Below are 136,513 nucleotides of genomic sequence, written 5' to 3'. Positions count from 1 at the left end.
CACTGTGCTCATGTGATGGCATTTTGTCTCCATGAGATACAGGCAATTAGTGCTAGCCGCTCAGCTCAGCGTCTGTCTGGAGCAGCGGGACTGCAACACTAGGGTTAGTGGAGGATCGGGTGACCTCACTGCTGCTAGCTCATGATGCAGAATATGGTATGCAGGAGTTATGGTTTCCACGTTTTTCCCCCTGAACTCATTTACATTTCTTAGGCAGCCTCAGTTAATGTCAGGCGTTTCCCCCTGCGGTGACCATTATCATACCGGCCAGTGGTGCAATCCTATGTTTTAACGCCAACATCTTCTTTTCAACATGCATCAGTCATTTCTTAAACTTACTCACGTGCGTTGCGTAATTTCCTATTCTGTGGCTCCCAAATTATACCAGGGAGCCTCGGGAAGCCTTCAGGGGTTCCAACACGTTACAGGAAACTGGATTAGTAGTAGTTTCTTCACTTTTCACAGATTTTTCAATGAGTTAATGTGTTGTCTTATCACTTTTCACGCTTTTTTTTTCACAGCTAAATCCTCTCACACAAATATGGTTTAACCCTGCTGATGTTATGCTTCCATCCAATGTTTTCAGTCGAATTCGGTGGTAAGTGATGTAAGTGATCCAGTCTGTGCAGCTCTGGACCTAGCCATGACACTGGGCATTTATAAAGCACTTCACAAAAGTTTCCCCTGCTTGTTCAGTGTAGGTCCATCATATTTGGAGGAGCAAAAAATAAAATGGATAATAAATAATTAAAAATCTAAATCTTCACTCATCCTTTTTATCAACTAACAGTGTTGGTCATATTAAACTACTCCCAAACCATTGTGTTGTTGCATGTGCATAGTTGCCTTATAGTACCTATAGGTGGCACTAGCAGCATGACAAATACAAATAATACTTACAAATAAGTGGTTATAAGTTTGACTCACTTCAAAAAATTCGGAACACTTCTGTTATTAAAACGACATAATGCGGAGTATGCATGAGTGTGTATGAGTGTGTGTGTCTGAATCCTGTCAAGTCATTAGTACGTGTTTGGAAAATCCTACCTGAGATCTGCGCCGCACAGTGAAGTGACTGGTGCCCCGTTTGTGCAAATGTGTTACCTAACAATAACAACATAACATCGCCCCTCTCCATTCATGTCAGCCCACACTCACCAGCTGCCCAGACTGAGTCACCCCTACCAGTCATAATGCATTGGCCAGGACACAAGTCACTGCAGCCCAGAGGAGGCAGGCACGGCACACCGTCTGTGGCACATTAATACCAGACGTTTAATGAGCAGGCCAGGGAGAGAGAGGGCAATTAAATATTCATGGGGGATGATGACAAGATGGGGAGCGGTGGGGATGACGGGTAATGGTATCTACTTGCTGCATTTTGTGGTAGATGAAGGACTGCGTGTGTGGAGCCCAGGCTGAGTCTAGGTGCCTGTCTGTATCAGTGAGAGGGGGGGGTGTGCTGTGTCACCCACAAGCATGCACGCAATGTTTGCTTATGGTAGATATGATGAGGTTGCATTTAGCTGAGATGGACCACACTAATGTAATCAGAGAGAGAGAGAGAGAGAGAGAGAGAGAGAGAGAGAGAGAGAGAGAGAGAGAGTGGCAGAGAGCATGAGGCATGATGTAAGAGTAGCATATTACATCCCAAAGAACACAGAACCCTGTCGGATTCAAACATAGAACCTTTTTGCCATGCTCATTTCATTTGTTACCTGTTTGAGATAGAAGAAATCTGATCACAAGTCTAAGTCACATTCTAAGAGTTTACATACAAAGCTGTGAAAAACAGAAAAATGGAGTTTACAGGATGGTGACATGAACTCCAGACTCAGCAAATGTGGACAGCTGAAGATTGTCAAATTGATGCCTGACGCTGTGGTCATAACTGGGTTCACACAACATGAATCAACGTATCCCTCCTACCTTGGAAGAGTGGTTTGGGTGGGCGGTTGTGTAATGGCTTCATACCAACTGAGCGTCATTTAAATGCCATCTGCATCTCTTTACGGACACCATCTACCCATCGTCTAATGGCAGCATCGAGCAGGATAATGCAGCACGTCACATTGCACAAGCTGCTTCCACCAACATCACTTCAGTGTATCTCATTTGCCTCTACAGTCACTTCTCAGGTCAGGAGCCCTTTTGGATATTTCAAACATCTCCATGTTTTCCGTGTCATCCATGCTACAGTAATCTGGTGCGTGTCCCAGAAAAGCATCCACCGTGCTGTACAAACCGCTTCATCCGGTGCTTCAAAGTACAGGTGTTTCCAGTATTTTACAATAACACACATGTGCAATAATCGTATTTGCAGGTTCCCTCCAGTAGGTCCTGAACCATCGGGAATGCCTGCCATGGAGCTGGAGCTGTAATGGCTGAAGATCTATAATTCCATAACCAAAATGGGTGATGGGTTTGTAGGTGTGAAGCAAAGGAAAGTTCTTGTGTTCCCTACGAAAAGGTTCCTCGGGCTTGGAGGGCACCAGCAGCAGAATGTTTCCAACGCCTTGCTGAATCCATGCTGAGAGGAATTCCGTCTCTTTTGGGGGAAACAGAAGGAGCTGCTGAACACTAAAAAGGTATATGTGCCCTTTAAAAGTATCAAGTACAGATAGTTATTATCTTTTTACCCTTTTAGATGTATTTTTGCTCTTATTTGGTGGCGTTTCCTGCCATTGAGAGATAAATTTGTCTTTTAAATCTGAACATTAAATGTGAAATCTACTCAGGTGTGTAAATTTGCACATCTTCTCAGGATTTAGAAGAGCAGGATTCAGGGATTTATAGTACAGGATTTAGGATTAATATTTAGATTTACCATGGACAAATTCATTTTGAACAAAATGTGCTAAATCTGGAAAAAGTAGAGAAGAAATTGCAGATATTTACAAACAGCAAAAAGAACAAAATATGAGTTTCTGTTTTTCTACTTTAATAATTAAATGTCTTTGTATTTAATCATTTCTTTTTACCCTTTCACAGATTCTGACATGATGATCACCACTGGCTGTCCTTACCATGCTGCCCAGTCCTCTTCCCTTTATCCTGCACCAGGTCAACCAGGTAAACACCTCCTCATCTTCCTCCTCTTCGTCTTCCTCCCCTGCAGTCCATTCCAGGGCTTGTAAAGTCTCACTATACATGCTGGCAATACTCAAGTGTCTAAAAGCCATTCTGTTGGATCAAATGAATGGTCAGACCCGCTTGTTATTCAGCAGCGTCCCTGTAGCTGCGGCCCTGTTAGCTTTAAGAGATTTCTGTTGGTGTGAGCAGTGATAAAAGCACAGACATTCATGCTAATAAAAAGGCTGACAGGCTTTGAAAGAGACTGCATCCCCGACACTCTATTCCTCTCTTCCGCCCACTCTATCCATCTCTTTTCTCTTATACTTCTTTATTATACGTCTCATCCTCGCCTTGTACGTTTGGTTGGCGGTCTGTGCTGTCGTCTATACGGTCAACGGAGCCGGAAGAAAGGGAGGGAGTGAGACAGAGGGAGACGTTTGCTGTGAGTATATGGGGAGAAGATGATCAGTCTGGAGTTGTAGAAGTCCTTGAGCAAAGTCAGCATATGGAGGACAGGAGTAGAGCTTGGCTGAGGGAGCCCTGGAGGAAACCTGGACCAAAACACGTCCCTACCTTATGACCAGTCCTCGGGGGAGTACATCAGCTAAATGAGCTTGGCATGTTAAATATTTAACACCAGCTTGCAGTGTTACCGCCATGTTCGTTGATTAATGCACAACCAGTCATTACAGCTGCTCCTCCAGGCCAGGTGTGGGCCAGATCAGTGTGTGTCAAACAGAGGATATTCCTTGGAATCTATTCCTGATACTCACCTGCATGTCTTTGCTTTATTTCCAAAAAATGAATCTCAAAATTCCTTCTCTGTCTCGCTTATCTATGTTCTACACAACCGCTGAAATGGAGTACACTTTTCTAATGAGGCTTTTATTGGTAATCTCCCAGTCGCAGCTGTAGCAGGACATTATACAAACAAGGCATCATTTCTGAATTTTGAAATGAGGTTATTCATGCATCTGTAAGTACTGACTGTGTTCAAAACCAGCTATGGAATCTATAGCTGCGGAATCAAGCGTTTGAAAAATGCGAGACGATTAAGGATGATAAAACAAGGAGGAAGAGTGTCATCTGCTGCTCATCTCACCCTTCACACTTTGCTGAGCAGCGGTGGGAGGCTGCTGATGGAACTGATAGCACACACATGCTTTGATTAGGTGGATGTACTTTTCCTGATTAATTGAATTAATTAAGTGGGTGAATATTCAGCCATGTGATAACACAAGAGGCTTTGTGTGCAAATGTAATTTGATAGGTGCAGTGCGTACAATACAGAGAGCTGCGTCCGTGTGGGTGTGTGTTGTGTGGCGTCGAGTCTGATAGAGACGCTGAGTGAAGAAAAAAACAGGTGTGTGTGTGTGTGTGTGTGTGTGTGTGTGTGTGTGTGTGTGTGTGTGTGTGTGTGTGTGTGTGTGTGTGTGTGACCTCCACTGCTGGTTAGCCTGAGGGTGAAGACATGACACAGTGGGAGCGGGTAAGCTAGTGTGGGCGTATGAGGGCACACAGGCGGAACATTGTCTGAATTGAAATGGTCCAAGTGAGGCTTTTAACTTCAAATCTTTTACAAACTAATTTGAACCAATTATACACGGCAAAATAAAGGGAAATGACAAAAAAGCTTAATATAGCCTTTAATGCTTTCCTCCAGTATTGATTGAGTAATTCTATGGAATAAATAATACAGCAGTAAGATCATATTTTATAAAAGCAAAAGCAATAAGTGAAAGTAGACCGCTATGTTTGTGGGACAACATTTTGACTTTATATTTATATTTGCTTTTCATTTTTAAATTGACAGACATTTTTTAAAGATACGGAATGATTTATGTCGTCATCATTTCCTGTTTACATATGTGTTCACATTCATCGCACGCTACAGCGCCACAAACAGCATACGATGATGATTAATGCATATAGTGACTTTTATTTGATATTCGTATGTAATATGCAATGGGAACTCGTCTCTGTTGTATTGACTGGTTGAAGTGAAAAGCAGCCATAAAGATGAAGGGAGAATTACTATGGAAAATCACTTTGAACGTGTTAACTGTCATCATTAAAGAGAAATCAATTGCACGAGCGATACTTAATTACAACTATGTAGCCTAATTAATTAGATAATGATGTATTGATGTCTAAAAGGTACATTTAATGGATTCTTTAAAAGGAGTTGGTGTGAAATTATAGATGCAAACTGAGGATGTGTGCGTGGTTTGCTTTCATGTCCCTGTGTGTGTGTGTGTGTGTGTGTGTGTCTGTCCCTGTGTGTGTTTCATGAATAGTAATGTTCCACAAGCCTAGCACAGTCAAAGAAGCATTTAAAGTGCAGCTCAGTGGTCTCACCAACACAAAATGGTGTTTACGCAGGGTTTTGTTGAAGCCAAACACAACAGCAGGTGATTTCACTGATTAGCCCCTCCCTTCTGATTGCATGTGTGCTAATCAGTGAAACCAAACGTAGAAGCGTCGGCTGTGTACTCGTGACTCTCAGTTTGCTCTCCAACCAAAGTACTTGTATGTTCCTGAAATATTTATCTGTCTGTCCATCTGTTTGTCTCCCTGCCACGCATTCTTGTTCCCCAAGTAACATCTCCCTAAAATCTTATTAAGTAAAGTATCTCTCTCTCGCGTCTGGCCAGCTGAGTTACCCCAAAAACACACAGACACACACACACAACATACACACATACCCACAGACACACACACAGACACACGTAGATGTTGGCAAGTGTATGTATGCGCTGTGTCTGTGTAGTAGGGTGAAACCAGAACACTGAGAATGACACATAATCTGCATTCTTAGCTAGTATCGGATGTAGAGAACCTTTTTGATTGTATTATTACTCATTTTACTCAAGTAAATGATGAACTGAGTAAATGAGAACTCCTTTCTGTAGGGACACAACAATGCATGAAAACAAAACAAAACAGAAAGAAATCCTTCATGGAACACCATCTTCTAGTTCCATCTGTTACTTGATGATTACAAATTCACTCCCAGCTTTGCTTCCCCAGAAGCCTTTTGGAAATCACGACATCATAACAGGGACAAATGAGACCAAGTCTCCCTCTAATTGATGACCTCATTACCTATGTCCACCAAGCTATTAGCAGGCTCCCACTCCATAGCGCCCAGGTCACAGGGTCGCCACTGGGATTAGCATATGAGCTCAACCACCATTAAATTGGTACAAGCTGGCCCTGCTTCCATGTGTTACACTGGCCCTGTGCTGTCTAGTGGTTCAGCTGGGCAGGCGGGCAGGCAGACGGCCTCAGACAGGTCCTACTTGCCACCAGCTGGTCTCCAATGATATAAGCAGAGAAAAGGACACCGATGAATGTTGGATGGTGTCAGGTGTCTACGATTTGTATGGCTGAAGCTGACACTCCCTCTGTGGGACTCCTGGAAGTGTTTAAGGAAAAAGGCTCAATAATTCATACAGGTTTATGTCTCATGTGTCTCAAGCTAGTCTGTTGATGTTGGATGATGCCATCTAACCTGAGTTTTTTGTGCACTCAGCATTCTGAGCGTACACTTAGCGAGTCTTAATGGGGCAGTCAGACACTACAAACCATATCAGATTTGGTGAGTTTTCAGGCTGCTGTCAAACACAGCACAATGATTAAATATCAGTGCAGTGTACTCACTGTTATTCTAAGGGGTTTTAGGTAACAAGCCAGAGAAATGCTTTGATGTTTACATCTTATAGTGGATCTGCAATTTGTGGTTAAGTAATGGACAAATTATTAGTCAGGTTGTTATAGCGCCCCCATCAGGTGGATTGGGGAATAGGCTCATGCATTGGTCGTCAGTGCACATATCCACAAACTTTGATTACAATAGACTCTCATTGATGAGATTAAACACTTTTTGCACACTTTTTTGAGCCACACCCAGTCAACCCAGCAGCTAACTTCAATGCAGCTTAGACCCCTAAATGGAATAATAATAATCTGAGCATTTCAATGAGGGCTCCCAGCAGGAATGTAGTGTAATTTCACATTGCAGACTAACTAACTCTAGGGCAAGTGTAAAGTGAATCAGACACATTTGGCTTAGCATAATGCAATAATGTCAATTTCAATCTGTTTCGTGATTAAAATAGATTTCCTGTAATCGGTGTTCTTCACAGACATTTCATATATTCATATATGTTCTATGCAGCATTCCATAATTTAGTATGGCCGCTGAACCACTTGCTTTTAATTTCCTAACAACATTGCAGAATGTCCCTCTGTCACTTTCCTTGTCACACGCTCGACGACAGCTGTCCAATCAGGCTTGATCACTGGTAACGCTGACAGTCTATTGGTTTGCCTCATAGACCATAGATATCCAAAAACCCGGTGGGAATTAATCAACGTCAAAACTGTCATTACTGCAGCACTGTTGTGTGTTTTCCCTTTCCACAAAGCTCTTCATCCTCTCAGGATTTAAATATAATTCTCAAACTTTTGATGATCAGCACTGAAATGTAACAAACCTTGTTTTCTTTTATAGAAAGATAACCCATCCTTTACTGCTGTTGACTGAAATCTATAGGTAGGTTTTATATGTTTGTTTAAATACGTGGGAATGGGAATAACAATGGGAATGACAAAATGCATCGTTTTTTTGTGTTGCTGCTTTCTGCAGGTGCAAAACCTCAGTGCATCCTCTCAGTTAATATGCAGAATCACTGTTTCATTCATTTGCACCTAGGAAGTCGCCACAAATTCTTAGTAAACATGGTCCAAAATCAACAGGAAGAACACTTAATATAATTTGAAGATTCCTCGGCACCCTCTCTTCAAAAAAAGGAAAGAGGAAGAAGTGATGGGTGCCCATTATGTATGGGTGTAAAACTATGAGAGGAGGGAGCGGAGATTCATTCAAATACACAACGGACCTGATTGATTGATCCATCATTGCCTGAGGAGAGGAAACAGCAATATAGTTTTCAATTTAATAATTTATTTTTCACGTTGTTTCTTACTCTCTCCTCTCCCACCATCTCCAAATAATTCACAGATTACTGTGATCCGGCGTTATCTGGAAGCATTCTAACATAAATTTGTTTCACATTGATTTTTTACTAGATTCACATCGCTAATCTTGTCAGAGTCCTAGTTTAATTTCTCAGAATGACACACTGATCTGTTGTAATTCCAGGGTATCTTAAGTTTCCTTAACTTTCTTCAGTCACACCGACAGCTTGTGCTCTATTGGCTCTATTGTCTTCCATAGCTTATCCTTATCTAAACTGTGGCTGATCATCAGTATTGGTAGTAGGAAATACAACTGTTGAATTGTGGACACACAGAATTGAATCCTGACAGTAGCGGTGATGTAATGTAAACAGGCATGTTAGTTCTAATCGTACAGTCTGTGTCATGGTCCCAGCTGTGCCTCCAGTCATTTCCCTTGGGTTTCCCCTTCCCCTGCACTCGCCGCTTCCCTCCTGATTGTGGCCCTTTCACCTCTCCTGCCCAGCCTGCATCCCTGCCTTCCATCAACCCATCAACTTAACAGTATATCTACTCTGCTTCTCATCCACTCATCAGCAGATGTCTAGTGTTTCTTGTACTCCAGCATTTCTTGTCTATCTAGCCTAGTATAGACTATTTTTGCCTCGCCCTTTTGTACTTTAGTCCAATTCTCTGATTTCCTGTTTTTTAAAAATATTTACTTTACTCGTGCCTGTATGATCCTGTTGTGTTTTGACCTGCCTACGATTTAGACTCAAGCCTGATACTTCTACTCAACTGCTTCTTGTTTTGAGATTGCGTTTGGGTAAAACAGTCCATCTGTTACTCAGAACAAGCTTACTTCAGTTTAGGCCATTTTCAATCAAAATAAAGTGTATACATACCCCCCGTCCCCTTTGCCATGCATGCTACATCCATCCATCTGCAGCGAGACAGCGAGAGAGGGGGAAGAATTAACAACCAGAGCCAATCATCGGCATCCTTTCAAATTGCAATCAGAATTGGATGTGAATGGTAATAGTGGATATGTACCAATAAACCAATCGCTGTGATGCTTGGTGAGTGTTTCCTGATGGGCGCCTACAGGATGGTTGGACGTGAGTGGCGGCTTGGCAGCCAGTGGTGGAGAGATCCATCATGTCATGATAGAACGGAGAGGACACTGAAGTCTTGGCCTGCCCTGAGAGGCCAGAGCCTGTCAGCGTAATGAGGATTCCGGTGACAGGTGATGTGGTAGTTAGATTGTGTGTGTGTGTGTGTGTGTGCGTGTGGGTGTGGGTGGCTTTTCGTAGAGGCTGAACAAGCGGCTCATTAGCATGACTTCCACAGTTGAAATGTCTGTGTGTGCGCGCCTGTGTGTGTGCACAAGTGGCATTCAAACTGCCTTGTGTTCCCTTTTGATTTGTTCCTCAGAAAATCAGAGATGATTGTGTTTCCATTTCTTACTTGGGAGATAAGTGCAGGTTTGTTTTTCCTCTGCAGTTCAAGGCCGTTCAGAAGTGATATTTGTGCAGCCACTGTATCCCTCCAGCATCTAAATCTGTCTCAACTTCTCCAAAGTCACTCCAACCCCACTAAGTTATTCCAACCCGTGTGAGCGCACCACTAAACTCTGCGTATAAATAACTCTTTGACCTCTTCCTCTCTCGCTGCCTAACTTCCTTTGCCACTGCATCGCCCTCACCCTGAAACTCCCTCACCTCTTCCCCTCAAACCACCCACTCATCTTCCTTCGCCCGTGCGAGGGTATTAGGTTCACACAGTAGAATATAGATGAATCCAACATGGACACCTCTATTGATTTCTCCCACACCGCAGACACCGGGGATAATGAAAGGGTTTTTCCTTGCTTCCCCCCCAGGTAGCCTTGCGTCATATTTCGTTGGGAAGCTGGAGACCAATTGAAGGAAGCGTAGCCCCATCTCACTGCTGTAGACATGGCTTGTATGATATGTTTGCTCTAATCTGGAAGGATTGTAGGATAAACAACAGATTAATCAATGGTGAGCTCATACAATAAAACATTCAAACTTGCATATCCACACATACAAACGTACACATACAGGACTGTGCAACTATTTTAATACCTGTAAAATATCCATTCATTTATCAAATATAAATACCAAACAGTATTTATTACAGCTTCTGTCTCCCTAAGCATTTATTGCTTTTCAGTGTAAATTGAAACCATTGTTTTGTTATGGGGACATCAATAAATTTTCATGTTTTTATTTTCATTTTGCGTGTATTTGGAAACCTTTGCAATGCTTCAGTTTGCAAAGAACATAAGAAAAATAACATATCGATTCATTTCAATTAAGGCTGTGTAGAGCTGCATTGGCTGTGAGTGAACACAGGCTGAAGAAGGTAGATGCCACATCCCTCATTTTCTTGACCTCTGACCTTTGTTGATGGTGACTGTGAAAGTCAACCTGAGGGGGGGCGTCTTTCAAAAATGAGCCATGTCAACCATATGGGGGCACTTAAATAAAGGTAAATGTGTTTTGATGCGTAACTTTCTTAGGTGATGTTGCACAATCAAAAACTTTGTATCTTTATGGTCCTTAAATAAATGACATGTCCATATCAGCATTGGCAGTTTTTGAATCCAGAGTAACTTTGCTGCAGATCTTTGGTCAATATTTGAAGTGATCTCATGACTTTTCAATAGTAATTAAATTTCACATTAGTCTATTTTATTCTTATTTTGCTAGTTAAGTTTTTCATTTTTTTCATTTTTACCTTTTATTTGAACAATAACAACAGTTATCAAATAACACATTATCCACATCTTTACATCTTAGATCAGATTTGGCCACAGACTCAGTCTCGTACTGTTTTGCGTTTTTATTTTTTTTAACAAGCAATTTATCATCCAACAAATTATACCCAAAAGACATACCCTTCCCTAAGGCCATTTATTTGTCATTTTTATGAGCCACCTCCTGTAAATACTGTTATATAGCTATAGTTAAGCAGCCAACTGGGAAGTTTATGTCACTTTCATACTGATTGGGGGGTGATTCAAGTCATCCACTGTAGACTGATGGACAGCCCGGGGCGATAGTGGCCATTTGGGAGCAGTGAGGGGCTGATTTCTCTTCTTCTAATCTGGTCACACTCTGTCTGGGTGTGTCCTCATTTGGTTGCTCAGAGCTGTAATGACTGCAACACTCAGGAGGACTTAATTACAATCTAAGTAGCGCTATAGTCTCGGTATTTGTTAAAGCCGCTCGCCTTTTAAATTGCAGCAATTTCTTCTGCTCTGAGAGCGCAGTCATGGGCTTTGTCTCCATGTGAAAAGAGAGTGGAGACGACCAGTGAAGAAAAGACCCTGGAAAATAAAGTGTGACTCGATGGACACATTTTAATTGACACTCTTTCCCAGGTGTTATATGAGTATTAGACAGTAGATATAGCCAACATATTCCCCACAGACTGGAGAAGGTGTGCAGTGTCAAATTGCACGTGTGCTTAAATATGTTGTGTCTCTATTGATTTGAAGCTCAAACGTGATCTTGAGCTCTCTCTCTCTCTCTCTCTCTCTCTCTCTCTCGCTCTCTCTCTCTCTCTCTCTCTCTCTCCCTATTTATTGCTCTCACTCAGAGGGGTGTCTGGTTGCTGCAGCAGTGAAGGAGTCTGTTGTCATGGGAACATGATGAGCAGGTGCCCATTGCTTGGGAGTGAATGGTGTTCTTGCCTGCAGGTTTGAACTCTTGGCCTTATGTGTCGCAACCATTCATCAACGTGCAGACAAGAGCCGATCAGCTCAAACCACCTGTTTAACACCAATCACCACGGATTAAATAGAAATGTTAGTATGGGTGTTTTCGCACTAGATCAGTTGGAATGCTTCTTAACAAGCCTGAGGTGTTTCCTCTTATATGTTTGGCCATATGTGATCACAGCAATCTTGTCCAGGAGGTGGTTTCAGTGTGTTCCATCTGCACTGTATTCTCTTGTAAATGTGAAGCATTATGCTGTTTTGGTGACTTCTGAAAAGGCAATTTAATGTAGGGGTGTGCTCATTATATGACCCGAACATGCTGATATAGTTTGTGTTCCTTACTTCCCAGCATAGTGAGCATGTTTGTCTTTTCTTGCTCCATTTCTAAACCTGAGCCACTCTCACATCGCTTATGTTCATATATTTAGGTGCCCTTGGACTTTTTTCTGAGCAAACACAAACTGAACCAAGGGGTGGAAAGAAATTTCTTTGTAATCCAGGTCTAAGCAGGTGAAAATCAATCACTCCCTGTCCTTCTTTTTCTGATTTTCTCTCTCCTCAAACTGATTTAGCATAATTTGTCCATGTAACATCATTTTAATCAGTCCTCTAAGAAAAAAGATGTATCAGTGCTGACATGTCATTTTGTTTGCACTTGCGCTGCATATGCTTATGCACGGCTTTGGGATATGAGATGAATGTATTATGAACACTGTCATACATCCAGATTTTTTCTACTGGAAAATCCTGTCAGTTTTGATCAAAATAGTGCATTTATCATTCAAAAGCCTTGTGTAAAAACTTGTTTCTAATGAATAATGAAATACTTTTTGATGATAACATAATTTCCAACTGTAGATTAATACTGCATGGAACATTGTGAAACGAGCACATTCTAATTAAACTAAATTGCGATTCCCCCTTTAGTAACAACTACATCATAGTTTTTGACATGTACTATGGTTATTTAATTCCTTGCAATTTCTTAGGGAAATTGACGACTGGCAAATGTTTGAAGCTGCATGAGAAGCAACAACCGATGTTAGGGAACTGTGTGAAATATTGTCAGCGGAAGCTTTTAAGGCCGCTACCTAACAATTTAAACCATAGTGGGACAAGAAGATTAATGTGACAAGTTTAATTCAATTCTGAGGGATTTACCTTGGTTTTCACTGTGGCATTTAAGAATATACTGTATACTGTACAATTTATAAAGCTCTTTGAAATGAGTGTAGATAACTGAAATGTTGATGCTCAGAGATTGTTTCTTTTGTTGAAAAAGCACTACATTTTAGTCATGTGGACAGACTCCACTCAGGCTTTATCTCCTTGCTCCTCTCCTGTTTATCCCTGTGTCTAATTCCTTTCATCAGGTCCTTACTTCACTCTGTTGGATGCCTTTTTAGTCGATATAAAATAAGTTTGGGAGAGTGATTGGCCAGCAGCCCTCCGTCCACTGCCACACGTTCCACCAAGCCTCTCGATAATGTCAGGAGTGCTGCAGGAATGTGCTGTTTTGCTGGAAGGTTCCTCTGGCATTTTCTCAAAAGGTCACTTGAGCTGTTCACCATTCCATTACACAGCTCTAGCAGCCATTCTTTTCTTTTTTTTAACCAATATGTTCAATACTGTTGGCACTGAGCCCTTAAGTATTATAATTATTGATTGTACACAAATGGGTTAAAGAAATCTGTGTGTGGCATTTTAAAGCTGCTGAAGCCACAGTGCAATAACTGTTGTGCAATTATGTTATTGGTTAATTCGTTTACCCTTAAATGCCCTTACATTGATATCTCGTTAGTGTATTAGTTTTTGGTGCATCCACACTCCCTAAGACCGCTTTGACAGTTGACCTCAGTAAGTACATTAAGAACATTTCCAGAAATGCAGATAGCGCAGGTTGAACATTTTCTGACCCCGTGCTGACATTTTCCAGTATCTAAGAATGTTTAAGAAGTTTGTATTGAGGAAACTTATATCCAGCAGTAGTTTGTTTGAGAAGAGGTAGAAGTAGGATTTTCTATATTTATAAATGATAAAAAAAGATGGCATGTGAAAATAAACTTTCACCCACTGACACCAAAATCACACACCCACACTAAAAGTTATAGAGCATCTGTATCATGCCTGAACCTGGACAGTTATTCTCACAATTATGAAACTAAAGCAACAGATCAACCCAGGGATGTAAAGTGCAATACCAGATGGATGTTTTCCAAGAAATACTGTTTGTTTAAACATGCAATATATTGTAACAGTGTGCACATTTCAAAAGGAAAATGTCTTATTGTACCATCACAACAAAGGGTTTACATTCAGAAAACATGCAAAGAATCCCGATTTGTCTTTCACTGTAGCAGAGAGATGGCAGATCCTGAGCTCCATGTGCTCATTTCCTTAAGATTCACATTGTTGGTTAAGTTAAAGCTGCACATCAACATTCCTTCACTGAGGACCAAAGTCATTTCTGTGTGATCTAGAGTGTGAACATGTGTGTTTGGACACATATTTGGTATAGTCGACAGAAGCAGCAGAGGACAGGAGGAGGGGCGGGGGAGGAGAGGGGACACTTTGCTCCAGCTCATTAACCAACGCCTGTTAGCTCGGAAATAAATTGGTCGAGATTCCACCAGTGCAGAGGCTGATTAGTTCATTTTTCTCCTCCCACTGACTGATCCTTCGTAGGTGTAGCAAGGCTGCGTCTCTCTCTCTCTCTCACTCTGTCTCACTTACACACACACACACACAGTCAAATCATGTCAGCCCGAGCGCGCATACGCACAAATCAGTGGCCCGTGTGTCTCTGAGACAGGTGTCAGATGACATGCAGCTCAAAGGTCACCCACACTTGCAGTATCTATCTCTTCCTGGGCTCATAGCCAGTCATCAGAGCTCCATCTACTGGGACTGATGGCACCCAAACTGTCCTCTGTGACACAGACGTAAATTGCTTTCCCACCAAAAAGGCTTTGGTCCACACATCCGCTCAGTGCCACTACCACGCAATTCCCGGACGTTATTGCGCTTTCCCCGTCATTATGGTGGAAGCGGAAAAAGCTGTTGCAGGTGTCATTACAGAACAGAGCATGAAAGCTCAATTTGGATCGTATCTTGACATTTCAAAAACCTCAGCATGTGGTTAATGTCATTACCATGCTGTTCAAAACACCTCCCGCACACACACACACACGCCAGGCTGAAAGGGCCACAGGCTTCCTGAATGGAGCTTCTTCAATTTGGAGGCGAATGCATTAGAGGCTAGATGTGATCTTATGAGGGAATGAGTAGGATTTACTTTGAGCTGAATTACCTGAAATGATCCCACACCAGCAGAGAACCACTGAAGCGCTTCACTTCCTGTTTTGTGTTGATGACTGCTTATACACATATACTTTTATATATACGCTGCTTGTTCACACATCGAAAATGAATGAATGCAAATGCATCATCATCGTCTTCACACACACACACACACACACACACACACACACACACACCCACACACACACACACACACACACACAGTAATGGTCATTGTTTTTGGGCCCGTCATTTTCCTCTGTGCTGCTCCTCCTTCCTTAATAACATCATTAATCAGGGGACGTCAGCGCTGAGATGTGCGTCGATAAACAATTTGGTGCAACATGCCTAATGGAGACCGGAGTCATTTAATAAAGTCACCTTGTTATAAATCCCACAGATTAGGCCGTGCTTTCTGCAAGAGGAGGAATTATGTAGTATTTCTCGAGCAGTTTGTGCAGAAAATTATCGTCGTACAATTTTCTGCAGCTGTTGCACACTGACAGCCTTGGAGTTTTACTTAATTCTACTCCAATTACAAGTGCTAATTTAACTTTCAAGTGAGATGTTTATATCTACTGGCTATTTGAAGAAAAGTGATGTACTTCTGATAAACAAATCACTGGCGCTTCAGCTCTGAAAACTGAATAAAAGTAAAAGTTTCTGAATGTTTGTTAACCATTTTAACAGCATCTGTGGTTAATGATTCATTTCAAAAACAGCAGTTGTCCATGAAAATATATTCACGCTTCTTATTTGCCCACATCACACCCTCAAAGTGTATGTACAAAGTCATCCATAAAAAACACCATGTAGGCCAAACTGGAGCTATTTCCATTGTAGATAGCCAGGATGAGTGTGCATGTGTGTGTGTGTGTGGGGGGGGGGTGTGTGTGTGTGTGTGCAAGCAAGCACAGCATCCAGATTTGTGGGTTACTGGACGATGCTCTCACGCCAGGCTGCTGGGGGAGAGTGTTAACTGGATTAGTCATGCATGCACAGTTTCATCTTTCTGTGTGTGTTCGGTTGTGTGAATACGACTCTATGTCCACACACACACACGCGCGCGCACACACACATAGACACACACACACACACACACACACACACGCGCGCGCCTGAAGCGTTGTTTGTTGTCATTGCTGCTGGGCTGCCACATACCTTCATATCTGATAAAAGCTGTAAAATCAGCCCGATGATGTTGAGGCGTTATCATTATCTCATTATCTCCACCTGAGCACTGATTTTATCCCACCTTTTCTATTTGCACCTGCTTTGGCCACCATTATGAAGTAGATACAGATAGATAAATACATGCACGCGCGTGTGAATGACTGCCCCCTTGACTGAGCTGGTTTTGGCGTCTCCCTCTCTCTCTGTGTCAGCCCCGACCCCCCCTGAGTGACATGCAGCCTGAGCGGACATGGCACCTTCATCTGACTGGGACCAAATGAGCCATGAGTAATGACAGAGGACACCCAGCCCATTGGCTAATTGTCCTGAATAATGAGCCTGCTTCTCGTCTCTGATTGGTGTCTTGGGTGGGGAGTATGGCAGTTGGCAGAATCATCCAAAGTACACAGCATATTGTCTCTGAAACGTTTCTGTCAGCTCCATGCTGGGGCGGCACAATATCCCACTGACCCACCGCAATGTTAACAAAGAAACGTGTAGGAGTTGAAAGATAATGATCCATGTACTTTTCACATGTTTTGATGACGAAAGAAAGAAAGAAAGAAAGAAAGAAAGAAAGAAAGAAAGAAAGAAAGAAAGTTGCAGAATACAAATGAAGAGAATGGACTGACAGCCAGGCAGGTAATTAAGCCAATTATAATGTGTTTTTGGATTGATCTTAATATGGTGAATTTTCCCAGTTTCACCAACTGAAACCGTTTCATCACTGTTAGCAACAGTAGCAGTGTTTGCAAGGAGGATACGAATCCACTAATGATCAGCAGCTTAATAAGAATGAAACGTCTCATGTAGACGCTTCCGTCAGAACACAGAGGGTTCATTCTGACAGAAATGTCATTCTATCCCTCAGGGGATGGATTCAACTTTTCACAATCCATTCCACAAATTAATTTTAGTCATATAAATGATTTTCTGGTTAGTTTCTATTTCTGAGAATATCCACACTCTTCTGCGTTCTAGCCCACTTGAGTTGAAGCCAGCAATTTTCTCCCGGGAAGACTCTCATCTCTTCGTGTCATTTACGAGCTCTTATACCAGCTCTCCCAGTGCTAAATCTTTCTCAGGGGAACCGTCTTGTTATTAGTTTCAGGATAATAAACAGAAGGCTCGACTTTAATAACACCGGCAGAATTACATATTCTTATAACACCTCTGAACAGAAGCTTCAGTATGCAACTCTCATACGGGAGGTCTGTGCTTTTCAAAAGTGTGTATGGAGTTATGCATAGTACATTCAAAATGCAGCTACTGACAGAAGCTATAAACAAAGAATATAAAAAAGAGGGTACATTTCCTTCTACACTTTATTACTAATGTTGATCTTTAATGTTGATCTGTGTCATGTGCAAACTGAGCCCCTGACAGCACAGTGTGTCTGCCAATATCACACGTCAGAGTTAAAGTAGATAAGCAGAGATGGCTGATACCTGTGCCACGGTAGAAGGTGCTGGTGTGTAACTTGCTGGGCGAATCAAAGCCTTTGTATCAGAATTGTGTTATAAATAAACACATTTTAATGATCAAAATGTGAAGTCTTGGCAGTGTGAGAAATGATTGTTGCATCGCATTCTTGCGTGCCTTTTACGTCATTGGGCTGGTGTTTGTCTGGCTGTCACCCCCTCCACACGCACACACACGCACCGTCCATCTTCGCTCACTCTCTGCAAGGCTGGCTGAGACTTTGCTCAAGCCCACTCACAGTCTGCTCATCAAGTCAGGTACACACACAAACACAAATATTCATGCAGCTCGCCGTTTTGCCGCACCTTGTAGCACAGCAGGTTGCCTTTGCCTGCCTGTCAGGAAAAGGCAACCTGCCCCCCCACCCCACGAAAAACAACCATACCCAGAGTAGCAGTAGTATGACTCCATCAGCACCCGGGCTGAGACTGTCGAGCTCTGCTCTCACCCCCCCACTGAGACAACCCACTGGAGTGTGACCACACCAGGTGGGAGACAGACACATCCTGCCAATTTTGAAAGGAAGTGGCATGACTCAACCGTACATATATATTTATGGTTTGATGCCTCTCTATATATATCCACATCTAATGTCTGTGTTGAGATCACCAGCGCCCTCACAAAACTGAAGTTGGAGTTGATTAATTAAAGTTTTGCCACAAGTAAGTTTGGCAAGCATGTATAAAGGGCACTCATTAGAACTCATAAGGCCTAATGTCTGCTGTTCTAATAATATAATAGCCTAAAAGTAAAAACATTGCTATAGCAAAAATGAAACGTTCCCCATCTTTGTCTGTAACTATTGAAGGCATCATCTCAGCTACACATTTGTGCTTTCTGCTTGTTCTGACCCTAATCTAAGCATGTTGACCTACCAGATCAGGATCCTTACTTAGATCTGGATCACACAGAACCAAACACATCATGGGATGAAAATGCCTGATTCTGTCTAGAAATTGTTGCGTTACCTTTGAAGAAACTAACAAAACTAACGAAACATGTATGAAACAATCAATCAATCAATAAATCAGTCAGATTAGTTCATAATGGCAAAGCAAACAAGGATACCACCAGGATCCCAGCTTTAAGCCCAAAGTGTGTTGAGCAAGACCATTGATCCATACTAATGCCAAGGACATTAGCCTGAAACTGACCCTACGCTACTTCTTATTGACAAAGATTCAAACTCATCAATCAAGTACTGTTGTATTTCACAATCTGTCATGGCGTTGGTCTACAGACGCTAGATCTGCCTGCATCTGGCCCTCTCCTGGGTTCCGCTCCGTCCGGTTGGGTCACCTCCATGCCCAGTACTACTTGTCTGGATAATTAGCTGCCCAGCCCTGGCTGCCAGGCTGTGTGCCCCATGGATTTATGATGGTGATGCCTGGTGTAGTCTCAGGGGGTATGTTGTGTGTGTGTATGTGTGTATATGTGTGTATGTGTGTGAGTGTGTGTGTACAGACAATGAGGCCAAGGGAGACATGGCTGTCCTACTAATGAGGGGACACAAGGTTATTTACGGCAGGCTGGACCAGTGTCATGGATATGGAGATAAGGCAATACCCAGGTAATAAATCATTAAGAATATGTGTGTTTGGAGGTGTGTAAAATCATCCAAATGGATGGGTGTACCTTTTAATACCACACTCCTTCTCATTGTTCTGCAGCAAGGACAAGAGGGCTTCCATGATTCAACATTTCTCTGTCTGTACTTACTCACTCATGTTTGGACTCTACTAGATCTCTCATCAACTCCAAATTCTAATTAGAATTACTTTATTTTCATATGCATTGACACTGGAATTCAGAGTTTAAAGTGGACACGCCCAACACCTCTAATCAAAAGAAGTGGAGGTCTGAGTGTACTTGTAAATTGTAAATTGTGATGTAAATTCCACTCCTATTTCAATGTCTACCTGCTTCATTGAAATGTACTACTGGTAGGTACAAGAGTGTGTGCCTGACCAATTAACCTTAACCCAGAAAGTGTATTGTAGTGTAGTGCAGTGACTGCAGTCTAACCCTGGATGTTAGTTGGGCAGGTCCCAGTGCAGATCCATTTGGGTGCGTCTGCAGGCTTGCTACAGGTAGTTCTGGCGGACAGAACCATGAGCAGACTCTGTTTGAGAGGAATGATAAATAAAGTGGACAGACCCAGCCTGGCCATCAAGGAGAGAGGAAGGAAATATACTGCATTTGTGTGGCTATAGTGAAGCTAATCCACTTGTTTCCTCCTGTTACTTGGCCACAAAACAGAAATGGATGTTTCATTTTCATTTTCTGTGTGCATTAGGAGGACGAAAACCAGCCCTGACCTTCAAAGAATACAGAGGGGAGCGAATCTACTGCTGAAATGTGGAGCAGAGTGTAGGTAATTTGTTTCATCTTAAATCATATGTGGTTCTTCTTTTAAATACTTCCAGTATGTGGTGTTTGGCTGAAATGTGAAGTGGAGTGTGTGTAATTCTGTTCATCAAATCAATCTAAGGCCATCATTATTGTTGTGTCACTGTGGCCAGCAGACAGTTTGAAGAGACAGATTCAATGGCAGTGGTTCTGGATCTGGATAAACTGCTGTTAGTGAGAAGCAGAATCCTGGCTCACTCAAAACAGCAGCTGAAATGAAACAAATATGTGCTGAATAGATGCTTCACAGCTTTCATGTGTGTTAATTAGAGATTCCCTCAATCACTGCTTTCTTTGTAGTGAAGGTACTGCTGTGGTGTCTTGTTTTCATCTTTGTTATGGTACTAATATAACCGTGATACTGTACGTTATGACAATTCACAAGAGTGATGCCACAATACACCTCACACCACTGTCACGTTATTTGAAATGAAAATGAATACTCCTTTAATGAAAAGTAAAATTGACATTTTTTTATAATTAACCATCAAAAACTATTCACAGAGCACTTAGAAATAAAAATCAAGTGTCTCCACGGAGAGAATCTTTTCTCCTCTGACCTCTCTACTCACTTTTAGAAAGAGAATATTTAAATTGCCTCTCTGTACAATAAGTGCCGGTTTCTGTGTGAATATTTTTTTCTTAAATCTAATTCAAATTGAAGCTCTGACAGTTTTCAAAAGCTGCTGGTTTGACCTTTTGTGTAGGAGTGGATGTTTAGATGTGGATCGGCAGTTTCAGCTCTGCTACCCAATGACCTTGTTAATCAAAGGGCTGACCTTTGTCTTCACCTCACACTGTTCCCACTTCAGGCCACATTAGGAGAATAAAATGGACCCATGAGCAACAGAAAAGTGGTAATATGGTCTCAAATAGAAATGCAAACCTTTGACCCTGTGTGCTTTTATAATCGCTGTTCTCCAGTTTGACTATTATGGCATTGTGTGTTTTTGTACTTTGTCATGGCACAATCTCACATTTCCTTATATCACATAGCTTTACATGACCACGTATGTTATATTTATACGATGTTGAATCTTGTGTATTTCATAGACTACACACACTTAATCTCGATAACAGAACATGTTCACTTTAAAATACTTAGAAATTACCCATATTGACATAATCTTAACATTTATGTAAAATGGTGATTAACAGTGTTTTGGGACATGCAGTATGTGTGTTCAAATGAAATGTATCTGCAAAATAGAGCAAGAATTAAAAGGTGTAGATATTTAAACCATCACATTTAGAGAGAAAGAAAGGCACCAGTGGAAGCGGATGAAGAAATCAAATCTTGACAGAACTGAAAAACTCTGAAGAAGTGTTTTGTTCAGGTCGGTCATTGGCTGGAGACAAACACAGGGTCTCTAAGGCAACAATAGACAATGTACTTCAAACCAAATTAAAATGCTGTTGACCTTTCACTCTGGGGACTGTTGTGTACATTTTCCTTTACCTGGATTTGACAACTTTATTACCCTGAAAGTCCAACAGACCTTTTGATTGGTTGAGTTTAAGACGGCTACAGTATTGCAGCGAACTTACCTTAGTGCAGGACAAGTCAGGGACGTCAGCTTACTGCAAGAACCAATGAGCTTTTTTCTATAAACAAGGGGGATATCATAAAGTTTCTATCTAAGTTTCCAATAACTGCACCAGGAAATATAATTGCAATCTGCTCCAGGCACACAGCCATGTTAAAAACAACTTTCAATGGGAAACCAGGACAAGGGGCCCTGGGGGTCTGCATCAGGTAAGTCCTTCAACATCGTCCATCAGATTTCAAAGCTTTTCAAGTCAAAGAGGGTGAGAGCAAAAAAATATATTTGATGTTGTCAAGGGAACCACTCGAGGTTTTCAACTTGAAACACTTGCGGTTTCATTTTTCTATCATTTTTCAAACAACAAAGACCTGTTTTTTTGTAAGAGAAAGGAAACTCAGGAGTTGAGGATGACGCAAACAGGTAAACATCAGTAAACATAAATGTGACTGTCTATTCACTTCCCTTTTGTCCACTGACAATTTCTGATTCAGTGGGAGAATGCAATGTCAATGAATTACATCACGTTATGTTAGCCACTGAGATTTGTCATGCAGTTGATAGGGCTATCTACTGTATGCCTGGGCAACTTTGGCTGTTTGCCAGCACGTCCTGTTGTTGTAGCCAACTTTATCCTCACTTTGCCACTGAGCCGTGACTAATATGAAAACACATCTGACATCTGGCCTCCTCAATCTGCTGCTTTTAAATGGATGTTGACTCGGTAATGGATTCATTCGCTGTTTTCTTTAAGGGGGCGACATCTGTCTGAACAGTGTCAGAGGAGATACAAGGAAGGCTCCTCTGCTGGTGATAGTAACCACTGAGTGTAGGCACGTGCAGATGCTGGAACACGGTGACATATCTGTATGTAGAAACTCAACATTTACAGTTAAGGGATCACCCAGCAAAGCAAGCAGTGGGCACAATTGCAAACACAGAGATCTGCCTACCATGGTGGTAGCGTAGTTAGAGTGAGATTGCTTATCAGGTGAAAATATTAGAATGTATTCTGTCAACACATTCTCATTCCCAACTCATCGAATATTGCAGCTTTAGGCAAGAACTGGGGTTTCCCCAGTTAATCCAACATGTTGAATTGTGAAGAGAAGAGCCCTTGCCTAAGCTGCAATATTCAACAACTTGGGAATGAGAGCGTGTTGATTCAGTGTACCTCTTTGGCAACTTTGGAATTCACTCCTTCTGCATCTCCACCAGCTGTGGACCTACAGTACATCGACAGTCTGGTGTGAGCAGTACAAAACCCAAGCCTGTAAGTACTGGCAGACGACTTATATTATGACGAATGCCTTGTGTGACCTCTTGCAACACCAGATCTACACTCTTGGCTGGATGGCAGTTACAAAGTGACACCCTTTACTATTTGCACCCTTAACAGCTGTGTATATTATCGGCAGTTCAATCTGTTGCCTTCAATCTATGAAGAAGAATCATGGAGGTTAGTGAGTCTGTGAAGCATTGCTGAATAAAACAGGATGCCTTGGAGGCGAGGCGATGCTTTGATGCATGTTCACTGTGTTGTAAAAGATTCCTTGCTCTTATACTGTCTAATTACTCCTCCCATTCTCCATCCACTCACTGCCTCCTTTCCTTCTGTCTTTTTTGTCGGTCCTCAGGGAAAACGCAGAAAAAACAACAACTCCACTGCTCAGCCTCCCTTGGTTGCCTTGCCCTTTTCCTTATCCTACTGAGCCAATTCATCAAATACTTCACATTTCTCCGGTCCTGAGGCTCCCAGACATGAGCAAAATCTTCTCCTTTTGTTCTGCAAGATATTCACACCCAATCTAGACTGTGTACAAAAGTGCTATTAGTCAAGCAGTGCTGTTTAGTTATTATGTGTGATTTCTGCAAAGGGAAAAACTGTAATCCAGTGTTTTCTCCATTTTCATAACCCTGCCCACAAAACACACAAGAACCGCAGGCTCAAGCTGTGGACTATCTGACTTTGGTGTCATATATCTGTAACCATCATAGATGAATAATTAATTGGCCATTACCTGAAACAGTTAGTAATTAACAAACAGTAAAACTCTGTGTCCTCAGCTTATTCCTCATTCTGCAGAACCAGATCATGACAAAGTGATGACCTTTGAGATTCCAAATTCAGTTTGAAAGACTAAACTCGTTTCACGTGTTATCTTATACCTGAATCAAATATCTGATCTGATATTTTGCTTTGTGCATCGGCAAAAGTACATATTCCATAATATAGAAAACGGATGTTTGGTAAAGTGTCTCCTTAATGTTAATGAAAAGTCATCTGCAGCCATTATTGCCTATCAAGTCCAATTAATATCCCCATTTTTCAAATCAAGGGTGATGTGTATTCATGAAAACATTGCTCTATTATGTTTCCTTGATGCATTTTCAAGAAAAACAAGCTCATTTATCGTTAATTGGAGATGAAAGCAATGAAAACTTTGAATTAAGATTAGATTCTTAAAGACTTTTAAATCATGGAACAGATTTGTATGATGCATTATACTTGATGAAAGGTGTGAAAATAAAATGATTGTTTGACATCTGACAGGTGAACTATGTAATGGTATTGCTCAAATGTATCTTTGTCACTTAGCTCATTAAGCTCACTAAGTTACCATTAGTGTGTATGCAGCAAATTAGCCTTATATCCTGTGGGCCTAATATGTAGTTAGGGTGTTAACTCATTTACTCTCTCAGTACAGTTTATGTTCTCAGCTTCACTTTGAGGTGGTGTTTGCACATTTGTTTCAGATGAACACTGTCCCTGTATGAATGCTGAAGAAGATGTGTGACATAGACATTCTATAATCAAACTTGAGGTTAGTACATGGCAGAAATTGACTGGCACTTGCAATATGTGCAGTGTTATTTCTTTCAGAGAAGATGGATGTGATTGGTTTATTGCTTTCACATATCACCAAAATGCTATGTTTCTTTCTCATTTTTCAGCCAAAATAACCATGTGGTTTGTTGCACAGTTGTACGACCCTGCTTTTGCGTTTAAAAATGTAGACCTTTGGTTTTCGAATGGGTCACAATTGTGCGTCTGTCCCAGAGAGCAGTAGCAACTCAGGTTCACATGACATGCACAGCTACTGTAGCTTGTGCCCAGCGATCCTATGGAGCCACAAACATCTACAGAGGTAGTTTAAAGAGTTTGTACCCTTAAATAAAAACAAAACAAGCACAACTTTCTCTGAAATCAGTAGTAACTGGCAGAAGCAATTGGAATCCACCACTCTTTATTACATAATTAATTGGACTGATACATTGCTTTGATTATCAGTGTAACATATCAATCTAATGATCAGCCACTCTTGAGTCTCAGTTCTCCCAGTTCTGCCCAGCGCCTACTTAAACTCCAGGAGACCCACATAAACAAACATGGATGAATTATTAAGATAAGAAATTAGACTACATGCCATTTAATTGGTAATATGGATTTTGATTGAATGAACCGAGCTGCTGATTTTTTTTAATGCTTTCTGTTTGGACTAAAAGGATTCATAAATGGCTCATAAATGAAAGCCCTGAGGAGGGGGAGGTGTGTGCTGTGTTTGATTGCTGCTGATGTAATAGTGCTTGTTGCTGGTTGCATTTGTTTTGTTTTTGCTTTGAATTTGCTTTTATTTTCTTGTTTTTTTGTCCATCAAATGCTGATTAGTAACACAAAATGATTCCTTTCCATCCACAGTGCACAGCTCTATTCAGTGAATTGTGCGTATATATGTATAACCTATATATGTATAAACTCCTCAGATGCTCTATCTGTCGCTTTCAGAAAGATCCTCCTCGGCCCTCTGTGTGTGTAGGTGTGTGTGCACCTTGTTCTTCTTCTTCTTCTTCTTCTTCTTCTTCACACGCACGCACGCACGCACGCACACGCACACGCACACGCACACGCACACGCACACACACACAGTTATGAAATGTGGTTGTGGCATCCCACTCCGCAACCACATTTATTTCAAGTTCTGGAAATAAGTGTTTGAATAAATTAGGATTCAATAAATAAGTAAGCATTTTAAAGAAGTACACAACTTTTGGAAATAGGTCAGAGACTATAAATTCCTAGATGCCCAAAGTGCCTTTAAATAGATCATTGTGAAGAACCCATGACTCAAAGTCTGCACTCTTGTCTACACCATCCTGCAGTTCTATATACTTCAACATCATCGGTTCTTTTAGATTGCTCATAAAACAATATTACAATCACCATGCTTTGATTTAAATGTGCAAGAAAATCTGAAAGTCAGATTTGAAAACTAAAAACCTGAGAACGTTCCTGTTCTTCCACACACCAATTTTTGAAAAGTTAAATATGTAGAGAATTTTGATTGTCAGTGATAAATAGGTCACTTATCCCAAAATATTCTGCTCTTTTCGGCAGCATAAACAATTCACCCAATCATTTGTGTACCTTTGGGATGGCTGGTATTCTGTGCCATTGTATGAATCGGCATTAATTAGCATACAGATTGAATGACATTGAAATAAATCTAAGAATATAAGCACAGGGTAGCACTGCAGCTAATTGAGCGTTGTAAAAGATTGATCAAATTAGGGAGTATTACAACCAAGTAAAACCAAGTCAGACTATGCAAGCAATGTATGATTTGATTTGATTTGATTTGGGCAACACTAGGCATAACACTAGGGTTAAAAATAGATCCCATTCAACTGCTGCCATCAGAGTATTAAAAGGAAAGGGGGAGACAGTGGGGAAAGGCAGAGGGATGAGGGATGGATGAGGATATGAGGAAGATGCAAGTTTAGTGATCTTTCATCATAATCCTGTTACTGTTGAATAATTTAAGTATCTCCTTGCAGACATTAATTTCCTATCATCTACTTTGCTTCTAATTCACTGGGAGAATTAATGAGGATTGACATGGCCCCTCTTTCTTGTGGAGCTGTTGATAAGCGAGCTGTGCTGGTGAAACAATGGACAGCTGGTTATACCCTAATCATTCACTTCATATTCCACCCAAGTTCTCATTAGACGTCGGGAAAATAGGACATGAAAATATATCAAATGTTAATTATCTGGCGGTAAAAGAGATTATCATAGTGTGATCAGCCTGACGTGATCTACCGCCATCCCATTTTGAAAGAAATGCTTTTATGCGGAAATGTGTTTTGCTTCAAATTGCATTAAGCATATACCATCATCTTTACTGTCCATTATCTCCGAGAGGTCACCTCATTGCAGTGTAGCAGACATGTCAAGGACAAAACCGCACAACTGATAGGCCATCTGTTTTCGAGATTGATAGCGCGCCGCTGCTATCAATGTTACGCCCATGTGCCTCTTAGCATTCTGTAGATCTTTATTGTTTTCTTCAAGGACGTCAGGGGTGCAACAACAACACATGCAACAGCATTTTAGAAAACCTGAAAGAGAGACAGAGGGAGTAACAGAGTTGGACAGCGAGAGAAGAAAAAGAAAGAGAGAAGGGGCTAGCCTGAAAAATTGTGAAATGAGTTTGAAATACGGAGTCGTAAGAGTGACTGCAAAGCCGAGAGCGAGTCGTTTTAAGCTATAGCCTGTGAAAAGAGGAACATCCCCGGGAAGAGTGAGGCTGTAGCTTCAAAGATGTGTCATGTTGTAAGCCGACTTTAATGGCTGAGTGAGAGAAGTGTGCAAATAACTAAAGATGTCACAGTCATGACACAGAGCGGTTTTATTTGGTGAATGGATAATTGCCCTGAGGTCTTTCCTGAGTGATGGTAAAATATTTTATAATAGTGCAGAGTGCTTTTCATGTCAGGTACGCAGCAAATCGAGACAATTTGTGCCATTTCTCTTTTACACTTTTTCCCCGTGTTATTCAAATATTTCAGAGTGAGAAAAATATCAACCAAAATATGAAGTCAACAATGCTCTTGGGACTTTGTGATAGCAATTTAATTGAAATGTCAGTCCAGAGACAGGGACTCCAAAGCCAGTGCAGCTTTTGTCTCTTCTCTTCTCTTCTCTTCTCTTCTCTTCTCTTCTCTTCTCTTCTCTTCTCTTCTCGTCTCGTCTCTTCTCTTCTCTTCTCTTCTCTTCTCTTCTCTTCTCTTCTCTTCTCTTCTCTTCTCTTCTCTTCTCTTCTCTTCTCTTCTCTTCTCTTCTCTTCTCTTCTCTTCTCTCCTGCACTGTTACTGAGTTACAGCTTCATCTTTGGGCCATAGATGAGGACAGAGGTGAGCCATGCATCAGGTGACACGCTCAATGTAGCACTCATTTGACCCTTCACCCCAACAATGAAGATTGACCCTGAGTTCGTCCTCCAATTAATCAGCTGACCTTCCCTCCCCACCAGAACACCCGGCCTCCCTTCCCCGCCCGCCTTCCCTTTCTCCATGCTCACCATCTACCAAAACCTCTGCTGCCTGTTCTGCAAGGGTCGAAGACAGTCACCCATTCTGCATGACTGCCGGTATAAATCTGATGGAAGTAATTACCCATCAACCTCTGGGGGCCATGAGCTGACGCCCCACCCCCTCTTCAGCATCAGCTTACTTCAACCTTATAACGAGAGCTGTAGTGCATGTGCTGAGAGAGTCGTATTTGGAGTTAATTGCCTCTGGCAGGTGAGGACATCAGTTCCACCGTGCGCCCCGGGCAGATGGCTCATCGGAGGCACGTTCAATCAACTAATTGTTAAGTTCTAATACGGCTTCGGGGAGGTGTTGACCTCGTGCTGAGGCGGAGGGACGTGACTCTGTGGAGCCTCCAGTGTAAGTCACCTGAATAACTATAGATTGAAGAGGTTGGTTATAATCAATGTAATAATTGATGCTTGAACAGCATAAAAACTCATGAATCAAATGTGCAATTAAAAACTATTGGCGGATTTTAAAATGATCATTGATGGCACATTCACACATAGCAGCGTCACTATGGTACTTGTTGTGAGGATGTCGTGTATCCATAAGCATCTCTGGGCAACAGGACCATTTACCTCAAGACTGTGTGTCTCCAAGGCACAAACCAACTCCAGCTAGCACACCGCACACACATGCTGAGTTTAACAAAGAACGGTGGGCAGCTTTTCTTCACGTTTCAAGTCTCTCTCCCCTCAAAAAGCACTCCCAGCAGTACTCAAAGTCAATATGTGTAAAGGGAACATACCAGATTGTTATAGACTAAATAAGAGTGGCTACATATCAGGAGTACTGAGGGTAAAGAGGTGAGATTGTTTGGCATTGTTTGGAAATGTTAGGCTTGGGAACAAAGAACAAGTTGCATTATCAAGCTGAATATCTGCAGCCTGAGAAAAGTCACTGTTAGACATTTTTGCGTACATGTCTAAACCACAGTAAGCATGCCGACATTTTGGAATTCACAACACTCACATACCGCACATGAATATGCATAAACAAACAAGTGTACCTGTCTGTGTGTGTGCGTGTGTGTGTAGGTAAAAGCCAAGTGTGTGTACATGTCCTTGCAGCTGCCTTGAGCTGTGGCCTTGCTGAGGGAATTGGACAAAAGTTAAAAAACATGTAAATGTAAATACACTTGTAGGCTGTGGCTGAAATAAAATAAGTTATTAAAAAAAAGAGAAAACTAGACAGCACATACCTCCACCAAGGCCCATCAGTGCTCTCATAGCACTCCAGACCTTTATTACCATTAACCTGAAATCAAATATGTCTATCTTTATCTGTATCTGCTACAGAAGAAGGTCCAAACTGTTCACCGCCCTAGTGTGTTGGTCTTATTGTGCAGCAGTGGCGTACACATGAGAGATCAATGATTAACTTAAGTTAACTAGTGCACTTCTACACTGACAACACACTGAATGTACACAATCTGTAATCTGCAATATCTCAATTTAGACTCAAATCCACTGGTTGGTTGTCCTTCTTATGACCTGTGAATGCTTAAGTTGTCTTGGTGTTTGAGAAACAGTCAAGAATGTTTCAAGTTATAAAAAGTGAAAAGTGTATCTAAAATATAATCAACCCTTCCTTGACCCAAGTCCCACATATAAACAAAAGTTTGACAAAATCCATTCATTACTGTCAGACTGATTACTCACACACACACACACACACACACACACACACACACACACACACACACACACACACACACACACACACACACACACACACACACACACACACACACATTCTGACATATTATGTGTGTTTTCATTCCTTAACATTAATAATAGTAACCCGTGGCATTTTTTATTTCTGTCCATCTCACCCACTGTGAAGGTAATGTTTAATTCATAAACACAATGTACACATATAAAACAGGCCAGTGGCAGATATTTGGACAAGATATGAAAGAAGATGGAGTGGGAGGGAGTGAGAATGTGTGATAGACAGAGAGGAGGGTGAGGCGAGATGGATGGAGAGCAGGGGGTGAATGATGACAGGTCAGGTGTGCCCATGGGGCTTGTGTCAGTGAATAATCTTCACATTAGCACTCGCTCATTTAAACACTATGGATCACTCAGCACATTCAGTGTGGCAGTAAGAATATCAAACACTCCACTGCCTTTAAACAAAATTATCTTTGCTAATAAAACCACAATGAATGTGGCGTTCTGATTGTGATGTGAGACAACAGTTAACTCAGTAAATATCTGATCAGATGCTGGTGAAATATTGTTGCTTTAATCTGCAGAGTCATACCTCAGGACCTTTTTGTCTTTGAGTGCAGGACGCAGTGATCGATGGCGTGAGATGCATGGCTGTGCAAACTGATCACCTTGAACTGTGTGGATATAAGAAAGTAAACAAGCACTCTCAGGCTACTGTAATGCCACGTACACACACACAAGCCACACACAAGCCACACACAAGCCATGCACAAGCCATGCATTTCACATATTTTGCTCACGCGTGACAATCGGATATGCGTCGTGAATACGTAACAGTGAAATCTGATATCCTCAGGGCCATATTCATATGAGGAAATAAATCTGCAATTCCAACGCACACATGATCAAATGTGAACGCTCCTACATGTCTGTATATGAATGATGAAGCAGCAATCGCAGCTACTGAGACGCAGAAGATGCAACAAGAGCTCTCACCCCTCCGTTACACCTTAAAGCTGTTAATTGTGAAAAGTACAAACACAGGTATCACATTAGGGCCACTTCACAAATAGACAATGGAAAGCTATCAAGAAATTCAATAAAGGCATATTCAGCCATAAACATAGGCACACATAAGCTACATATTTGCCTGCATACAGTACCTCACTATGGACTATGATTGTGTAGCCACTCACTATATATATATACACACTATTCACTTTATATTAGTATTATTAACTCGATTTTGAAGCATAGACTGTGATTTTAATTAGTTTGCTTGGTTTCCACAACAAATAATAACTAGTCAGACACTTTTCACATACTCACCTGTAAAACACAACCTGTCTTCGTCTCGAATTAGTACGATGTTGACATGCTTACAGTACGTCCATATATGCAGCTCATTAAACGTTTGTTTTCCTTCATATTTCAATCCTCCCAGCACAGACTACACAGGTTAGAGGCACTGTGACACAGTTACAAATCACTGCGGCACCACATAAACTCTCAGCTGAGCCGACAAGAAGCCCACTAGTGTTGGTGTTTACAGCTCAGGTCACAGATGAGTTCATGTTCAAGTAATCTATGACAGAGTTCTGGGTGTTTAATTTGAATTTGCTTGGTGACGCTAACTGTGGATAAATGTAAAAACGAAGCACAAAGTTTGCTGATGCTAGTATCAGCTTTTTGCTGAATGTACTTTCTAGTTGTGATTTAGCACTGAGTTTTACACTGACAAGCCCTCATAAAAATATAATCAAAGCAATCATTAATATGAAAGTGTAGTGGAGGTAAAGGGAGCCGGTTTGAAATGGGAAAAGTCCTTGTGTTTACCGCAGTGTCGATCAGGCATCAGTTTAGACGGAACAAGTAATTCTTAGCGGTTGGCAGCTTTGCCGTCTCCCTGACAGGATATCAATCATAAAACATGTTAGTCCCTCATTCCTCACCAAGACGTTCACAGTCAGCTTTCCCCTCTCGCAGATTACACATTCGATCCACTTTTGATATCTCTATTCGTCATGTGTGAATGGTTATGGTGTAGACTGCAGCACGTCGGTGATGGAGTTGATCGACACAGTGGTGGTGATTGCTGAACTTCTCCTTGATGAAAAACATAAGAGCTGCAAACAGCCAGACATGACTAAAGCCTCACCTTGACTTTGATGGGTCACTACAGGAGCGTAACAGCAATGAGCTCCCGCGGCTCAGTGAGAGAAACAGAAAGTGAGAGTTTGAGGGATGAGCCGGGGTGGAATTATACTCATCAGGCACAATGACAGCTCTGCAGGATTGGATTTGTCTCTTGCTTTTCTCCAGCCATAACTCATTCCACCGCTTCAGCTGCTGAGCCGCAGTAGAGGAGGAAACAGTGATGTTTCCATGGATTATTGAATTGTTTTTGTTCTCTTATTGTATTGCAAATGAATTCAGTTCATATTTGAGTGCAATGCTTTTAGCTCAAGCTGCACGATGAATGTGTCAAATGAAGTGTGTTACACAAGCTCTTTTGCCTTGAGAGAACCGTGCGGCTTTTACTGAATAACAGTGTGAGGTCGTGTGTGTGTGTCTGTGTGTCTGTGTGTCTGTGTGTCTGTGTCTGTGTGTGTGTGTGTGAGGGTTTGTGTGTGTGTACCAGTTTGGATGGTCTGTGTGTTTCCACATACGTATGCGTGCAGACGCTGTTGTGCATTAGCGAGCGAGCAACAGGGATCCCAACTGCTTTCATAGAGGTGAGAGTACTGAAAGTTGGGTTGCCGTAGCAACCGTGAAGGCAACTATAAATCACGTTAATGGTGCTTCTCATTGTGCCTCCATCTTGATCAAATTCCGGCGCTGAAAAAATGACGGGGCCCCGCCCAGAGTGCAGCCTAAGCTGTCAGTGAAAAGGAATTATGACAGGAAGTTCCAGTGACAAGTAAGCAGTTCCAATACTGTAATATCTCTGCGTTTAGATGCTGTCCATCACAGCGGAGGTGTTAAGAGGCAGACAGTGAGTGACGGCGAGCACGGATGCACAAATACTCACATATTGCTGAAATGGTGCATCACAGTCATAAGTTGTCTAGAGTCTGACTGAAGGGGAGACCTACAGAGCAACACACACCATATGAGAACAACCAAGTATAATTGAAAATGTCTATACACTCTGCTGAAATTGATCTAACCTTTATTGAACTATGATGACAGAAATACCATGTTAGTATGTATTCTGATACATACTGTACTTACATCACACTATGAAGAAGAAGAACTCTAAGCCCACAGCAGAACCACTCACTGTCAATTACTTACCTCTCTGCTCCCATGGGGGGGATGAAGTCAGGGCAGGTGACCTCTGAGTGGGGAAGGAGTGGGCTACAAATAAAACGTACTCTGAAAAGTCAGAGAAAAGGCCAAAGGACCATTTATTTATTTCACGTCTGACTCATACAGCTGTTATAGCTGAGCAGCTGTTTACTAGGACAGCAGCAACAATTTTGCACATTTGCAGGGTCCACATGCTATGAGCTGCTGCAGTGAATTGGAAAATATTGCTCACATTTATCTGTGAATTGTTAACTTTGTTAGTTAGACATCTCTGAAAGTCCATGGGAGACATATTACAATAAGTTACTGCACTTTAAATCTTTAATATCACCATTGAATATGTTATAAATATTGTGTTTTTATCCATTACCTATTCTTGCAATAACTAAGATTCCCTCAGGGATCAATAGAGTTCATCTCAGCCACATCTCCCCCCCTTTAATAACTGGGCAGCAGTAAACATGTCTTCCCCTCTAATAATGCAGTCCTGCCCTGGGTCACTCAGTAAAAACTCCTACCTTTAACCTGTAATTTCAGCGCCTCCCTTTAGAACTAATCAGTGCATATTTGAACAGTGTGAGGCGTCATTTCCCTTGTTTTTGTTGAAGATGTAATCAGTTTTGTATTAATCACTCATATGAACACGCTATAATTTTCCAGCCCACTTGTGCCAATCAGTATAATTTTTGAAAACACTGCAACACATTATTTCCCCAAAAACAAGCAGTAATTCTGATCAGTGTTTTTGGCCATATCTCTGTTTGCACATTCTCTATTATCTGTTAAAAACCCAGCCTACTTTCTCCCCGTTGTGTTCTAATCACAGCACTATATTGAAGAGTTATCATTCCCACTACTCACTAATCTGCAGGTGACTTTGTTTGACCGAAACCTTTTAAAGAGGAAAGCGTCGGCAAATAAACTAAGCAGGATGAGTGACTGTAAAATGTTCTTTATTCCAAAGGCCTTCACTTTTACTTTTACTCCCCGGCGAAAGCATAAACCAGCCACCAACCACAAAACGTGTTCACATGTGCACATCAACACACACACACACACGCATGCACACACGCACGCACGCTGCCGTTTTCGTGTTCTGCATGATCGCTCCTCGACATGACAGGGGCAACCGCACTGAGGCATGACCGGGGGTTGGAGGGCATGAATCAAGATCACCATAAACAGAATTAAAAAGAATAAATACTTAGCTATCATAGAGGCCGAGTGATTTATTCTACACTTTCACAGCTCTGGCTGAACAGCGGCCCCCAAGAAATCAATATGTAATTATAGACATCCTACCCTGGGCCGTTCCTCTCTCAGCATCCACCTCCCACCACCTGCCCCTCCGCCAACTCCGCCACCCTCAAAACAAATGTCAGAACAGCACTCGGCCCATGCAGAGGAAAATGAAATGGAAGACTTCTCCCCGGAGCACAGGAGCTTTAGTTTTAGTGAGCTCTGCTGTGTGTTCATGCACAGTTTTATTCACTTTTGTTTCTTCCTGGTTTGATTACGCCTTTAGGGAAGTGTATTGAGAATTCTTGTTTATTCTGTGCAGATATCTGATTTGATCCAATCTAGTTTAAGAGCCCTATAAAGTCCTATGTGAAGCTTATTCAGTTCTTTTTGTTGACATTGGATCGGAGATTTACTATGGAAGACATCAGATCATTTTAAACGTAACACTGATAATGTTGAGTTTGATCTGTATTCACTTCTGTGGTCATTCTAGGGGCCAGTGTGGATTTGACTGCAGCAGCTCCACCACAAAGCTCATTTTCATCATCATCTGATTGTTATTATTGTTTTTTTTGCTGGGACACTGAAATATTTCCCTGCAAATCTTGACTCAAGTTGGAGGAAGGGTGGAGCACGGCCTGAGGGAGGAACCGATGACATTGTAGTGTTGATCTGCGAAAGTTAAAAAGAAATACACCAATCTCAATTCATTTAGCAGAGATTAACTCTGAATAGGTAAAAACCTGGCCTGCACATAAATGAACACATTGGAGAGAAATATAGGTTTGGACACGGGGCACATGAATGGAATTGCTGTCAAAACAGGCAAAACATTCTTCAATATAGTCATTTGTTTTCTCTTTGGGCCAGTTTATTATTGGAGCAAGACATATTTTGTTTGGGCTTGTACAGACTCTTGTTTGGCCTTCTGACATTCTGAAGGGCGTTCTGTATATATGTTCCCCTTGTATATGAGAGCTGGGCTGAGCAAACTCTTAGTAATCATTGGAATGCATTTGGTTGTATTCAATTGCTTATGGAAATCAAAGGGTGAATTCTTATATTTGCATTTCTGGCGGAGAAAAAAACCTAAATCTGCAGTTCCTGTTTCATTCCACGGTGTATCTGGAGTGAGCAGCTCTTCCTTCATTCGCCCAGAAACAGGCCCGGGTGGGTGCTGTGGGCCCTGACACATTGATGAACAGCTGTACAGGCCTGAACTCTGCTCATCGCTCTGTGCACAGTCCCAGCTAAATCAATGGGGAATGCAGTCAATGCTTGCTCACACTCAAACTATTGCCAAGCCCTTATCTGGCCCCAGCAGTTTAACACTGACCCCCGCACAGGTAGCTGGAGACACACTAATCCATCTCTCCTTGCCCAGACAGACTCATCTCATCTCACCCCAACTATCTCCTCTCTTTTTTTCTCTCTGACTCTCCCACCCTCACCCATTCAGTTACTCACAACACCTTTTCCCTCCCTCCCTCCCTCCCTCCCTCCCTCCCTCCCTCCCTCCCTCCCTCCCTCCCTCCCTCCGCTCTCTCTCCCCCCAGCTCTCTCCCCCTGATGTCTCGCACTGTTTCATTTCCCCTCTATCTATACACTCATCCATTTCCTTGCTGATGCATTTGTCTCCATATCCCGATCTATCTCCATCCTCTCTAACCCCCCTGTCCTCTCTTCAAAGTCTGCCTCCTTTTTCGCTTGTGGGTGCCTCTTGGTCTGGCTGTGGGAGATGAAACACTGGTAAAATTGACATACACATCATTGCCTATCAATATCTACTCCCAATGAGGGCTGAAATGATTGGGAATCAGAGCTGTTTTGATTTGCCTCCCACTCCTTCCGCCTCAGGCTCCAGCATTTGATTACAAAGAGCTTCAGTCTCGCTGGGCAAGAATGTCTGAAAATATCTCAGCATCCATAACAGCCATATGGGAGGGACGATGTTTGATGCAGTAGAGGAGATTCCACCCAGAATATTGCAGAATTATGAGACCAGGTTGTAGTGAAACTGCCGACATGCATATTCATCTGTGTTTTAATGAAGCAGGTATTCTTTCTATCTCAACTAAACGCTCCTCCTGAGTGGAAGAGCACCGTCGACAGCTTCCTCTATTCACGTTTGTTCATCATTAGATGTCACGGAACATAATTACATTTCAGAACATAAACACCTCTCCAGTTTTAGACACAACAGCCCTCCTCTGTAATCGTTGGAATCACACCTGTCTAATGCCTGTGGCAGGGAATGAGACGTGGGTGTTGTCACAGGGTGAACACATTTGGGCAGTAACAGTGTACGCTATAGAGACTGAGTGGAAACCAGCTCAACAGTATTCATTACAGTGTTGTGATTTATGTTCATGGGCATATTTTTGACATTTTACAGAATTACAAAAACTTAACCTAATCATTGATCATTCAACCAAACCTGACACGATTAATCAGGAGTGTGGGCTTTCGGCTCATTAATACAGCTGATGTGATCTATGACATGAAACATGTAGAAGCTTCCTTTAGGTTGTCCACAGGTCAGGATTCAACACTTTCAAAATTATGTGATCATTCATTCCTTGGTTGATCAGTTCATCTTTACCCTCTGGCACATATCCTTGCAAGCATTGAGTAAGATGTTTGCATCACACACACACACACACACACACACACACACACACACACACACACACACACACACACACACACACACACACACACACACACAAACACATTCAAAACCCAGCGCACTTTACCTTATCAATCCTTGAATCCCCTATTTGTGTCCTTTCAGAAATGTATTATTTTCTAGAGGAAAAGACTCTGTGAAAAGTGATGCTTTGGTATTCTCAATGTTTGTATTTGTAATTAAGAACTATAATTATTATTTTCATCTTCGGTTTATTGTTTGGGGTTTTTGTGCTGTTTGAAAATATTGCTTTATCCTTCTTTAGGTATCATTTGTTTGTTGGATTGAGCGCAATTTCTTCACATTTAGAGATGCATTTGTGTATGTACAGTCTAAATAATGATTGATATTTTTAATCTTAACTGTTACCTAAAGGATAACTTTCTTTAAATAGTTTTTAAAATTCTACTGGGTCTTCACCCTGATGCTTATGGCCCCGGGTTTTGTCTTCATCGTGTTTGATTGTGTTTGCACTTTCACCGCTTACTTCACGATGAAGCTTTACATTATGTATCTCCAACACACACCGCCAACAAACCCAGTCAACTCACGTCCTATCTTCATTTAAATGAACTGTTTAATTCATATCTATAGGCATTCCATTAAAATGCACGCATCATACCCTGGAAAACAAACATTGTGTGTGGATTTATGAACATCACAAATACACACATTTTTCTCGCTGTGTGGAGAGAAAAAAAGTAATTATCCAATATCTTATGGATATATGGAATATGGAATGTGGAAGAAGATATTTATGAAGAGCAATGTAGACACAAGCTACTGTTTTTGATAGAGGCTTAAGTAAACAAGTCCCTTATTGGATGGCAACATCTGAGCAAAGAGTTAAAAACGAGAGCGTGAAGTGATTGTGAAATTGGGGAGAAAAGCGAGAAATTTGAAAATTAAGTTGCAAGTAGCCAGATTTCTTCAATTTGCTGTCATTCTGGGTGCAGCTGATGATTGGGCTGTACGACGGTGAACTGAGCGAGAATTAAAACAGGAGATAGAATTTGATAGTATAGAGAAGCAGGACAAAAGAGGTGAACTATAGGGAAAACAAAGAAATGGAGAGAGAGAGAGAGGCAGCCAGGAAGAGTGGAGGAGAAAAGTCTGTACCGCCACCAGGCATTGGCATTTAAGATTCATTACAGGCAGCCGCGCCTGTTTCAACAAGGAGAAACTCAGCCGTCACCCTGATATATGATAGCTGCGTTCCCCCCCTAAATTCTGCCAGCCCACGGTAATTTGGTATTTAGTAAGTGATGTTTATCTGCCCTCCCTCCTCTCCTTCTGCCTCTCAGCCTCTGCAGTAGTGCCAGCAGGCTTTAAGAGCTCACTGGAAATTAAGGTCAACTAAGTTTGTGTATATATGGATCTATGAGCGCTTCAGAGAACAAGAGGTAAGAGAGAGAGAGAAACATAGCGTTAACCACAGTTTCTCCAATATGAACTGACATCGGTACACCAGTGAGTGCGGCCGCCTTCCCCCGGATACGAGAGACACACACCTGCAACAAATTCAACATTCGTCAGGCTTTCAGCACTACAAAAGGCAGGAGGAGTCAGCGAACATCTCACAGATTGATAACTGACATTGGTGAGCTTTAAAGCTGCTTTAACACACTGTTACGCTGCCAGATGCACCTTTATCTCGTATTGATTGTGTGGCCAAGGTGTTTGCAAACTGTTAGCTGCTTAAACATTACACTGGAGTCCTGCGTCTCGCCACTCGCAGACTGTGAATCAATGTACTGCCATCTTATGTTAGCACCAACACTGGGGTAATATGCTTGTTGAGAACTTCTCCTCTGTGTTGTTGGAGACCGAACACCAGCACACAAGGTTCATGATGCAGAGCTCATTCTCTGGAAGAAGCTACCCACAGTTTTATATCATCATTGCTATTATTGTTATGTGTGGGCATCAAGCAAAAGTTTGTGCTAAAAGAGGCTGAAAGCTGCACCGACCTAGAGAGTTGGGTGTGAATTCCTCTACGCTTTCTGTACTAAGGGCAAGACTTTCAAATTACACAGAGCAATTTGCTTCAATGTTAACATCAGAAGTATTGATTAATGCTGTGATAGTGTACATTTCAGGCGACTCAATAACAAGCAGCCATCTCCAGCTCTCTGTCTGTCTGTGTGCCTCAGACCGGGAATCATTCAATCTTCACTGCCATCGAATAACTGGAAGAAACTGCTTAATTGATCATTAGACGCAGGTTGGAAGGTTATATAGGAGTAGTGCTCACCAAACATAACTCAGCTGTAGAATCACGCTGCCTTGTCCTTTTTCTAGTTCAGGAAAGTGTGGACTGACTCATTTATTTGGTTGAAGAAGTACCTGCTTGATGCGACAGTGAACATTTCCTTTACCAAAAAATGCAGTTGAAGTGCAGTTTGCTTGACAATTATGCAACTAGACGCGTTGACTTTAACCTGAATAAATACAGTTGAAAGGCTGCCGTGTTTGCAGGGGCCGTCTGATCGCCCGGCTGGCACTGCAACCTGACTCTCCCCTTGGCATGCCACTGCTTCTTTGTATTTATGGGACATGAATAAATGTTACAAGTGAACAATCTCATTTGCGTCTGTGTGCGGTATGTTGTGAGGTACGTACACACTGCATGCGTGGGCGGGTGGGGGGGGGGGGGATAAAGAGTCCGTGTGCGTACAGCTGCAGACACACTCTGCACTGTCCGCTTCAGGCATTCAAAAGGGCCTCAAATCAGACCGGCAACATCCTGCGCTTTGGGCGACGCAGCTTAGATATGAAGGCAGCTCGGGTCTTCATCCATGCAGATGTGTTTTTATTCACCCTTGAGCAGAGCTGCACACACGGCCCAGCATGGCAAATCTCTGCTGGTTGCCTCGCGTTTTTCTCATCATCATTCCTCACCTGGGGAGCTGGATACAGCCGGGGACGCATATGTGGCGAGAGAGAAAGAGAGAGAGAGAGAGAGAGAGAGAGAGATAGAGAGATATGAAACTTTCATGAGACGCGAGGCTGGTAGTGGCAGACACAATGAAAATGCAAAGATTGAACTTTTCTTCAGGATCGAGCATAGGGTGATGGGAGTATAGACGGCCCAGAGGTGCATGGGTGAGGGAGAGACGGGCGAAGGCTTGGGGGAGTCTCAGGATAAAGATAGCACTGGATGTGAAGGGAGACGGCAGGCTTATCGCTGGGATTCTAATCCACGTGTTCCCCCCTCCTCACTCTGTGTATTGTTTACCCTCTCCTTTAATCTCCTGTTTTCATTCCCCGCCGGCTTCATTTTTAATTTATTTCATCTGCCATCTCATTTGACCCTCCTGCCCTGTTATTCTCCCCAACCGCCACCCACTTATCTATCCTCGCGGGTGTCGTGCGTGCAGGGACCACAACTCCGACCACAGGCTGGCGGCGGCGGCGGCGACAGGAGACCGGGCCCGGGAGGTGGCAGATGTCTGGGTGGCACCACCAGAGGAGCCCAGTCTCCAAAATGTCTCCCAGCCCCCCCTAGTCCTTTTGTTTAGTATCAACACACACACACACACACACATATATGCTCCAGCACATCGGCTCCTGTTCTCCCTCTCCTCGCCGTGTGATGATCGATGGGTTGCGTTTGGAGATGGAGCAGCCCCCACTGTTTGTTTGTCTCTGTTCCGCGTGGCTGCAGAGTGACAGCTGGGACCAGTGCATGGTTTGGAGTCTGTCTGGCAGAAAAAAAGGGAGGAAAAGTTGGGCTCTTGTTTCTATTCCTCATCTTTTGTTCCAAAGAAATAGACAGAAGAGTTTCTCAGCATCGTGTGGCTGACATAGGAATGCTCTTTGGTCAACCTCAACCATTTTAGTCACTTGAAGAATTCCAAACATTTCACGCTGCTTTGAAATTTTTTGCCATCCCAGCTTAATCATGCAGCATCGGAAGTCAATGTGGCTGCAGCTTCACATTATATGTGTGTGTACGTCCTTTTTAAAGAAATAAAATATGAGGAAATAGTAGGAAAGACAGGTGATATGTGTGAACGCTTGAAGGTATTGATCTGAACGTTTTAACATCATCTCCTCTTAGCCTATACATGCTAACTCAAGCGTATGTGTGTGTGTGTGTGTGTGTGTGTGTGTGTGTGTGTGTGTGTGTGTGTACGTGCGTGTGTACGTGATGTGTACGTGCGTGTGTGTACGTGCGTGCGTGTGTGTGTGTGTGTGTGTGTGTGTGTGTGTGTGTGTGTGTGTGTGTGTGTGTGTGTGTGTGCTGGCAAGGCACAAAAAGTGAGCAATCAGCAAAACACACGCGTGCACAAAAGGAGATTTGTTTTCGATCTGGAACTCTAACTCAGGAAATAAGGAGGACGCCTCTTTATCTACTGAGTTCATCTGGTAATGAATTCTCCTTTCATTTCCCCCAAATGAAACCCAAGCACTACGATTGTTTTAGAATGGTGTTTTGGAAATTAACAAAAATTAAACCTCAAGACGCAGGCAACCGATGTGTACTGCAAATACTGCTACAATCTTTTTCCTGTGTAATTTGTTGAATATTGCAAAACTGAGCTTTATGACTCAGAGTTCAGATGTTTTATAGTAATATACATAATATACAGCACCACCATCAGGCCAATCAATAGCAACATTGAACACATTCTCCCACGCTTCGTGCCTCTCCCAGTTTCCCAATTTAAATCAGTCTGTAACTTTGTGAGATATTACGCAAACAAAAACAACAGAAAACACAGACATAAAGAACTATAGAAAGCCAATACTGAACTGATGGTGGTTCCGTCTCGACTGAGACATCAGAGGCGTCCTCATCACAGCAGGGGATGTTTGGAGGACGCCTAATAATTTGGGCCTCTGACCACAGCTGTTTTATCACCGTAACATCATCCTCATACGTACAAACGCTGACCAGAAGGGCTTCATGTCGCCTCATGGACTCCAGATCAATCAAGCATGAATGCTGCTGTGCTCCAACATTTAGTGCTGATGTCCAAGTTATTATCCCTGTATGTTGTGCACCTGCTCGAGAGGCGCTATTGTGATTTGGGGTCAAGGATGCGAAGGTTAGACAGCTACAGACAGGGAGAAAGAGAGAGAGGGAGAGAGAGAGAGAGAGAGAGAGAGAGAGAGAGAGAGAGAGAGAGCTTGACACAGAACTGACAGTCGATTAGTTTGTATCTTCTGCTCACTTAATTTTCAGTCAAGTACTTTGTGACACATCAAAGTAAACAAATGAACACAAACCATACAAAAGATGAACTAATCAAAAACTGTGCTTGTGTATAATTGTGTACTTTCAACTGCATCTCTGCATGAACCCCAGAGATAGGTTGATCTCTAATCTGCATGTACACTTGTGTAATCTGCATGTAAACAATACACTTCATGAATTGTAAGCATCATATTTACATGAACGCATAACCCCACACATGTATGCTTCAGCACACACATCAAACCACACACAGGCACAGGCACACACACAAAGGGGAGAGCAGGTGTAAATAATAATAATCAGTTTTTACACTGATGCGCACACACACACAGACACACACACACACAGCAAATAAATACCTCATCCCTTGAGAGGCTTGCACACAAATACTTGCGCAGGTAGCAGATTTGCCTGGGGTTTTCAGTACACCTTTCCTCTTAACCTTGATGTTCTCTCCAATTCCCATACATCTGCTTAACACGTGTAGCCCTGAGCATTCACTTCCGCCTGACGAAAAGAGAAGGGAGACGATGAGAAAAGGGAGCGCGAGGAAGGATGGGAAGATCAGGTGTCTCCAGAGGCTCTGATTGGCATTCAGAGCCACAGCTTCAAGTGGTCGTGCCCAGCATCCCGCTGAGTTTCTCTGGGCATTCACATGGCGCTGAGAAATGACCAAGGACATTATTAGTTGTACCATTACAGAGACCCTCAGTCCCACTTCAACAAGAGAATACCTGTTGAATTAATAGAGTGAAGCTGAGCCTGGGAGAGTTGGCTGAAGTTGGCCCAAGTTAGGATTGAGTTGCTATGGGATAAAAAAAGCCAGTTCAACACAAGTGTAATTGAATGGATTCTTATGTGCTTGCTTACATTATTTACAGTATTTACAATATTCCAGCACCCACATTTCCTCAGCCAGGAGATTAATTACCTGTTTTTATTGTCAATAGTGAAGATGAATGAAAGTTCTCAATGGGAAAACACCTTTGAAAGTTTAAAAAACACAATCAGTAGATTAGAGTTCTTATTGTGTGACTTGCTGCTGTGTTTTCCTCAGTATGTTTCCCATTATGTTTAAATATATAAAGGTAATTTATTTTCATTCGAAATCCATGTTGTTGACTTTGTACGTGTTGAAGTATTTACTTGGTAAAGTTGAACACTTGGGTTTTTATTGAATCCCTTTGCAGATCTCGAACAATGCCAGAACAATTCAGCCACAAAGAGCCAGACCGTCAGAACCCAAATGAAAACCTCTCTGGTTACAAAAGGAAGAACAAGCCCTGAGTTTTTCTCCTACTCTGTGTGTGTGTGTGTGTGTGTGTGTGTGTGTGTGTGTGTGTGTGTGTGTGTGTGTGTGTGTGTGTGTGTGTGTGTGTGTGTGTGTGTGTGTGTGTGTGTGTGTGTGTGTGTGTGTGGAGGGGGGCTATTGCTGAGGGCAGAAAATTAAAGAGAAGGGAAAACAATACAGGCTATTTTCTCCGTTTTCTCCCTGTGGTGCTTCTCAGACACACTCCCCTCTGCAGAGAGATGCTCCTCCTTGTGTTCATATTTTCTTCTTTTGCTCCCTCTGTCTTCTCTGTCATTTCTTCTCCTTGTTTTGTTTTTTTTTTGTTTTTATGTACCATATTTTTACCTCGCCACATCCTCTCTCTCTCTGTCTGTCTGTCTTTGTGTCTCATCTCCTGCCCGCAGTCTCTCCCCTCTGAGGAATACAACTGAGACTGTCTCCGCTTACTCAGGGGTTTGCAGTGGGTAAGAGAATGCTGGCTCGGCCCGTAACTTAAAACTGTGCCTCAAGTGAAATAAATTAATAGAGACATGTACCCCCCCACCAAAAAAACAACACACACACACACACATACACACACACACACACACACACACACACACACACACACACATACACACACACACACACACACACACACTCATCCTCTACCCACATACAGTATCTGAGGGGATCCACAGTCGAGTTATGCCCCAGCGTACCAACACATCCCGGCCTGGATGTTCCTCATCTCAAACCACTTCACCCCAACTCCCAGGTCGGATGAGCAGCTCTTGTCATCTTGTGAAATATCCTCCATTTGTCTGGCTTTTCCCGTCTCAGGCCTCACTCCATCATTTTCCCGCTCCATCAGCGCGGTGTGACTTTTAAAACGAGGTCCGCCCGGACACGCCGGTTCTTCGCCGACCGTGTGTGGCTTCCATCAGCCGAACCCACACCGTCCTGCTGGCTTCACACTACATTTCCCTTCATTCACTTTAACACTCCATTGGGTTTCAAAAAGAATAGGGAGGTGGGGGGGGGGTTGCATTTTGAGTAATGTGTTTGTCATTACCTTGCTACTGTGACTTCAAAGTCAGCGGCAGCGATTTAGCAACACAAGCTCAAGGCCCCGGTGTACTTGAAATGACGTAAGACGAAACAACAAAAGAACAAGCTGCTGAACACGTCCCAGAACAATTTGTGCAGTTTAGCCCCGAAGAAGAGGAGTAATTTTTATGCCACTCCATGCTGGAAAGAGGCACAAAATGGCCATTGCATGTTACTGGAGAATCAGCAAAGAGAGGAGCAAACAGCGGCTACAGTTAAGCAATAAAAAGAAGCAAAGATGATCAAAGCTGTCGGTGAGGAGGTGGAGAGCGATGTCAGTGCACGGCAGACTGGTGCTGCATCGCATTCATGTATAATATTATAATACAAGGAGAAGAAGATGACATTGTCTGGGGTACGCGAACATAATAAAGAAAGTGTCAGAAAGTGCAAGGACAAGGGAGAAAACAGAGCGCACAAGTCTGTGATGGCATCAAGGATGGCAACAACAATAACAATACGCTGCTCTTTCACCCGCTGGAGACAGGAAATTGAAAAACCTGGCAAATTACCTTTTGAACGGGTACGATTTTTGAGCAGTGATTTAGATATTATTATGATTTATGAAATAACTTGATATTTATTTGTTTGTATTCAGACTCAGTTGGTTCTAAACTCAAACCCTTAGATGTAACTCAAAAAAAAAAGAGTATAACTCAAAGCATAGTAGGTTCTTCAACCTCACTGTAACTTTACAACTATTAGTTTTGACCACAGACGGTCCAAACAGAAGAATAAAGAATAAACAGTCACTCCTAACAGGTTGCTCCAAATGGTTAATTGGAATTAAGTTTGCTACTTATAAAGCACATCATACTAATCACACATGGTCTCTACTGAATTAAATTAATTCTCATATTAAATGTCGTGCTGGTTCTTTTACAACAAATGGGAAAACTCTTGGATGTATTTTTATTTAAAGCCTGAGGCGCCTGACTTTTCCAGGATGTCATGTCAGCAGTCTAGTCAGCAACATTTACAATTTATTTTCCTTATGCAATCTTTAGAGAACCTCAGTGTTCGCAGGGCTGTGAAGAACTTCTTACTCACTTTTAACAGCTGTCCTTGCTACTCCTTCATTATTACGATAGATGATGTGTTGATTATATCTGAATGTCCTGAATGACAGCAGAATGCTTTTAATTGATTTTGCCTGTATGCTGCAGTTTGTTTTTGTGCCTTGCATTTCTTATTACCCATTTGTTCCTTGTTACTTTAATAGCACACACATTTGAGCACATTGTAACAATATTCTTGTTGTAGATATTAAACATTTAATTGCCCCAAAAGCAAAACTTTTAATGGATACATCTCATTTATAAAGCAATCTGAATCCAACCCTTCCTTGTCTGTGTTTACAAAGGCTTCTAAGTGGTAGTCATGAGGTCAAAAAATTATGTGTTTATTTCCTACTCAAAAATGCTCTCCTGCACCGACCAGAAAAAGCCTGCTAGGAATCGTTGTTTTCTTTGCTTGACGGACTCGTCGAATAAGAATATTCCAAACTAATACAGTCATGGTTAACACTGTTAAAAAGTCAACAATAAGCTGATCACCTTTATTTCCTCCATCTCCAAGCTATTGTCCTGCAGCGGCAGTGCAACCTGGCACTAGTTTTTCCAGCCCACGTGTATGTGTACACACGCATATGGAAGTATGTGTGTGCGGTACAAGTGTGTGGTTTGTTGTACTTCCAAAGCTAATGTGGCCAGACAACAGGACCAGCCGTGTCCAGAGGCTATGGTCTAAGGACAGAAGGACCTTGACAGCCTTGAATCTGTGTGAGTAAAAGGATGCTTCCACCCACATAGGCCAGCCTCTCTCTCTGCATGACTGTCAAGACAATTATTATTGTGCCCTTAGCATTAAGTTGAATAAGTAAGCCTACGGGAGACAACAGCCTGAAATAAAGACAACCATCAACTGCCAACCCAGATTCTTACCCAAACCATCTACATTCTAAATCAATCAATCAATCAAGGTCTTATGCGTCACTTAAATCCAACCTTCTGGTTTTATGTCTCAATCTTCTGCCTACGTTTTGGTGGGATCCAGACAAAAGGGAACGACATGAAGATGGAGAAAGAGAGAAAGCAATAATCAGAGAGCCATCAGTGTCTCTGTCGGGAGTCTGCTGGTAGATGAACACCGGTGTACATCAAGCAGCTGGTCAGTCCGTGTTATATTGCTATATGTGCCTTAAAGTGCTCCTTCTCCTATACACACACACACACACACAAACACACCTACCTCAATATATACTATTCTTAGATCACATACAACTGGCTATAAGGCAACAGCAATTATTATATAATACACTTGTAGCCAAACCACCTTTTCAAGAGGAGAAGCTGCGAACCGTCTCTTTGGGTGTGTGTGTGACAGAAGGAAAGAGGGAGTGAGAGAGATGCAAAGAATGAGAAGTAACAGACAAAAACACACATTTGGTGGGTCAGCCGGATATTAGCAGTGCACATGGTGCAGAAATCAGAAGCATCAAATATAATGGCTCTCATTCATCACAGTGCTCGCTGAGGAGGACCAACCTCATGCATACAATGCTCCCTCCCAAAGACGTATTGCTTGTCGTCAGTGTGAGAGGCGCTTCATAGATTAGATTCATCACTGACCTCATCATATACACAAAGAAAACAAATTGGCTGAAAATGTACATTGTTTGTCATATGTTGACATCCGGCCTATTTTCCCCCACCGTGTCCACCCCCTGTCACTCCCTAATTTGAAATGCTGGTACTGCAGGCGGCTGCACAATGCAAGGAAATTTAACAGTGTTGCTCCATCTAGAGTGTGCACTGACTTGTATCTAGACAAACAAATCGATAAACACTCCACTCTATTCCATTATCGGCAGGAAAAGTTAACCAGCAGCACCAACGGCAAGAGCACACACAGCAGTGAATAGTTGTGTGGGTGAGGAGGAGGAGGGGGAGGAGGAGGAAGAAAACAATATGAATTCCCAATTCATTTGAGAGTAAACACTTACTCTGGCATCTTATTGATTGAGGACAAGTTGGGTGGAAACTATTACTGTTTTAATGCTGAACTCAGCAGCCCTGAGATGAGCAAGCTCTCTGCAGTGTCGACACCATCAACCATATCAGATGTGGTATTAAAGTTAAGATGGCAAGTTTGCTACAAATTCAGATTCAAAACATTAATATCCATTGTCATATCCTCACACTTTGCTCACACTTTGTTAAAGATTTCGTAATGATAGAATGAATCAAAATGGACCTGAACCTGGACAAAATTATTGGGATCCTTAACCTCAGATATTCGACACACCCTTCGGGGAACGCAGCAAACAACCCCATAACAAAACTGAGCCTTATCCTTTTTACAGTAGAGATGGTGTTCTTTTCTTTTAAAGCTAAATGTCTTTCCTCTGTTAACATAGAGCTGATGTGACTCACCAAAGGTTCTCAATTTGTTCCATCTGTCCAAAGGACATTCTCTCCAGAACAGAACCATTGTGGTTTGTCATCATTCATTTTAACGAACGTCCAGGGTCTTCTTCAGTGGAGCCCACTTTAATTTAGAAAGCAAAGAAAGGTTTTTCCACCATTGAAAATTATCTTTCTGTTCGATCTGGGGCTCAAATTTTCTCTTTCAGTGCAGGTTGGAGCTTAAACTTCATTATATTAGCAACCGTGGTCACAGGAACATCAAGGTGCTGGGAGATGCTCTTGCAGCCTTTACCTTGACTAGGGTTACCAATTATTTTCTTCTATCTTCTCAGAGAAATCATTTCCTTTCTTTCTCTTTTCCATGTTCAGTGTTGTGCACGCTGATATGAAACAGCACCGGGGGAACCATTGAAGACACTTGCAACACTGAAATCAATTCAATTATTTATGATCACTTCTGTTAAATCCATTTTGTCAAGGCCGTTTTCATTGCTTTTATTATTTAAAATATAATGTTACATCAAAAATCAAAAGCAAAGTGCCAGTTCTATTTAATATGGAATAGAGTATGGATGCATGCCAATTACTTTTGCCAGTTTCAGTTTCAATTTAGAAAAGTGGTAACACAAATATAGCTAAGTGTATGGGAGTCCAAAAGACCACAGAATTTAACTTTTTTTGGCATCCTGTATTTCAAAAAAGTACATACCATGCTGGTCCTGCAGTTCAGCACAGTCCACTGCCATGTCATGCACTCAGATGTGCTCACCAATTCTGTGGCCTTCTCCGTGTCCTGGCCCCCTCCAGTCGACCTTCCTCTATGCTTGGCAGCTTCTAGTTTGAAGTCAAACCACATGTTGGTTTTTAACCTCAGCACATGTTCATTTCTCACTTGGTTTCAAATGGATGCTTGGCAACTCAACTGTGCTGCCCTTTTACAGAGCTTTGGGGCATTTACTTGAGATAATTACCAATTGACTAGGAAGCAAGTTCAATTTCACATCAGTTTTCTTATTTTGTTCCTTTGCCTTAACAATATAAGAAACAAATATTCAAATATTGATGAACGAGGGCCATTGTTTGAGTTTAAATGATTTTGATTGATTGTTGATTGATAGCCAGGTTCATCTGCTTTTCTTGCTGAGGACAATATTTAAAATAATGTCAAACTAAATGCAAAAACATTGGAAAAAAACTACTACTTTGAATTTTTGCATCTCCAAGAGGTAAAGGCTACCATTTCTGATGTCAACCTCAGTATCGGAGGTCATTGCTAATCAGCCAAACCAGCAGGGGCATATAATCTACACAGCTGAACGTTGGGTCGCCTTGAGGCCTCCTTTGGCTGACACATATTTCCCTGGCTCTCTCTTTCCCTCATTACCTGCCTCTGCTCTCTTTATATAAATACAGCCTTTTCCTTCTCTCAAATCATTGCTGGTGTTACTATTTTTATCATTCTAACAAGGTTGCTCGGTCGCAGAGAACTGTGAAGAGCAAGGAAGGGAAGAACTTTCGCTGAGATCGATGATGCAGACACAGTATTGTTGGGCCTGCTCTCAGAGCAATGTCCCCTTGGGCTGAATGTGGCACCCCTTGAGATGGAGAGGTGAGAAACAAAAAAAAAAGAAAATACGGGCGCAAAAGCTGAACCCGAGTCGATGGTTAACCTTGAACGTGGTAGAAAAGCCTGGAGCTCAGTGAATATGAAGTTGTTTGGTGCTGTGTGAGGAAGGGAAGTTGAAGTTTGTAAAGTCAAAACGGAAAAAGACTGATAAATCGTTAAAACAGTAAACCATTCAATCCTCTTGTTTATACTTTCTTAACCGAGCCTTCTGGGAATTGTTCTGGACCGGTTAAATTCTACCTCTCAGGTGAGTGGGACAATTTCACTCAAATGAGCTGTTTGCATTTTCCAAATTTTTTCAGATACGTGACCTTCATGATAGAAACCAAAATCAAATGCAAATTACAAAATAAAATAAACTTGTAGGAAAAGACTCAGAATGAGCATTAAAGGTCATTTGATTGCTAGGTAAAGGAAATTTACAAATACCCCTTCTCGTCTCTCTAGTAGTTGCTTGCATGAACTTCGAGTTCAATCAGAACAACACCCACATAGGTGAAGTCCCCCATTCAGGTCTATGCTTCTTGTCAGCACTACAGAATGCTCTAAATTTTACTTACCCAACTCTATTTGACCTGCCCAAACTCTCTTGGCCTTAGTAAGGCCTGAAAACCCGTCTCGTCTGTGGAAAAACTTCTCTACTTCTACTTCTCTACTTATTCTCAGTCTTTCTCCATTGTTGTACATCACCTGTTATTCCTTTTCAACCAAAGAGGATGGATAAATAATAAAATATGTAAATACATCTGTGGTGCTGAATAATGTTGGGTCTTGTTTTTTGAACGCGTGATCATTGCAGCATACTTGAAACTGCAAACTCTCTTGCCACTGTTTTCAGAAGATTTAATGAATAATTCAACTTGCTTCAAATGTTTGAGAGAGACATGTTGGATGTTTCTGCTGCTTTGTATGTATTTCCTATTAAAGAGCATTCACATTAGTATGCATATAGACTGTACAACATTGACATAAGTTTGCAGCCAATGTTGTCCTGCAATAAATAATACGTTATAATAAGTTGAACACTTGAATGCCTTTCATTAGTTCCACACAGGGACATTTCCAAATTCATCTAGTCAGATTTGGTTTGCATGTGTATTATGCAACTTTGTAACACAGTTTGAATGATGCTTCATTTTGAGTACAGAATAAAAAGACAAATGAAAAAATACAAAAATGTGAATTCAAGCTATCCTCAACCACTTGGTCATGATTTTCCTTCCTCCATAAATAACCTGGACAGCCGGACACAGAAATCCAATATCTTCCTATTTACTTAGAGGTCACACAGAGTCCATTTGATATAATCCACTGGCTCCCATATCATATGAATAACTCATGCTCAGAGGACAGGAGCAGACTTCATAGAAAAAAGTAATTTTCTCTGACAGACATGAAGATCTATTAAAATCTATTTAACTGCCCTTTACTTCATGTCTAGTCAGCAAAAACACAGGAGGGGCTAGATCTGGGAATGATAAATTATTCAGTACATTAATGAAGGTGCATAGGGGTAAATTTGCTCTGCAAAATGGTGAGTCCCTAAGAGAGGAAGTTCACTAAGCGAGTCAGGACAAACAAAATAGCTATAAGGTCATAGGATATCAATATTAATTGATGTAAAACAACAGAGAGCTGTAATATTCACCCAAAGGTTAATGCTCCTGACAGGTTACATGACACAGCATCCATACAGTCGGGCTCAGGCAGAGGAAGGTTGGTTGCCCTCCAATATAATATTTACACACCAGTACTTCACATGTAGGCCATATCTACACCTTACATTAAAATGTGACCTGTATCCGGATGCATTATCCAGATAAGGACAGAGATGTTGGAAATGTCAGAGCACATAAGTCCATAATGTCCAATGTTGAATCCAATTTAAAAACTTGGCAGACATGAGATTTAAATACAACACAAGCACGAAGCTAGAAGATAACAAGGGTGAGCTCCATGAAGCTTTCACACCAGAGTTAGCGCTAGAGTTTGACCTTTTCTTACGTTGTTTTTTCATTCGGACTTGTTAGTTTCACATTGCATTAAAGGAAGAACACAAATCAAGTGCTCTCATTCATTTTTCATTCATTTTTTTTTAATTCTTTTTTTTTAAATACATTTCTAAATGATTCCGCAAGCTCACTACATTGCAATGTTATTGCTTCTCTTATGCCATTACAACCAGCTGATAATGATGTAGCAACTGTAGCAATGTCTGTACAGATGTCTGAACATATGCTCGCTAATACAGCAACAATGTAGAGCAAGAAGACAACAGCGAGTTCCACGGTTATGACGCCGCTAATGACAAAAATGTAAACTAGCAGAAGTGAAAGAAAGAAAAAAAAGCATAGGTAAAAATGTGGTGATGTCGTCCACATTTGGCTTCTCTCTGGCTTCATTTAACACTGGGACACATTTTGCAAGCTTCCGGTGTCCCGATTTGCTCCAACAGTCCAAACACATGCAGGTTGGATGAACAGGAAACTCTACTCTACTCTGCCTGAATGAATGAGTTTGTGTGTCTGACTGAGATCACTCTTTGGTGCGCAAAATAGATAAATAAATGAAATAGATAAATGGTACTCAGAGAATGCATACCTGTGCCAAGACCCAATAGTCTTTGGAGACTCTTTGAATTTCTAATTTAATGCCAGACTTCTAGACAAAGCTTTGAACATACCCACTCTAGTGAGGGGAGCAGATTAATTACAATTTAAGTACTAAAGCATAGGTTTCTTTATTATGATAATTGTTATTTTTATTTTTAAGTTGCTGTAGTAGTACGTCGTAAAAGTTCTGGCACATAACCAAAATTTCACAATAATAATTAACAATAATTGAACAGAACATAGTAAATATTCAGTCATTCATCAACAGTACAATTAGCCAAATAATTGTGGTATCTTTCTTTCTTAGTATTTAATATGCGTAATCTTGCAATGTTAAGGAAAACAAACAGTGACTTCATCTGGCTCTGGTTTTGTTTTAGAGATATCTCACTGACAAAACAGACAAATGACCAAATAAAACATAATAAAATCTAACCATAACCGGAGGCAATATTACTACAAACGGCATACTTAATACTGCTCTCAAAATATATTATTTACTAAGAGCACGCACAGGTGACAAGGCAAACGCTCATGTTCCCAGAAATACCCTGACCCACACGGTCTCTAAACGTAATAGCCATTAATGATTTATGTTGGTCAATATAGCAGCACATGTCTCTGAGCTGTTTTTATTGGATTTCTAAAACAACAGGGAGTAAGGTGAAGCTGTAGCACATAGTAGCTTCAGAATATAGCAAACACATTGGGGGATTTAATATTTTGATTGGCAACAGCAGCAACAGGAAATCGGTGAGATGGGAGTGTTATTCTTTCACTAAATATAGCGTTCTAAATATAAAGCCTGTTCTAAGTAAAGCAACAAGAAATGGTTCATTGCATCTACAACATGCAATGTTTTCTGTGTTATGTCATTACATGGTTCAACTGGCCATTAATGACCCTTATCTCACTTGTCAGTGGTCATCAAAAAGGACATCAAATCATTGCTGTGTTGTTTGGCTGCAGACCCCTCATTCTAAAATCATAAACAGAAAAGAGCCCTATATCACACATCATCAACACATGTGCAGTGCAAATGTATTTTTGACATCCTTAGTAGTCTTCCACTTCACAAACTCTGCACTCTGATAGCACTTTTAGCAGGAAATTTCTCTAGGCTGACTTCATTTTCCTTATCACTTTGCTCCTTTTGAAGCTGTGGCTTCACATTGTCTTGGTTGGTCTGTTTTCCCTGGTGGTGATTTCAGCTCTGTACCTGATAAGATGTGCTGTGTTCAACCAGGGTAAGCTGTCTGATGTGAGAAAAGCTTAGTAACCTTGGATACGTCCATTTCTTCAGGAAACACGCACATGTCCGTGCACATGTGCCAGTGAAAACATACATGTGGTCTCTTGCCGTGTGGGACATAGTTACCCCAACCACAGAAAATGAGACAGTTATAACTGCAACCGGATGTGTCACACTGGACACATTGTGTTCAACACCCTGAACCTGTTGTACCTTGCAATGTCTTACCATCTTTGTGACATCTGCTGTGTTCTGGGGACACAGATGATTAACCTCATGTCCTCATGTCCACATATCAGGCAATTAGTCAAAACATCTTTACACCACAGCCAACATGCTTTCTCCTCTTCGGGGCAATTATGTTTGTAATCTTTGACACAGGCAGTGCAGATCATCACCTCTGCCCTGGGTCATTGTAAGCTGCCTGCAAACTGTGTGATAACATTGATCTCCTAACATCATCCAATGTCACATTGTGCAAAATGGGCATCATGTAATTTTCAGTGTCAGTTCTGTGTGTTGTTTGCTGCCGTTCAGATTGTGCAAAGAATGCCTATTGCCTACATGTGTCCTCATCTGTGCTAGTTAATAAACTCAGGTCAGAGCAGCAGTCAAAGTGTGAAATATTTCTGTCAGAGCTGTCAGAATTTTATCCCAGGTTGTTTTTGCTTGTAAGAGCATTATGTTGGCAGTCAGTTGAAGTCATCTCATGCTGAGATCTTGGATTCGTTTTAGATCCACCTCCAAAGATTTCACTGCGATTCTCTCTTTTATATGAGACAGCTCAAAGCTTTACAGTCCGTAGGAGACGTTTTACAACAGCTTTAACATTACACAAACTTTATTTTTCAACTACTGGCAGTGGCATTGACACTTTGACAGTATCATTAGGAAGGCTTTATCATTCCACACAGGCTCCCCGCTCTTAATTCCCTATCCTGGTACAGAGCTTCAGCTATGGACAAGCCATTTCTGCCACTTTAGTTTCTTGTTGTATCACAGTGGGAGAAAAAGGCTCCCTCTGGTCCCCCAGGGTATCGCTGTCAAGGACACCTGTCTGCTGCTGTGTTTCCCTGTTCTGCTGCTCTCCAGTCAGCACGCTGCCTGGTTACATAAAGGACTGAATGCATGAGAGTGTCCTACAGCAGGATGCCCAAAGCTTGAACAGTCATGTTGTGCAGCACCCAACCAAGTTCCTCCCTCCACTGCCTCTGACTTGCACCGCAAGCTGGCTGCTCATCTTTCTCTCTTTCTGCATGTCTTCCTCTGTCCTCGTCTTTCTCTGTCTCTCTTGGGAACAGGAGCACTTTAGTTGTGTGGAATGGTTGCAAGATAGCAACGCCTGCACGAGTCCAAGCACAGGGATCTAAAGTTACACCGGTCAGTGTATGTGTATATGTGTGTGTGTGTATGTGTGTGTGTGTGTGTGTGTGTGTGTGTGTGTCTGAGTGACAAAGAGGTTGGTTCTAATTAAAATCGGCATTTGTTGCCACGGGGAATGGTAACCAACATTGTGGCGACAGTCAGCCCGCTTTGTCCCCTGGGCAATGGAGTTACAGCTAATGAGAGGGGAAGAGAAGGTTCCGCTGCTCTCTCTCTCTCTCTCCCTCTCTCTCCTGTCTGTCACTGCCCTTATCGCTGTGCTCATAAATGGTTTGGTTTTTGTGCTTTCGGCCTCCCTCTCATTCTGCACTCGTCAATCTCTTTTGAACTTTCTAAATGATTCGTCATCCTTTAATATATTTCTCTTTTCTACACCCCTCTTTCACCATCATCCCTGCTTCCTAAATGCATCCATTTCTGTCTTCCAACTGTTCTTCATCCCTCTTCCCTTACGTGGCTCCCATGTATGCCTCGTCTACTCTCTCACCGCTCTCCTCTTATCTCTCACTTCACCTGCAATTAACAACTTTGATCCGCCACCTCTCTCCCCCTTCTCTAAGCCTTACTCAACTCCATAAAGGACGTACAAACATTTACAAGGTACTAATACATTTTTGCAGTATGTAAGAGTACATTTTATAATTCAGCTCAACGTTCATCTGTCTGTAGTTTGTAACCTTATCACAGCCACGTCAGCTCTGTTTGCCTGCAGAAGCACAACCGACTTGATTCCTTTCTCTGCAATTCAAATGCAAAAATATGTTAAAAACACTCAGATGTGAATGCAGATAAAGCACTTGAGCGTGGTTAACAGAATACTTGAGCTTCTATCAGCTCTACTGTGTGACAAGTGCTGCTGCACTCAAGCTACCACAGCATTATACTGCTTGCTTGATGATGGCCTGTAAAATGGGTGACATGAATAAATCCGTCCTCTAAAACAGAGAGTGAACATTAGGTTGCAGCTGAGTGTTCATTTTGGCGTGGCTCTATTGCTGCTTTCTCCGACTACGCTGTGCTAAAAGTGCACTGGGATAAGCTTCCCAAACACTTAAACTGAAAAACGAAAGGCTATTATAAAAGGAACAAATGTAATTCTGAAAAATGGCAGGAATGTCCTAATTACCTCGTCAATTGAAGAGATTGAAGAGCTGTGAGGTCAGCTGCTGACGCTCTGAGTGAAGTTATCTGCCTGTGTCTTCTGTTCTTCCAGACTGCGAGTCAGTCAGGGCAGCCTGACGCTGAGAACGAGGCGTGGGGCTTTAAATGATAACTCACTTCAACACGTGCTTTTCTTCGTTTTCAGCATTCATTATTTGATTCACGCACCAATCTTGATATGTAAAACTGCTGTCAAACGTCACATCTGGCAATTTTCTTGTTTTCCTCCCATAATTATATTATTTTCCCTTTTATTCAGCACCTAACCTGCTATCAATTTGTCAGAAAGTTACAGCCACTGCCTGTGTCAAATCTGCAATCTTATTTATTCATGTCAGTTGTTTGTTAGTCTGTAACAAAGAAACAAAGGCCTCGATGGCTTCGGTCATGAATAGCCTCCTTGAGAGTGTCAGCATGTCTTCAGTATTATTAAAGGAAGCGCTGGTTGCATTATCTAGAACTATTAAGTAATTTCAAAGCTTTCTCAGTCTCGTTTGCCAGTGTTTGCTAAGTTCTCTTAGGTCTAACTTTAATTGTGAGACAATAAAACAACACAAGTGCACATAAAGTTTATGTTCTGTTGTCAAGTCAAACCTCTTTGTATTTAGCTTTACAAATACGTTTGTGGTTGTCTAATGCTCATCTCTCCCATCTGCAGTCCTCTGTTGCCTACAGCTCAGTCATTTATTCAGCACCACAGAGTAAACATAATAAATGCTTTGAGTAGGCAGTCTGCTTTAATTTACCAATACGCAGAGCCTGGTGTAACTGTCCCTGGTGTCAGATCTGTACTGGTAAATGAAAAACACTTCCTGCTCAGCACAGCAGCCCTCATAAATGTCTCATCCGTCTCATGCAGATGAAAATGTAATCATGAAATCAAACAGTGTTGGAATGATGAAAATGATGTTATAGGTTATCACCTTCGTGCATTCTGCCCACAAATGACAAAGTGTAATATGCAACAAAAGATGAATTTGCAACAAAATGAAATCTGTTGTTGTTATTTCACTGTTGATATGATTTTTTTGTGTGCAAGTGGAAGAGTTTGGATTGTGGGGCTATGATTCATTATATTACACAGTTCATGCTATCACCACTAAATGCTGAAAATTACAACACAGGAAGTGTGTGTGGAGTGAGTCTCCTTGTGTGCTGTGCTGCATGTCAAAGTCACACAGACATTTGATAAAAATGGGACGTGAAATGGGTTTGTAGAATTAGGAGGAAGTTAGAGGGCGAGACGGAGACGAAATAATTCTTCACCTTCCAACATCTCCAACAACCATGCATGTATGGATCACAACCTTATCTAAGGCAGTTTCTCAGGGGTTTCATACCCAGATGTGTTTTGTATGATTTGTTTTATCGAGCAAAGAATCAAATGAGTTTTCCATCTCTGTTCCTTATCATGTTTGCATTTATCAAGCATCTAAGAATCACTTCTGAGACTCAACCAGATAGTTTGGCAGGGCTGAAAAATACTCTTCTCTCAGAAAATGACTTAAACGTATGAATCCTCAATCATATAATAATTATTATCAATATTTTTTGGTAGGAATTAAAATGCGGATTCAATTTTTGAAATAGCCAGGCTGATCAAGAAACGGCAATTTGATGCAAGAATGAATGAAGCATAAAAAGGAGAAAGCATAATTAGACAACTTCCCCTAATAACAACTAAACCATGTTGGTTTTTGGTGTGTGTGAAGTTTATTCGTGCAAATCAATGCAGTCGGTCCCCGCCCTCCATCAAATGCTAGTTCTGCATATTAGTAGAAGTGAGAAATTGGTAAAGACCAAATTTACAAGTTGAGAATTGCAATCCAGTGGCTGCCAAAGTCAAAGTTGTAAACTCAGGATTGTTGATTCTATAAGAGTTTTGTAGAGTTGTGCCGTACAATGCAACCTTTTAAGTTTTGGTGCTGGGAATGTTTTTTCCATGCTGATAAGCAGTAAGTAAACTTGGGAAAAAACAACCTGAGGCTGATCTTGATTTTGCAGCACAGAACAGAGTACAATGCTCAAAACAATTCTGTGCATGTCTTTATATTTCAGAACAAAAGCAGTATTATGATTATCTGCAGCACCATATTTATACTTTGGTGTTCTGAGAGGCACTGGAATGCACTGAATTCTTACCATTTTGCCCTTCTGTTTGTACCACCTTCTGATGAGCACCTGAATGCAGCATAAGTGAAACGCACATTTGTACTGCGGGTTGTTCGAAATGATGTCCACAGCTGAAGAAGACCCACAAACCTCCACAGGTCTTTATACTTGAACAGGGGACAGGGACCCTAAAGGACTCCTAGCTCCGCACCTGTTGGGATCAATAACGCATTTCTTTAGGCTCCTTAATCCTGCGTTTCTCTGTCCGTGGTGCTGAAATTGGGGACTGTCGTGTTTATAAACCCCCCCCAGTGTGAAAATGAAGAGTGAAGCTGGTGCTCACACACACATCAGTAAATGGGCTCCGCACCCTGCTGGCACCCCGGAGCGTGTGTCCTCCCCTCGCCGTGTTTCACCACACGGTGGCCCTGTGGCTCTCCACGTCGACGCTCCTCCTCGCCTCCTCCGCCGTAAAGCTCGGCCTCCCTCCCCCTCTTCTTCCCCCTCCTCCTCCTCCTCCTCCACACTCTCCCTCTACTTCCACTCCTTCCTCCCGTCGCGCTGCGCAGAGCCACAGTGCCCACGGTCCTCCGCTCCTCCACAGCGCGGTGCGAAGATGGTCGGCGGCGTGTGTGCTCGCAGGTTGGCCCGTCGGTCGCGGTCCGCCTTGATCGCGGCTCTCACGGTGCTGCTGGTGCAGACGCTGATCGTGTGGAACTTCAGCAGCCTCGACTCTGGTGAGGAGAGAGAAAACGGAGGCTCCAGCGTGCGGGAGAAGAGAGACCGGGTCGCGGGCAACAAAGCCGCTGGCAGCGACTATTTCCAGCACGGAGTTGAGCGGCGGCGGCAGCAGCATCCTCCGCCCGGGAGGGGGACGGGTCCCCACATACAGCAGCCGGTAAGACACAAGCGCTAGTATGTGATCAGATCAGATCCCTAAATGCATGGCCGGAATGGAGGGACTGTCTCCCGGGATGGAGCCCTGAGGGTGGCAGGCAGGTCAGAACATCTCCAGGTTGAGCTTTGGGTGAAACAACACACAAACACGGCCTCGGATGAATGAGGGACTCGTGTTTGAGTGTTGTCACTTAAACGTGAGGATGTCTGCGCTCTGGAGCCAGACAGATGCAGGCGAGTCCGTCTCTCTCCAGCACTGGGAGACAGGCGTCCTTAGCAGAGGGGATCGGCGCCACGACGAGCCGTTTGAATGAAAGCTCTCCAGTCCAGAGCCCGTATTAGAATGTGCCAAAGCTGCTCAACTCAGCCTAGTCGAGTTTGGCGACATTATAGAAGGCACATCTTTGGGTGAGATTGTTGTTTAGGGTGTGTATAAGGAGTGTGTCATAATGTTTGTGATTTCAAGTCAAATACATTGTCGAAGCCAATTTTGAATTCAAAAACTGCATCCCCTCAAAACCCTAGATGTCCCCTGGGCATGGACATTACAGGTAGGGGGTCAGAGTTTAAATGTGAAGACAGGCGTTATTGTGAAGACATATCCACACACAGAATGTGCCAGCAGCAGGTTGAATGTTGTTATGCGCAGGTTAAAATTTCCTCTGATCTCCCAAATTTGACAGCAGTTTGAGTAATCTTTGAGGATGGAGTTATTTATGAAGTTAAACTGCCAGTTTCCCCTGTAATGTACGATTTTCTGATTGCATCTGTTTACATAGCAGCAAATGTAATCCCTCTGATTTAAGAGGCAATAAGGAAATATTTCAACGGTCTCAATTTGTGTTTGACATGAACAAACATTGCTTGGCACCTAATAGACAAAAAATGATGCCTGTTTAATTGGAAGAGCAATCAATCTATAAATTAATCAGTCACGAGAATATTCATACGTTGTAACTTCAGTCCCTTCAGAAGTAAACTCTCATGAGTGCTAATTGAACCCCTGCTTATTATCTAAACACTGGTTCCCAAAATCTAAATGTGTAGATACAGGACTCCACAGCTCCCTGTGCCCACATTTGAAGCTACACACTGAGTTTGTATTTGAATGGGGGTTTTGGCACAGCATGTGATTAATTTTCTCAACCTTATGTCTGGAATTAAATCCTCAGAAAAGGAGCTTGCGTGGTTGATCAAGCGGTTAGACTGGCCTAAAGAAATTGGGCTCTGGTGTTTCTGGCAGCATGTGGCATTTTCCCATCATAAACCTGCCATATATTTGGCTGTAGCCATACTCTTAAGCAACAGTTCAACCAGTATATAACTACCCACTTTTGATCCACTAGAATAGCCTCATTTGTCTCCTTGGATGATTTTTTTGTATGAACCACTGACATTGTCCCACCTGCCTGCATCTTCACTGTACAAAGTCATGGCAAGGACAGCGTTTATTTGAGTCGTTTGACCAGAGAGAGAATTCTTTTGATGAAATATCACTATAATATCCCTGTAATGTTCCAGTAGGGACTCAAAGTGTGTGTGTGGCACTCATTACTGAGTCTACCTTATGACACTTAAGGGTATTGTTATCTGTTGGGCTGTAATATTCTCATAATGATTGTACACAAATTAGTAATGCTGTATTATTTGCAGATTGTCCGCATAAAATGTGGCACAGAAGCTGCTGCTTCTTATCACACAGTCGGCGTTGTGGTTAAATTGTGCCAGAACCTGTTCACAAGACATCAAATATAATTTATCCAAAGGCGATTTCATGTTTAAACTCACAGTAGATCTGCACTTGTGACCTTTAAAGGAAGGTTTTGGACTTGTGCCCTCATCCCCGTCGCCTTAAGGTATAACCTATATGCCAGTCCACTAGTCAGTCAGATTTCCGGCTGCCTGCCTGTCAGATTGCCGAATAAATCTCTGCAGTTCTGTGGCCCGCAGACTTTTCACATTCAACTGGACGCCCTTAGCCACAAGTATATTCCTGAAACTGGTTAATCACTGCTTTTTCATTCTCCTCTTGTGGGTGTTGTGAGTGTGTGCAGCTTGACAAGTAGTTGTCCAGCCTAGGGGTGACACATAAGCGCCAACTGATTCTATATGAGGCACAAAGCCTGAGAGATTGGAGAGCAGCACTTTGATCCAGAATAGAATTAGCCAGAAGCTGTATTATGACAATAACAGAATTTCTATGTGATAACTTGTGTTTGATGGAGGCATTATGCACACCAGTGGATGTGTCATCTCAGCAGGCAGGAGCTACAGTTGTTGTAAGTGGTTGTCTCCAGTTGTGTATCTGCAGGAAAATGCTGCAAAAGATTGTTGACGCTGATTGAGATGTTTTCTTCTCAGTCCAGCAGACTTGTCTTGTTTACATCACAATAGTCTCGCATATCTGGAGATTATTTCATCTTAGTGATCTTAATTGTGAATCTGTGGTTATCTGTGATAGATTCAGCGGTCAGGCTTGCCACACTTCCTTCACCACTATTCTGACCGTAGCTTGGAATAATGTTGAGCTTCAAGCTTGACTTTCTCCTTTCTACACATCTGGTCAATCAGCATTTCCTTTGCACTGCTATGCGAGTCATACCGTCATGATCCCGCGCTCCCACAGGGTGTCCAGCTCATACACACACTGTAAAGTGTTTCCCTGTTTAGTCATGGGAGTATACATATCATTACCTCTGATATACATGTTTTTCCATCTCCCCTCCTGTGCTTCTCTAATGGTTTTCTGTGGCAAACTGAACAGGGGTGGTTTCACAAACCATCTGCAACAGACTCTCAAATAAACGTTCTCCTGTGTTTTTCCACATGGCGGCACAGTATGATGATAATGCCTAAATGACAACCGTAACACCAAATGATCACCAATGACTTTGTTATAAAGAGGTTATTTTCCCTTTGTGCCATTTTTTGGCTCAGCTGCAGTTTCCATATTTAAAAAAAACAACAACTTTAACATTCTTTCCCTATGTTACAGTGATGAGTCGTGATATTGTAGACTTTGTTTCCCATTGTGAAGCTGCTTTGGTTTCCCAGCTGAGAGCAGGAGACTGCACTTGAATAAGTTGTGTTTCTCAGAAGGCATTTTATTTTGAAGAGAAAAAAACCCACAGAAATGAAAGAAGCGAAGAGCAGAAGTGAGACACCAACTCATGCCCTATTTACAGTGTTCCCACACACCAGCGTTATCATGAAGTACCAACTGAAACCAGCCTGGTATTAATGCACCCACACTACACTGGAAAACGCTTCTCATTCACAGTGCTTAGTTACTTCTTCTAAGTGAATTAAAAGTCTCCGGAGCGGTTTTTAATGTCATTTAGAATGAATGAGCCCCATATGTTTGCCAAAACAGATTTAAACACTGCCACAATTAAGGTTAAAGGAATGGAAAATGCAAGAAATGAGTAAACACTCCAATCACGCTGGGATCATCCTTTAAATTGCAGTGGTGTAGAGTGCTGGTGATAATGACTGTACATATGTTTTTCATTTAAGAGCCTGAGCTGAAATCTATTGTCTATTCTCCAACTGCCAACCACAAACACGCTGTGATTCATGCCACCGCATCCCCGATCGCCTCGCCGACTCACACAGGAAATCATACTCGTTGCACGAACACTCAAAGCTATGAATTGTGCATTAATACAGGGGAAATGAACAAACACACCCACATACATGTTCTCATATGCATAGTTAGACAGTTACACAGGCTGAGTCCATGTCCTGTTTTTCTTTTTACTTTTTCCTCCAGCTGAAAAACACCTAGAGCTCAGAGGCCAAAGCAAAATTGTGTGTGTGTGTGTGTGTGTGTGTGTGTGTGTGTGTGTGTGTGTGTGTGTGTGTGTGTGTGTGTGTGTGTGTGAGCGCGCAATACAAAACAACCACCGCTGTGTTTTGCAGTAATGTAAATATACAATGTCACTTTGTGGACATTTTTCCGTGGCATTTTTAAGAGCTGGCATATTCATTTTTATTTCCCTGAAAGCCTTCATCCTCACTTTCCCACACTTTTTTCAGATGCAGTGTTTTTCACATTGCATTCTAGCCAGCGGGGTTGTGCTACTGTTATTCCATGTGCCAGTTGATGTCTACTGCTGGTTTTTGTTTCATAGCAAATCCACTTTCTTACTGCTACTTGGCAGTTAAATTGGCACTCCCTGAGTTATTCACAGTTATTTGTGCAAACGTTTCTTCTTTAAACAGACCTTTGAAGATGCAGACCCGCAGTCCAGAGACGCTCGGATATGCACTGTATGATTTTAAGTCTCACATATCCTGATCGCTGCATCTATAAAAGCCATACTCTGTCTTTAAGACCTGTAATGAGGAAAAAAAAGTCCTGTTCATGGAGCTGTACCTTCCATCTGTCGTGGTGATTTCACCCACTGGCATGCAACATGTTCCGATCTGAGGGGAAAAGCTCCGTATGCATCCCAGACTTGAAAGAGACGGATCACCCGGGACACTTTGATGTTGAGCTGTAATTTGTATACATGACCCCATCTCTCTTCAAATCCTGCAACAGAGAATCGCTCCAATAGTTTCTCTTCCTCAGTACAGTACGCTGCCTAAAAGAGACACGTGAAGGTATTTCAGAGAACTGATCATACCCTTATGCAAAATATGAAAATCTATCTGTAAAGAATCTCAAAACTTTAGACTATGTCGAGTTTGTTGACCAAAGGTTTGGTATCCATAGCAGCCCAGACACACACACACATACAGACAGACACATCGACACACCACATCTTGTTCTGTTGCTAGTCTTACCAGGCACTTCCCCGCTAAACACCACATCTAGCACAGGTGCTAAATGTACTGCTGGCCCCTCTAGTGTGGTATCCTTGTTTACCACGGAGGCGGTACACTCCCTTTCCTCCTCTCTGTGCTCACTGGGAAGCAGAAAGTGCCGTTCGGCTATTCAACTGTGACCGTTAGAAATACTACACGTAGTCTCAGAAGCGGGAGACACTCTGGCAATAGTTTTCACAGTCCTCTCAGTTACATTTAGTGATGAGAGAACAGCACATGTAAATTGATAACAATATTATCAAGTTCATGAGCCTTGCACGCCCATGGTGCTACCACAAACCTATTATCGTTTGTTTTGGCTTGGCGGCTCAGGACTATGTGGGTGTCTGCAGTCAGTGCTTGATTCATTGACTTCATTAAGTGCGGTGTGGCTCCACCCAAATTCAGCCAAAAGTTTATCCAACCCAGCCGAGTGAATCCTGGAGGAAATGTCTGACCTGCATTCACTCTATTACTCTACATGTTAGGGTTATTGAGCCTGACTGTACAACTATACTGCAACATTCATACAAAACCGTTAAAGAGGTAAGCGATCCTTTGAGACACTCACCTAGTCAGCCAGAATAACTAACGACACCTGTGAGGACACACAGGCCCTTCAAAACATAATGCTACATGTGGAAATCATAGTCATTGCTATCATTCATCTGCCTGCTGTCAACTCTGTTCAAACAAACCCCACATTACTACCAATTAGAGTTGTATCCCAGAGCCCCCAACACACACACACACACACACACACACACACACACACACAAACACACAAACACACACACACACATACACACACACACACACACACACACACACACACACACACACACACATACACACACACACAAGGTGTCTCCTGCTTCTGCGAGACTGTCAGCTTCCCCATCATTTCCTCATTCTCCCATCATCATCTACTGCTGTTACAGATGGTTTCATTCCGCAACACATTAATAAGGCATCATCCAGATGAATGAAGCCATATAATACCCAGCGATGCCAATAATCCCATAGGTAAGAGGCTTAGCAGAGAGAGAGAGAGAGTTATTTTCATGAGGTCAGACTTCCATGTTGATATTTAGTGCCGGTCTAGGCGGATGAAGATTGTTTGTGAGCTTATGAATGATGAATACACCCACACACGCACGCACACACACACACACACATACACACACACACACACACACACACACACACACACACCTCCATATCTCATTTGAGAGATGTGAAGCCTTGGACTAGACCACCACCATATGGAGGGGTTAGTAGGCCAATCACACAGCTCCCATGCTGTTTACCAAATCCAGTGTCATCCCTTTAAATAGATCCACTTTATTTTTATAGTGAGATTAGTGCAAGAACGACTGACTCCAATACCATACATTTGAATTGGTCGTGCTCTGGTTTCTCCCGTAATTAGGATTAGAATACAAATTTGAATACATATGACTGGGCTATTTGACTGGAACTTCGAATAATATGACTAGAAATTATATCTATTGAAGTTTTTAATTAAATACTCCACACACTATGTTGTTTTTGTTTACCGGCGATTCTTTATTTGCATTAAAACAACCTCTGCTTGTTTCCTATGCTGTGTTCACCGGCAACGAGCGGACACATGACATGACCTGATTTTAAAACAAGTATTTAATCCAAAAATATATATCATAACATTAACTCAGCATAGTTGCAGAGTCACAATATATTAGATTATACAATACATATTAAATCTGCGACCAAATATGATTGTAATATTGAATCAGGAAATCTCTGGCAATCCCCATCCTTAATGTTTCCTTGTTATGGTGTAGGTTGCAGGAGATGAGTACGTTCCTATCAAATCAGATTTCCTGTCGTTGCAGTCACATTTACTTTTGGTGAATTGTTCAGCTTTGTACGTGGATCTCGCAGTGTGAGACAGTATCTATAGCATCTCCATCCCAGCCCCTGCAGCATTTACCACGAATAGACTCCTGTAGAGGATCATTAGACAGCATGGAGTGTGTTTGTCTCTCAAGCATAATGGTCACATCTCAGTAAGACGCTCTCGATAGCATTGTTGTTGCAAGTACATACGGCAGATTGCCCCCTCCTCAGAAATCACTGCGGCGCTGGCACATTGACTTGGAACACACTGATCCACATGTAACACATAAATGCACACGAACATATAATCACACCCACACAGACTAATGACATTGAGCATGAGCCATTGCCTTGCTATCTCCTCCTCAACACGCCATACACTAATCCCGTTGTACTGTGTTATTCTAATAAGTTGGGGCATTTGTGGCAGTGGGCGTAAAGAGTGTGTGGCAGTGTGGTGAAGACACGGGGTGATGACACGTTGGCTTAGTAGAGATAGTGGCACTCCATCCTGTCAGGGGTAGCTTTTGTACTTCCAGGGGAAAGAACAGACAGCAGCACTTTTTTTTTCTTCTTCTTCTTCTTCTTCTCCTTCTTCCTCCTTCTCTACATCCTCTCCCTCATTTCCTCCTCCTTTCCACCTCCTCCTTACCACTTGGAGCTGACTACCAGTCCAATCCTGGTGAAGAGTTGTCTTTATCTGTGATTAGAAGAGAGAAAATGAGAGGAGGAAGAAAGAAAGACAGACAGTGCCAGAAAGAGAGGACAATGTGTAAGGATGGGTATGCGAAACAGAAGGAAGCTGGAGCTGAAAAGAAGAAGATGTGTGTGTGTGTGTGTGTGTGTGTGTGTGTGTGTGGGGTGGGGGGTGGGGGGGGTGTATAAACTTCTCATCCCTTCTACAAATCCGACGTCTACTCAAATCCCAGCATAATCCTCAGGGGAGCCCAGTTTGGTTTGAAGGCTTGTTAGTGGGCCTGCCTGGCAAAGACTGCATGGTTGGAGACTGTTTCTGGAAACCAGCCTGAGTCCAAATGGCCTCCATGCATACAGGGATCAGGTCTGTAATTTTCTCCTCTGTTAGAGAAGTTTAGGATTTAGAGGTAAGCCTATCCCAAGACACTTATCAAGCTGGTTTTTATCAAGCATCTCTAAATAGGAGCTCTGATCGAGGATTATGCTGGAGAGCATGGTTGAGGGAATGTGCTTGGTTCTGCAGTGCCACTTAAATGGGTTGTGAAGCCATTTATTTGATTCTCCACCATGATTGTGAAGGTTAGGCTTAGGGATACCAGGACCAAATATTTATCTAAGCATGCACTCACTGGTATTATTGAGGTAAACATTGAGTATATTGGTTATGTGTGATATGAAATGGTCAGTAGTTGGTGGTGGTAAAGTCCTGGAGAATTATGACCAAACCTAGCAGATCTATAGACAGCCATTGCTAATAAGCCCAGTGTGCGTTCCCTGTCCAGGATTTAACAAATCAAAAAGTGAAATCAAACAAAGATTTGAGCTTTCACTAAGCTTAAGACCAATAAAGATATTTCTTCAGGTGCTGGTGGAAAGCACAATGGAACAAAAAGACTTTACTTAAATTCAGCAGTACAGAAAGCTGAATCTTCAGTGGGTTGTTAGTGTTGCTCTGAGTCTCCTGGATGTCTCCGACAGACTTTGCAGTTGCCCCTGCTGAATGATGAGGATTGTGAGAAAAACGTTAAGGCAGAAAAGAAAAAAAATTAAGAACAAAAGAAAAGCAATTATCATGTTGTTCAAAAACACATTTTCCGAGATCACAGTATGATCGTACATATGTTCATGTCATGTGGTTGAAATTGTGTGATAAAAATAGAAGCTTTAGAAGCACATTCTGTATATAATGTGGAATGAAATGCCATGAGGAGAGCAGCTTGATATCCCAACACGGTCAGAATGCCATTATTTTCTTATTTTGGAGATTTTCCTCCCTCCTACTGGTCAAAATTACACAATAAAACTTTGAAACTACTCAATTTTTTTTTTTCAAATGTCATGTGAACAACACAATCAGGTCAAAACAGGTCTGGATAATGAGATTAAGATTTGATTTACGGAAACCAGTAAATGATCCATTGGCTTGGGATCTATGCATCCAGGTCCTTAACTGGTGCGTTCACTCTCATAAGCTCATTAGGCTACATGTCATGTATATTCAGTGAATATGGGAATTCCATTAATTCTGTCTACTTATGCTGTGTTTTTGCATTTATCTCAGTACAGTGCATGCTGACCTAAAGCTTCTTTCCAAAGATACCAATTATGCATGCTGAAGAATGCAGAGAAATTTGTTTAAGTGGTGCAAAAAAAAACACCTACGATTTTCCGTTTGATGTAACGGTGCAGGCAGCCGTAAAGATTTCACTCAATCAGATAGACTGGAAGAAGCGGAGGCATTAATATAAAATGTGATGTCAAGCTGTGTGGATCTAGTGTAGGGAATATGTTAAATATGGAAGGAGTGTGGAGACTGACCCTGAAGGTCAGAGCTACATAGCTACCTTATGTTTCACCCATTACAGAGTCATAACACAGTCACCAGTACGCTGTCCCTAAGAGAATCAGGGTCCGGGTTATGGTCAAGGTTATATTTAATCATCTCTTGCTGTGGGGTCAGTGAAGCAGTTCAGCTAAGGCTGCCTTTGCCTCAGGGTAGCAACGTTGGAGACAACTGGGACACTCTATTTAGATGTGCGCTCACACACACGCACACACACACATACACATACACATCCACACAAATATGTTCCACACACTCTCTGTCGTCCCCTTGGATTCTCACACCTACGGAATGCATAAAACATTGCAATACAGAATTCTCTTTTACGCGATGTATACACCCACTCACATATTCCCTCTCTCTCACACACACACACACACACACACACACACACACACACACACACACACACACACACACACACATAATCTCTCTACTCCTTCCTTTGTGGCTTGCAGACATCAAACCTGTGCATAGTAAATACAATTATAAATCACTCCATGTGAAGATGCCTTATTCAGGATTCAGGTTAAGGCAAAGTGCTGGGAGTCATTACTGAACAGGTGTGTTCACGTGTGAGTCCTGTCTCTCATCGCTCCACTAAATGCTTCCCATTCCTCCACTATTTCCTCGGTCTCTTCAGCCCACTTGTGCTCCCACACCTCCTCTCCCTGGTTGTCTTCTCCTGCCTCTCCTCCCTCCGTCTTGAGTAGGGTCGTCACACCGCACCACTGAGTCAATCGCTGGTTCTTCAGAGGCTGCGGGCGTCTCCAAATCAGCTTCAACGAGGAGCCCTGCAGAGTCTTCCAATGCTGGGGAGAAATTGCGCTGTAATTGAGCTGCATGATAATAATATGTCTTCCTCTCTGATTTCCCACCATCGCTTAATCATCATTGTGCCATCACATCAGCAACACTCCACAGTGCCGCCGGAGTTGACCTGATCTTTCACTTGATTCCCTTTCGCTCGATTCGATTTCACTCGTCAATTGCTCCCATTCCACTTATTTGACTCCCTTTTCTTCTCCCTTATGCTTTGTCTTTCACTCCATCCTCAACGCTCATCTGTCTCCTGCCCCCTCCCTCCCTCCCATTCCGTTACATGTCGTTTGACGGCTTGTCTCTCAGAGGTATACAGAAAATACAGTGTATGGAAAAAACATGCCAAAGATTGCAAAGCGGGAGGAAGAAGGTAATTTGGAGGGATGATTGTGTGAGCAGAATGTGCCCTTTTGCTGTTTAAAGTAGGGAACAGATAAGATTGGTTGTCTCAATTGAGCATCTATTTACATATCTTACCTCTCTGTCTGTCTGTCTGTCTGTCTCTCTCTCTCTCTCTCTCTCTCTCTCTCTCTCTCTCTCTCTCTCTCTTAGATCCACTAGACCTTTCTATCTTTTAGTGTGAATGTATGGGATGAAAGTTGCCAAAACTGAGAGTGAGCACAAATGCACAAAAATACATGTGACATTTGCAGTATATTGAAGTTCTTGTTTGAAGTTGAAGAACTCTTTCAATTTGACATTTTCTGGCTCCCACATTTATTGTTTTGCTAAATTTGAGAATGATAAAAAAAATCTATCCAAAATGGCTCAAATGGGCTTTTCAAAATTTCAACCAACAGCTTTTGTCCAAAGAATGAAAGAGCCAAGAAACTGCTGACATTCAAATACACACTTCCTGGTATGACTCCAAACCATTGATCTGGCTCATGATTCTCGTTAGTTGTTGTCTCAAACCTTAACGTGCAGATTGATTACTGCCCATATATGTTTTGTGCCCTCTCCTTTTGACTTCTGCTCAGACAGGAATAGAGACTGAGGCTCAGGCACTGTGGCTGGGAAACTTTGCAATACTATCGGTTAAAGTAAGGAAAGAGACGTGTTGCAGGCTTCTTGTGTGTGTGTGTGTGTGTGTGTGTGTGTGTGTGTGTGTGTGTGTGTGTGTGTGTGTGTGTGTGTCAGAGTAGAGTTTACACATCACTCTCAGTGCTTTAAACATTCTCATGGGAATTGCCTTTCCATAGAAGAGAACCATTAGTAAAATCATTGACTGCTTAGAGTATTGGTGTCAGCACTCTATTTTTTGTGTGCGTGTGTGTGTGTGTGTGCGTGGGGGGGGTCTGTGTGTGTGTGTGTGTGTGTGTGTGTGCGTCTGTGAGAAAGAACTCAAACAAAGAACAATACTGCCTTTTTTTCCTTTTCCCCTCTAAATGGCCAATCGAGCTTGCAGGGGGGGTTCAAGCTTTTTTTTGACTGTTGCCTTCTTCTGCTAGTTTTCCCTCTTAACCGCTGAGGGCAAAATCAGTTTCACTTCGACACACAGCTCCATAACCTCCTTGTAATGCAACTCTCAGTTTACCCCACGGATAGATGAATATGTCTTTTTCATGTCCAGAATACCAAGCCAAGCCAAGTGGGTCTCACGGCACTCCTCCTCCTCCTCCTCCTCCTCCTCCTCCTCCTCCTGTGACCCGTTCATGTGTTTGCACATACTCCATGGTTTTGTGGATGAGGTTTGGCTGCGTCCCCCTCGGTTCACTATCGGGGAGTTATCTGGGGCTGAAAAGTGAGCGTGCCGTATGCAAAGCAGCAAGGGAGATCTGTGTGTGGTGCGGTTGAATATGCACACGTAATTGTCTTAACTGTTGAGGAAGATGCGGTGAGAGGAAGGCAATCATCATTCAGCCAGGCCACGTCTGCTTGCTGAGCAGTCTATTTGCCTAAAAGGCCTCAAATGACTGCAATTTAGCAGCAATAGAAGGCGACGGTAATGACTCTGTAACTGTTTGCCTGATGGGAGCATGTTGCTCTAAGGTGCAGGGAATTATCAGAGGAATAGAACTGTGTTTTGACTGACATTGTGTCCAGTGGCAGCAATAGAGACGAATGAGCAGAAGGTTGATTAGCTTCTTAAATGTATCCCGGCGCTACTTCACATTCATTTTTCAGTGTTTCTCTTTGTTTAACACACTCAGAGTATAGATTATATACGACATGTGCCGATGGTGAGTTTGGTGGTTTTAATGACAGCTTAACAATAACAGTAAACGCTGCGCTTAAGATCTTTATAGTCTTGCATAAAGTGCATTACACTTTACCAAGAGGGTCCTTGGTGTCAGTGTGACATAAATTTCGTCATGCACGCCTGGACTCAGGATTCAGTGTCTGCTGGGATGTGAAAGCAGACACATAAAGCACACACACATGTCTGCAGGCAGAAGTGGAAAACAGTGCAAAAATGCAGGTTTAGGTGAAGTAGATTATCAATTGCTTGCTTGTGAGTGTAAATTAGTTTTTCCCTCTGAGATAAACTGGTCATCAAATAAATGATTGAGTTCCAGCTTCCTGTGACCCTGCCACCATGTAACAGTTCCAATAATGCTACAGTAAGATTCAAATTTAAAGTAATTTTCCTGCATTCTTGTTCTAGCTGAGCAAAAGTGAAACGACGTCAAGCATTCATATTAAATTACTGAATTTTTGATTTAGGTAATAAGGAAAATCAACAAAATTCATGTGACCAATTCGGAAGTAAAACAATGAAACCTCTTGAATCAAATAATGAAAATTTGTGGGGTCAGTGGGAGGATTTTCATGGCTTCGGGTCAAAGGTCACAGCCTCCTCCACATCAGAACAGAGTGATCCAAAACCACCCTGGAATCAGGCCTGAAATTCATGAAGCCAAAACACACATTTCACTGACTTCATACCCAAGAGAAGGTCGTAATTTCCAAAGTCGGTCGTTAATTGTTAGTGCAGCTCTCAGGTAAATGTAGAGGAGTGAAAAGTAGCAGATTTTTAATCTGAGCTTTAATAAAATAAAAAGTACCATCTCTGCCAGCCAGACTGCAATTTAGCAATTATTTGGCTGTTTTTATTTGCTTTAATTCTCCTTTATTACCACTCTGACCCATTCAGCCATTAATGCCAGTGTAATAGTGAAGTGTAAGTGTGGTGCAGCTCTCCCCCCCCCCCCCAGACTCAAATCTGACCTTTCCAATAGAGCTGCAGCTTATTTGATTAATCCAATTATTTTCATCTTTTCCATCCTAGACAGTTAATCTATGATGTTGTAGGTGTGCGGCTGTACTGGCTGCCCTTCTGAACCTGCCGCCTGTAACGTGTCATGCTGTGTGGACGCACTGCGAGACATCGATCCTGTCGAGCCTCTGCATGTGCATTAGTATGCGCCGCTGACACCAAAGCCAACCTCGTTACAGTTACTGCACGTCGAAGAAGAAATGTGTAAGAACATAATCCCACACGGAGCTTCAGTATCAGCTGAATTATAAATGTGTGTGTTGTGTGTCAAAGATGCCTCGCTTTCCTGCAGGGCCCAGCGCTGTCAGTCGCGGTCGCGCCGTACACCGTACTTGCGTCATGTTCTCAAACCGTGTGTGTGTGTGATGCTACTTATGTTTAATAGATGAAGGTGAGCTGTTAGTTTATGATGGCCTGTAGCACTCTACAGAGCAGTGTGTGTGTGTGTGTGTGTGTGTGTGTGTGTGTGTGTGTGTGTGTGTGTGTGTGTGTGTGTGTGTGTGTGTGTGTGTGTGTGTGTGTGTGTGTGTGTGTGTGTGTGTGCGTGCGTGCGTGCGTGCGTGCGTGCGTGCGTGCGTGCGTGCGTGCGTGCGTGCGTGTGTGCGGAAATGGTGTGAGTGTACCTGCAGTATGTCCAGGCTATACAGAACCTCAAAGGTCAGGGAAGGTGAGTCTCTCTCTCTCTTTTCATCCCCCCCTCCCCCCCCCCCCCCCCCTCTCTCTCTCTCTCTCTCTCTCTCTCTCTCTCTCTCTCTCTCTCTCTCTCTCTCTCTCTCACTGTGTGTTTAGCTCCACATGCAATCCCCGCCTGCAGCGCCCAATGATTCAGAGGACACAGGCTGTGTGACGTGCACTGTCTTTGACCCTGCACTATGGCAGCTGTTAATGAAACGCTACAGCTGTGTGTTTGTTTGTGTTGTTTCTCCTGCTGACAAGGGGAGTGGGATGCAAGTAGGAGTTAATGCGTATGTTGTACATCAGTAGTTGTATATGTGTGTATCTGTGTGTGTGGGCTGAGCATGCCTGTGTATTTAGCAGTGACTGTTGGGTCACCAAAGGCCCTTTGCGCTCTTGCCAGTGCTCGGCTTCGGCTCCCAGGAGCCCCCACAGTAGTTTTTGTGAGGATATGCTGACAAATTGATGCTGCTCGACGAACTAACTGCTCCTTCTGGCAACCGCTGTTATACCCTCTGAATACTAAGTCATAGCCATGAGGACTCTCTCTGTCGCTCTCTCTCTCTTTTTCACACCAGCAAACATGACATCACTGAAGAACACCAGAATTTCAAATGGGACAAGCTTGAGAATAGTTTTTTCCAAAAATCCGGCCCGGATCAAAAACCTAATCCCCAACTCTGTGGGATCTGATGTGATTGGGTCCAGCTACTGGCTGATGCTCTGGCCAAATGCCTTTGTGTCTGTCTCACTCCCTCCAGTCTGGACAGCTGTGAAACACTCTGAAAATGGCTGAAAGTTGCTTTAATTTCACCAATAACCCCACAGCATCTGCTATGTCAGAGTGATTAGCACAGCAGACACAGTCTTTACTATGGTGACATGCCCATATGGTTTCTGTGTGTACTATGAACTATTAGAGGCTGGACTTATTCTATGATGTCACAGATTCATTAGATTTACCCACTGAGAGATGTTGCACTTAGTGAGATTCTTTAGCATGACTCACCTTACTAATGAAGACATAAACCAGACAAAGCAGAAGGCTCTTTGATTTTGCAAATAGTGAAGTCTGTCTGTGTGTGTGTGTGTGTGTGTGTGTGTGTGTGTGTGTGTGTGTGTGTGTGTGTGTGTCACAGAACTATCTTTGCTTTCACTGTCAATGAACCCACTGAACCTCAGCTACCCTCCAGTCCATGAGAAAGGTACTCCCCCTCATTCTGTCTCCCCCCCCCCCCCCCCTCCCCCCCCCCCCCCTCTCTCACACACACAGTTTCCCTTTAGACAGTAGTTTATCTCCAGTCTGGTTTACATTTGCCACACAGTGCTCCACTGTTGCCAAGGAGCCATGCCTTCAGCTTCTGAACGTTTAGCTGTACCAATAATCAGCTGACCTTGAACACTTGCCTCGCTACATAAGGCCTCATAACTACATCAGGCTAACCACATAATTACAGCATTCATCTGCCTGAATCTCTTCTCAGTGCAGCGCAGACGTATGATCTTGTAGCTACTCAGAGCTGCCTCGGCCAAAGCCTGGAGCACGAGACTACAAGGCTGCAGCTGAACCCTCATGCTCCTCAGTGCGGCGCGGTGTAGATAGAGCGGACCTGGCCAGCTTATCTTTCCTGTAAGGTCATGGATTAGCAGGCCTTGAGCCCAGTGGTAACGTAGCCTTGCTCGGATTCATTCAGTCATATAGATCAGCTTCTAGCCTGGTCAACAAGCCGGGTATAAGAGTATCACAGGGTGAACAGCTTGGCAGGCTTCTGGGTTGTGGTCGGAAAGTCTGATTGGTGATGGTTGGGACTGTGCTGGAATAGGATCTGCTGGCATTCCACTGGAGGACTGCAGAGTCACTCTGTCTCCATACCACAGGAGGTGGGAAGGAACAGAATGAGTGACGACACACAGAAGCTAATGAATGACATTAGGTGTGTGTGTGTGTGTGTATGTGTGTGTGTGTGTGTGTGTGTCTTTTCATGTCTAATTTGTGTTTAATTTGTGTGTGCGTGGGCATGACGTGGATTTCCCTCAGCCACATCCCGTACCCATAACAGGAAGAGAAAACTAGACACAACTCAGCCAGGAAATACTGTAATTACAGGACTCTCAGTGTGCTCATTCATGAGACTTCCAAAGCTGGCAGTTTTTTCCTGCGGAAGTGTAAAATCCAAAAGAACCGGATTAGTCTATCACCCAAATAAATAGTTTCTATTATATTCCTGGAACTCTTTCATCTAACAAGCTGCACTCATGTCACAATGCTGGGTTAACATCAGTTATGGCAATCAACATGTTAAATTTGGACATTTGGATGAGGGATACTTTTCTTTTTGATTTAAAGTGCTGAACAGTAATAGCGATAGTATGGATCACTGTTCCGTCTCTTCTTTGCTTTATAAAGATTATATGTCCCCACTCTCCCCATATTGCTCCACTAAAGCAAAATAAGAAAATAATGCAGAGAAATAGCTGAATAGGCAAAAAGAATAAGTTATGGTATTATAACTGGTTTCCTCTTTGATATCGGAGAAAAATCCTCCTCCTCAAAAAAAGCAATGCCAATATTTTATATTGACTTCAACGTCTCTCAAGTATTGATTGTGAGTTCTCAGTCACACAGGTAATTGATAATCACTGTTGGGTATGAGTTGTTGCATCGCCGTCCCATTTCTAAGTCAGATAAAGGGTTCTCAATCTTGTAAATTTCACCTCGTTTTGTCCCTCTGACATGCAATATTTCTGAAGTTCTTCATTTCTCAGTGTTGCCTTCACTCATGTGTTTGCGGTGTTTCTTTGAGATTCACGCGCTGCACTGTAAAGGTGTAGCGCTTTATATCATGTGACTGATCTAAGGGCCTAGTAAAAGAGAATTGGATCCAGAGGGGCACCTCCATGGCTCCTAGTTAAACCCCTTTCAGCTTAGCACTTGAAGTCACAGCAAGAGTCCTGCTGTGTTAATGGAAAACGTGTAAAAGATTTTGCCTTGTCAGATGCTTTGTAGGAAAGTCATTTCCTCTTGTTTCCTTTGAAGCTGGAGATAAGCCAGGACTCCCAGCTCAATCAGGGACATCTCACAGATTTTACACACTGTCAATCACATGGCATAGAACACAGAAGTACACACATACACACACACACACACTCGCATTAAATACCCCCACTATACTTCATATAGCAGTTTGCATCAGACGTGTTTTTGTTTCGATGAGATCGAATTCCTGGTTGGAAATCTGCAGGTAGTCGTGGCTCAAAGATCCCGACCTCAGGAAAGCTACATATAGATGTATACATGATGAGTAAGAGTGTCAAGCTGCCTCTGATGGGTGACGACTGCATCGCCTGCATGCACAAAGAAATGGAATTAGCATTACTATTCATATATACCACGGTGTCTGTATGAATAGTTACAATACATACATATAGCAGAGACACTTTGTCTGCTGAAATCAGTTTTCAACAGCATTTTATCTGATATGGACACATCCTCTGATGCTCCGATACACAACTGAAACCCTGAAAAGAGATTTCTTTATTTAACCGTTATCATTTATTTAATTGCCAGAATCAATTATCAGTTACCTCAGCAGCATTTACTTTAGGGAGGCAGGATTTAGTCTGAAACCCCCATTCATCATTAGTGAGGGCAAAATGATGTCAAAAGTCAGACAGAGGAGGCAAATAACAAATATGATGAAATACAAAGTTTTTTGGAACAAGACTGTGTAGGAGGAGATTTGTAGTGACCTAATTAAAATGTTGGATTCCTCAGAGAAATAAATTAAGAAAATGTCAGTTAGGCTGAGCCGGAGGAGGAGGAGAGATTAAGAGACGCGAGCTCAAATACTGTCTGATTCCTCCTCTTCTTCTCTGTTATCACCACCGCATGGAACATTGGTCTCAGGGCAACGCCATCTCACTGTGTTGTTATTAAATCTCATATTAATCACTGGAGCGGTTGTAGACAGTGTGTGTGAGGAAGGAGTGCAGTGACATAAAAGCATGCAAAAACCCCTGGCAGCTGAAAAGGAAAAGAGGGTAGCTACCAGCTGAGGCAGTGTGGAAGGTAAGGTAAGACAAAAATGGCTATGCTGACTAAGATCACTTCTTTTGACTTCCTGTGACACAGAAATGAAGATCTGGGAATAAAAAAGGCAAAGAAAAACAGAGAGAGAGAGAGAGAGGGAGAGAGAGAGACTAAAAATAGAATACGTACAGAGGTTCAGCAAAAACAATCTCTGTAAACAAAAAAATATAGTCCCATCTTCCAGGAGGAGGTTTTGATGTGATACCAAGCAGCTTTCTCAGTCACTAATGTGCACTAGGTGTCTCCATGGGTCTCAATCAGGTCCTAAGAGACCCCACCTTGGACCCTAATTGGCCTGGGTCCAAATCGTATCGGGTCAGGTCAGATCTGGTCTCCGGTCTCCGGTCTGTGTGCCTGTAAGTCATGTGGGTAGATCTCTATCATCACCTGCTGCTTGCTCATCGCAGCAAGAGAAAGCGTGGTGTTCTATGCTGAAGTGAGGCACAACGCAGCTGCTGCGTAGGTCTTATTATCCTCAGGTCCCTTTTGGAATAGGTCTGTTTTGAAAAGGAATAGCGTTTGGGAAGGTTCTCCACATCCAAATTCAATGTGAAGACCTCCAATATACGATATCAACAACATGGTTCATTCCTAAATATGATTTAAAAGAATAAAGTTTTGCAGCTTGCCGGCGAAGTCTCTCAAAGCCTACATTCATACTGTGTTTGTGTGTGTCTGTGACAGAAAAGCAAGTCGCCACACCACAAAGCAGCGACAAAGCAGCACACCTGCTTTGTCGCTGCGTGTCTGCTGGATTGTCTGTTTCAGGGAGTTGGAGCATTTGGCCGCACGCAGGCTCCTCAATTTGACAGTCAGAAAGTGGGTTTCAGACACTATCAGTCGCTCTGACACACTGAGGCCTTTAGTTATAGCTGGTAGACTCCTCGCTGACTGCAGAGTCCCTGAGTCTTCCACCAGCCACCCCTGATCCAATACTTTACTCCCGTGGTGAGGCTCCATATGGGACCAACGTGTCTCTCTTGCGCTGGGTAAGATGCAACCATACGGACGCTGTCGGATCGCACGTGGAGTGTATTAGAACATATGAGGGAGATGTCAACGTGTCGATTGCCAGCACAGACGCGGAGAGAGGGAGGATGAAGGATGAGAGGGAGCAGAGCCGGGGGAGGAAGAGAGGAAAGGAAAGAAAGGACAGCTGGTACCAAGATTGGTGTTCGTTAAGGAAGACTAAGTGACATGTCGATAAGGGACGACGAAGAAGGCGAGTATGAGGAGCGTGTGATGCCAGTGTGCTTCAGCGCAGTCGATCTTTGATGCTGCCACTCTTTGAAGTCATCATGGAAATAACACCATGTGGCATGCATGGATTTCAGCATTGCATGAGCGAAATCCAGATTGGTGCAGCATCCCCGGTGCTGAAGCTTAACTGTCTCCTTTCCCTCACACAGCCACTGTGTTTTCATCCAGCTTTCACAATATTACACCAGTGTGCACTCATTCTGTTTGTTAACTGAATGTGTGCTGCAGGGGGTGACGACAAATTTCAACTGCAACAAATTCACAAAGAATTGGAAAACCAACATTGCAAAACTTCTGCACTGAAAAGGCGTTAATTCTGATTCATTGGATAATAGGCAGAGTCGTATCAGATGACTTTATTATTTTATTGTAGAAATAAACGTGACACACTTCAGCACACTGTGTAATCCAGACGTAGGGATTTGTTTCTGTGCTGCACTCCACAGCAACAACAGCAGGTCATTTGTTTCAATCTAACTAGAGAAAGCTGGGACAGAGAGCCAGGTTTTCTCCTCCATATTTTCCAAACTCTTGACTCAATAAGGGGAGTGTTTAGTTTTTACATCGTTTCTCTCATTATTCCTTATTCCAACCTTAAATCTGCTGCGGGCCGCAGGGTGTGTAGTGCTGTGCTGGGCTCTGTTCATGTCTGCAGTACAAAGGGTCTGTGTTCATGGTGATAGTCTAACAGTGGCTCAGGGCTACATCTACACTCCACTTAAGCTGTCACACTTATAATGAAACACAGGTTTGAGTCAGTGTGTTTACATGCACGTTTCAACCTTCAATTCTACTCTGATTATGGCAATAAATCCTTTTTTTTCTTATTGCAATTTAAACACAATAATCAGCTTGAAGTCAACATAAACAGACATTGGTGTACTCTGAGTAACAGACTTAGATTATGCAGGTGTAAATTGATTTATTCAAGCATGTAAACACTCGGCTTACTATCAGTATAAACTTGGCATGTCACCATCATGAGCCTATAAAGCAACAAGTCCTGTACGTATTGCAAACAACAGAATTCTATTTTAAATTGTTGCCTTAATATCAGTACAATTAAATTCAGAGAATAGTCTGTTGTGTGTGGGTCAGAGAGGGAGAAAGATGTTCACATACACACCACGATAAGTGTGACAAGAGTGTATCACTACCAGGGACATTTTAATTATAAAAGTTTGAGCGATGCAATCCGTAATGTTTGCAGGGTGTTTACACTGATGATGTAAATGAGCACAGCTGCAGTTCAGCTAATTTGAACGAAATGCCACTAATAAGGATCAGCCTCTGCACGCTTTAAAGACAGGAGCACGCATCTGAGGAAGTCGACAGAGTGAACCAGTGTGTCTTCACAGCCTGTCCCCTTCATTTAAAAATATAAACTAAATGCTGCTCCAGACAGAATAACAAAAAAAAAGTCATTAACTTAAAACTTCCTTGCAATATGAAAGATCAATCTTGGAGATTTTTGGTCCTTATGAGATGATTTTCCTCACATTCTGACAAGATGACAGCAGTGAATGGATTTAAAACAAAATCAATGTGCAATAAATGTATGTTTTGACTTCTTCCATGTTATGCAGGATTGCAGTGAGCTGTGAAATGCCTGGAAACCAATATTTTTTTATAATTTAATGCAATATGGCTGCTGTCATGTCTTCACTGTCATCCAAGGATAAAAAGAGCCGGAGTTATCTGATTCTGTCTCTGCTTTTCTCCCGCTCCCTCTCTTTCTGCAAGATAAAACTGTCATCAGTGAGCACAGCAAAGTTTACACCTGCTTCACTCTTCTCATATTTTTCACATTCCGCACTCAGTGGTGCCAGTGCAGAGAAACTATTTGACTCGTCTGGGCCTCAAATTGAATGCAAATTTGTCAATCTGGCCCCTAATCATGGGAAGGCTTCTGGCTGATTGCTGTGATGTTGGAGACGTAATAACTCTCACCAGGTGTGTGTGTGTGTGTGTGTGTGTGTGTGTGTGTGTGTGTGTGTGTGTGTGTGTGTGTGCGTGTGTGCGTGTGCGTGTGCGTGTGTGTGCCCATGTTCATTTATTACCCTCAAGCCTTTTTTCAGACATGTAACCTTTAACATTGTGGTCATCCATCTAACATAATGGCATTTTGGCTTTCATACATACGGTGGGTCTCCATCGTGGACAATGACTCGTTTGCTGTTAAATATCACCTCCACGTTGGTAAACTCACAGTTGCAGCCTGCAAACACCCTGTAATAAATGTCCTCATCTTTTGTTTGGAGACTCTATGAACTGTAGGATTCTGCTGCCTGTTTTTTACGCGGCCCGACAGCTTTCAGGATGCTTACGGGCAAAAAAGGAAATCCTCATTGAAACACCTCTTTAAAAAACACATATCTGATTGGAGAAGGCGTGAGAAGAAAGTCTCTCCTGTAACTTCAAAGTGCCTCGTTCTGGCACATGGCGCAGCTTTCTTAAACAGATTTCCTTTAGTTGTGAATATTAAATGATTTGGCTCTGCGTGTGAAAATTCAAACACTTGAAGAGGGCAGTAAAACATTTGCAACCTTGTGAATGTTGTATGTGTTAATTAGATGACTTTGAATTGGCACATGTGCCAAGAATGAAGCACTCCTCTGTTTGATTTTAATTCAATGACATCATAACATCCCAGCAGACTTCAAATCTCTCTCTTCTTCCTCTTCTTCTCTTTCTCTGTCTTGTTTCTATTCCTCTTCCTCTTCTCACTCATCTCCCCCCCCCCCCCTTTTCCTCATTTACACAATCGCCGCAATTTCTCTTCATTCTGTTTGCCTCACTTCGTTTTGCTGCTTGTGCCATTGGAGCAGCGTTTTCACCTCAGCAACCCCCCATCCCCACCCCAATATGCGTGCGTGTGTGTGTGTGTGTGTGTACATGTATGTATGCAAGCATGCGTGTGATTCTTTTCCTCCTTGTGACATATCTGTGCCAGGTGTGACAAATGGCAGGCAGAGAGGAAACATTTATTCCCCGTGGAGAGCTTAATTAGCCTATCAGCTAAGCCTTGGCACCGGCTTGTTTTGAAAACTGCGCACACACACACACACACACGCACACACGCAGTTACTCTAAAGTAAGAATTCACCAACAAGAGGACACTCATGCACTCATGCATATACAGATACAGACAAATCACTTCAGTACATGAACCACACAGATAATTGGAGGGTACAATTAAATGACCTAAATCACAGCTCCAGGTCTTATCTCTCTTTTGTGGCTTCACACCCAGAGAGACTTGTAGCCAACCTCATCTTCTCTCCATTAAAAGGTTAAGTCGTTTACAAATTACAGCTCTGTTCCCTCAGTCAGCATATGGTGGGTGTGTATAGGCCACGTAAGGCCAACAGGCAAGACAAAGAGAGAGACAGCGAAGAGCCAGCCAGTTACTCAATACTGCATCTGTGTGGGAATCATATTCAGTGCAATTTTACGCTACCTGTTTGTGTGTGTGTGTGTGTGTGTGCCAGTGTGCAAACATCTGTCCAGTAATGTGTCAGCCCATTGTTTGTGCCAAATCCAACAACTGCAGCTCAAAGATGGACGGATGTGTGTGTGTGTGTGTGTGTGTGTGTGTGTGTGTGTGTGTGTGTGTCTGACAGATGTTTACACACAAGTACACAGCGTTGCGGTTCATTTGCATTTTCTAAAACCTTTGAAACCCTTTATTGGATCTTTTTAGGTAGTTGGGTTAAAGAACATAATTGAAAATACTTTTAAAAGTTTCTAACCATTTCGCCAAATTTCTTTAAACAATTGACTCAGAACTTTTATTATAATCCTGCTAACAAACAAATGAAAAACATAACCCCTTGGTGGTAAATGGTACATTTGTTGCCACATATATTACAGCTGCAAATTGTCGACTTTGATACGTGCTTTGTTGGAGCTTAACAATTCCTTCTGTGTATTTGACTGGAACCCAGCTCTGCACATACACATTCACCCTCACAAACAGAAACGCGTGCAAGTATATACACAAGTGCGTAAACTTGCTTTTAGCCGAATGTGCAGTGCCTTTCTTTGCGTCTTTGTCTCTCCTCAATCTGTGTACAAATTACAGACATGATTGGCTGGAAAAGAGCCTCCCTGTCTCGCTCCCGATTTTTCCCTCTTTCAGCCTGAGCCAGGGCTTTGGCATGTCCCGCTGCTCACCCGCTGTGGAAGAGGAAATGAAAGCCAAAAATGTTGCTGATGTGTCTCTCTGCTAAGCACTGGGTGTGTGGGCTTTGATTCCAAACAGGTTGTGGAGGGGATATTAAGGTAAATGATAGAAAGGGGGGAGGTGAACATTGTAATTTGACTAGATTGTGTTGTGAGTTGTTTGAGGTGTGGTTTGGTCTGGCAGCCCTGCTGGCAACATTTGGCTTTTGATGTTGGACTTAAAAGGTTTGGTGGGCTTGTGGAACGACTGCATGCTGTTCTGTGGTGGGATTAGTGGTAAAACGTTAACAATGGGAAGAGAACAGTAATACCTGCTGAAGTTAAAATAGACCTGGGTCACTATTAAAGTCTTTTAAATATACCAATATCCAGTTGGCCTAGATGCATGTGAAAATCATGGTTATACTGCAATCAAAGTACACAATTACCTGAGGTAATGAAAAATTGCTTTATTCTGGCAGATAGACAGATGACTCTGTGCCCTTAATTGGTGCCCTCACCTCATACTGCACTTACACAATACATCATGTACATTCTGAGAATTGTGCCTCTTTGTGTACATCTAATTGCACGTAGGCATTGTTTGCTGTAACCCTGTAGCCGTGGTACAACCAAGTAATCTAAGTATTGAGTGCCCTGTAAACATGATAAACGATCACGCTTTGGTGATGACTAGAAGGGTCATATGCTGTGAAGAAAAGTGTTGTGCCTTCTTTCCTATAGAGAAACTAAAATTGAAAAATAAAATATTTGATAACAGAACCAGTACTGGCACTTCAACTTCAATACTTGTTCCTTAGAGATTAAATTTAAGGTACAAATGTAAACAAAAACTCACAACAAAAATTAAAATATTCCAGAAGTTGTTTTTACCCTCAAATTAACAATATTAACAGCACTAAAACAACACATGAATCAAAGTTATGCAATTTGTGACGTAGTGATGTAGATGTTATCATGGGTATGGCACTTTGCTGCTGTGCCTTTCTGTGGCTTGTCTTTGTGATATTTATTTCTAATTTTGCAGCTTTAATTTGAACTTTGAAAGTCCCAAATCCCTTATTTAGCTTCTTCCCCCCTGGCTCAGCTTCTGTTGTGCTGGACAGTGGGGCCCTCAGTCACTCACAGGTTTTAATGATCTGGGTGTCAGACCAAGAGATTGTATCATGCGCCTCTCCACTCATTATTGCTATCTTAGGTGCTTAACTCCTCACCTTCACTTCTCCTCCTCCCCCATTTTCCCAGTTTTCCTCTGATTGGTATCTTGCTGTCATTCCAGCAGACAGATAACTCTCGAGAGTTCGGTGACTTTACAAAGTTATTTAAGACATTCCTCTGGAAATGGAGCTTGTTTTTCATTTTACGGAGACCAAGCACCACTGGCAGTGGGTCTCACTGAATAACCCCATGTGAAGCAATACAGCTGTTTGGAGAAAAGCCATTAGCTGTTTGCATTTGTTGTTTAAATGTAAATATGACCACATGATGTGACTTGAATACATTTATTATAATAATTTGTAAAATTATCTTCCAGACAAATGTTTGACTGCTTGTCGTGCAGAATGTGTATTAAGGAAATGTAAATGCAACAACTGGACCATTAACTCTTTTTAAAAGTAATTTTATAGCATTTCCTGCCTCAGTGAACATCTGTGCTGCACCCTGACATATTTTTCACCCCCTATTCTTTCAACCAACCAACAACTGTGTCCACAGGCTACTTCTGCTGAATGTAACAGCCTGAACCGGTTCATTCTAGCTGGAAACAGATAAGGACTGAGTACAAGACTATGATTGGACATGCCGATCGCATTATTCCCACTGGAATGAATGGGAGCGCTAGACGGGCTCTCAGTTTCACCATAATATATCTTGCATACATGACACCTTCATGTGACCTCTCTCAATGATAGCTAAAGGCACTAAGACGACACCTAAAAAGTACCATTTCATCTCGCAGGAAATTCCCAGATATTAGCGTTAATGTTTATGTTTTCTCTTTTTCCTCCTCTGTTGACTGTTAGACTTATACCAACTTTTCCACTCTTTTTTGCCTTGAACACAAACACACTCACAGTCGATGGCTTACTTTCTGATATGACAGGCTATGATTTCCCCTCCGGTTCCAACAGTCTCTCAGACTGTTTTTTACCAATATTAGCATCACAAAGCAAATTTTCCCTCATGCAGTTTCCCCCTGGTGAGCTGATCACACTTTATGTCTGCTTAAACTGCTCGCAATAGCCTTGCCTGCGTGGTTTTCTCGTGTTGAGGCCCAAATTGCAGTCACTGGTAATGTGGTTCAGGCTTATATGGCCCTAAAGTATTGTTACCTTTGCTAAATCTGTGGTTGAGGCAAAGGTCTGTAACTGTAACTGTTCTCTACGCCACCAGGAAATACTTTTTTGTGTTGTATCTTGCATCGATAAGCTTCGTAAGAACGAGTCACCGCTTAGCTAACTTCGATCTAACGGGAGTAGAGCTAGCTAATGCTTATGCTGAGTCACCATCAGTTGCCTGCTTGTTTTGGGGCATAAATCTGCTTTTTGGCTCTTCTCTTTATGTGATTTGCAAGGATGTATTGTTAATATATAGTATACAGATACCGAGTTATAAAACATTTTTTATCATAGAACAAAATTTACTGATATTAATGACACAATATGGCACAGCTCTACCTTGCAGATGATTATGGCTAATGTCAGGATAGACTGCGATGGCCGTGTTCTACTGAAATGTATCAGAATTACTTGTGGGAGATTGTCCTTCTATACAGTCACATTTGTTGTCTGAATTCCTTTTGTTGTGTCACAGGAAAACCAAAAAACGTTGAGCTTCTGGTGTATGTACATGGTAGGAGAATCTAATCACACAAGTCCTTCAAATAAATTCAACAAATTATACTTTCAACCTGCAAAAGCGTTTTGTTTGTGGCTGTAGCCTTTGTCTAGGCTGTAGCTTTCTACCTTTCTAACCTGCAGCTGCCCTTGCAATCAGGGTCAAAGGACAAGCTCAAGCCCGACACGCATAAGCCTCTGGTGATTACCGTTATGTTCCTCCTCACTCTTTTGTCTCTCTGCTGCAGGTCCATTACCGCACAGAACCTCTTTTCCTCTGTAAGTGTAAACAGAGCAGACGGGGTCGTAACCTTTGTGTTGTCTGTGTATTTCTGGAATAACTCGGGTCACTGACAATTTATGTCATTTGTGAATATTGTCGAAGCACAACTCCCAATGGTGTATTGTACTTCTTTCTCATGTAACAGTAAGTGTTCCTGCTCAGCCCTGAATCCTCAGTGACATCATATGAGAGGGAGGAAGAGAGAGAGAGAGAGAGAGGGAGAGAGAGAGAGAGAGAGAGAGAGAGAGAGAGAGAGAGAGAGAGAGAGAGAGAGAGAGAGGATGTGTCTCTGATCAGTACATAGTTTGCATCTGAGTCACTTGACCTACCATGCAGACAAAATCATTTGTAGTGACCAGACGCTTTGTATTCCAACGTCAGCAATGACGTAATAGAAAAACAGTCAAAACTAATTAAAATATTCTACTAGAATTTGAATTCCAATTATAATTTATTGCAGAAATTATATTTTGTAAGAATGCCCCGTTACACACACACAACCACAGGCTGTTCAGCCTCCACAGGAACAATGTGTACTTTGCTCAAAGGCACTTCAGGTGTGGCAATGTGGTAGAGTCAAGCACTGCTCATTCACTGCCAAATGTCCAGATCCCTCTGGTCAGGGGACTGAATCAACAACGTGCAAGTTCAGTTCCTTTTTAAACCAGTCTTATCTTTACTGTGTCATTTTATTGATATTTTGGTATAAACATTTTGTGTGTTTTTCAACTTCTCCATTTTATGTTTGTTACACAATGATGTGGTTCTGTAGGTTTTTCCTGTCTGCAGCATTTGGTTTCACTTCCATAGCACAACTAAAACGATCACACGACTGTAAGTTATTTGCATGGTATTAGCGTGCTTTTGTCTGTTTCTCTCTCACGCACACGCACACACACACACGCACGCGCGCGCGCGCACACACACACACACACACACACACACACACACACACACTGTTCTCTGCTCATTCTTTTAAAGTACATTGTACTTGTGTGGCTGTTCTTTTCTTTGAAGCCTGTGACATCACAGCCCTGAGGGAGGCAATCCCCACTGACCTTTGGTCTGGGGTCACACAGGAGTTGTGCTCTGTCACAGTTATGTCCCACCGATGCCTGGAATCCCCACTATGTTTCCCTACAAATTCATTATAGAGCTTACATCACACTTTTACATGTCGTTCCCACCACTCCATTCAGGCAGAAGGGGGGGGCGTGGGTCTGTGCTCTCTCTCTCTCTCTCTCTCTCTCTCTCTCTCTCTCTCTCTCTCTCTCTCTCTCTCTCTCTCTCTCTCTCTCTCTCTCTCTCTTCAGCCTTCCACATGCCTCTCTCTCTTTATCTTCCCCACCACTCTCCCAGAGCCCCCTTTCTTCTGCATTTTGGGGGCCTCTCTAAAAAAAGTTGTGTGTTTAACATTTCATCTTATGGCTCATAAATATGCACATAGTTACACACTCAAACACAAAGCAGTGTACACCAACCTTGCTGCCATATAGATCAGCTGCAGAATCCCAGTGTGCAGTCTGACCCAGTGGCCCCTAACGTACAGAAGCGACCCACTGTAGTCCTGCTTTTGAGCAAGGGCCCATGATGTCATAGGAGAATCGCCTTCATCGCTCCCTCTCTCTCTCTCCCTCTCTCACACACACACACACTTGCACGCACAAAACATAAAAGACAGCCCCTCCCCACTCTTTTCTTCTCATCGCTGTGGTGAATGAAATTGCATGGCTGTGCAGTTCAATCACTGTCAAGTGCAAAGAAAAGGGGTCTCTTGTGCAAAATTTCATGATTCACAATTGATTAAATAGTGGTGTCATTTCATGGCTGAACAGGGAGGTGTGTGAGTGGTGCGGGGGGGTTCATGCCCTTGTGAGATATGGCTCAGAAATCGCCTGATGGGCCCTATTCAAAGCTGGAGATGTAAAGTTCTGGCGTTTATTCACAGGGAAAATGAGAGGCCAGTATAGGAGAAGGAGGAAGGGACACAGAGGGAAAATTGCCAGTATCTTCTCATGGCTCATTAAAGGGCCTTCATGCCCATGTGAGACAAAGAGCTGACGTACTGTATGTAAGCTATATGATTTAGATTCGTGTTGTCATGTGGAAAGTGCCGGGGTTCACCCTGGGGAGATGGAGAGGAATACATGGGACAGGAAGGAGTTGTGAGAAGAGAGGAGGAGAGAGGATACAATGGTGACACCTGACCCAGCGCTAAGCTAAAATAACTTCTGCTGCCTCCTTCTCTGTATCATAACCCCGACCGGGCAGAAACACCAAAGTGGTTTTGCACGCTTGAAACATGACAAGTCTTCCTTCTTTGACAACTTTGTTCTCTCTGTGTTTTAGTTGAAAATGTGACACACCATCTCATACCCCATAAGAACATAACAGGTCTTAAAATAACAAACCATTTACTGACAATATCCGCTTCATAATAATCTGACGATTAATCGGTTTTCTAGATAATCGACATTGACAGCCCCAGCAGGTTTAAGCTGCTTTACTCACTGGGCTTCTCACACTGATGGACACTGTTTAGCAAACCGTGGATATGTTTTTCACACATCCATCTCTACAGAGAAACACACACTCACAAACACACAGGTGCTAACACAAAGGTGAGCGTGTGATGGCGGGCATGCAAGTCTTCACACCAATTTATCCCTTCCTTTCTCTAGAGGGGAACCACAGGTCATATATAGTATGTGTGTGTGTGTGTGTGTGTGTGTGTGTGTGTGTGTGTGTGTGTGTGTGTGTGTGTGTGTGTGTGTCTGTGTCTGTGTCTGTGTGTGTGCGTGTGTGTGCGTGTCTCTTCATTCTCAGTGTGAGTTTCACTAAACACTAACAGTTAGTTAGTAACACTCACTGTTACACACTTCAAACTGAATGATTCTCTAAGGTTTTCTCCTTCATCCAATTTAGTGGAAGTTATAAATAATTGTGACATCTGCATGTGTGTGTCCTGTTTTCCAGCATAGCATCAATTTCAGTTCATTTATGCAACAGTGAGCAGATTCTAAATGAAATTATTCCCATTAATTGACTCATTTGCATTGCATGCATTTATCTAGCAATCTCCATTCACACTGACATAATGTGCAACAGATGAGTCAGCTCAATTTCTTAGATTCTCATTGCTTAAAAGAGCGACAGTCGGGAGTGTAATGGTAAAAACTGTGAGCCTGGAATATTAATTTATGATAGAGCTCTGATACAAAAAAAGCCCATGTAGAAGGAAGGCAAAGTACAAATAAAAGAGGTTTAAAGACTAAGGTCTCTGCACACCGGAGGCCATGAATAGCCATAATGTATTTTCGTTACTTCCTGAGGAGGTGACGAATTACCCATTACCCTCCTTTCATTTTCCCAAATTGAACAAGAAATGCTACTCTCTATATCAGGGAACTACAGAGTAGAATCTTTCCATTGCAATGGTTTTTACTTCTTTAAAATACATTTTGTTTTGTGTGGTAGCAGTTTATACTTCATCTTACAAAAACCTGATGCTGCCACCACAGTCAACATCATGTTCACATCTTCAACATGTTTGTTCCAGCTACAATACAGTTTAACAAAAATGGAATCCGTTCGTAAAAACACTTCATATTGCATTGAAGTAGAAAAGAACCAAGCTAAAGTTGAATTTAGCTTCAGAAAATGCACATCCATGGTCAACCAGTGCATGGCCTGCAGTAAATGACACTTAAAGACTAAAACAAAATTACTAAAATACATTTGGATTGGAAAGAAAATGAGCCTCTGCCAGTCGGTACATTTACATGCACTTAAACTATCATGATTACATTTTACTGCAACTGAAAATAAAGTATGTTTACACCTAAAAGATTATGTGATTATAAATCGATTGATTCAGGCATGTAAAGTCTTATTAAGCGTGTGATGCCTTCGTGTGCATTTTCTCCATGGTTTCTCGCCTCATACTGTGATCATACAAGACATCTTGCACAGCGGCATACTCCGGCTGATTACGTGACTTCGTATGATCTAATCGCATTTTTCTATTAATGGCAGTTAAGACAAATCCTTGGAATAATCTGTGCATGTGAACATACTAAGGGAACAATAATCAGCACCACAGTGGGATGGACAGCTCTGCTCAAAGTGTGTATGTGGCCTAATATACTAAGCCATATACAAAGTTATGACATTTGGGAAGGTTCCACTCACTGATTAATTATTGCTCACATTTAAATATCCTAGAATGACTGGATTGGACTGCACAGGTGTGGGTTTCACACATCAGCTGTCTAAGAACATGTGTCCTGAGCGAGCCCAGATTTAAACACGCAACCTGTTTGAGTGAGCCAAGGCAAAGTTACAAGGGAAGGAACAAGGGAAAGAAATCAAAGACAATATGGTCGTAACAACAAGAAACAAAAAAAAAAGCAAAGGAATAGGAGCGATTCTGTGAAAATCCTCCAATGTTGATTAATTTGATTGCATGTTGGTGTTGAGGTGTTGAACTTCCCCTCTTTGTCTGGTTTAGAATTTAGCTGCTATGGCCTTTGGCTGAACTGAATACATATGATGTCTCAAACCTGGATTATTGTTTCTTCTGGAATACTAGTAGTTGTTTAATTTTGTTGTTTGATGTCCCATTACCTGCACTGTTTCCAGCTTTAGTCCATGCCCTTAAATTTAATTACCCTGGGCTTCCACTGTAAGTCATTTTTCAGACACTAGTTGATTTCTTTCTACATTACATTAGTGTGGTAGTCTGACAAACACACACGCACACACCCTTTCCACCACTCTTGCTTAAGGGCTTGTCACAGGGCACACACAACAAGAGGCTTCTGTGCATACCAAACACAGGCTGTTCATTCAGCACCGTGCATTTTGGTGCAGACATATACACACTCACATGTGACCAGCATTCCTCCAGTTTTAGCCCCTGGGAGAGGAGGGGATTGGAGGAATTGAAGGGGAGCGAGAGAGAAAGAAAGGTAGCAGGTTTACAACCCAGTATCAGAAGATCGGCAGGGACTTTGTCTGATACTCAGATTGCTTCACGAAAGGTTGGTGTTGGTAAATGAGGTATTAAAGTGCTGCCAAATACCTCAAATGTGAATTTACAAACATGAATGAGAGCAGCTGATCTGCTGTCCCAGACTGCTTACAAACTCACAAACTAACTAATAACTAACTAACTAATAAGTAAGACTTCTAAAAAGTCAATAAGGATTTAGGTCATCCCCCACTCTTCATCCGCTCATTTCCCCAATAAGATGTCCTGAGGTGCCGGAGCAGCTGTAAACCTCCATACGCCTGTCAGTGTATCAGTCTCCCATGCCATGCCAAAGGCCACATCTTGCTTTGAGTATCGCAGAGATCCAATTCGCGTAATTAATCTGAGCTTGTTAGCCACATGGCAGGCGGCCTCAAGCAGAAGCTGGCCCGTGTGCTGCCTGTCATCTATATGGGTGGCTTCACTGTAAAGTCAACCTACCTACTGTCTAGAAACCTTCGCGAATTTCTTGGTGAAGCAGAATATGCTAATGTACACGTTGGTGTGGTTGTGTTGGTGGCTGTACATACACCTGCTGATGTTGACAGAGCGAGCACTGCTGGCACACGCAGTAGCTTATCTCGGCGAGGCCCCATAGGAATGATGTCTTTTAAAGGAAGCGGGCAGGCAGGGTGGGGTGAAAGTGATATGTGCGGCTACCGTGCTCTCCTTCACATTCGCCATGGGACTGCAACAGTAAATGATGGCATTAGTGGAGGGGGGTTGGGGGTGGGGAGGTGGGGCAGGTGGAGACGAACTGCCTTCCCTCCTAGAGCGAGGGATGATACGAGGGCCAGGGGAGGAGGAGAGGTTGGAGCTGGACAGGTGCTGAGAGAGAGATATGTGCTTTTTCTCTTTTCTCTGCTGCACAGGAGATTGGCTTGAATGGGGGTGGGGGGGCGGGGGGGTGGGGTGAGGTGGGGGGATAACAGGTGAAGTATTTCCCCCTGTGGCTGAGGAAATGAGGGAAAGTGGAAAGGGCCAGCTATGTGTTGAGAAATGGACCAAACCATTCCCGGAGGGGGTTCTGAAACTCCCAGCCTTCCCTATAATGTACCTACTAGTGATGGATGATATTAACGTTTACCCCCTCTGCCTTTTTCTCACTCCTCCAGGAGGGCTGTTTGTCTCCGTGTGTGCGTGTGTGTGTCTCTGTCTCTGTCTCTGTGTGGGCGTGTGAGCACAGGCAGCACACCCCATGCCAAGCAATCCAGGCTTGGCCTCCCTAACATTCCCTGGGAGTAAAACACCCCCGCCCCCACCCCCACCCCTGTAACAATCGATACCCAGCTCCCAGCTCCATCTGCAGCTGAAGGCAGCCATATCTCCAATGGCCTCGCCTGCTATTAATTCTCTGTCCCAGTGTTTCCTGCTTAGAGCCTCAGACTGGGTCCGCACGGACTGACATTAAAGAGCAATACGGCGACAGAAGTCCTTTACTCACAGGAGGGAGCGTGAGCAGGGGGGAGAAGGGAGCATAGTATGAGGATTGTTTATCAATTGGAATCTCCTCTGTGCCAGCTTGCAAGCAGCCCTTATTTTCACATCAGGGACTCATTGGATAACCTCGCCTCGCTCTAATCTGGGTCACTTAATTAGCCTATAATCAACATCCTTGTGATATTCTATCTATTTTTGTGCTTTTCCCCAAACAAAGTAATTAGCCAGCTGGGTTATACTCAAAGAAGCAGTTTGCACTACAGCAACCTGTCCTTTGCTTTATGAAATGAGTCTTTCCCTGACAAGCACCACTTGGCTTTGCAGTGGAAATGGATTTATTTGCACAATGCACTTTTGTTATTGACATGCACTTTGGAACTTTGATTATGCTGTGACAGAAACATTGTATTTGACATTGGCACGGATTGAAGTAAGCTTGCTCTGATGAACAGACTTAGATTATGCAATTGCAAATCAATTTATTAAGGCAGTTAAGCGTATTAATGGGAGCAGGACGCCTCCCCGTTCATTTCCTCGATGGGCAGGTTGCCTCGTATCTTCATAGCCTTTTGCCTTTAACCGCAGTAAGGACACAGGAGTGCAGGTAAATGTACTGTGATAATGAGCAGCGTGTTGTTTCAGATTGGGTGGCATCTCCCATGAGGCAGGTAGAAGTTGTTCCATCCAGATGAGTTAAGGGACACAGGGCTCTGATGTTTTTATGTTTGTTCACCTGGGCTTTCTTTTTCCTCCATTTAACTGTGTCCTTCATCTTGTCATGTCTCTCACAATGGGACTCAAAGCACCAGTATCCGTCTCTCCGGGGCAAACACATGCTGCCTCTACTTCACTTGTTGTCAGACACACACACACACACACATAAATGAACACTTTTGGAATAGAATCACTGATGAATACTTCACATGCAGACTGATGAAGGCACTCACACATATTTTACCACTGCAAACATCCAGCGAGGACTCCACAGATTAGTCACATAGAATTCCCTTTGAAACTCTTTTGGATTTCTTTTTCGGTGATGGCTTGTCTAAGCGGCTGTTACATGCAGGATTAGTAGTTTCTGCCATCCATACCAACATAAAGTGTTTAACCTGGCAGACTAAAGGAAGGTAGGAAAAATCAGAAGGTGTATGACAGGCTGGATGAGAAAAGACTAGGAGGTAGTAGGGGGGGGGGGGGTGATAGAGATGTGAGATGGGGAACAGATGACGGGAAGAGGAGGAGTGAGCTGTGGCGCAGAAGGGATGAGAGGTGATAGAAACACAGCAGAGGGATGGAAATGGGACGTGTGAAGAGAAGTGTGAAGGGAATGAGTGGGGGGACGAGTTGAGAAGTCAGAGATGCATGGAGGAGAGGAGAGGAGAGGAGAGGAGAGGAGAGGAGAGGCAGAAGATGTAAGGCACTGACTGTTGTGAGAGTGAGACCTCTGCCAAGCGTGGGGTCAAAAGGAGTCGACACCGAGAATGTTGGCGGGGGGTTTGTTTCCTTTTTCACTTTGTAATATCAACCCATTCCCCTCTTTGTGTGTGTGAATGTGTGTCATCCAGCCGCCTCTAAAGTTGTGCTGCTACGAGGTGTTTGCAGAGAGAAGAGGTTGATGGGCTGATAACAGGCCTGGCTTTAGGGGTGTAGAGACATTTCCATGCTGAGCTGCTGGCACACAAAAGTATCTCACTTGCTTCCCTTGTGTCTCACCTCTCCTGCTCTCCCTCTCTCTCTCTCTCTCTCTCTCTCTCTCTCTCCACCACCCCCCTTCCTTTTTTGAGACTCTTTCTGGTTCCCGTGTCTTATAAATTCAGAAAGGCATCACGTATTGTTCATTATGAGCTCAATCTCTCCTCAGCTGCCGGTTGACGCTTTTTTCCCCGCTTTTCTGTCGAGCTGTTCAAGCTGTGCAACAGTCATGTCACAGGCATGCTGCTCTTTTAGTTTTCTGCTCGGTGCACTGCGCGCATCGCACCGGAGCGAGCAGTGCTTTGGACGAGCACAGCTCGTGCCTCGTGTCAGCGCTCCCTCGCCTTGCACTCCCCACTTTCACTCATTACCCTTATCCTCTTTCTGCTCTGCCCTGTGCCCCTCCTTCCCTTCCAGCCTATTCTGGTGGAAAGATAGGGAAATTGTACATTCAGACGTTCACACACCAACACCCACGCTATCTCACATATGCAGACTTACAGCACTAACAAGAGCAGCCTTTCCAGTCACATGGCACGCTACTATAATTTCTTCATATTCTTACAGTAAGCGTCTCCGGCGAAAAAGAAATCAGAAAAGGTACACATGTATGAGCACACACGGAATCACACACACCGACACATGCACATATTTGGTCCTTTATCCCCACTTGGTAATCTGTTTACGGAGTGCTGGGCTCATTCAGGGGAGAATTTAATTGAAACCTGGGCTAATCTGATGATGGCACGGAGCAGCAAGACCCGCGGCCTTACGTCAGCTTTAGTCAGGTTGCACCTTGTAGGGCCAACATTCAATATGTTGCCACTTCATTTCATGCCTCATGGTTCAACGCGGTGCTGCACACTCATACATGCCACATTGATTAATAATCTGACGTTTGATATGCACCTTGCTCACTAAAATTCTAATCTTTTGTTTGTTGTTTTCTCCTTTCTTTTCCCTCTGCCCCAAATCCCTCCCTTGTCTTTCTCCTCTTATCCTCACTCTCTCCTGCAGGATGGATATTACTCCCACCGACCCAAGGAGAAAAACAGAGTCGACAGCAACAATGAGAACTCAGTGCCCAAAGACTTTGAGAACATAGACAATAGCAACTTTGGGGCGCGCTCACAGCCACATCGGCAGCCTGTAGGAGCCACTAGCAGTAAACAGCAGAGGGAGCATCTTCAGGAAAAGGCCCATGCTCAGCAGCAGACTTGGAGGGACCCCCGCAGCTCAAATGAAGTGCTCCCTCTGGGCCACCAGCCACTGGCGGTCACCAACAACGCCTCTTTTCCAGGTGGACAGGGTGCCGTAGTTGAGCAGCGACAACATTACCGTGCCTCACAGGCCCACCAAGCCCTGTCGCAGCACAGACATCAGCACCCCCGCAGGGGGCAATCAACTGTACCACCTGTGGAGGTGACCTATGACCAACCACCCAAGTGCGAGATCAGCGGGAAGGAAGCCATTTCGGCTCTGTCCAGAGCCAAGAGCAAGGAGTGCCGGCAACAGATAGCTGAGGTGTACTGCCGACACAAGGAAGGCCAGCTAATGCCAGAGAAGGTCACTCGCTTCTGCTCTCTGGAGGGTGAGTTCATTTCATTGATTATTCAATTTCATTTAATATAAACGGTTCTACATCTGTGGAGTCATTGCGGTCACTTTGTATTCTGATCAAAAGGTCTCACACTTAATGGGTCAATATCAATCAACCTTCCCAGAGTAGGCACATCTGATCCAGCATTACTGACTAAGTAGCCCGTCTGACGCGAGTTGGAAGGTAACCCAATAAAACTTTTGCCTGATGCCACTGCAAGGTGGAGTGAAAAAGTCTGTCACCATAGAGAGAGAGTGAGAGGAAGGAGGGGCCAGTGTGTCGTTGTTCTGGTCATTTACATGCGATTTATCATATAAACAGCAAAACACACTTTTAAGAGGGCAGATGTTCTGGTGTTCAGGGCTTCTATCTGAACATTTCACAGTAGGTATAGATCATTGGTGAGACAGTGGCACTAATACAGGGGTTTGTTCACACAGATGACATCCATGCCAAAGAAATAAACTTACTTGTGGAAAATTCATTACGTCATAAAAATAGATGAAGAGAGGAAGTCATTTTTATGACTCGTACTGCCTAAATTGACTATTGATTTTTTTGCATTCATTTATTTTCTATTGCCCTTATTAATTGTACAGAGTGTAAAAAATGCTGACAGATTGTCAGTGTCCTTGATATGTTTCCAGATTTATTTGTAATGAATCTAAAATATTTGCAATAATTATCCTCGTAACATCTGAAAAATAAATTCCTAAATCTGAGAATCTGAGAATAGACCACCACTGTATTCTAACCCGTAGACTTAAGCACATGTTACAATATGTCCTTTTCCTGTTATTGTTAAATCAAGAGTCGTTTCCTTCTGAAGTGTAATCAGTGAAGCAAAGTGTTGGAGAAAATGGAGATGTAGCTTGTATTTACTCCAAATTGGTTTCCAATTTTCATTTGATTTGTCAAATGAAAATTGGACATACTGGGAGTCTTCTCTCCAACACACACGCACTCATCCAAACACAGACACACAAATACACACGTTTTCCTGCAATTTTGGACAGTTTCAGTCTGATCGCGGATTATGTAAACCAAATCTGTATCTGTAGGGAAAGTTTTTTTTTTAAGATAAAGGAACACACCCACACACCCTCTCACACACAGGCATGCACACACGCACCCACCCACACGCACACACACACATGCACATTTAGAAGGGTACTGCAGGGAAAGAGGAGAACACTTTTATACGTCCTGTCTGCTCTGGTGAGACACCTCCACTGCATCCACTCCTCTTATCAGAAACTCGAGGAGGTACAGTGACTTAGCAACTTTGTCCATTCCCCTTGCTGACCGCTGAGTATCGTTTGTCTGTGCCTAAGCTCCTGTCATCGAACAAGGCAACGCGCCATCCCACTCAAACTGACACTTTGATAAAAAGAGACAAAGAAATTGAAAAGGGCTTTCCCCTGGTGGCTGGGCTGTAACAACACGACAGCTAAATTAAATCACTTTTCTTTCGAACTCTCTGTCTGCCTGCCTGCCATGTCTCTCTCCCTTTCCCTCCCTCCCTCTCTCTCTCCCTCTCTCCCCCATTTGGATTCAAGTCCTAACCTTGTTAGTAGAAAATTGTCCAATTTGATTTGATTGGTACTGTGTCCTTGAGGCATTGGCTAGATGAGCAATTGTGTTAGCTCCAGTATTAGCGTCATTGAATACAGGAAGAACATACTGTCTCTGCTCCCATATGTTTACTTGGCTAATATTGGTATGACTAGACTGGCTGACAATGGATGACCTTATACCCACATATCATAAATAAATACAAGCATATAATGCTTGTATTTGTTTTGTCACTAAATGGGATGGGGGATTTGGAATGCTACATACACCTCTGAGTTTTGGCATGTTTGGTTGTTTTCTGGTTAAGTGGACGAAATGTGAGTCAGCTCTTGCCTATCTATGGCTTTGTATGTATGGGTTTTGTTTTTGGAGTGTGGACTTTTTGCTTTTGGCTTAGAATCAGTTCCAGGAAGCTGAACTCAGGTTAGCATTGGGCCAATTCCAGACAGTGTGTTTGGCCCGTCGTTCATAGCTACTGTTGGGCAGCTCGTTGCTTGTTGACTCATTTGGTTGAGCTATGAGAGAAGAGTGACAGAACAATTTAGGGAAATAGCTGCATAATTAGATATTTTTATGTCCAGTTTTGGCAGGGAAATTGTGATTTCAAATGTTAACTCCAGGTCTAGACTGGTGGTCTACGTGGGATCAGTTTTGATGTACCTGTTGCTACTTTTAAAATGATTACAGTAAATTGTGCACAAAAGACATGTTGGCCTAGTGTAAATAGTATAGACACCAGCATCTGGAATTAATGTTAGGGTAGCCTTTGTGGTTAAAATTGGTCATGTCTGTACTATGATGAAGGTGTACATGGACAGAATTAATAGGATTCCGTCATTTTCCAACTATACATGACGTGTTGCATGCATGAGGGGAATTGAAGAATAATATTACTGACTATATAAAGTAGAAAACTGTACTGTTCCAACTCACAACCTTCAATATGAAATAGTTTCAGTCAGAGATAGACTGCACGATACTAATTATAGAATAGAATTGAAAAGAACAGAATATAATAGAAAACCTCACATTATTATCAGTGAAAGTACTTAGCAAACACTTTCATTAGGGGAAAAAAGTTTCATTTAATTGTTTTTACACATCCATAGTTCTGCCAAGATTATTATTCTTAACAGAATGTCCAACTCATTTCATAGCATTAAGGAAATGAGGATTGATAGTCTACATACAGTCTAACCTATTGATATATTGTGATTAATGTGTTTGCAAATCTGGCTTTTCAATCGCTGAGATGAGAAATAGTTCTGCTTCGGTTGCAACCTCTCATTTGAGCAGTTAAGATGGAGGGTGGGTAAGAGCCTGAGGTTACACCAGATGATGGAGGAAGAGAGCAGGGTGATAGCCGATGAGGTAGAGGCAGTTTCAAAGACGGATGGTGATGGGGAGGATGAGGAGGAGGGATGAGTTCAAGAGGAGGGATTCTGCTTTTTCTTTGGGACTGCACCTGCCGTCTCTTCAGCTGCAAAGAATTCACAAAATATATATGTGCGTTTCCTTCCCAAGTACACACACACACACAATAGAACTCACAGTAAATCCTAAAATAACACACACACACATACAGAGCAGTGCTCATTAGTTCAGCTAGCTGGTATAGCACACACTGTCAAAGTGCTTTGTGAAGGGACTGGCCAATTATCCATGTGCAAAGCAAAGCAGTGAACCTTCTTAGCTGGCCACCAATTACCGTTCAATCTGATACGGCCCACAGCAGATTCCCCCTGTGCTGTCACACACTCATGCTAAGAGAGAGAACGACTTCAGCTAGAAAAAAGTATGAGTGACTGACAGGAGGTAGAGCCAGTCAGAGTCAGGGGAGCGTGTCATTAGCCTCACCCTTGTGGTCAACCTTTAAGCAAGGCCATTTTGGACACCTGCCCTTAAATTTGAATGAATGCGATTAGTTGAAGGAGAGGCGGTGAAGCTTCTTAACCTGGCTCTGTCGCCTTGTATAGAGACGACATGTCGGACACATGCCCTTAAATCTGAGTAATTACAGGACCTCAGGGTCAGACAGGGAGTGGAGCCGGGAGGGGCAGTCTGTAGTCTCCTCTGTTCATAAGGAACATAACCTCAGGGGGATGATATCCCCTCCTCTACCTCTACAGCATACACCCTCCTGGGAACTCACTGTAAGTTCCACATTTTAGTCATTAGTCTCTCTCTCTCTCTCTCTGTGCATATGTGTGATGTTAACTTTAGACGTAAAAACAAACACTGTCTACTAGAATGAGTCGGTTTCCATTGTTCACAACTGATTTCCTTGGGCTGAAGCACAAGTCTTTGTTTAAAAGTGGCTCAAACCACATAATGGAGATATGTGAGTTTGCCAGTTTCTCCCCAGAGATAATTGAGATTGGTTAATTTGATAGTGGCTTGGCAGGCCACAGCTGTGACACTTTTTTTTTGTTGCATGTTTGTTGTTGTCGTTTGTGTGAAATCCAAGGCGTCTTGTGGGAGTGTTGCCTGAGAGGAATGATGGCACATTGTCAAACTGTGCTCCACCCCAAAAGCCCCAGAGGGGTTGCTTATAGGATTCCTGTCTGAATGAGGATAGTATGTACGCTGTGTGCTGGAATTGTCATCGTTCCAATTCAATCATGGAGAAGCTGACCCGTGGCTTTGCCTCTCTATTGTTTGTTCAGTGGCGAATGTGAAGTGTCTGATGTTTTTATGTTTTGCTTTTTTATTTTTTGCTGTGCTCCTTTTATTTAGAAATACCTGAAATGTACTTTGATTTCTCAGTTTTGTGACACTTGCATTGTAGACTTATTGTGTAACCAAGTCATTAATCACCAAGAAAGCCCCTTGATTGGTTTATTATAAAACAGGTAATTCTCTGTGTAGATTGACTGAATCAACTTTGACACACAATATAACCCACTGAATGCACAATTGTGACATAGCAGGTAATTATCATGAATGTGCTAATCACCACTCTGATTGGTACTTAATGTGTTGCTTAGCAACCCGTTTGTTCAGCTGATTTTGAAGAAGTATTTCGTTTAAATGAAAGAATGAAAACATTGAACTTTAATTCATATCAAGAACAAATTATTTTTTGCATAATTGTTTTTCTTTCTGCTTTTATAGATTGTCTTCACCATTTACAGCCTCCTATCCTTATGGAGTAGATAGCAGATGTGATCTTGCGAACAAATGATATCATGTCAGATATGTCATGACTTTATGCAGTGTGAATACATTGACATGAGCTTTCTTGTACAATTACAGGTAAAGCCAATACAAATGTGCAATGGGAAGAAGACTCAACTGAGAGCGTCCCATCAAAACCAGTCAGAATAGCGTTTGTCCTGGTGGTCCATGGACGAGCCTCTCGCCAGTTTCAGCGCCTCTTCAAAGCCATCTACCACGCCTCCCATTACTATTACATACATGTTGACCAGGTGAGCCACACAGTCATCAAGTGAGAACCACCTAATTTTGTCTTCATGTAATCCTAACACCTATTCTGTGCCTTCGTTTTAGCGCTCCAACTACCTGTACAGGCAGGTGCAGGCCCTGGCTGCTCAATATGCCAATGTGAGGGTGACACAGTGGCGCATGGCGACCATCTGGGGTGGTGCCAGCCTACTAACCATGTATCTTCGCAGCATGGCTGACTTGTTGGCCATGAGGGACTGGAGCTGGGACTTCTTTATCAACCTCAGTGCTGCTGACTACCCCATCAGGTAAAACGAACGACCTCAGAGAATGACTCACTTTAATCAAGTGAAATACTGAGCGGAGAATTGTCTTACGTGGCAAATATTTCAAATAAGGTTATGTATTGACCATCGTTTTCCTTTTAAGTGGTCAGTTACGAGGTGTGCACAACAAATAGACCACTCTTGCTTCGGTCAATAAGAAGGAAATCCAATACATACTAGTCTGAGTCCCTGTGGTTAACTGCGAGCTTTAAATAAAGAGTCACTGCAAACCAAACAGATCAATGAGGTAGAACCTCTGCTTTTCATTCACACCCTTTCTTTGAAGTTCCTGTTTCCTTGCATGCACTCAATTGAATGGGTTACATGGTGAACTGATTACAACTTAATTGCCAGGGGTCAATACCTATTGACTCACCATGCTGGCTGTGTTCTGTACAGTCTCAACGTCCTTTCTGCTCTCCAAAACATCCCTGTTAAGAGGCAGTAAAAGGTACTTAAAAGACACAAACGCGAGCTAAATTTGGACATGAAGCCATAGAAATTGTCTATTGGAAGAGATATTTTGTGACTTACAGTTTTTCATGTGGGTTTATAACACTCCTGGGACTTAAGGGTCTGCTGGGTTTTTGATGTAGCTCTGCAGCAGCAATTAAAATCCTCCTATTAAGGAGAGAGTTATCTCCTCTGTGCAGCCAGATGTCCACCAGTTGAATTTAGACAAGCTGTAATGGCCAGTGGGTAAAATGAAGCTGAATCTGATGTCTGCACAGCTGGAGCCAAGATGTAAAGCCATGAGTGGACTTATTTACTTACCGTGTTCTACAGCCCCATGTGGATTTTATTCATAGGCAGGTTGAGTCTTGTTGTGTTAAGTTGTTTTCACCCTTTCACTGAATACTGCTGACATGCTGTCTATGTGTATTTGTCTGTGTCTGTGTGTGTCTGTTTTTGCACGTGTGTGTGTGTCTGTGTTTATGTCTTGCCGTCTGCATAGCTCAGTCTTTCTCAGCACCTGTCTTCATACATTTGTGCACATCTATCTGTTCTGGTTGCCAATTGGACTCTGTCAGTGATTAAATGTGTTTGTGTGTGTGTGTGTGTGTGTGTATACTTGTGCCGAGACACCGTTTTCCCATCTTTTGCATCCTCATTTGCATGTTGGCGATGCTGAAAAAAGGGCTGACAGTAGAGGTTTTAAGCCCCATCTGTTGGGAAAGGAAACAACTGATGGAGTGGAAGAGGGAACGGACAAGAAATGACGGAGAGAAGGGAGAGAGCGAGGATAAGCAGCTCGGGAATGGGAATGATAGGGAACTGCATGTTTTGGATCCATGCAATATGGAAATATGGAAATCCTGGTCTTGTATCTTTGCTTAGCAAGTGCATTTATAACAACAGCTTGGATTTGATCAAATCTATGGACTGCACATTTTCTGTGTAGAATACTTGAAGATTGTTGTGTGATGTTTTGGTACTTAGCGCATTAGGCCTGTGGTCAAGCCCTTTACCTGCTAAACACATAACTGAAACACATTTAGCCCTTTGTGCTGTTTGCAACTCACAATCTGATCTCTGTGTCAGAGATCAAAACAGACATTCCCCTCCAGAAATCAACATCATCATTACATTATCATTATGATGAATATCACTACATACACTAGCTGAAAGTGCTTCACAGCAGCATTTGTTTGACAAACAACACTATCAGATAAAAACACAAAGTAAGAGCATAAAATATTACATAATGAATAATTACAAGTTAAATAATCATTTTGGGTTTAATGTGGATATTCCTTTTAGTAAGAAAATAAAAATATAAGAAATACTACTACACAACTACTACTATTACTAATACATTAAAACATTGTACCAACAGCACACAAAACCTCATGAGACAAGCAGAAGCTTAATTCCAGCTGGCAAAGTCCGTACAACTGCACATGCTATTTTTCTGCTTCCTTTTTCAATTCATTATTAAAAAATAACAACTGCTACTACAACTACAACTACTATACTTATATATATACATCCTACAATTTTGATAATAAATAAAGCTATACAAAAACTATAAACGATTGGCATTGAACCTGTACGAGCCTTTCCTTTAGCTCTAATTATGTATCCTGGTCCAAATGCCACTCTTCTTTCCACTGTGACCCTCAGGCTTTGGTGCTGGCAGGAATGTCGGGGGCTCCCCTGCCCTGCACCGCTCTGGCTACTGCTGTTGTTATCAGTGGGGATGGAGACAAGCATTATTTCTCCTCTAATTCCCTGATAATGTCTGTCCTGCCGCATGAATGGCTCTCAAAGGCAAGCCCAGAGCCCCTCACACCAGCAGAGGGGCTGTGTGTCCGGGGGGCTTGGAAATGTGTGTGTCCTGAGATGCCAGAGGATGAGTTACACGCTTGCTTTGTCAGAGAGTGCAACCCTTTTTTCCCGGCTTTTATCCACACTGTCTTCTTGTCGTTACCTCCTTTTCACTAAACCCTCTTTCATAGAGTTTGCAGCTGCTTTAAAGGAGCGCAAACTCGGGGAGACAACGCCTCGCTACATGCATCATATCGTCTAATCTCTTTCACATCATCGTCTCTGCTGTGGAAAACTGCATCTCTTCTGTTGGCTTTATTCCATAGGTGGCAGGTGTTGTTTGTCTGCTTTAATAATAAGTCTTTTCATAACCCATTACAGCTTGGCAAACTCATTTGAAAATATGACAAAAAAAATGTCTTTCTTAATGACTTACTGTGAGCTATAGAAACCTTTGCAGTTTTTTTCCAGGACAGTGATGATTCATGTTTAAGGTTTATCCATCTCTCATCTGTGTTACACTTATACATATTCAATGATGGAATAAGTTTAATGGGCTATGGTGCATATGGACCATGAAAGTGAAGCAGGGTTTCATTTTGACAGGGTGTCATTTCTGTGTATGTGTACACAGTTGAGAAACAGCAGCCACAAGGCTGACAGTAAGCAAACTAGACCCACTGGACAGGGTGACCACTCAGGTGGCAAATGTGGAGCTTGACAGAAATTCCCCTGCTGTGTGTGTGCATGTGCGGGTGGGTGTGTGTGTGTGCTGTTATTTGTGTGTCTATATGCATCCATAGACACAGACACAGCACACATACACAAGCAATTCTTGTGTGTTGGAACGTATGAGAGGCTGCATGCGCCTCTACAGCAGATCATCACTTGGGCTTTATGGCCAAGGACCTCCTAAGATAAGCCCCCCAGGCTGTGAAATTGCTCTTTCAAGAAAAAATGACATTAATATGCGCTTGTCCCTCCCCGACTGATCCTCAAGCTTTTTAAAGGGCCTCACTGCTCTTTTAGAAAGTCATCATGAAAGGCAGACACAGGCTCCACCACAGATGAAATGTTAGAGCCATTGGTGGGGGCATAGCCTGCAGAGCAAAGCTTTTAGCCTGTCTGGCCTGTGTATGAGAAAGTAGACCGCTCTACAATGTAACACCAGCGTGAAGTCATTCATCAAAATTGTGGATAGCAGAATCGTTTGTATAATCCTAAATAGTTTTAACAGTGTGAAGGGAACGAGGGGCTGTCACTGAGTGCAGCTCAAGTATTTAATTGCTCTCTATGTGACTCAAGGGAATTCATTATTGCAAGTAACAGGTGGATTCATTTACATAATTTCCTTTGAAAAACACTCATATTGTTCTAATTGTAAGTTCTATTTCCTTTTTTAAAATGTTAATGTGAGGTTGCACCATATGTTTCCAAATCAAAACTTAGTCATTTTGTGTTTCAGGACTAACAACCAGCTGGTGGCCTTCCTGTCCAAATACAGAAACATGAACTTCATCAAGTCCCATGGCAGGGACAATGCCAGGTGAGCTGCAAATTTCGAACTTTGTTTGAAACTCCCAGCAACACCCAACTCCCCTCCTACCAGCTTTCTCACACCAACACCTACTGTATGTGCACTCGCAGCATCCTCCTGGCAGTGTGACACGATGACAGAAGCATAATACAATTAGCTCCCATCTGTGGCTTGATTAATTAACCTTCTCAGTAGGGTAAGCTGGTGACGTTGTTGCCAGAATGATGCTGCCCTGTACTTTCATTCCCCATCACACACGCCATGGTGCAAGCAATCATCACCAGACTCTGCGGACTGAAACACCCCACATGGAAAAAGAACACATGATCCATAATGCAGCACAAGTTGATTAAAATTTATGGAGGAAGCACTTTGATCAGTAGTAGAGTCGAGTAAAATGTTGTGTTTATGTATACAATTGGTCATGTGTATGTGTACAAATGTTATAGCCTTAAGGTCAACATGTCAACAGCACTAATCACCTCACAGATCATAGGGAACCATCTGATCTGGTTGACCCGAACCTGACTCCAGCTACTGTCTAACACTCGATACACTCTCAGGAGTAATACCATTCATTATGGATGCAAGGTTTCAAGTCAGGTCACACTTGGAATAGGGAAGTGTGACCTTTTTATTTGTCTAATACTAATTTAAGGGCAAGGACAGGAGACTTTTCCCCCATAATGTAATCAGTATTGTAACAATTGTAGGTACATAGTAGCCTGGTCTGACCGTATTCTTATTCTGTGTGCGTTTGTGTTATAGGTTTATCCGCAAACAGGGCCTGGATCGTCTGTTCTTCGAGTGTGACACCCACATGTGGAGGCTTGGTGACCGCAAAATCCCTGAAGGCATTTCTGTAGATGGTGGGTCGGACTGGTTCCTTCTCAATCGCCGGTTTGTGGAATACGTCATCAACTCCAAGGACGACCTGGTCACCAGCATGAAGCGCTTCTACACCTACACACTGCTGCCTGCCGAGGTAACACACATAGACACTACCTTCACACACATTTCTTACTCAATATCACCCACGGTAAACATTGCTTAGAACTGGACTGGATTATTATGGAAATTGTATGCTTTCAAAATTTGAAAGTATACTAACTTTAGATAAAAGTCGATTGATCTCTGTCCTCCTCACTCTGCAGTCGTTCTTCCACACGGTGCTGGAGAACAGCGTCCATTGCGAGAGCATGGTGGACAACAACCTGCGCATCACCAACTGGAATCGTAAACTGGGCTGCAAGTGTCAGTACAAGCACATTGTCGACTGGTGTGGCTGCTCACCCAATGACTTCAAGCCTGCAGACTTCCATCGCTTCCAGGTAACAAAAATGCAGATCATAGGAGTGGAGATAACCGCACAAACATTCACTTTAGTAGAAGGCAGGGGTGGTCTTCTCTGTGCTTTTTATAATCTCTGCTATATTCTAATGGGGGTAGAAATGTGAATAACAGCACATTTTTTCTTTCAATACTCACCACAAAAGGAAAGACAAAAAAAATGGTTTGATTGGTGGAAAGGGGGTTTCTGCCACAATCTGCCAGACACCTTGGATGAAGCTTACTGCAGCATTTGAGAAAATCTAAGTGGCTGTATTGGCTTTTATAGCTCTTCAGTTTTGTCATCTTCAATACCAAATAAAGGAACCTTGTCACAGAGGTCAGTTTCCATGACTTTACGCAGTTTGCACTAAATGAAAGCAGACATGATGTTCCAAGTAATGATTGATACTGAAATTATAAATGAATTGTAACAGTGTCTGCATGGAAATTGAAAATCTATTCAAAAATAAATTGAAACTCTTCAGTACCTATAGAAACAGAGTGATTGCAGTACGTAGGTATGCATAAAGGAAGCAGTAGGCAATTTCTAAAATTCACTTTAAGGTCTGTCCTCTCAGTCTCAGCACCCACCCTGTTCCCACAGCTTTCAAAATCAATGTGGCCAAAACTATGTCTTCATTAGTATGACCCTGAACAACAACAACAACAATAACAACAAAAACTATACAGATTAGACCTTATTTGCCTTTGGAATGGAGCGAAGATGGTTAGTCTGTAAAATGAAGGTGAATGACTTGCAGCGACTGGATGACCCAGGGGGAATTCAACGTGCCAATTTTGTAAAAGCTGCAGTAGAAAGTGAGAATGTTCAGCTACGGTTAAATATTCGTACAGGTCATGTCCTTTTTGTGCTCTGACTTTCTTTATCTCTTGTTGTCCTTCACATACCACTCCAAGCCGCGAGTCAGACTTATCTGCCTTCTGTCTCACCTCAGTTTCATGCAGTTCAGCACCAATATGTTACCACAGGTCTTTGGCACTGCCACTAGATCGGGTTGGCACCCCAGTGAAGTTCAGTCCAATGCTGGGAACAAAGCAGCCTTTCCAGAAGTCAGACAGGCACTGGTATTAATAGGGCTTAATATCCCGTCGAGCATGTTATCTGAACTTTCCTTTGAACCTTAGTAGGGGGAAGATGGAGGCTGGGCTTTGTAAAGTAAGGTTCAATTTGATTTGCAGATGAGAAGAATAACTCAAGATATGACTTGTCTCGTTTCTCACTTAGTACTTTGCAAGTGTGAGGCGCACTCACCAGTGAAGCGGTAAATGCCTTTGTAATGTGTGCAGCAAGCAAGTCGATGTGCCTTCAGTCTCAGCTCATCATTGTTTAGTAATACACTCAGTAGGTGGTCCATTTGGGACGTCTGTTGGACAGACAGGCTGTGACAGGTTGCTGCTTTCAGGTAACTGTGCTAAGAGTAGTGAGAACTAGAACGTCTGCAAAAGTATAAACAACTGAGGCACTCTCACATCACGATTTACTTTAAAAAACTGGAGCCAAAGAGGTTAAGGTTAATAAATCAGGTACAACTTCAAGCCACATGACCATCACACAGTCGCTCAGTTGCTGCTCCTGCATGAGAAATGTCTGAAAGCCAAAAAAACGCTTGATTAGGCCTTTTTCTTTGTTAGGTAGCACCAAGGTGTTTAGTGTCTATCAGTAAATAGTTTTTTGACAGGGACTGAAAAGATGTCATTGTGTGTATGCCAGGCTGTAGAGGTGGCAGTTTTCATGATGCATCATCAACCACACAAGCAAAGTGGGTGAGACTTGAGACTTGAGACCTGAATGGAGCGGAGGAGGCCAGACAGAGTGACAAATAGAGACGAAGAAGTGTTGAAAGTTAAAAAGACGATGAATGGACAGACACACAAAGGACTGATTTGAGAAAATGCTTGCTTGTTTTGTTCAATACAAATATGCATTGAAAATGGCAATGAGGAATGATTTTGTGTCTCTAAAGATATTTGCCCAGACTCTCTGACCTTTCCCACTTACCTTTAGCCAGAACCATTGGCCTTAATTGTGTGTTGAGGTTGTCTGACACAAATGCCTGTAGTGCTTTACAAGTGCCAAAGTCCTGTCATCAATAGCTACATTGTTGTGTGATTAACTTATAAATACTTCTCTCACTATGTCATTTGTTTCCTCACCCATTTCCATGCTGACACGCTATTCTCCTTCTGAGGTCATTTTCACACCCTGGATAAATCCGCAGATGGCCAGGCAATGTTGTTTTTTAAATAGTCAACACCCTCCTGTCTCAAAAGGACAGACAGGGGAAGAGTTCTCCTGAGAATCCAGACAGACACGCTTTTGGACCAAGAGTTCAGAACCAAAATTAGGAAGTACTTTACCCAGAATTATCATGGATAGGAATGGTTGGTTCCTTCAGGGAGTTCCTTGCCAGGAAACAATGGAGCAAAGTCTACATGTGACAAACGCAAAACTTATCTTTTGGTGCCAACCCTTAACCTGGTGCTATATGTTCTAACGTTGCATGAAAAGTCTCCAGAAATGATTCTTATGCTATACCATTGATTTATTTATACCATGTTATACCATTTACTGCAACGTCTGTCAGAGCTGCTTTGATTATAGACTTCGTTGATTTTGTTCTGTAGTCTTGCTTCATTATTGATTTTTTAATTGCGTCGCACTGTGTGTATGTCTGAATTATAGACACTGAGCAAAATATGGCCCCTTGGTGTGAAATGAAGGAAAGTTCCTGATGTACTAAAGGGTCTATGGTGTTTCTCGTCATTAGTCCCATTGATTTTATGGGTGAATGATTTATAGAAATCAGATTGAGGGCTCCACTTCTAGTGAATAAAAATCATTTGTTGTGCAAATGAGTGGAACAAAGAGACAGAAGCAGTTTCGATTTAATTAATAAAATATTCCATTTATGAGTCCATACAGAGCAGCTTTGCCACTGCTATTTCTCTGTTCCCCTCTACCACCTTCATCCCCCCCATTTGCTCTCTCTCCCACACTCCTTTCCATGCAAATCTCATAACACATTTGTTCCCTTTGTATCTTGGCATGCCAGCATTTCTTAATCTTCTGTTTTTTCTCGTCCCTCCCTTCTGTGCTGTTCCGTTCCTTCCCTGCCTCTTTCCTCTGCCTCTCCAGCAAACGGTGCGGCCCACCTTCTTTGCCAGGAAGTTTGAAGCCAGTGTGAACCAGGAGATAGTGAACCAGTTGGATACCTACCTGTTTGGTCAGTTTCCCCAGGGAACGCCTAGCCTCCAGGCATACTGGGAGAACATGTACGACGAGCCAGATGGCGTGGCCAGTCTGTCGGACGTACAGCTCACATACTTCCACTCCTTCTCAAGGCTGGGCCTGGGTAGGGCTGCCTCCTCACTGCAGGGAAACCCAAAGGATCACAGCTGCAGGTTAGTTCCCACAGGATAAATATACATGTATGCAAACATGCATCAGCACACAAATGATTCAACTATGCAAATTTTCCCCACTCAAATGTTCCACTCATGCATCTTCGTAAACGCAGTAGCATCACACACCTGCAGCTACACCCACAGGTGCAATTAAGTCACACTGACCTCTCTTTATTCTCTAAAACCATGAGACGCACCCATGTTAACATGAATGCAGCCTATATGAAACCTTTTGAATCTCTGTTGACACAGCGTCTGTGACTGGGATCACGTGTCATGGCAATACACCATTAGGAACAATAGATTGTTCCAGTCAGCAGCTGGGAGCTCTGGGTAATGCGGTTCATTCTGTAAGACGATATGACATGCTGTCAATTTAACCTTTACATAATGAGGCTAAATAGGTCATGGGATTGGAAGCTCTCTCTTTAGGCCAATATATTATTAGTGGGACTTTATGATGTCCAAAGTGTGATTAACATGTGGTGAACATGAAAAAGGAAAACCAAATCATTCTATACTTAATTAAACCTTAAACAAACACTCTCAGTCTCAGCTAACTCAGCAAGATTCAAGAACATTGTTTTACTTTGGAGAGTTTGGAAACAGAAATCATCAAGTACAATTACTTAGAGCATCTTTGTAATTCAAGGATTGTAATCGTTTCGGTTATGACACCCAGTATGTAAGCTGAGATGGCTTGTTCCACGTAAGCACAGCTCCACTAGGACAGGGGCATCCAGTGCCAGTGCCCCCCCTCCCTCTGCATTGTGGGTGTTCTGCAAAGCCCTGTGGGTAAAGCTCAATGGAGAAAGGAAACATGTTTCCATCTGTCAAACCTCAAACCACTTCATCTATCGGCTACAGCTGTTTCTACTCATATCCTGCGTCTGGTTCAAAAAAGAGAGAACAAGACAAAAACTGAGGTGTCTACAGAAGGTGGCTACAGATCTGTGTGTGTGTGTTTGAGCAGTGGGGTCTTTAAATCTCTGTAATTGCCAGCTAATAAGCTCGAGAAACAAGCAAATGCCTTTGACTTATGTGTAAGAGCAGTTTAAGAAAGCCGGAGGGAGCAAAGGTCACTAAAATAGACAACTCTGTGTGTGTCTGCCTGTATCTGCTACAGCACAGTGGTAGGGTGTGTATGCCTTGTCTTCATTCACTCAGGAATGCTCCTTTTGATGTGCTTGTGTCTACATGTGTGTTTACTTGCGCATATTCTGTTTGTGCAGACTCATTTGTTGCCCTCGCTTTGTGTGTATTCCCACATAGTTTGCATGCATATAGAATTCAGATGTGCTTCCAACAGATGGTTGAGACAGCCTGGCTGTGAGACCAGCACAAGAGAGAGAGAGAGAGGCCAAAGAGAAGGTTTGGAGTCTTTTGGCAGCCTGCTGTGACTCGGTTTGAGAGAGAGCGGAGAAGATGCCTGAATGGAGCTTCTGTATAGGCTAAGCCACAGCCCCTTCTCCATGCCTCTTACACTGGCAGCCCCATCTCTTTTAGGAAGACAGAACAGGGGAGAATGGGAGGCTAAGGGAGGAGGACAGAAAATTAGATTAAGGAAGGAGACAACAGGAAATAAGAGGAAGAGGAAGCAGCAACAAAATACAGTTGGGCAAATGGAGAAAGAGGAGAAAGATGTTAGGGAACACAAGAGAGGAGGGAGTGTTGAGCGCTATCCTTGTGGGTGTAAATATTTGCTGTTCTGCTTGTCAGGGTAGCATTTACCGGGACGGGTTGACTCCTGGTCCTTTAGTGGAATACTGATGAGGCCATGGGCAGGGAGGGGCTCTGTGTGTGCATGTGTGTTTCTCTTTGTGTGTGCCTGTGTTTGCGCAACCTTGCATATGTAAAGCAGGGGAAAGGAAGGAGATGTTGAAGAAGCAGAAGACATGGAGGACTATGGGAAAGAGGGAGTCAGGATGTGTGGCTAGGGCAGCTGTGGCGTGTTCTCCGGCTGTGCCCACCCCAGCCCCTGTTTATTTTTCCAGAAGTCACTGCCCTGAGGGCCGGCCCCACTGACACGTAGGAAGCAGCACACAAACAAACAGACTAATCAGACAGACAAGGCTTGAGCTGCTAGGGACTGGACTGTTTCGTTGAATTGCTCTAAGACTAACCCTAAGCTAGCAGACCAGTGAGATCTGGACTGTCACATGTCTCCTATCACATTCAGAGAAGGAGCACATGTTCAATCAACTGGCACACAGAGAAATAATATAGATCAAGAAATGTGTCCCTCACTTGGTAAGATGTTCTCATCGGTGTGTTGGCTTATATACTCTGTCTGGCAGTCCACAGAAACAATACAAAAAGGAGAAAACCCAAGAGAGCGCAAGAGTGAGCCTAGTAGACAATGAGATGGGCTTCACAGGATTTATCAGCATGTTCTGGAACATGTCTTTGACAAATTGGTATTCTATAAAAGGTCACTGAATTAATGTCCATCCTGTCACACAATCATTGAACCAAGTAACTCTCCACAAACCACCAGGAGGGAGCATTAGCGTCAAGCCACATTAGCATGTCCAAGGCCAACACGGTCTAGGCATTATCCTGACCAATCTAGATGTTCCTCTCCTTTTACACGGTTGGCCTTTAGAACAGCACGGTAGGTAGGTCAGTAGATATCAGATTTGCTAATGGATTCTCTCTCAATGCTCTGTGGATTTTCAGGTATTTCCCCATGGGTCACCCAGTGTCAGTCCATCTTTATTTCCAGTCGGACCAGTTCCAGGGCTACCTGGTCAAGCACCATGCTACTAACCTGGCGACTAGCAAGCTGGAGACCCTGGAGACCTGGATAGCACCCACGAGGAACTTCAGGATAACCAGCCCTCCCACCAGCACCTTCAGCAGATTGCAGTTTGCAGGGGTGAGTCAGCATAACGCCACGGGTCATTTAGTTTTCATTTTATCAGTTACATGTAAGTCGCCCATTTGGCCTTAGTCACAGGACAATTAGTCAACCATTCGCAGAGTACGAAATATGTTCCATAAAAACCCAAGCACCACACGGGTCCTTCACTGTATAATTAGAGGTGAGATATACAGCTCATTGCCATGGTGACCCAATATGCATTGCTATGGCGACCTTGCCAAGACTCATCGCGGCACATCTCCAAGCAATTAAAATGGTGGCCGTGATGGCCTTGTAAAATGTAAATTGATTGAACTCTTCCAGGTTTATGGGGATGAGTGCTCCATGATCTGCTTATTTGTTGTTTCCTAATAGAACGTCTTCTCACCTTCACACTGGAATGCCTCCCATGATTGTCTTGTTATGTTAATCTGTGTTTCTGTTTACCACAATTCCTGTTTAGGATACAGCAGCTCAGCAAAGATGTAACAGCCGCAGAGTGCTGTTTTATAAAGGACAGAATTAACTGAGTGAATGTAATTTGACCTTTCTCTCTCTCTGGTTTATCATGCTTGGCTTGTAGGAGGCAGAAAAGCTCCTAAAATGTCATCAAATATGTAACTGCATTTGTTTGGTCTATTTGTGCACGTGGACAAAAAACTCAGGCCTCGACTGCATATGCAAACTTAACCTTTGAACACCTGAACCCTGTTTGACCTTTTTGGTCAGGCTCAAACATCAGGGAGCCATGCTCTCACTCACAGCACCGCTCCCTCACATTCAGTGAGTGACAGAGGTGATGTGAGCAGCGACTTTTATCTGGATCCTCAGACTGAGAATGCAGGCAGTGAGCACAGACTGTCAGTCAGTCACTGTGTCCATCTGTCATTCAAGACGAGACCAGTAAAAGGCTTAAGTTGATGCACGGCATTGCAGCTGTAGTTATCTACTTTTTGTCGACTTAAGAAGATATGACTCATTATAAAAAATGCTATATGCTGGAGTTTAGGAGATAAACCATATGGCTGTTTGACAATGTGTTCCCCACCCTCCTTTAGATATAAAGGAAGACAGATATGCCTTTATTTTCACTCCTCTACCCCTCCCCCATCTGCATTTATATGCCACTTTTTACAACATGATTTAATGTCAGGCCACTTTAATGCACAGTTAAAATTAGTATTTCACCTCAAGCTGGGCTTGACATTGAGAGGTCTATTAAACTGTGTTAGATAAATCTTATATTATGAACGTCCCTGACACACGATTTAGTCCTCATTCTCAACAAAAGACTGAACACGATAAGCTTCACAAAGGTGGTGTGTGCTGCAGGCCTGTTGTATTAGAGAATGTGCTGTGGGGGAGAGGGACTATAGGAGGCAAGGCTAACCATACCTTCATACATATTACATTACATTACATTACATTACGATCATTTGGCAGACGCTTATATCCAAAGCGACTTACATTACATTACCACCCTTCGCAGAGAGGGGAGCAATTGAGGGTTCGGTGCCTTGCTCAGGGGCACCTCGGCAGGCGCTCGAACCGGCGACACTCCGGTTCCCAAGCGGAAGCACTACCCACTGAGCCACTGCCTCCCTATAACATATAAAAGCTCAAACATCTAATGAAGGATCTATGTCATCTTTTATTTCAAAATCACTGATATGAGTCATATTTGAAGCTGGCATCAAGTGCCACCATGCCTCCTGAGGCACGTCACACTGCGCCACTCTGCAGGGATTCTTAGTTTGTCTGTGCAATGCGTCATTAGATATAGCGGTACAGTTTGGAGCGGACTACCAAACAAAATGAGCATTAAAAGATGGACTTAAAAGCATGAACTACATTTTTTTCAATTAGGTCGATTTTAATAACGTGCATGTGCCGCCCAGAAATGGACTTAGGTGTCCATGCAGCTCAACTTTGACGAACTTTTCCTGCAGATCTTTGTCATCAACTCTGAATTGAGGCATTTATTTGGAAACCACAAGACACAATTTATAAAGGGTTTATAGGTGTATCTAATGGTATTTTCCAAACTATATTTATCTAAGAGGACATTAATAAGAGCAGCTTTTGGGATGCCAGGCTGTGTAAATCCCCTTTTTAAGGGTCATGGTTTTCTCCCTTTTTACTATAAGCTATTAGTTCTGCAGTTTTAAGTGCTAATAATACATGATTATATATGCTTTCTTGGTGCCATTACTGTACTTTGGCACAAAAGCACATTACCAATTAATTGTATTAAATTGTAACAATTAAATTGTATTTTTGTTATTATATGTAGCACCGCCTGCACCTTTACAGCACAACACCACATTTTCTCCCTTGTGGTTTCACCCCACCCTTGCCATCTTGGCCAATGCTCCAGTTTATCTTTATTACCAAGTGTACCTTCATCTTGCTCAGAGTCCCTCAGTGGTATAAAAGGTGCCCCAGGGGAGTCCTCTGGGTGCTACAGTGAACACCTGTGTTTGATTACCCCCAGAAAATGTGCCACTAATAAGCCTCCAAATGCAGCCCCGAGGAGGACGGAAGCCCCTTGATTTTAAGCAAGGCCAGATGTAGGCTGTGACTGTTCACTCAAATTGTACTGTCTTGTTTTATGGAGGTGTCAGAGCCTGGGTGCCAGAAAGATGGTGATGTGTAGAACAGTTTGCTGGGTTACAAGGTCAGACAGAAGAAAAGGAATTAGATACAAGAGTTTTGATATTTTCTATCAAGTCAGGTATGAAAGTGAGCACAGCCGTGGCAAGAATGAATGAAGAGATATGAGTCACAGTTGTGAGTGGTGAAGCATGATGAAAAGAAATACAAGTTAAAAAATACAAAACATAAAGAAGAGTGCACAAGTCATTAGCAGATGTTCCTGGACAGTAAGAGCCTGTTCTCACTGTTGTTAGGGACAACAACAGAGGATAAATGAGGGTAAACTACTTAATTACCTTGGGTTGTTAGTAATTGCTGCTGTTATGAATGGAAAGTTGGAATAATTGGTTCAAGTCAGTGGAAAGTGTGAGTAAATAATGTGTGTAACCAGCTTGCCTGATCAGAAGAGAAAGTAAGAATAGAGTAGTCATTCAAACAGGAGCGAATGTCATAATGAGCTTGCCAGATCAGCATTAGTTCCAAAAATCAGTTTCTTCTAAGTATAGCAATTAGAGAAGGAAGGCCATAAGCCTGCGACTTGGTAAGGTTGTAAGGCTTGATTGAGTAGCAGTATTAAGCCAAAGCTTATTGGGTAGAAGCAGCAAGGGACAGGTTGAGTGTTAGAGGTCATTGTAAGCCACTGGCAGAAGCTGAAACGGGCCAGAAGTTAATCCTAGTTTGACCCACTTTTACACTGAAAGCAAGAGTTTCTTGCTAGTGTTAAGCTTCCTTGATTACCTGTGTACGTACCTGACACCAAGGAGTGTATTTACCAACCCACCGCAAATCTGCAACAGGGATGTAAAATTTTGTGTCGCTGCAATTTTGGAGAGTATTTACTCAACTGATGACATGAAATGAGCACAGATGCAAATCAGATCATTTCAAATACTGAAACTACGAATTAGCTGCTGCAAACTTTAAAGACATCACTATTGATGTGTGGCAGCGGAACACACATACTTCTCTTCACACACTATCCGCTTAACAAAGGAAAATACACTTTTTTGACCGAATGCTTCCAATTAATGCAGGATCATGGTGAACTGCGAACTATGCAAACCTGTGAACTAATTTATGAGTGAGGGGAGAGGAAAAGAAGATGTGTCAAAGAATATTTTTAATGTGATGCAGTATTGTAATAATGTATTCATCCAAACACAGTGTTGAGTGGAGCTTCTCTTCTGCAGCCCCTCAGTATGTACAGGGAATCCCCATTTCACTCATTTGTGCCTATATGCATATAGAATATACACAGATACACAGTATGTAGTGCCATACAGGGAAGTGTGCTCTGCATGCTTCTATTGGAGTATGGCATGGTAAACGAGTGGAGATTGAGCACTGGTCATGCGGCAAGAGCTTCTGCTACTTAACAAGTTGTGTTTGCACTAATTAATCACTCTGCATGTATTGTTTCCCAATTCATAAGCTCTGTCTAATGACCAAAAGAAGAAGACTGCGGTGGTGAAAATGACTTCTCTCCATGGGGTGTCAGGACTCTGGTTTAGGGACAGGGATAGGAGTTTGGCCATATCTATTCAGGACGGCTCCATGGGCCGCTATTTCTGACCCTTCCACTGGGGAAGAGAGCACAAGACAGACGTAGAAGATTTTAAAGATTTTACATATCCAGTCTGGATATTGGAATGTGGATTAGGTGAGGGACATCTGGACTACTATGTTTAGAGCACTGCCTCTTTGACCCAGACCTCCATAAACAATGAGCGCATAGATGGATGGTTGGGTTAATGGTATATACTGTATATGCTATATACATTGTGGGTCTGAACCAGGGCAGCTGCCAGTACATCTGTCCAGAATCAACAGCTCCTACACTGACTTTGATTGAACCTCCAAAAGAGGAAACTATGCTTGGTGCATATTTCATGTTGTCCTTTTCACTCATATTTGGCTGCAAAACTTCAGCCAAGAACCAGAAGCAAGTCTCCAGGGTTTTTCCCAACCACAACATGCAAATATTGCCTGAATCTCCAACTCACAAGTCTAACTTCAGTTGGCTGTCTACAGACTCTCTCCCAGTGGATTACAGTGACATTCCTTTGTCGATACCACTTTCATTTCTTTCTGAGGATTGGAATCAAACTGTTGCGAATCAATTGAGGGTGTTCTATGTGCCAGCAAGTCAGCTTGAATAAGGTAATGAACTACAGAGGTGCCAGACAAGGGAGTTGATTAGTATAGTCTGTCGAGGATTTAAAGAGAAAGAATCAAGGTCCATTTGGCGGAAATGGCAGAGGTCAATCCGATAATTTAAATGGAAGTAGGGTATCTTTTATAGATGGCCAAGACTGTTACAGTCTCTCTGTCTCTCTCTCTCTCGCTTACTCATTTACGCCAGTGGCGTATATTTATACATCACAAACTCTATTCTCAAAGGATGTAATACACAGTCAGTTCCAGGCAGCCATCGATCGTCCAACGGGGTGAGGCTGTGTTAATCAGCTACCACTGTAAGGATGAGCACTTGCTAAAGCCGCCATCGCTCTCACATTTCTGCCAACATCCCAGACGTGTAACAGCGTCAGTGTATTTGTGTATATCTTCTCTCCCAGCTGAATCTTCCTGTCTTCCCATCAATTTCGATCTTCCTATCGTTCTAATTTTGCACACCGCACAGTTTAGATATTTTTGCAACCCAAGACACATCACACCTCTTAAGTTACAGTCGTTACCGCAATGAAGACATTAAAGGCAATTAGTGGTATTTGTATCCCTTCCTGCTCTCTGATTTGTTCTGTCTCTGTTTGCTATTTTTCCCTCGTCTCTCTTAGTTTATTTCTAGATCCTGACCAATATATCTGCAGGCTGATATCAGTTAATCACAGATACTGTATATTGCATTGGCAAATAGTATATGTTTGTGCATATGCAAAAACATAATGGTGGTTTTACAGCCTATTTTATGTCAAACTGTTTATATTTTCAGTCATGATAAATAGTTATTTCAATTAAGTTGAAATTTAAAGCTATTGAACTGTGAAAATATACTTAACAAAACAACAACGTCATCTGAATAGCCAATTATAGGGATTTGTTTTGGTTAGTTTGATTAACGTTATGAATTAAGTAGAAAATAAATAGTTTTACTCTTATTTATAAAGCATAATTCTAAAATCCCGAATTCACTTCAGATCAAAAACCAACAATGAAACTTAACTAAATTGTAATTCTGTAATCATATTATATGTAATGGTGTTAATTCACCAAACATTTATAATTTGTTATTATTTTTGTTACATTTCCTTTGTAAAAGCAAAATCGATGTTCTCTCAACGTTTCTGTTCTTTTTGTCCCTGGAATCCCTATTTTCTGTGGTCACTCTGTCTGCATATAATTGGGTCTATATACTTGTGTTCATTACTCTTAATCTCTCTCTCTCTCTCTCTCTCTCTCTCTCTCTCTCTCTCTCTCTCTCTCTCTCTCTCTCTCTCTCGCTCTCTCTCCCCCTCTGGGCCGCTATGTATTCAGCGAGCAGCAGGCGATGCATTTGATCCTCACCCTAAGGCGATATATGGTCGGCGCTGCCCATATGTCTTCTTCAGTCTTCGTGATTCTCATATTTCTCATTAATGATATACTCTGGCTTACAGTGTACCAGGACCTGTGGAAACATTTTTGAAATGTGTAGAAACTACAAGGCATGTCAGCGGCTGCATTTAACATAATGTAGCTGCTGTGTTGTGAAGGTTGGGCCGGAGGTTTTGATGAGCTTCCATAATAAAAAATGCATGTTGAAGATTATTTCCCCAGATAAAACATGTGCTGTAGATATGGATGAACAAATGATGTTACTTTTTTATGTTCATTGCACGTTGTATAACAGCAGTGAATTTATTTGCCTTTATGTTATTAGTTTCTCTCCTCGTCTCTCTTCTCACCTCATTCTGTCACTCATTATTGTGTTCCTTTCCTTGTTCTCTTCCGTTCCCTCTCAGATCGGCACCGAATGGGACGCCAAAGAACGCATGTTCCGGAACTTTGGTGGCCTCATGGGGCCCATGGAAGAGACCGTAGGCATGCAGAAGTGGAACAAGGGGCCCAACGTCACAGTCACTGTCGTGTGGATCGACCCCACCAACGTCATCGCAGCCACGTACGACATCCTGATCGATGCCAGTGCCGAGTTCACTCACTATCGGCCGCCGCTCAACCAGCCTCTGCGGCCCGGCGTGTGGAGCGTCCGCATCCTGCACCACTGGAGCCCTGTGGCTGAGATGCGCTTCCTCATTGCCCCGTTGGCCTACAATAAGCACCAACCCATACGGCAAGGTGAGATGAGTTTCCTGTAAACCTTTGCATGGTAATTGTCGCTGAACAAGGAATTAAACCGATTTCAAACTTAGCTTCTACATCAAACAAATTGAATGAATTTTGGGTTGCAGATATGAGGAAAATATGCAGAAACTGTAATAGTTGTCTCAATTAAATTAGATTAAATTGATTGATGCAAGCAAACATTAAAAACAAATACTTCTCCGTAATAAATGAAAATCTGACAACACTTTTTTTGTTTGCTTTATGCTGGTTATACATTAATTTTCCAAAGAAACAAGCACCATATGGTTGTGCAATTACCAGCAATGCAATGCAGCCCTTTCCTCATGGCCATCAGGGTTTGAGCTGCAGTGCACATAAATAGACTAAAATGAGTCATCTTGCCAATAGCACCAATTCCAAACATCTATTCGACAGTGCCCATTTTGTAAAAAAAAGAAAAAAGCTGTGTTAAAACGAGTGCCTTACTGGTCTTACAAGTAATTTGTGCATGTTTTTGTGTGGTTATTATGCACCATGTAAGCTGAGTGCTGGGACATGGTTCTATATACTTGTTGAGTGCGAGTGAATCATTTGTAATCATAAATCCACAGTGCCGGTCTAACATAAGCTAAATTATGCTAAAATGAGCTCTTGATCAATAATGCATCTGTTCCTATATAGAGTGGCACTCTTCCAGTTTGACTACATAAGCTGAAAGGTATTTTAAATGGGTGAAAATAACCACAACGTTATTGTACAGCCAACTAGCCACACTCACCATGCATGTCAAGCTAATACCAAAATACACTTACGGTACCAACACCGCAGCTTTTAGCAGAAAGGATCTGCAGTTGAATCACAAATCCAGACTTTGTCCATTTGTCACTTTCCAGACTATTCTAAGCCTTTAAAAATCCCCAGAGTAGCAGAAGGGGAAAGTTTAGTAGGTAATTCTCGATGTTGAAGGTTCAGAACAGTCGCCTTGTCAGCCGCTTCAATCGCTTTAAAAAGGCCTGGTCGATGATAATTAACCTATTGGAAAATTGGATTGGCTGAATCTGCGTAGTTAAAATAAATATGAATTCTGTACAGTCCAATAGAGGTGGCTTGAAATTGATCCTTTGTGAAACTCGTTATGTGACGGTATTTTCATAGTGTCAGATGAGTGTTGATTCAACTGTTAGTAGTGCAGTTAATGTTGTGTCTCAAGCCACAAACTGTCAACTTATAAATGATGTTTGTGATGCAAAGGTAGTATGCATTGTAGGATTGTGATGAGTTCTCAATACAACAGCCAGCCAGCATATTTTGCTGGCTGCGGGTAAATTCCCATTCAAAATAACTAAAACAGGAACAATCATAACGCTCAGCTTCCATATACATACTGGACTTGTAATCTTTGGCAGTAAGACAGCGACAAATTCTATCTTCAGTTGAGGTTTCCTATATTTTTTGTCGTTTTAGTTTAGTTGAGACTCCTTCCAATGAATGCACAAAGAATAAAAGTCGGGACCAACATTGTGGCATTTTGCCCTTGACCAACCAGCCTGTCATTCTCTGAAGCAATGATTGCTGGTTTAGATGTTCAAAAATATCTGGACAAACACACCAGCATACAAACACGCGCATAGAAACACACGCACACACACACAGAACATTGTATTTGCAATGATGCCCTTTCTAATCAAGCTTCTGGGCCTCTGCAGGCCCTGGTTGTTTGTCATCAAGTCACCCCTAATAACCCAGCAAGCTGCTCATACATACTAAACAGAGTGTTAACAACAGAGCACTTAGCCTTCCAAAAACAATGACACAATTAAATCAATCAGCCAGCATGGATAAGGGGGCAAGACTGCGCTGTTCTAGTCCATAAGCCGTCAGTTTGCTGTGAAAGTCACCAGAGAGTTGCCTTCTTCCATTTAATACTCTGACTGAGTCATTTTAATTATGAAGAGAAACAACAAATGAAGTTACGTGTTTTCTCTTTAGCCTGTGTCTCAGTGGGATCATGATGGATCTGTTGTGTGAATAAAATATTCATCACAGCTTATAGGTGTTGTTTGTTTGCATTAAACAACATAGAGAAAATAGGGCAGCTCCTTCAAATGCGCCACATTGCAAAACTTTGTACAAACAATCTCACGTATTGTTGTTTATGTCACTTCATTTATATTCCTGCATTGAAGTTCACACATTGTAACAGATGGCAAACGTAAGTGTGGTTTAATCCTTTGTTCTACTCCGTAAGCATATATAGGTAACAGTGTCAATCTCTCTGTGTTTGACTAACGTCTAAAGTCATTACGTAATAGGCTTGTGTAAGCGTCACTCGCCATGTGTCCGAGTGCGTGTAAGCGTGGCCGTAATGTAAGCTTTCGCCTTCGCTGCTGCATCCACCCGTCTGTAATTTACGGCCATGACACGGCACCAGCTCGCTCTCTCTTACATGCAGCTCCAGTAAAACTTTATGACGTGGCCTTCCACCCGCATCGGCAATAGCAGCCACACACACGCACACACGCAACTGTGCATAGTTATACGCACACACACCACTGTAGAAAATTCATTCACATACATGGAACTATACACATGCAGTCATAAATTTACACACACTGCTATACCACAGGCTTCCTGGCTTTGGTCGGACATCCCTGGGTTTGGCACAGCGTTCCATGTCTGACTCCATCTTTTGTCACTAGTCCATGAAAAGCACTGATGTCTGCTAACATCTGGGTGAGAGACCAATGCGGAGAGAATCTGTGTTCCATAGCCACACTTAGAAGTTCTTGCTTGCGCCCCAGTTAGAGGACGGCTGAGGAATTTACAGCCTCGCTCAAACTCAGGGTGGAGAGGGTGTTTTAAGGAGAAGCTTTGAGCCTTATGGGAAGAAAGGGTGAGGGTATCTGAGTGTTTCTGAGGTCATTTTAAAGAAGTCAGTGTTGCATTGACTTGAGGCGTTGCATCAAAGAACAGGATTTAATAAGTGTGACTGTGAAAATCAATTAAAGCAAATTAGCATCCAGTGAAAGCCTTTAAGATAATAACAAAGCAAATCACGTAGCAAGCGTTGGTATTTAATTATCCATGTCTCTTCCTCTCTCTCTCTACCCTTTACCTTTTCACCCTCAAACCACCATTCTCACTTTCTGACCGCCGACTATCATCTCTCTCCCTCTTTTCTTTTCTGTGTCTTTCTTTCCCACGTTTCTCCAGAGGACACTCTGAAGTTCCACAATGGGCCAGCGAAGAACAGCTACATGGAGCAGAGTTTCCATGGCCTCAACCCCGTGCTCAACATCCCAGTCAGCCTGGGCTACGTGGAGCAGGCCAAGAGGAATGCTGCTCTGACCGGCTCTGAGCTGGAGCGCTGGGTAGACAGCCTGGTGGGCGAGCTGTGGGAAGCGTCGGATGTCTGCGCCGTGGGCCCTACCGCCTGCCCTGTCATGCAAGCCTGCCCCAAGACCTCTTGGAGCTCCCTGAGCCCAGACCCCAAATCTCATCTGGGAGCGCCGCGAGCCAACGGGCGCATCAGGTAGCAGCGGGGCCTCCAGCTGGACGGGAGGCCACAACACAGTGGATACACTGCTGATTTTTATTTATTTATGGACGTTGTTGCAGGTGGGGGAGGGGAAAGTGTTCTTCCTCTGTCTCAGGAGAAGAAGGAAACAAAAGAAAAGTGGATTTTTTTTGGAGGGGTTGGTGTGGGCGTCTGAACAGAAAGCGAGGAGAATTGTTTTGAGACCCTCCCACAGGGTTCCTCTTTTTTGGGGGGGATTATGTTGGCTTTGCAATTTCAGTTTTCTCAAGTATTTATTTTCTCGTCATGGCTGAATTTTACTGTGATCAAACGTTGCAAATATAAGCATTTATTTTGCTGTTGAATGAATTACCAAGTCAGCGTTCAAAGCCCCGCACAGGGCACAGCGGTGATGTGAGAGCGGAATGGAATTGCGGACGCTGGGAGTAGACTAAGCTCTGCTCCAAACAGGCCTTAGCTGTTAGATCTATGGAAGGAGGAAGCCTGGTACTGAGCGAATGATGTGCCTCTTACAATTTATGTCAAACTACGAGACATTGTCAGTGTTCAGATACACCAAACAAGTTGATTATTATTTTGATACGACGCAAATGCAGCACCATTAAAGGTTCCCAGTATATATGAAAAACAATAATCTTATCATTGCGAAAGCCAATTACTTCAAAACTCTGAATTATTGACAGCTCAGTGACTTAGTACGCTAAGTTTATAAAACTTAATATATAAATATATCAATAATAGCACAATTAAGACATAAATTCAGTGCCTGATCAGGATGTTTAAACTGTGGTGATGAGTGAAACATCTGCCCAGTCACTTTAAATATGGAAAAAATGCAATTATAGAGGCCTTCTCTGAATAATTACAACTATTTGAATTATAATAGCAATTATATGTTAGACATTTTAGTGTTCTAAGCTTACAAATGCTTCTTTTATTGTTGTATAATAAAATGATAATGTTGTTTTTGTCATGAAAGCCAGATGTTGACAGGTAGAAAACAAAGTAAGGACTGTATTGTACAAAGTCTGTATTGGGGGATAATTCAACCATCAACCACACGGTGATGGGCTGAGTCACCTCCACAACAACTGAAGCTCATTCAGAAGACTTCTGTTACATGAATTAGCGCAGCAGTAATGCATTGTCCCAGGTAAAAGCCAAGGAAAGTCCACGTGTTAATGTACTGCAACATCTGTTGTAAGTCATTTTTTTCGCTTAGCAAAATATGGGTGTTCGCATACAAAAGGCCCTGATCGACAAAAGGTCCCTTTGAGACATTTCATACTCTTCACGCTACACAGGGAAGACACTTCTCCAGGGAAGACGTCACGTAGTGCGTGTCCCTGTGTTGCCAATCTCTAGTGATCAGTCTCATAGCGTGAACGTTTTGTGACTTCAAGACACTGACATGCAAGACAATGCTGTCATGTACTGTGATTTACAAAGCGAGCTGACAACTTCAAAAGTGGTGCAGCGTGTATGAGGCACACAGTGAGACACAGAGGTTCACCTGAGGAGGGGGCGGTTTAGACCTCAGTGTCACAGATTGCCTTTTCTATAAACACAATCAGACTGAATCAAGTTTTAAATTTGTGTCTTTTAAGAATACAATGCAAATCAGGAAATACTGTAGTATTGTCTATTTCAACGCAAATGCTAAATTGTAATTGGTAACAAAGGTCTATGAATGAGGAGACATTGTTGTGTGAAGCTATCTGCCCTTACGGACACCTGAAATCTGGAGCCGTGTTTTATTAATTACCCCCATGGTCTCTTAGCAACCTGCCTCAAACAGAATTATCTCAAGCTGATCTTCATAGTCTCCTTTTTGTTTTCAGTTTAATCTTTTTACTTATTTTCATTTTTGACACATTATGTTGCACATGAATATACAAGGATTTTTCAAAATTGTGTGAATGGGGGATGGGTCCATGAGTCGCTATTTATTTATAAGTTTATATTAATACAAATATTTTAGTCAGTGACTAAATAACTGCGACGCTGCCTTGGCAGCATGACAAATATTTTTTGTAAAGAAAGCTGCCTTTATTTACAAAGGCCAACACCCCAAACATATACTGTACCTTTTTATGGCCCGCACCTGTGTTAGTCAGTGTTGTCCTGTCTGAATAGATCTTCTTGTCTTGGTTTCTTACATGGCTGTTTGCCAAGTGCATCACAAGGGGAAGCCACCCTGACCTGTGAGGTCAGAGGTCAGCTGCCTAACAACCTCACCAAGCAGAGAAGGTGAACAAAAACACTGCACAAAGCACACATTGGGTAATGTCTGGATTAAGGGAGCTACTGTGCTTTTTGGTGTATTATGGTTCATGTCCGTTTCAGAATGACAGTGAGTGGTAGTGACAATAATGCTGTGACAATAATGTAAAATTTCCAGTAAATATAAACTGTGTCCTCACACCTCATTTATAGGATTGGATCAATGGCACCTTTTCAACTGCCATCATGACAATCTATCAATGAATCATTATTAGGTGAATTAATTTGTGTGTTACACTGTACCACAACACTTCCGAACAATAGGTTCGGTCAGATATTTGTTTTAGTTTTAAATGATTTCCCTCTGAAGCCGTTGAGGAGTTCAGTCTGTGATTACCAACCTTGTTTATCCTCCAGATGAGCTAAGGGAGTGTTTTTGCAAAGGCTAAGGAAGAGACATTACTGCTCATTAACGTCAGGTTCACCTCTCCTCTCTGTCAGATGTGTTAATCCCAGTTTCTGTCGCTCCCTCTTTCTCACTTCTTAACTGGCTTTGGCTTTGGGGTGTAAAAAACAATTGTGTTTTTCACTGGCTGGCTTCTATCACCGTCTAAACTCATAGTGCCACCATGCTCAGATGAATTACGTCATACAATACATATTATTCTGTAAGCTCAATGACAGTTTTGGAAAAGGGTGAAGTAAATCAATGTAACTCAATGTGAAAGTCCTATTTTGTAACAAAATGAGTAACAAATGAAGAAAATGTACATAGGTATTTTATAATGAAATATTGTTTCAAAGTTATTGTACATGTAAATACAGATGTGGTAAACTGATTATGACATTGAATTATAAAGAATTTTTGAAGTGTCTATAATTTGGCACAAAGAGTGGTTAATGGTGTTTATTGATCAAAGTACATAACCTGTTTCAGTGTTTCGGATACACGTGACAAAAACCTTGTTCTATTTGCCTCTCAGAGAAAAATCTCATGCCAGATTGTTGTTGTTCTTGCTGGAATGTATTGTTGAGCAACTGTTGCACAAATTTCTCTGAACTGACGTTTCCCCTTGTTATATTTCGGGGAGACTGTGTGCCTTAGCTGACTTTAGAACCTACTCTGTCCATCCAAGAACTCATTATTATGATGTTTGTTTTCACCCTTTACCTTTTGTGATATACCACGAGTCCGCTAAGTGATTCGCTGGTACTACAACACCAAAAAGATGTCTGCTGTTGTATATATATCATGCCCTCTGTCTTTTTTGGCTTTCTGTTTCTTCCATTGGGGAATTTGTTTTGATTTACTTGACTGGCTTGTTTTACTTTTCTCTGACTGCTTTTTGGAAATAAAATTCTATGGGAAAACGGCTTGTGTAGTCATCAGCAAAACTACCACCACACCAACCTCAAGCAAGCAACCAAGTCATAGAGATCTACAGTATAGTGCAACGGAAGTCCCTAGTGTGTATATAGGATTAGTTTGGCTATTTTAAACAGAGAAAAAATTGATACAACTTAAACCAATTCCTAACAAAACCCATTTTATTTGCAAGTATGGCCACAAAAAAATAATTCTCGTTTATTTTAACTAAGTAGACTGGGGTGATCCATCATGGAATATTTTGTGTACCGCTGGTTGTACACGTACCACAGGTAGAGAACCACTGCTGTAGGCAAATGATTTATTTCTTTTAAAGTAGGCTTGTTGAGGCATATTTGGGCAGTACTAAGTCCTTCTTCCATTCCACCGTTTAGTCTGTAATTACAGGTACTTCATAAATATAAATTAATCAAATCAATATAATACATGCAAACAGTATTTACATAAACTCAAGGTGATCATTAATGACAAATCTTTTTAAACAATTTTCGGGATTTTTACATACATACATACATAAATATATTGATTAATTAACAAAAAGTACATTTTCTTCAAATGTTTGGATAAAAAGGGTTTGTATTATTAATATTGTTCATCCAAAGAAAGAATAAGACATATTTACATTTACAACAAAGATGCTCTATGCAGGCAGGAATGTCTACACGCCTCACGGTTGGAAATTGTTTGACGCACTCACTTCATCACTTCATCTCTTAAGTATTTTCCTTAGTCAAACTGTGGTAGTCACATCATTAACTGTGGGTACATCTAGTGGTTCCCATATGTTTCCCATCAAATTAGCTTTAACAATGATCCTCTCACAGACTCCCACCCAACATCGTAACATAGCTCATCTAATCTGTTGCCACAGGGAACATGAAGTCATCTTAAATGAATGAATAACTTCCAATAAATGGGACAATACTAATCAAACTGGATACACATAAATTCAGCTCTGGTGTGGGGTACCATAGCTGGAATGCGTCCACACGTGAAATGTGTCCAGTATTGCGTAGATGTATACGTAGGTTCTGCTTACGTGCATGGCAGCTTAAGTGTGTGCGTGTGTGTAGTTGTGTGTTCAATTTCCTTGGGGACTCCCTAACGCAAGGCAGCACAGTTGAGTGTTTGACAGCCGGAGATCAAAGGAACACTACAGGGCCGACAGATTCCATCTACTGTCCCATAAGACAGGGGACAGGCAGCCTAATTAGCCCTGGCTTACTCTGCAGATAGGCTCGCCTGTGTGCACGGTGCTGTGTGAGTGAGGGAGTGAGTGAGATAACAACGTGCAGGCGTACTTTCATATGAGGGTGTGCAGACCGCAAACCGCCTGATGTGGAAAGAAAAGTGTGTCCCTGTGTTGCTGAGTTCCAGTCCACAGCGGGATGAGGGATATTATGATTGTCTGACTGTGGTTTGAAAGCGATCCTGCTGATGTTTGAAGGATGTTCGAATTTTTAGGCTTGTAACTCCTGCTGCTTTCGTTAAATCACACCTGGAAAAGAGAGATTTTTGTGATAACAGATTGATTGAAGTGATTTAGCCCAGCAATAGAGCACATGGAGAGCAGGAGCCTGATAATCAATATAATTTTCAACTAACACTCTTAATCACGCTTTTTGACAAGAGTAAATTAATATATATCTTACATATCTTAGTTCAGATATGTAGTGAAGTAAAAGTAACATGCTCTGTGCTAGTAATACAAATGTTTGGATTAGATCACTACTGTACCACAGGTTCATTGTGTGTCAGTTTATGACCATTCTATGAAATGACTGTTTAGGGATATGTGCTATATATGATTAAAATACACGCTATAGTGTTAAAATTATATACTGGTGAAGAAATTGAATGCCTCAGCTTGCAGCAGTGGAAGGACCATCACAGTAAATCTGGCTTTAACTTTATGAGGAAAGGCTTGATTTGCACAAGAACTGACATGAAAACACACACAAAACATTTACATTCAATTTACATAAAACAATGTAAGGATATTTAAGCTGAATCCCTTGTTTTTCTCTCTTTGCAAGTTTGACATGCTCACACAAAAATTATTGCAAAATTGTGACAAGAAATGCGCTAAAAGGAACAAAGGGAACAAAGTTGTGCTGCGTCTTTTAAAGAGGCACTAGGACAATAGACAATATTATTGGATGATGACAGTAACAATGGCAGGCAACATTCTCCCACTCAACTCTATTCTAATTTCACTCAACTTTTATCAAACATGTATTATCCTGCTGCCTAGCTGACAAAAACATAGCAATTGTTCTCATCTCATCATCAAGAATAAAAGGGAGGATCTGGGATCTTACATGGGTGTGAATGTTACACAACACATTTAGATTGTTAAGCAAGGCTGTGGTACATTTTCAATACTCCACCAAATTCAATCGCTTTACTTGATTTCTTTCATCCTATGCATTAAGTTTTATTTTATTTTTGTTATTATTTTTCCGTTTCTGTCTATTTCTGCGTGAAGCACCCAGTGCATGTAATGTCTTTATTGTAAGTACTGCATTTCTTGTACAAAAGAGGCTACATAAACAAATGTTATTATTATTATCATTATTTAGTTTGATGCCGAGTGACAGAATAAATTCAGTAAAACAATAGAACAAGTAGAATCCAAGCACATGTTACCACAGCAGAGTAATAAGGGTTAAATATTAAAACAGTGTGGAAAACAAGCAAAATAGTGTAAATTAATTAAAAATTATTCAAATATAATTAGTCCAAGTGGATGCTGGGCAAACTCTTGGGATTGTCTGAATGTGTTGCCTGAAAGTGTTTCATAAGTAGTTTTGGAGGTTATTGCTCAGTATTATTATCATTTTATTAGTGTTCTGACTTTCAAAGTTTTGGGGGTTCAACCTTTAACGGCAGCAGTCTGCACAGGGCTCCACTCTGCTGCGTATGTAATAAATGTATCAGATGAAACAGTTATTATTTATTAGTATTATTTTATTCTAATGATTTGTTTCATGGGCATTGATTTTTCAGTTTCTTTTACACTGTTGTAAATGTTTTACTGCATTTCTGTCTACTCTGAGCACTTTGCCTTGTCTTTGTCTCTGATGGCTGCTAAGGAAATAAATTGTCCTTGTCACATTTACATTTAAAGTAGAGTTTCATAATATTTTGCGACTTCATTATTACACTAAGTTACAGATTGTTGATTTAGCTTCTCCTCCTTAAGCCCTTTATCTGTGGAGACTGCATTTCAAAGATACAAAGCATCAAACCTTTTGGGATCCTGGCCAGAAAAACTACTATGCAAAGAAATGTATCTTTATTACTTAACCATGCCAGTATCCTTAGGGTGCGTCAAATGCAAAACATCAGGCTTGCATACAGTGTACCTTGTCTTGCAAATTGGATTTTCAAGGCTTACAACAACAACAACAAAGGAAAGATGGAAAAATGTATTTGAAGACAATTGTTGTCTCCCATTGAAAATGAGAAAGATGTTTTATGTTGACATGTTTTTGTTATATTGTTGGCAGGATGAAACATGACAGTACAATACCTTGGTAACTGAGTCAACAAGATGTAGACAAGACCTTTGTTTGTAATAATCCAGTATTAATGCATCTCTAGCAAAGTCTTGGTTCACAGCTAGATTCCTTTCTAGATCCATTCTTTGAAAACAATGAGTACAATGAGTATCAGTAAAGCTTGCAGTCGTCTCAAGCCAAGTCAAGTGTTAATCCAAGAAAGCATCAAGTGTCCATCTGGCTACTTGTGGCAGCAGCTTGCCAGCACACAGATGGCTGACTTTCGCAGCGTTTCCATATTTGGATAGTCGATTTATCCAACAGTATGTCCTATATTCTTCATTCTTTTGAAAACATTACAACTATACATCATTCATTTGCATCGTCTCTGTCTTGACTCTCCAATCTGATTCCTTCCTCAGACGAAGACGAAGAAGCTCATTGATTCAAGCTCTTGTTAACTCCACATAGCCGATACAACTTTAACTAAATCTGCACTGCGGTTAATGTAGACATCTACATGCATATATTTTCTGATCAAAATGATCTAACCCTTAAGATTCTGCATTAATTGCTAATCACAGCGTTTGATCTTTACCAAGTACAAAGCAAATGTTGTGGATTGGGGGCCTTTTGTGCATTTCTGCCAAATGTTCCTCTCATTTGTCTGCATTTACCTTGTGGAAAAAGATATGCAACAGTATATATTTATATAGTTTTTGTTCACAGAAAACAGCACATTTTGTTATTATTTACTAGGTTTAAACATTCCCACCTTACAGCTTTTTACTATTCTCCGCTTTGCCCTTGCCATCTCTGGAAAGCTGAAGCTCTGTCTTGTGTTTTTCAGTGTTCACTCCTTTTTTACTCGGAAACCACAGCTGCATCTCAGAGGCTGAAATTTAATTCAGTTTAGAGAATTTGTGACACCTCAAGGGTATGAGTGTGTTCTTTCATCAGCTACACTGAATATGGGATGGGCTTCACTGACTTTTTCGTTTTGTGTTCAGCTCCACTGTTATGCCTTTTTGGACAATCTCTCCCTGTTATATTCAGCGCCATTGAAAGGTTGTTTCCTTGTGACTTTAAAATCTACACTAGGGCCTCAAAAAGCACTTAAGATGGAATTGATCTTAAACCGTGAACTAGAAGAAACTACCATTTAAAACCACTATCAGCAGAACACTAAAAATTTGAAATGAGATGGAAATAACTGGACTTTGATTACCAGCTGGCTGATAATGATACCTATCTCACCTATCTCCTTTCCAATGGACAGAATAATGACATCATCTTTCAGGGCCAGCATGCTCCAATGGAGTCCAGCAGACTCTCCCTGCACCTCTATTCATTGCAGGGAAAAGAAAAATATCCTTAAGAGTAAAATCCGTTTTCAAGCACCTCCACACTGTACAGCTCCAACATTTACTGCCAAGCCAATATATTTCCAGCCAGGCAAAAGAAAGGCAGCACATGCTTGTGAGCTGGAGAGGGTGCTAAATATTTCAAAAACAGCTCATAGACTGGGAAAGAGAGAGAGAGTGAGAGAGAGAGAGAGAGAGAGAGAGAGAGAGAGAGAGAGAGAGAGAGAGAGAGAGAGAGAGAGAGAGAGAGAGAGAGAGAGAGAGAGAGCAGGAGGTGCTGCACGGCTGGGTGCTAGATGCTGTGGGTGCAGCAGTGAGGGGTGATGGGTTAGTACTGGTGTTACATGAAGAGGTGTCTGAAAACATCAGCCATCAGACACAAAACAACACCAGAAACATTAGGAGAGAGAAGTGGGCTAAAGCTGCTGGGCTCACCGATCACCGAGCTGCAGGGGTAGGTGTCCGTCGAGTTTCCACTTACACCTGCTGGTGCAAGGTGTGTGAGTGGTAGGAGGCAAGAGACGGGCTTTTAGTCTCAAACACAACATGACCGCGGGTGAGCAAACCCAGCTGAGCTTGATGCAAGTTCATACACCGCGTTCATGAATATATGCATGCAGCAGAAAACTGGAAACATCCACAGAGATCATCTGCACTTACAGCAAGGGTGATGGGTCTAAAATGTGGAAAAGGCTGAGGAACAGTGGGTAGTTCACACATTCTTTGAAGAGATCCCTCCATTTATTATCATCATAAATGACTCACGGCGGGCCATACATCTTTATGTCTGAACCAAAACAGTGAAAATCAGTTTAAGTCATCCTACGTTTCCAGAAGAGAAGGCTCCTTTCACATTGACCTCCTGTGTTCAGGAGTGGGGAAAGCCGGAGACACTGCCAAGAGCTCCCAAAAATTCAGGATCTTAAATCAGGATGAGAAGACTCATATTAACTGCTGTCTTTGTGCTGCACTGTATATACATCAGTGTGTGCCAGTGTTGACAAGCAGATGTATTGGAGCACAAGAAACAAAAAGACTGTGCTGTGCAAGTTATACTCCAATAATAATAATAATAATAATAACAGGAGACATTATGTTACATTATGCTGGACTGTATTTGTTTTATATGAATGTCATGTTTGAGTTTAATTATCCCCAGACTAAGAAAACGTATGTCACACTGACATTATGTCAATATGTAAGAGGTGGACATGATATTGCCCTCAAACACGTTTTACTTCTGCCTGAATTACCCAGAGAAGCTACCTTGAATACTTGATAAAGTCCAATATTGATCTTGATTCATCCGGGGGTCAGATACACCAGCATTCCAGTGGGATGCTCTTGTTGTTCTGTGTCGATTGAACTTATAAGAGGGAATTGTTTAATAAGCTACAGCAACGGTCCAAGTGGAATATCAAGGCTGTGTTCATCTGTTTAGATGGATGGATGGATGGATGGATGGATGGATGGATGGATGGATGGATGGATGGATGGATGGATGGATAAAGGCCTCTATTGAAAAGAGCCTGGATGAAATGGTATTGACAGCCGAAGAAGTTTCAAGAGGAAGGTCGAATTTGTCCACTAGCAAATAGAAAACAGCACAACATAATATACTGAAAGAAATCAATAGACCTGTATAAATGCTGATGTTTATTAAGCTGAAACACCTGTACTGAAGATAGACCAGAGGGGGATTTTTAAACAGCTTCTGTCTTGCTTCTAAGTCCACTTCTCCTCCGCCGAATTAACATATCGATTCACTGGAAGCAAGAAGCAAGGCCCATTTTATAATGCTGAGCAGCTTTGTGTTGAGAGTAAAGTTGCACAGTAGAAATAAGGAGCAGGGAAGCCGAGCGAAAGCCAGTCAGACTGAAAAGAAGTCATAGATACGGAAAGAGACAGACAGTGAAGGTGTGTGTGTGTGTGTGTGTGTGTGTGTGTGTGTGTGTGTGTGTGTGTGTGTGCGTGTGTGTGTGTGTGTGTGTGTGTGTGTGTGTGTGTGTGTGTGTGTGTGTGTGTGTGTTTTGGGGGGGGTAGGTTGAAGCAACAGAGAAACAGACAGGGAGACAGTTCCCAGCAGAACTCTAAAACAACAGCAAGTCTTGCTGACAGATGATACGCAGAGGTTCGCTGGTCAGCCATGCGCACAACCCATTCCCTGCTGAACAACCCGTCACAGAATAGGATCCACATCAGCACGGAGACGAGAGGAGAGGAGAGGACTGAAGAAGGATAGGAGGCGTGAAGAGGAAGGTTTGAGGAGGAGGAGAGGGTACAAGGAGGAGTATAGGTGAGAAGGGAGGAGATGGCGTGATAAGGGAAATAGATCAGGGGAGAAGAAAGACGAGAGGGGGGAGGCGTGGTGAATCAGAGAAGAGGCCAGGGAGATTTGAAAAGGGCAGTTAAGCTGACTTTCTCAATTATTCATTTAGAAATCAATACAACCACCATGCAGCAGCGACTGGGGAAGCTGAAGAAAGAAACTCAAGGCAGGAGAGAGATGATAGAATTTTCAAGTGATTTAGTTTTTAATTTGTGATAAATTATTCATCTTCTGATGCGTTTGTGATACCCAAACAGTCTTAACTGCGCCACATCTGATATTTAAAGAAAGACGTGAGTGATGTGGTGTGAGAGGTCAGACTGCCATCGGAGCTGTTTCATTACAGATGTAGAGTGGAAACACACGTAGATTGAAAGTCAGAAGAGAAATAACATGAGTGTTGCAGAGGATTTACACTGAAATGACCTGCCTGGTTAAGGGAAGGGGTTGTAAATAGAAAATGGTTGTAAAAATAACAATAAAAATACTTCATCCATCTGTCTAGCTCCATGGATTTAGCGTCCACAGTGTACTCCCACGCTTTAATGCATAACCATAAAGCAGAGGAGAAAAGTAGCTGAGTAGGCTACTTTTACTCAAGTACTGAACCTGATTTTGAAGTACTGGTAATTCCAACTTTGAGAACCTATACTTTCCCTCTACTATATTTCAGAGTGGAATATTGTAGATTCTACTGCAATAAATGTATTTCATGCCTGTAGTTCCTACTTGCTTTGCAGATTCACAGATTTACAACGGCATAAACTCAGCAGTGGAAAAAGTTGGGCTGGCCATGGGTGCAAAATGTAAAACACTGTCCAAAGCCAATGTGGGAGGTTTCTACAGATGGACATTAATAGTCAACAAGATGAGCATCAATGCAACTTCATATATACAGTATACATATTAGATGTCTACTCTAGACTCTAGAACCCCTTTGTCAATGATGCCTTTAACCAATCAGTGAGTAAGCACTAAGACTGGAGAGCCTGAGTAGGGTGGAACACTAATGTCACGACATTTTGCTCAGAAGGTGCTCATAGATCATCTGAAGGGCAGGATGTTTTTACCCCCTTGATTTATACTGTGGTCTGGAGAAGGTGGGCAATCTGAGCTCTCAGTGGTACGGACATGAAACCATACCATGCAGTAATCCCATATCTACTAATGCTCTCTTGCACCGCATCGTCAAACAGCAGCACAAACTTTTGCTCCAAATATACAGCCTTCCATATACCGTGGAGCATAGGTATGAAACCTCCTCTTCCTACTCCTCTTCCTCCTCCTTGAAGTGCACTAACTAAGCACCCCAAGCATGAGAAATCAACAGATGGCCGATCACGGCTGACCCATGATGATGACCCAAGAAACTGCTCACATTCAACATTCCACGACATCACACCAGCGCACACAAAACCTCATTGGGGCTTTTTGGGGTTTTTTCATGATTTAGTCTGATTCCCTTACATTTAGAGATAAAACTTTTGAATGTTATTAAATATAAAATTAATTAAATTACAAATACATTCCAACAATAAATTACAATCCTATATTTAAATCCTAAATATTCCATTTAGATTCTAAAACCACATATTGGGGGAATATTAGGGGAAGGTAATGAAGGATTTAGATAGGATAGTTAGTTAGGATATATGCAGTATACATATATAAGATTAATTAAAATTAATTGTATTTTGACACAAATTCCTCTTGAATTAATCAAGGAAAAATTCTAAAAAGAGACATTTACAAATGGCACCCCACATTGAGCTGAGGTGTGGCTGTCTGAATGGCCAATTGTGCTATTATGCAAATAACAGACTTCCTATAATGAATCCATCAACTTCTTCAGCAACCTTCACAGAACTAATCAGAGACCAGCGCAAAACAACTCACAGTAATCCCATAACTATCTTCAACATGGCGCTATATGCATAAATACGTTCATCCATTAACATTATACAATCAGCAGCAGAGCAGACCTACAGCATCACCACGCACACACACATAAATAATATAAGCACCAGAGTAATTAAAGTTATGAATATAAATCTTCAAACGTGTACATTTTACTGCTATGTACTCCTGCATTTATGTATATTAAAATGCAGGAGTTTTCTTTGTAACAGAGTATTCCTCCATTGTGCTATTGCTGCTGTCACATAAGTACAGAATACTGGGCACTGCTGTGAGGTTATGAGTCCTGCAATGCTGCTGACTCATACATAAAGACAAATTACATATAGAAGAGAGAACATTGTCCTTTATTAGTAATCAGATCCGACCATTAATCCTCCTGACTCATCGGGGCCCTCGCCGTGTTCGCTCCTTCTCTCCAAACCGCAGTGGCGGAAGCGATGGGGGGAAAGATCTCTTAAATGTCACGAAGACTGATGGCCGGTGTGGTAAAGTGTGGTGACATTACTGCCTCTATTCTCCCTCTTCCTAAGTCAGGCTTGTCTGCCTTCTTCACTGACATTTCACCGGCTGTGTTTACGTGGGACTCACTGGCCGAAATGTCACTCCAAGATTTATAGCTGTGAACACTGACTAGTCGAGCAGAGAGAAGGTGCGACCAGGTAGAGACGCAGGGAGGGAGAGAACAAATGAATTTGAGCCTCCACCAGTTCTCAATTCTTAACTTTCCTGTTTTTTCCCTCCTTTTCCATCTCCCTTTTCTTCCCTTGATATCAGCTGTCATCTCCTCTGTGCTGTGAAATTCTCCTCCTGTCTGATCTCTTCTCTTGTCTTGTCTTCTCTTGTCTTCTCTTCTCTTCTCTTCTCTTCTCTTCTCTTCTCTTCTCTTCTCTTCTCTTCTCTTCTCTTCTCTTCTCTTCTCCTCACTAATTGTTCTTTTCAGTGCCATCGTATTTCTTATATATATCCACTAAAATGAATGAAAGTTGAGGTAACCGCATATCACAGTAAATCATACAGTTCCAGTCTCTTTGCTCAAATTCGTCCCTTGAGGAGAAACAGCATCAAAATGACAGAAATCGAATACTATACTGTCGAATAATTACTTTACACCTCATGTTTCCTCCTTGTTAAACCGCCCTTGTTACATTCCAAGTTAGCAAAGCCA

At 42.3% G+C, this 136,513-nt stretch overlaps 1 protein-coding gene across 1 annotated transcript; it reads left to right on the top strand.

Annotated features, from left to right (window-relative positions):
* Positions 1–58,732: 58,732 nt before the first annotated feature.
* xylt1 (xylosyltransferase I) lies at positions 58,733–125,524 on the top strand. Its single transcript, XM_076145787.1, has 11 exons — positions 58,733–59,046; positions 94,834–95,407; positions 100,247–100,419; positions 100,502–100,704; positions 104,456–104,536; positions 105,296–105,512; positions 105,682–105,858; positions 109,017–109,282; positions 111,965–112,163; positions 118,763–119,096; positions 122,298–125,524. Exons 1-11 carry the CDS (start codon positions 58,765–58,767, stop codon positions 122,618–122,620), a joined length of 2,829 nt encoding a protein of 942 aa, XP_076001902.1. The 5' UTR covers positions 58,733–58,764; the 3' UTR covers positions 122,621–125,524.
* Positions 125,525–136,513: the final 10,989 nt, after the last annotated feature.

The sequence above is a fragment of the Genypterus blacodes genome, unplaced genomic scaffold (assembly GCF_046128005.1).
Source record: "Genypterus blacodes isolate CSIRO-AG114 ecotype Tasmania unplaced genomic scaffold, CSIRO-AGI_Gbla_v1 ptg000030l_1, whole genome shotgun sequence".
NCBI lineage: Eukaryota > Metazoa > Chordata > Actinopteri > Ophidiiformes > Ophidiidae > Genypterus > Genypterus blacodes.
Note: the sequence above shows the minus strand (reverse complement) of the source record. Positions and strands in the feature narration are given on the sequence as shown.

Excerpts from the sequence above, each read along its gene's own strand:
- xylt1 (XM_076145787.1), top strand. The coding sequence starts at position 58,765 with ATGGTCGGCGGCGTGTGTGCTCGCAGGTTGGCCCGTCGGTCGCGGTCC. Across the intron at positions 95,408-100,246 it reads TCGCTTCTGCTCTCTGGAGG|GTAAAGCCAATACAAATGTG; the intron begins GTGAGTTCATTT and ends GTACAATTACAG. Across the intron at positions 100,705-104,455 it reads GCTGCTGACTACCCCATCAG|GACTAACAACCAGCTGGTGG; the intron begins GTAAAACGAACG and ends TTTGTGTTTCAG.